Genomic DNA, 143,503 nt, shown 5'->3' with positions numbered 1-143,503 from the left:
GAGTCAAAAGGCATCACCCATGTCACTTTGCCATTTTTATCTACCTCAAAGTCCTGTGGCAACAGGGAAAACTGAACCAACACCCATTTGGTAAAAGTGGAGCAAAAAAAGAGTGAGCAGTTTGCAGAGATTTGGAGTACAGTACTATGTTTACTCATCTGTGTCAGAGCACTAGTAAACATCAAGATTGCTTTGATGAAAATGGTGAGGATATTCAGAAGCTGCTAAATGAAAATCAAGAACTCCACAGGATAATTCATCTGTCTCTAAGAAGGCACCATTTTAACTCCATCAAAAGTAAAGAGTAAGTGAAGATTAGAGAAATTCTTGACTCAGTAAAAAAGCAGATGAAATTCAGTTTTATGCTGATAGTAACAATCCAAAGGGCTTTTATGATGCCCTGAAGGGTATTTATGGGCCAAAGACCTATGGTGCATCTCAGCTACTCAGTGATGAACACTTCCATAGTGTTTTCAACAGACTTATTGGCTGCAGAGATGAGTGTTACAAAAGACACTGGGTTTGGATAAAACACAAGTTCTGTTGTCATGGAGCTGCAGAGAGAGGGTTACCTTGCAAAGATACCTCACATTCATCATTGAATATTGATCAATTAGAGGCATAAACAAAGTGCTAAAGGTAAAGGTGTTGCAGGGGCAGAATTGGGAAGACCTTGGGGAGGCGGAAAAAATAGTTAGGAACGTGGGGTTGGGGGTGTGTACAGTGGTACTCTGGACATAGGGTCTATCACAAGCAATAGCCTGAAAGTAAGAGAGAACAAACAGGTGTATTCAAGACACTAATGATCCAGTTTTGCTGGAGAAGAAAGAAGCTCTTTGGGATTAGAGAGTGAATGGAGTGGAGTGACAAATAAAACTGAAAATTCAAGGTGGGCCTCAGTTGCCTAGTAATGTAGACCTGTCTTACCCACAGTGGAACCATCCTGACTCTCTTCCCAACTCCTCTGGTGAACAGTGGTGGTGGTGGTGGTGGTGGTGGTGGTGTAGTGTGTATATGTGTGTGTCTCTGTGTGTATGTGAATATGTATATGTGAGTGTGTATATCTCTCTGTCTGCCTCTGTTTCTGTCTTTCTCTCTCTATGTAAGATGCCCAGAGATGTTATGTGAACACTGAGCTGGGCTTCCTTTACCAAACCTTTTGGACACTTTTCCACTTCCTAGGTGCCCCTGGATGCTGGTATTGTTTGTCCTCCATTCTCAAAAAGGACCATGGCATCAGGAAGATGATGCCTTGACTTGCAAGTAAATTGTATTTAAGTGAGACAGGGCAATCCAAAGTCATCAACTTCACTCTCTACTCTGGGGCCATCTGGGTTGAGTTGTCAGATATAGATGGCTCTAGCTGCCCCTGGAGAATCACATCCTTGAAGAACCCTTCAAGCCAGGGTTCCAATGTGTCTGAAGAGCTGGAGGTAAACAAGAAGAGCTTTTTCTTCTTGTTATTTTTTTGTATTTATTTAGTATGAACTCTTTCCCAATTACATGCAAAAATAATTTTAAACATTTGTCTTTAAAACTTTGAGTTCTAAATTCTCTCCCTTTCTCCCTCCCCACCCTGGAGAAAGTGAGGCTGGTGACCTTACATAGCCCTCCTTCATTCAAAACAAAGTCAAGTGCAAGTCATGTCATCATTCCTCTGATGTCATGGTCCTCTTCAAAAATGAAGGACAAACACAACAACCCTTCATGGAGAAGGCAAGCAATTCCATATAGGTTTATATATGTGGAGTCATGCAAAACATATCCATAATAGTCATGTTGTGAAAGAAAACAGAGACAAAAAAAACCTCAAGAAAAATAAGGTGAAAAAAACCCCCAGAGTTGCTTCAGTCTTTACTCAGACACCATCAGTTCTTTCTCTGGAGATAGATAGCATTTTTCATCCTAAACTCTTCAGTGTTGTCATGGATCATTTTATTGCTGAGAATACCTAAGTCATTCACAGCTGATCATCCCACAATATCGTTGTTACTTTGTACCCAGTACATTTTACTTTGCATCAACCCATGTAAGTCTTTCTAGGTCTTTCTGAAAACGTCCTGCTCATCATTTCTTATAATACATAATTTTGTTCTTATGTTCCATCACAATTACATACCACAACTTATTCAGTCATTCCCCAATTGATGTGCATCCCCTGGATTTCCAGTTCTTTACCCTCAGAAAAGAGCTGCTATAAATATTTTGCAATCTAGGTCCTTATTCTTTTTTTTAAATCTCTTTTGGGATACAGACTTAGTCGTGGTATTGCTATGTCAAAGGATATGTGTGGTTTTATAGCCAGAAGAATTTTTCTTTTGAAGAAGAGATTTTCCTATGAGGAAGAAAATATAAGCAACCAAGTGTCAATGTCTAGCATGGCCCAAGGCAGCATCTTTGAGGAGGGAAGTCTTGGCAGGTAATTTGGCTTAAGCTCTTCCAGCAAAGTGTGTGTGGGGTGGTTAGGGGGGGTGGTGAGGGGGTGGTGGTGGAGAGGTGTCCATCTAGCTACAGACTGTAACTGGAAGGAATCCCAGCTCTCATTTCTGTAACCTTTTAAAATTGTGTGACTTAATTTTTTTTTAATATGGGTACATTTTATCTTGTTCTAGACAATTTCCAACCAACAGTCAGACAGACCTCCCTTCCCTGAAAGAAAACATTTCCCCCAAACAGAATAAGCACCATCTGGCAGCATGATTTGTACAGATAGTACCTCTTCAAGGTTTACAGTGTGTTTTCCTCACACAGATGAGCAGAGTAGTTCATTAAGCTAGTTAGTTACCAAGACAGAATTGAAGCACCCAGCTCTGATGATTGCTTGCAGCCTATCCTAGGGAACAGAGCAGAGGATGCTCACCTGGTGTCCCTGGATAGATCTCAGGTCCCTTGTGAACTTGAATGGGTAAAGGATTACATTTTTATTTCAATACCCTAAATTCTCTCTATATTTAATGTATATTTTAAACAGTGTCCTGAGAAGTGAGTCTAAGGGGTTTGAAGACTTTCTTTAAACCTTTCAGGATTAGATATATGGTCTAAACTAAACTCTTAGATTTATGGTTTGTTTTTCAGGGTCCTTTTCAGTTACTACTAACATCCTATGTTCTGAGATTCCTCTGCATTCTGACAGTTTATGAACGGATGCTCCCAAAGATGGGTAGCCAGGAACATTTGGGTTCACCTTTTCCCTCGTGACACACATCTGCTGTGTGCTCAGCTCTCTTAGCACATTTCTTTTCTTTCTTAAATTTAATTTTTAATTGTTATTTTCAGTTCCAAATTCTCTGTCTCCCTCACCCATTGAGAAGGCAAGAAAAATGCTCTGAGGTAACTTTTCTAAATTTGTAAGTTGCAGAGAAGGTGATAGCTTGTATAGCTAGGGAGAGACAACTCATCTGGAGATTGCAATCCCAGGGCTATTCCCCATCCTCCAGTGACTCCCAAGGGGCTGAGCTTTCTGCTAGCTCCAATGCATGATTCCACAAATGCCTAGAGCACTAGTCTTTTTTGTCTTTGGTTTTTATTTCCAAAGAACTTGATATGAGTCTGTCTGGTGAAGCTAGTGAGGCAGCAGCATCTAGCATGTTGCTAAGGAAATTAGGCACAAAGCTAGATAGTGGAAAGAGCACAAGACTATAACAAGTTAGGAGGACTGGATTTGCTTCTCCTTTCTCTACCATTACCAGTCTGGGTGACCTTGAGCGAGTCATCCCTCAGCTTTGTTTTATCTTTCTTCTTATTCTTAGACAATTTTATCATTTGTTTTTTATCATCCATTTCAGACGCACTCTTCCCTTTAAAGAAAGAATAAAATGGTAATATGTTTTGCATGATTGAACATGAATAAGCTATATCAAATTGCTTACTGCCTCAGGGAGAGGGGAGGGGAGGGAAGGGGAAAGAAAATTTGGAACTCAAAATTAAAAAAAAAAGAATATTAAAAAATTGTCTTTACATGTAACTGGGTGAAAATAAAATATCATTTAAAAATAAAAATAAACAAAATGCCACTACTGGATCTGTATCCCAAAGACATCATAAAAGGGGGATAAAACTCACATGTGCAAAAATATTTATAGCAGCCCTGTTCATGGTGGCAAAATATTGGAAACTGAGAGGATGCCCACCAATTGTGGAATGGTTGAACAAGCTGTGGTATATGAATGCAATGGAACACTATTGTGCTATAAGAAATGATGAACAGGCAGACATCAGAAAAACCTGGAAAAAACTGATGCAGAATAAAATGAGCTGAACCAGGAAAACATTGTACACAGTATCACACATTGTGTGATGATCAACTATGAATGATTCAGCTCTTCTCAGTAACACAATGATCTGAGACAATTACAAAGGACCCATGATGGAAAATGCTTTTCACATCCAGATGTGGAGAAGACTCAGAATGCAGATTGAAGCTTGTTTTTTTCTTCATTTGCTTTATTCTTTCCCATGTTTTTTAAAATCTGTTTCTTCTTTCACAATTGACTAATAGGGAAATGTTTTTTACATAGTAGTACATATATAAACCATATCAAACTGCCTTCCACTTTCAGAAGAGGGGAGGGAGGCAGGGAGGAAAATTCAGAACTCAAAATCTTATAAAAATGAATGCTTAACTTTCTTGACATGTAACTGGGGAAAAAAATAAAATAGTAACTTTTCTTTTTCTTAAAAAGGATTAACATCTCAGCAGTGACTGGTCACTGCCAAATTGGCTCTTGAAAAAAATGTATCCACTCTACACTTTTAAGTTTTATCTCTGTTATCATTAACATTTGCCATCTTTCTTAAGTCTAAACAATAAAATAATATTAACTTAAAAATAGAAGAAAAAAGGATGAATTGGAGAAGGCACCAACTAACTCTTCAAGGAAGCCTGCCTATGGATGCAGTATTTCACACCCATTGCACACCTACCTCACAAAATAGAGAGTGGTATATTTTCTCATCAATTCTTCAGGGCCAAACTTGATCATTTGCAATGGCATTAATTCATTTTAATCTAAGACTAGGTAGACTTTAAGGTCTTTTCCAACCCTGAAATTCTATGCTATAGATGTGCAGTTTCTTGCATCCCATGTCCTCAGCTTCTTCATATACCACTATAATAATAGCTGGCAAAACCCCTGGGCTCCCGATTCCTAGCCCCAGGTTTTTCTGTTATATTCTGGTGGGCCTTGAACAGAACATAGGGCAATATAGGTAAAAGATCATATTATCAGTTCTGAATATGGGACATCAATCAGTCTGAAGCATGGCTTGAATGCCTGGGGAGAGCTAATGTGATGGGAATGGGGTGGGATGTAGGAAGAAAATCTAACAAGGGGGAGACAGAGCATTTGAACAAAGAACAGACATAAAAAGAAACATAAGCAGCTTTTAGTTATTTCTTTATTTGAGGCAAAACATCTCCTCAGTCCTAGATAAAGAGATATATTTTTCAAATAAAGTGTGTGATTTAAAGTATAAAGTAGGCTGGGTGGGAGTGGGAGTTCAAGAGTGGTTGACTTCAGCTCTCAGTGCTTTCCCTGGCTTCTTTCTCTTGTGCCTTCTCCCAATTTGGATGGCAGCAGTAGCCATGGTGTTAGGAGTTGGTTGACCCTGGTCTGAGATCCTGGAGGAAGGGGACTTTCCTGAGACTATGATGGAGCTAGAGTGCTGAACTGTCTCCTTATGTGAGAGCAGAAAAACCTCAAGGAGCCAGCCCCAAGCACCCCTGGTGGAGAAAGAAGGGCCTCCTGGGGATGTCCTTTACCACCTCAGCCTAATGGCAGGGGTGAGTAGCTCTTCCCTAGCTGCCCATGCTCTTGCTCGCTTGGGACAGCTGCTCCCTGATCTGACTTGATTTCCCTGCCCCTACCTGCCCCAGGACTCCAGCTGGCTGTATCTCTGCCCTTTTCCTCCCTTGATACACCCATCCAACTCCCTGTTGCCCTCTGCTGTGGTGGGAGTGGGCACTTCTTGCCTTTTTGTAGTCTCCTTTCACTGTGTTACTGTTATTTTGGGTAAAAATAAAAAATTTTCTCAAACCCCCTGCTTCTATTTCATTTTATGAGGGTGGGAGGCTGAATGAGTGAGGGGAGAATGAATGAGCTCTCCAGACTAAGTTCTACTGTCTCAGATTCATTGATCCCAGATTTCCCTTCTGCCTCATAGTGAGGAGAGAGCCCTTTTCTTAAGTGATTTTTTAAAATGACACTTTGTTATCTTACTATTTATTTTTAAATCTTCTGACTTCCAAATTCTTTCCGTCTCTAGTCCCCATGGAGAAGCAACATAGTAATTATACACGTAAAATCAAGCAAATGATATTTCCATATTGACCGGCATTCCAAATAAAGCAAGAAAATCAAGTAAGTGAAAAGAATACGCTTCATTCTATACTCAGAATTTATGAATTCTGTCTCCGGAGGTGGAGAGCATTTTTCATCATGAGTCATTTGGAACTGTCTTGGATCATTGCATTGATTAGAGAAGCTAAGTCTTTCACATTTGATCATCTTTACAATATTACTGTTCCTTTTTACAGTGTTCTGGTTCTGTTGATTTTGTTTTACATCAGTTCATATAAGTCTTCACAGGTGTTTCTGAAACCACTCACCGCATCATTTCTTAGGACAATCGTATTCCATCACAATCACGGACCACAGATTGTTCAGCCATTCCCAACTGAATTTTCAATTCTTTGCCACCACAAAAAGAGTTGCTATAAATATTTTTTAGTGCAGATAAGTCCTTTTCCTTTAATCTCTTTGATACAGAGACTCAGTAGTGGTATTGCCGGGTCAAAGAATATGCACAGTTTTATAGGCCTCTGGGCATAGTTCCAAATTGTTCTCCAGTATGGTTAGACCAGTTCACAACTCCACCACATCAAGGGGAAATCCCTTGATCAACAAAGTTATTTATAGGCAATGGTTTATGAATGGCATATGTCAGTAGCCTTCTGTTACCTCCCAGAGGTTCAGCAAACTTGCCAATAGTTGGAAATCTGGCAAGTGATGAAGCCAGGTTGTGCAGAAAGCATTGCCAAGGCAAATATCACAGCTGAATACTCTGCATAGCAGCTCCACCAGCATTTCCTCTCTTGGTATAGGTCTCCTAACCAAACCTCAAAGGCCTTGCTTGATCTTGCACTTCGAAGTTGTTTCTCTGAAAACAGTTCTGCTCCCTGGAGTGTTTTGAATGCCTTTTTATGGAAGCCTCACACTCTAGGAGCTTATAGGTATAGAGGGAAACACACAACGTGGTGGAAAGCATACCATACTTGGAAACTGGAACACATTAGTGTGCTGCTCTGCTCCTGGCTCCCAGCTCCCTGAAGCCACTGCTTTCCTAGTTAGTCTAGCTACATGGCGCAGTGGACAGAGTATTGGACCTGAAGTTAGGAAGATCTGAATTCAAATCCAGCCTCACACACATCCTTGCTGTGTCACCTTAGACAGGTCACTTAATTGCCACCTGCCTCAGTTTCCTCAACTGTATAGGTTGTTGCAAGGATCAAAGGGGATAATCATGATAAAGAGCTTAGAATAGTGATGGCCAAAAAAATATTAGTTGCCATTATTATCATTGTTGTTGGTGGCAGTGATCATCTTTCATTTTTGAAGAGGATCAGTGTCGTCATGGGGTGATGTCTTGACTCTATAGTGAGTTGGATTTAAGGGATTCAAAGTTGCACAAAGTTGTCAGTTTTACTCTTTTTTCCAGAGTCATCAAAGTCCAGTGGCAAGAAAAAAGTCAAATCACCAGGCAATGGCTCGGGATGCAGTAGATGACCTTGGCGTCTTTGATGTCTGACCAAGCTCTAAGTGCTCCACAGAGCCTGCTTCAGCCACCTTTGTTGGAAGAAATTGTTCTTTTGGCCCATCCGCCAAGGTTTTGCTGGGGTGTGGCCACTGCACATGCTACAGCTACTTGCAGCCACAGGTAAGACTTAGGAGAAGGTGGATGAATAGCCACCAGAAGTACTAGTCCTTCCTGGACATCCACACATCCCACCCATACACAGAAAGGCTGGAAGAGTACACCTGCCTACTATATAACACCAACAATCTGTATTTTCACCTGTGGGTATACCATCTCTAGAAAAGCTGAGGCCAGCCCAGTGTTGTAGTGGTATACTGGAAAGAATCCTTTCGGCAAGATTTAATGAATAGTTATTGCCTGGGCTGCACTGGGTTGGGCAGGTGGTTTCTCTGCCTTCCCTGGGACTTCAATTCTCCAGGCCTTCCCTCTCTACTCTTTGTTTCCCATCTCACAATAATCTGATTATCTTCTTTCTGCCTTCCTGGTTCAAGTAATGGGAACCCATAAAGGAGACTGGGAGAGGTCCTCAACACTCAGCCCACATAACTTCCCTTGTGTTCTGAGAGATCAGGATAAGGTCCACCAAAATAGGGACCAGGGAAAAGTTTTTGGGTGCTTTCTTTAGCCTCCTAAATAATAATAGCTAGCATTTACATGGATTGTGAGATTTGCAAAGCTAGCTCATTTACCAGCTAGCTCATCTGATCCTTGCAACCATCCTATGAAGGAGATGGTATTCCCATTTTACAGATGAGGCTTAGAGAGATTAGGTACCTTGCCCAGTACCACATAGCACATAAGTAAATGATTAAGGCAGGATTCAAACATGGTTTGTATCTGAAGGGAAAGGTCGAAAGAGGGAAATGCTTTACTCAAAGAATTGATGGAGGAATTTCAGGTACTTTGGCTCCTGGGTGATAAAAAAGAAAAAAGGAGAGGAAGGGCTCACTGTCTCCTTCAAGTCACACTGGGAGGCTAAAATTTGCTCTCTCTGCTCATAAGGGTAGCCTTGGTCAAAGGAGCCCCTAGAGTTATTGTGGTTTAGTATAATAGCTTAAACCCCAGGTTTGGGGAATATTTATATGAACTAAAGCAAAGGGAAGTCAGTAGAACCAGGAAAACACAGTAACCACAATATTATAATGATACTCAATGGTGACAACTACTTTGACTGAAACAACGATCCAATATTATTCCAAACGACCCATAGCAAAAAAGTCCTGTCTACCTCCAGAGAGAGAACTGAAGAATTCTGAGTGTAGATTGAAGCATTTGTCACTTTCTTTATTTCTCTTGGTTTTTTTTTAATGTGTATTTTGCTGTTCAGTCATTTCAGTCACATTTAACTTTTCATGACCTCATTTGGGGGTTTTCTTGGCCTTTGCCAAAAAAAAAAAAACCAACAACTGGAGTTGTTTGCCATTGCCTTTTGTAGCTCATTTTTCAGATGAGGAAAATAAGGCAAACAGGGTGAAGTGACTTGCTCAGGGTCACATAGCTAGTAAGTGTCTGTCTGATTTGAGCTCAGGTGTTCCTGACTGCAGGCCTAGCACTCTACCCACTGTACCACCTAGCTGCCCAATGTTTCCTTTTGCAACATGACTGATATGGAAATGTTTTGTATTACTTTCATGTATAATTGATATCATGTTGTTTGCTTTACAAAGGGTGAGGGATGGGAAGGAGGAAGAAAGAAAATTTGGAATTCAAAATTTAAAAAAAATGTTAAAATATTTTAAAAATGTAATTGGGAATTTTTTTTTTAGCAAAATAAATAAAATACATTTAAAATTTTAAAAAAATCCAGGCTTATAATCAGAAGTCCTGGATTTGAATCCTGAATTTATCAATTAGTAGCTATTTGACCTTGGGCAGGTTTCTTCTCTCAGTCCTTCTGGTGCCCATCTGTCAAATGTTCTAGCACCAGGGGTAGGGAACCTGCAATCTTGAGGCCACATGGGGCCCTCTAGGTCCTTGGTGAGGCCTTTTGACTGAGTCCAAATTTTACACAACAAATCCTTTTATTAAGGGGATTTGTTCTGTGAAGTTTGGATTCAGTCAAAGGGCTGCACTTGAGGACCTAGAGGGCACATATGGCCACCGCTGTGTAGCCCCTCCCAGGACTGTTATGAGGATCAAGACTCCAAAAGATACAGTCACTGCCCTCTAAGAACTTACATTCTCTACTGGGATGAAATAATGGATGGAAAAGGGCTCAGCTGGCAGTAAAGGGCTGCACACATACAATGTGGTCCTGTGACAAGATGAAAAAAGGAGAGGGAAGCGAGAAGACCCGGATCGGGGGTAGGGAGGACCTAGGTTCTACCTGGGGCTGCCCCTTCGTCACAGCAAGAACATCCAACACATTCTTCCTTTAATTGGAAGCTTAGTTTCATTACCTACAAAATGAGTGGCTTGGACTGGTCAGTGACGATGGGCCCTTCCAACTCTGATCTTATGTCCTAACATTCGTTCCAGTTCTGACACTGGTGCAGCACTGCCACCTGCTGGTCACACCCTCTAAAGGCATCTCCCAACACTTGTGCCAGCTTTCCCATTGGCCACTTAAGAGGGATTCGTTCAGGAGGCAAATATAGATTTAAAATTTTAAATCTTAGAGATCATCCAGCCCAGTCTCCTTACTTTAAATCCCAGTGGTCACAGAGCTAGCAAAGCCAGTCAGCATCAGGGGATGGCCTTGAACTCAGATCTTCCTCAGTCCAAGACCAGCTTTTTATCCACTCTGCCACCTCATGCTTAAAATGCTACACTGTAAGATTTCCAAAGTACTTCAATCATACCACTCTTTTTAGGTAAGTAGTGCAAGTATTTTACAGACAAGGAAACTGAGGCTCAGAAATCAGCAGTCATTTTCTCAAAGTCACACAGCTAGTTGGTATGAAACACTCTTTTACTGATCTCAAGGTCAGGGCTTTTTCCACAACATGCTTAGTTCCTGCTTCCTCTACTCCACCTTTCATAAAGAGTTCCTTGATCCATTATAAGTTATGGAAGCAAACACATGCTTCTCCAGCTGGAAATTCGCTGTCATTTGTCTTCCTTGGGGTCTGAGCACAAAAGACCTGGGATCATTGCCCTCCTTTTTTTGGGACTGAGACTGTCTCCCCAGTTCAAGTTCTTAGATGGATCTGGCACAGACCTAGCATTTGTTTGAAGAAGCAGCATGGAAAGGGCTTTCTACTTTAGAGGGAAGACCTTTAGTCAAGGCATTTCACTATGTGTGACATTGTATAATAAATGAAGAAAAGTGTGGATGAATCCCTTACCACATGCCAAGCATTGTGCTGAGCCCTGGAGATTCTGTACAAAATGTCCCTGCTCTCAAGTTGTTCTTGTTCCCAGGCATTAGATATGAGTTCCCACAGTTATGGTTCAAAACATCACCATGCTTGCATAGCATTATATAATGATAGATAATATAAGCATCCACTGTGGCTGCACAGTAAGAGACAAGAATGAGATGATATAAATTTGTGAGACTATTTCTGGCAATATGCCTTGTTTGTTGCCCTATAAAGCAGGTAGTCACTGGTCAGTGAATGGAGAACCTCAGGGGGAAGCTTAAGGTTGAGTGCACAAGCTGGAATCCTGTGTGTATTTGCCTCAACTGGCCCCCATTGAGGATTAAGGCTTGAGGGGATTTAGGGGATGCACAAGTTGTGCCTGTCTCCATTGGCCCCATCAAGATGTAGGGGTACTTGCCCCTCCTTCTCGTCGGTCCCTGTGAGAAGGATGATTAGGGAATGCTATAGGAATTATGCTTTCATTATCAGCAATCCTCTTGTAAGAAGACTAGAATAAAGTAAGATTATTAACCCCTTCTTAGTATCTTTCCTGTCTGATCAGATCAAGAGTGAACCTCTACTAGCAGCAATCCCATGTGTTGTTTTCATTCTTATAAATGGAAAAGTAATACCTTTCGATGATAGAATCCCAAAAAGATTTCAGTAGACTAGGATACTATGTTTCATTTAGTATATGAAATTTAATAGGGATAAAGGAAAAGTTTTACACTTGATTTTCAAAAGTCAGTCTAACAAAATACAAGATGGGGGAGGGGTGCTTAGATTTGTTTGAAAAGGATCTGTGGATTCAGAGTACTTCAAGCTTAGTATGAGTTAACCATGGTATAGAGTAGCAAAAAGCCTATTGTCATTTGGTCTGCATTAACAGAGGTCCTGCTTCTGGGAATAAGGCTGGGCTTGTTGTATACTTCCCAGGAGCTGGCTGCCACAGTTAAAGGAAAGCAGGGATAGTGTCCAAAGGAGGGCAGCCAGGACGGTGCAGGGCCAATATGACATGGATATTGGTTGAGGGAACTGGGAATGTTTTCTTTGGGGGAAGAAAAAACTCAGGAAGGATAGAGAGCTCTTGGGCATTTGAAGGGCTCTCACATGGAAAAGGGACTAGATTTGTTCTGTTTGCCCACAGAGGGCAGAACTAGAAGCAACTGGTAAGAACGACAAAGAGGCCCACTTAGAACTGAGGTCAGGAATAACCTTCTGGAAATTAGAGTCATTTATAAGTGGAAGAGGCTACCTTGACTCTTCTTGGAGAGCTTCCAGAAAGGGCTGGAAGACCTCTCGTCAGGTATGCTGTAGTGGGGAATCTTCGGGGTCTGAGTTGGATCAGATCGACTTTGAGGTACCTTCTCCCCTGAAATCTCATAAGTCTGCTTTCTTATCTGTAAAATGGAAATGCCTGCATTATCTTCTATCACTGCCTGCCTGTGAGGTACATGCTTCAAGTCTTGCTAGCCTTATTTTACAGGAAGATGGAGTTTTAAAAAAGGATGTGACTTGCCCCAAATCACTCTAGTGGGGACTTGATCACACATCTTCTAGTTCCAAGCCCAGAACGCCTTCTTCTACCCCATCTTATCCTGGTGATGAGAGGATTTAGATCTAGAAGGACCCTTAAGGGCTAGCTAGTCTCCCTTTGACAAATGAGGAAACTGAGGCCCAGAAGGGGGAAGCAGCAGCCCCAGGTTGCAAGGTTATTTAGAAATAAAGCTAGGATTTGAACTCAGGCCTCCTGGCTCCAGACATTGCTCTGCTCCCTGCACCAGATTATAGCGGAGTGTGTGTGTGCTGCAGACAGCGAGCGGGTGTTTGAAGGGTTGCGTGCCTGCAACATTTCCATCTTTAATTGGAGCTTCTGTATGAGGACTGGAGGGCCTATGTAGGTTTTCAGCAGACCAGTCACATGATCACACAGTAGGTGGTTCATAAATGCTTATGGACTGATTGATTGAGAATTAATAGAGGGTACAATAGCTGTGCCCAGACACACCTGAATGTCCTTCCAAAATGATTGGTATCATTGTGTCTTATTTTAAAGTTTTTTAAACTGTTCAAGTGAAGTTTGTTATTTAAAAAATTAGCTTAGTTAAGTTTTGATGAACTAAAATAATGTCCTTCATCACTACATATTCAATTAATATTCATCTTTTAAAAATGTTGCCTGTAGGCACACCCTAATGAAAGATGCTGCACACTCCTATGGCATAACACTAAGTGACAGTGTGAAAAGAGCACTGAATAGGGGAGTCAGAAGACCTGGCTTTGCTACTGTTACCGCTATGTCCTTGGGCAAGCTTTGGTACCAGTGAGCCTGGTTCTTTCTCTGGTTTTCAATTCTCTCCTATGTCAAATGAGGAGGTTGGATTAAGAAGACCTGTAAAATCTTTTCTCACTCTAAATCTGATAATCCATAGGAAGCCCTAGACACCATTGGAGCCTGGAGAATGGGCCAGTTCTTGGGATGGGGTTTATGGGTTAAAGAAGGTCACCCCATGACCAACAGTAACATTCCCTTACTGTAGCCCATCTCCTTCCTGCCCCCACCCCTCCCCTAGCTCTGAATGAAGAGGTGGAAATTGGTTCGAGTAAACTCATGGTGGATGCTTTCCAAGAGGGCATCTGCATCAGGGGGTGGTTCAGGGGCTCCTGAGGGGGCTGGCCGTCCACTCTGCTCTGGGGTATAGGTGAAGGAGAAGTTGCTGGAATACAACAGCCCATCAGCACGGACCAGGCTCACTGGTACTGTAATGGGGGTGCGCAGCCACCTCCAGGCACTACCAAAAGCTGCCACATCAGGTACCACACACACCAGGGACCGGGGACTCCTGGAGGCACAAGTCAGAACACAAAATGTCAGAGCTACAAGGAACCCTAGGACATGAAATAGATGAGATCACAAAGACTAAAATGTGACCCCTTCGTGTTACAATTGGAGAAACTGAGATCCACAGAGGCAGACTCAAACTCCCAGAATCTTCCCAGCCACCATTTGTACCTGTACATGGTCTCAGCTTCCACATCACCAAACCACACCTTGAGTCCTGCATGGAAATTCTCGCCCAGCAGCTCCAAGGTTGCCACATCACCCCCACCACTAAGCTGTGGGGCAAGGGGTTTTGAGTCAGGCTGGTATCAAGGACAAGGGACCATAACCCTCTCTCCTGGGAACTGTCATGGCCAGATTGTCCCCCTAGACTAGGAGGTGGGAGCAAGTTCCTAGGGTTGTGTCCAGGTGAATACCTCTAAGGTACTGATGAGAGGCACTGGGGTGACAGGCTCCTGGGGACAGGCAAGGCTGGTGCTGAAGGAGAACTCCACTGACTCAGTACCAATGATGGTCCAACATGAGCTGTCATTCAGCAATGCCCTATTTGCTTCCTTGGGACAAGGTGAAGCCTAGAAGAAAGTACTGGAAGATGAGTGATGAGGCAAGAAGGGGTAGGGGCCATCAGTGAGTCACCAGGGGAGATAGGAGGTGGATCCCCCATCTTTCTACTCCCCAGTACCTCATCTGCAGTCCAGGGGTTGATTTTAACCCTACCAAATTACTGTGTGACCAGGGGCAACTCACTTTCCTTCTCTAGGCCACATTTCTCTCTCCTGCAGAATGAGGGAATTGGAGGACATCTTTTCTCTATAATATCTCCCATGGAGATCTCTCTCAGTCCCATGGCTTCAGTTATCCATCCATGCAGACCTTTCTCCAGGCCTCATGGATCTTCCAAGCTTCACCACAACATTGTCAAGTTCTTTCAGAAGATCTCTATCAATATGTCCTAGCAGCAAATCACACCCCAAACCTCCAAAGCAAGGTTTTCCATTAAAACTATTCCTCTTTCTGAATCCACTATTTCTGTCTACACTGCCAGCACCAGTCTCATCACTTGTGTTTTAATACTTGCAGTTATCTTTAACTCTTCCTCTTCCCTCATCCCTCACAACTTTTCAGTTATCAGTCTCTTCCAAATCTACTTAAAAAACGTTGCTTGTATTTATTCTTTCCTCTCTAGTCTAATGGCCACAATCTTCATCTATGCCCTTACAACCACCTGTGAGACTATTCCAATAGCTTCCTAACAGGTTTTCCCATTACCAATTTCTCCCATCTGTCATCCACCCATTGCAGCTGACAAAATAATTCTTCTGCTCTGCTCTACTTTCTGCCCACCCCACCCCTACCCACTGAACAACAACAAATATGCCAGGTCTTGGGCTTAGTACTGAAGATCTAAAGATAAAAAAGGGCACAGGCCCTGCCTTAAAGGAGCTTACACTCTACTGGAGGATATTACAGGTAACCAAATAAGAGTGAGACAAAGAAGGATATTTTAAAGGTAAGGAAGAGACTGGGATAAAGTTTCTAGGAACATTTAATGGGAGAAAGATTCATTTCAGCTATGAGACAGTGAGGTGGGGGTGGGGAGAGAATGTGATATAACATGGAGAAGATGTGGAATCTGAAGGAAAAGAAGGATATCTAGAGATGGAGATGGGGAGAGAATGGACGATGATCTGTGTAAATCCAGAAGTGGAAGAAAGCTACATGAGTTCAAGTAACAACCAATAATCCCTTGGCTTGGCTGAAATCTAGAGTACATTAAGGAGAGGAAAAGGAATGAAACCAGGAAAGGGAGATTGTGGCCAGACGGTGGAGGGGAGTGAATGCCAAGCTTTGTATTTTACCAGATGGCAATAGAGAGTCACTGAATATTTCTGAGCAAGAATATAATGAAATTTGAAAAGACTACTGCATTCAGAGAATTGTTTTGAAAACCCTGATATTCATTCTGGTGGGGAAAGAAAAGAATGTTTGGAGGCAAAGGACCTGGGTTCAAATCCCAGATCTCTTCCATTTTGACCTTGGATATTATTTAACCTCCCTGGGTCTCAGTTTCCTCATCTGTAAAATGAAGATGGTGGTCTAGATGACCTCAAAGGCTTCTTCAGTTCTAAATCTATGATTCTCTGTCCTGTATTTTAGGGCTGTCCATGATCTGCTAATCTCCCAATCTCACCTGGAATTGCACAATCTTTTCCATGGCAAGGCACAAGTAGGTACCACCCCCTGGTCCTCCACCTGGAAACTGGAAAGCACATTTGTGCAACTGGGAGATTGGTTCATCCACATCCAGGAGTGCACACTGTTTGGCCACTTTGCGGATGATCTATGGGAGAAGGAGAAAAGAAAGTCTCAAGATACCCAGAGTAGACTTAACCAATTCACTTCAGAGCCAAACCTGCCATTGAGACACCAATCTCCCCCCAATCTCCCAAGCCCCTGTAATGGCTGCCCCCTTCTGCCCCTGTACCCTGTGGTCACAGTCACCCTCTATGTGGACCAGAGAGAATCTACCCAGTTCTAGTCTGGTCAATTAGGTTCATACCATGGGGGGCAGTGTGATGCCTGTGACTGTGCAGACCAGCTGTACTAGAGAGCCATAGCGGACGTAGCCTTCTTGGAGAGGAAATTCTCCTCGGGGACGATGATTATCAGCTAAGAGAAAAGGAAGATGGTGAGTGCAGAGACATCAGGCCTCCCCCACCCTGCCCCCAGCACCACATGTAGACTTTTGGACTTCCTAGTAAGGTCAGTTAGGTCTGATGTTAGGTTACAATAATAATCAACACTGATGTTTCTGTGGTGGTTTATGGTTTACAAAGGGATTTGCAGATGTTATCTCATTTTAGTCTCATGAAATGATAGTTGCTATAAGAGTAATCCCCATTTTACATAGGAAAAGACTGAGGTTCAGAGAGAGGAAAAGACTTCCCTAAGGTCAAATAGGTATTAAGAGACAACATGGTACAGTAGAAGGCCCACTGGTTTTGAAATCCTATGGCCATGATTGACATTTCGGTTCTGCTACTTAGTATCTGTAGGATCTTGGATGAGTCATTTGAAAATAATTACTTCAATGTCTATAGTACTTTTTTCACAACAAACCTTTGGTGTGGCATAGTGGAAAGGGCAATGAGTTTGGAGTCAAGGAATCTGGGTTTGAATTTCAGTTCTGTCATTAACATAGTGTGTGACCTTGTTCAAGTCATTTTCTCACCTGTAAAATAAGGTGATCTGTAAAAGGAACTAGAAGATATCTAAAGTCCTTTCCACTCTTAATTCATTATCCTATATCTACAACTATATATGTATGTGTGTATATGTACATATGTGTATACATATGTACATATACATACACACATATACACACACCTCTATTTATCTATGGAAGGTAGGTGGCACAGTGGATTGAGTATCTGATTAAAGTCAAGAAGACTCAACTTCCTGAGTTCAAATCTGGGCTCAGACACTTTCTAGCTGTGTGACCTTAGACAAGTCATTTAACCTTATCTGCCTCAGTTTCCTCATCTACAATGAAATGGAGAAGGAAATGGCAAACTACTCCAGTATCATTGTGTGTGTGTGTGTGTGTGTGTGTGTGTGTGTGTGTGTGTGTGTGCGTGCGTGTGTATAATCAGGGGTGGGGAACCTGAGGCCTTGAGTTCCCCACCTCTGATACATATGTATACATATATATACATTTATATGTGTGTGTGTAATTATAACTACGTATTATGTAATTATAACTCACAGTAATATGGGGCTTTAAGATGTGCAAAACCCTACATTGTTGTCCTATGAGACAAGCATTCTTGTCTCTATTTTCAGATGAGGCCATTTCTCCTGAGTCCCAGCTTTCTTCATCAGTAAGATGAGGCTATTCATATTTATCCTAACAGCCCCATAAGAGCTGATGGGAAGATCTAAAGAGATTTAGTAAAGGTCATGTTGTTATATAGGGTGTCTCAAAAGTCTTAGTGTGGTTTTTAGCTCTTAAAACAAATTGTACTAAGAATTTTGGGATATCCTGTATAAATGTAATCTAATCTAAGTACATTTGCAAGTATTTGGACTTGAGAGTCAAACCCAATTCTACTGACCCTCTAACATTGTAGGCTGCCTGGGATTTCGGCCCTCTTGGGAGACTTTGGTTTGAGTAGGGTTGTAAGGAGGAGGGCAGGTGGGGGGGGTGGGGTTGAGGAATCTCCTTGGGCAGAAATTGGTGACTAAGTATGCTGACTACAGGAATTGAGGTATGATGGTAATATGTGTGAGCTTAGAGCATGAAGAAGAGCAAAATCGTCCAATTTTTCTCCCCAGCTTGATTCATGTAAACAAGACCACAAAGCTTCTCAGATTAGGACAAGAGATGACTGGAGATGAAGCCCCAGAGGGCAAGAACTGTTGTCTACTAAGACAAAGTTCTGCAGGATAGAGTATAGAGTGTATTGGAAAGATTTTTGGAAGAAATCAGAAGTCAGGAGAACTGGGTTCAAATTCTGGCTCCAAAACTTAGCTCAGTGGCCATATGTAAATCACCCAATCTCTCTGAGTCTGCCCTGTAAAAAGAGGCAGATTTTTTTTCTCATTCCTTAGATCACAAAGTTGTGAGCAAAATGCTTTGTAAAAGTAAAATTACTATGGAAACATTAGCTAATATGATTACAAGTGTCTGCATCTTCCCTTTCCCAAGGAACAGTGAATTAGAAGGCCTCATTCTCCTTTAAATTTCCCCTTTCCAATTAAGGATGGCTTGAGAGAAGCCCTAGCTCTGCCCCTACTGAGATATGCTACCCTAGGGTAACTCACTTCTCTGAGTCTCCTGTGTAAAATGAGCTAACCTCTGGGATCCCTCCTGGCTCTGCTTTTCTGATTGATTCAGTGATTCAGCAAGAGGATGGGTTGTGACTTCAGCTTGGGGTTGGAATATAGGGCCAGGAACCTTGGTTCAGAGGAAAACTTAAGTCTGTTGTCTATGGATGATAAGACTACAGATAACCTCTTTGCTACCAGGGGGAGAAGGTAGCAGTACAGATGGCTTAACTTGGTCTCATCTCTAAGACCTTGGAAGGTGCTCAGTATCATAATTGATGACCCACAAAGCAAACACAGGAGACCTGATGGTGGGGGAAAATGTTCCTCTCCTGGGGGGTATTTGAACATGGATAGTAGAGAGAGGTGTGTGTAGAGTTGAACCCAGGTATAGTACCCAGATGCAGGGTGAAGGCTGCCCATTGTCGGGCACTGGCGATGAATGCACCACCCTCCACGGATAGGTACCGAGTGGAGACAGTCTGTGATCGAAGACGGTTGAAGAGGGACACCTTGGATCCAGAGGAGATGCATACTGTGAGGGAAGGGGCTGATCAGGCTTGGCTCCTGTCCCTTTCCATTACCCATCATTGTGGGAATGGAAATTTACAAGATCCCTCATTATCTCCTGACCCCTTCTTTGCCAACATCCCCTTAGTACTCAGGTGAGAGGAGTAGGGCCTGAAACTGTGATTTCATTGGCTCAGGGAACTACTAGGTGAGTAAGCCCCCTCTTCTAAGGTAGATCAGGACCTTCACTGAAACTGAATAGTTTTACATAGTTTCCTAGAGCCCTGAGGGGGTGAGTGACTTGCCCAGAACCATGCAGTCAATATGTATCTATCAGGGAGAGGATTTCAACAGCTCTCTATAAATTGCACTTTGCTGCCTTTCTTTAGGTCTCAGGTGAATATGATCCAGCCCAGAGATAATGTGGGAAACTCCTAAGATTTAGTCAGATAGCCCTAGGTTCAAATCTTGACTCTGCTGCTCACTACTTGGATGACTTTCAGCAAAACTCTTAGTCTCTCGCTGGATTTTATCTCATAATCTTTTCTTAGCTCTGAATCTTATAGTTTTACTTCTTACTTCTGGAAAGCCTTCTACTTTCCAGCCCTCATTTTTATTTCTGCTTTTATTGACTAATTGTGAGTCTTGTCTCTGCAGCCTGGGAATCAATCAGTCACTTGAGCCCTGGTACAGGGCTGGATTCAGTGGGCTCTTCCCACTCTGACTTTCTAACTTTGAGGGTTCCTTCCAGTTTTCAATGACTCCATGATTCCTTAGGTCCCACCCCTTCATTTTAGACCACACCCTTTCCTTTACCCCCAACTCTGGTTTATTTCTCCCCTTTCCTAATCCGCAGCCCCACTCCTCAGGTCCAGGCTTATCCCTTAGCTCACGGTCTGTGTTCTTCAGGGACTGCTTCTTCTGAGATGGCTTGGAGATGACCTTGATGAGGCGACTGTGGAAGGTACCTAGCTCTTGGCCTCCTTGCAACACCAGCCTTAACACCAGCCGGAAGTGCTTTCTCTTGTCCGAGTCCGAGATATATAGAGCTTTGGCGCAGGCGAATTCCTAGCCAGCCGACGAAGTGGGCAGCTTTGCCTTCGTCCTGAGGCCAGCGGGCTCAGTGAAACCTTTGCTACCCAGTTGAGTATGGCTTGAAGGGCACCCAACCCAAGTCCTCCCAGTCACTCTGGCCCCCTTGGATCGCCCAGGTAGGTCCCCTTCCTCCCTAAGTCTCCATCAGTTCCTCCCACATACTTCGGACTCTCCCTGCCCAAGGTCATTGTCTGGGGGAGGAGGAAATACAGCACCCCGCTCCCCCAACAGTGGACAGATGGGGATCTGTCTGCTCGACTTTCCCCTCCTCACTCTAGAGTCCGGCTGCTCCTCAAAGCTCAGCTTTTGCGCCTCCGCGGAACCGCTGTCTAACCCCATGTAACCGCAGACCGTGCATCCAGCCTCCCCAGTCTCTTTCACTAGAATATACCGTAGGGGACGGATGAGATGGAATGCACCATACAGTATACGCCTGTACAGTGGGCTCCAGGGGGAGCTATGGGGCTGCGCCCTCACCCTCTTGTTCCTGCTGACTCCCAACCCCATGGATCAGGGAAAAGCTGTGGAGTCGGGTCCTGCTTCCCCCACTTACCTTGCCCCTGTTCAGGCTTCAGCCTCCAGCCTGGGCCTGTGAGATAAACGCAGGGTGGTGGACAAAAGAACCTACAAGGAGAGGCTGTGATCATTTCTGAGCCAAGGCAAAGACAGGCTGATAGGCGTGGAGAAGTGCTTAGCTATGTCACAAACCGTCCCAAGCCCTTGGGAGGAATCTTAGAAATAATTTAGCCAGCGAGAAAGTGGAAAGAGCCTAGGACTTGGGAATCAAAAGAAATGGGTTTAGATCCTAACTCTGTGCCCTTATCAAGTCACCTCTTTGAACCTCAATTTCCTCATCAGAAAAATCCAGAGTAGATTTCCAATACCTACCTCAGACAGATTTGTAAATAGTTGGCTATGTAAATGGGAGGGTTCTGTCTATCTTTATTTTTTGCTGCTACCCAATAAAGTTCATATTACCCATGACGACTTGGCTGTAAGAAATGGAAGAAAAAATGTTTGATCAGAAAAGGAGGTGGGGCCACCATGTTTAGGAAAGGAAGAATAAGCCATTCACACCTGGATCCCTGCCTGAGTACTCCTGAAACATTTGAATGACCCAGAGGGAAACCTCAAAGGTAGATCCCTCTATGGATGATTTATGGAAGAACAGGGACAAGAGAAGTGGCAGAGAGGTTGCCACTTGTATGTATCAATTGAAGTATCAAGGGATACAAATTTAAACCCTTTTACCTGACATTAAAGGCTCTCCACAATCTGAAAACTCTCCAGCATGTTCTCTTCTTTCTATTCTCCATGCATTGTGGATTCTAACCAAAATGGAAGACTTTGTTTCCCTAGGATATCCCATCTTCTCTCCCTTCCATGCCTTTGGTCACTCACTACCCCATGCCTGCAATGGCTCCTTCCCCCACTTTATTTGTTATTTTTGTGAATAATGTATCCTTTAAAGGCCGACCCAACTATCAGCTCCTCCTGTAACTACTTTGAGGTACTTGCTTCATTTTGTGCAGCTATTGGTATTTCCAACATTGAGAGCAGGACCTGGCATAGGGCATAATCTTAAGAAACATTCGTGAAATTGTGTAGAATCACAGCCTTCCTTGATTCCAAAGGTAATAAATATCTCCCCACTCAGTCCTTGCATGACTTTTTATTTTGTTCCTCTTTGTTGTACTCATGCAACTGTGAATTATTTTTATGTGTTTACCTTATTCCCTCTAATAGCAGGAGGAGAGGAAAGTGCTCTTTCATTGAAACTGGGCATCTGCTCTGGGGCCTGTGCTCTGTACAAGAAGAGGTGCTTAATACAAGTTTCTTGAATGAATTAACTCCCTTAGCTGACAGTTAAGGAATTTGAGAAATTCCTTGCTCCAGTCACAGCCAGTTGGTAGATGGGCTAGGTACAGCCTGGGGGTGCTGCAGAGTACAGTTAGGATAGGAGAGGGAAAGAGCAACCATTGTGGTTCCCCGGCTTTATGACTACCTTGTCTTACCTCTTCTCGCTCCCGTAGGACTTCTGGGCCACTTTGGCATGTAGGATCCTGACCGTCTGTTCCGAATTCATCTGTAGACATCTTCTTACCTGGTCTCGAAGGAGGGCTGATGGCTCTGAGGGTGACCTAGGATGAGAAAGAGAAGGGGAAGAAGGGAAAGAAAAAGTAGAAACTTGGACTTGAAATTTCAGGAAAGTCTGGGTAACCAGAGGTGGACAGGAAGAGGGAACTGGGGCATCACCACAGGCTGTGGTCTAAATATTTGAGTTGCCCAGTGTTGAATGGGACCTTCACAGAGCCTCAGCACTGGTCGATTCACAGTACGACCACCCAAGCTCCCCCCTCTCCCACAGCTAGTGTGGCTCAGTGCCAGGCCAGGCCAGCGCAGAGGAAGCATAGCCTGCACAATAGCTGCTCTTGTGCTCAAATGTCAGTTGCCCTCCACCCCAGCCCTACCCACTGCTATTCTTGAGGGCAGAGACAGAGGATCCAGGAGAGAAAGAGGCAAGCAAGGGTGTTGGGTGGTCAGTAAATGACTATGAAAAGTGCTAAATCGGCCTTGACCATACTTCTCTCCCTGTCCTCCCCTGCTCCTGCCCTTAGGTGTTGTCCCCTAGCACAGAGTCCAGACATCCAGTGGAGAATCCATCCCACAGCATGAAGTCCAGAATTTTGAGGATGGGAGTTTGAACTTCTCCCTTATTAGACTGGTGGAACCAACAGCCTGATGCTCCTACCTCCTGTAGTGAGGGCCTGGAAACTTCAAGCCCATCCCTCCCAATACATTTCCCTCCCTGGTCCTAGGGAGGCCAAAGGACTGTGGCTTAGTGGGCACAGGGGTAGATTCCTGCTGGATTCCAGGGACCTAACTGGAAGGGTCCCCCCCCAAAAAGAAAGGAAAGAATAGCCCACCTATACCAGACCAGACCATACCATTCCAGGACAGAAAAGAATGCGGTACATATTTCACATTTGTCCCACTTTGGCCTAGATTTTTTTTTTTTTGTGAAGAGGTTCAGGGAGCACTCCTGCAACCATTCTGCTAGAACTAGTGTAATTTCTATGATGAAGTGGGGCTGGGGGGAGGAGGACAGAGAGAAATAGGACCGTTTTTCAGATTCAGCCCAGATGACTCAGCTGCATCAGGTCTTGGAGATGGTGAACCGGCTCATCCTGTCTCCTCTGGACACCCAGATATGGGAGCTTGGGGGTCTCCAGGGCATCCCGTAGGGGCAGGAGTAGGAGGCGTTCATCCGAGGTTTCGAAGGTCAGGGGAGGTTTGGTTAGACAGACGCGAACTGTCACTCTTCTCCCCGGGCCTACGGCTCTCCCACATCTCACAGCGCTTAGCTCAATGCCTGGCATGCAGTAGGTGCTCAATAAATGATTTTTTGACTGACTGGCGCCTGGGATCATCATTCCAGGTCTCCCGGTCAGGATCGCCCTCCGAAATATTATGCTCCCACTCCCTGTCCAGTTCTCCTCAGGAGCAGTCCAGAGGAGGAATGTGTTGCTGGAATTCTCTTGCATTCCAGCAGAAACCAGCTGTCCTCCCCTCCCTCCTGTGCAGAGTTGGACTGTGTGTCCAGCGGACCGAGTTTCAGTGCGTCTCGGTTTCTCTACGTGGAGAGCATAGAGAGGTCCCCCACTCCCGCCACACACACACACACACACACACACACACACACACACACACACACACACACACACCCCATACGCACACACATCACCGGCCCCGCCCCTTAGCTGGGCCTGTGAAGTCCCCCCTCCCCCGCCCCTCTGAGGCGGGGGGCTCTCTCGCGTTTCAGTAGGAGGGGTCGACTGCTCCCCTAGCCCCCGAGTTAAATGCGACCGTCACTGCTATTCCCTTCAACTTCGAGCCGGGGCAAGTAGCCCGCTTGCTTCCCTACCTGTTCCAGCAGGACAAGGGGCTCGGGAAGCCTGTTTCCTCCTGCTTCTGATCCTCGGAGCTCTCTAGCCTGCCCAGGTGAGTGAGGGGCCCCGGGGGCAGCGGAGGGTCTGCACAGAAATTGCAAGTCTTTTAATTTAGAGAAATACTCCACGGAGACACCCTTGGACTTTGATATACGGACTTTCTTGTTCCCCAAGAAAACCCTCCAGCTTTCATGCTTTCTTTATACGATAAAGGGGATAACTTCTTTATCTTGGGGAGAGATTCTTCCTTGACCTTTTCCCATAACCCTGGGGACATAGCCTAATGGTATTCATTCCAGATCTTACCGTTACTGGGGCACTCTCACAGATATGAGCACCTTATCTTAAGGTCCCACAGTCAGTGAACTCGACCCTATAAATCTCCAAAGTTCGAGGAACCAATCAGATCTCCCCCCTTATCCGATGGACAATGTGACCCACACAGTCCACCCTTCTAAAGAGAATCCCTAAATCTTCCCTGAACTTATAGAATTCTTTCAATCAGTCATTAGTGAGAGGGAACCCCAGTTTTTTTCCTAAACTCAGAGATCTCTCATACATGTTAGCCCTATCAGTTTCAATTATCCTTGATACCCACCCTCCACAATCAGGTACCTCTTCTGAATAATTGTAGGGCAAAGAGAACTGGACTGGGCAAAGCAGTTTTAGATCTAGGTTCTAGTTCAGTCTCTGCCCTCAAATGTGATGTGGCCCAGTCTCTTTTCATCTTTGAATCTCAGTTTCCTTTTCTATAAAATAAAAAGATTGGACTAGACAGTCTCCAAGGTCCCTCCCAGTTCTGATGGTTAGATGGCAGGCAAAGTATCATAGTTCCATGTTAGTCAGGAATTATTAGCTTGTGGAGAGATCATGGGGACCTTGGGATGACCCATTGGATCAAAGTGGTTCCCATGTGGCTCTTAAGTCTTGGTTGGTGGAACGAGGAAAGGGTGAGAGGGACTGAATCATAGACCCTTAGAATGTTAGTGCTAGAAGGGATCATAGAACATAGATGGAAGAGATCTTAGAACATGGAATTCTGGAGCTGTGTGACACCTTCAAAGCTCAACCCTTTAATTTCAAAGAAGGGGAGAGAGAGACTCAGAGAAGGGAAGGGACTTTTCCAAGGTCACACACTGAAGTAGATCTCCTGACTTCCAGTTCAACAGGTCCTTCCACTGGACTAAATTTATTCTCAAAGAAAACAGTCAAGAGACTTGAGAAGGCAGGAGGAAAGGATGACTGCCCTTGAAGCTCCAGCCCAGCACCCCCTGGGATGCTGTTGCCTTTTCCTGGCCAGCAGGAGGAACTCGATTCTCCTGGCACTCCTCCTTCTCCTGCAACTCAAACATCTGGATTCAATAAGATTGCATGTGACTGCCCTCAACCTGACCATAAGGGCCCCATTGAGGACAGGTCGGCCAGCCACTGTTTGGGGGCTTTTCTTCCCTCTTAAATCCTAGATGTACAAAGAGTCTAGCACCCTTAATAGGCTGAACTGGAAGCCTGGCTAAAAATAGCTCCATTCACCAAGCCACATGCTGGGGGGAGGCGGGGGAACCAGGCTCAGTTGTGAGAGGGGTAGGGCCTGAGCCAGTTAGAGAGAGAGAGAGAGACAGACAGACAGATAGACAGAGACAGAGACAGAAAGAAACAGAGAGAAAGAGAGACAGAGACAGAGGAAGGAAGAAAGGAAGGAAGGCAAGAAGGCAGGAAGGAAGGAAAAAAGGAAGGAAGGAAGGAAGGAAGACTGAAAGTCTTCCATTGAGAGTACACTCTGGCTGGCCTGGAACCTTCACCTCAACTCCAAATGGGGGCTGCTTAGCCGGGCAACAGTTTCCCATAGACATAGGTTGAACAAAGCCTCCCACTTCCAAACTGAGTAGATTCAAGTGCAGAAAAGCTTGAAGTCTGGGAACTTAGATTCTAGTCCTGGAGCTTACAGTAATTGGTTTTATGATATTGAGCCAGTAACTTTTCTTCTCTGGGCCTCAGTTCCCTCTCCGTAAAAGGAGCTATTTGTTTCTAGCACTGACATTTTAGGTTTAAAGGTGAAGACTCCAAGTCAGGCCCGAGCAATGTCTCTGAGGGACTGGGAGCTTTCAGTTGCGTGTGTGGGGGGACAGGTTCTCTCACCCGTTCCTCCCGAGGGATCCATGGTCGCACTCCTGGAGTCCGAGACCTACGAACCTCGGTTACTCGCAATTCTGAGCTCTCACAAGCCCTCACTCTCTACCCTCTGTCCCCACAGCACTTCGCTGCATCCCCACCCCCTCCTGTCTTGCTATATCTGTTCTGGGGGCCTTATCTCCAAGGCCTCGGGACTGCTCCCCGCCCAGGCCCAACTCCCCACCTCCTCCCCCTATGTTTGCTCTAGGCTCTGGCACCTGCTCCGCAGCTGCTGGCTTCCCATGCTGGCTGCTAGGAGCTGGTTGGGGCCGCCGTTGTTTGACCCAAGTGGAGTCCCTTGGACATCGATGGAGGCTGGGTTGTTAGGCGGTGCTAATAGTCTGCGAAGAAGCGGGGCAGGCCGCCTGCAATTGGCTTCTGCATGGGGTTTCCCCAGCTCTCTAGGAGCGAGACATCTAGCGACAGTGCTTAGGCCGAACTTTGTCTTGGCTGCCCCATACCCCTAGGCCCCTTCCTGCTGAGGGCGGTTCCATTTCTTGGGGCCTGAGGTTCTCGAACCGGGGTTTGGGGAGGGGGAACTGGCAGTAGGCGGGAGGCCGCGCAAAGAGGTGCCTTGTCAGCCTCATACCTAATGGGGCGGGGGCTGGGGGTGGGGGGGAGAGAGAAAGGGGAGGAGACTCGAGCAGTGACAGGTAAGGGAGGGGAAAGAAGGGGAAGTGCCCGGCTGTTTCAGGCTCTTGGAATGACTACTTACTTCCTGACCTTTCTTTCCTAGGTTACATCTCAGCTCCTTTCTGGAACACCCTTTGCAAGCACCATGAGGCTACCTACTTATGCCCCGTTGCTTATCCTTTTTCTGGTTTCTGTGAATGCTGAAACGCAAGCTGCTCCAGGTTAGTTGAGGATGATGCTCTACCACGGTCAGCAGGACTGGGGCGGGAGGGGGCGGGGCACAATCAAGGAGCCAAATGGAAAGCCAATGGTTCGTTCATTCATTCAATTAGTTATTAAGATCCTACTGTGTGCAGAGCCCTGGGCTAGACGTTAGGAATCTACAGTTAGGATAAGTCTCAGAATTTCTCCTTTCTATCAGGTTGGGCCATTTGCTGGCGTACCGTGTTCCCCACCCCAGGAGAGGATGGAGCTCACAGATAGATCCCAGGAGTCATCTTCTCTGGGAAAGCCACCAATCACCTACCCTTCTTCCCTTCTCTTCAGCAGGCTCGAAGTGCAGGACAGGACCCCTCGACTTGATATTCCTGATCGACAGTTCGCGTAGTGTGCGCCCTTTTGAATTTGAGACAATGCGTCGTTTCTTGGTGAACATTATTCGGGGTCTAGACATTGGTCCCAATGCCACCCGCGTTGGCGTGATCCAGTACTCAAGCCAGGTGCAGCGTGTCTTTCCGCTGGGAGCTTTCTTCCGAAGAGAGGAAATGGAACGTGCCATCCATGCCATAGTCCCTTTGGCACAGGGCACCATGACCGGCTTGGCCATCCAGTATGCCATGAACGTAGCCTTCAGTGTCGCTGAGGGTGCTCGCCCTTCACAGGCCCAGGTGCCTCGTGTTGCTGTTATAGTGACTGATGGACGGCCGCAGGACCGGGTGGCCGAAGTGGCTGCCCAGGCAAGGAATCGGGGTATCAAGATCTACGCAGTGGGAGTACAGCGAGCTGACGTGGGCTCCCTGCGTGCTATGGCATCACCTCCCCTGGATGAGCATGTTTTCCTCGTCGAGTCCTTCGACCTTATACAACAGTTTGGCTTCCATTTTCAAGGCCGATTGTGTGGTGAGCAAGGACTAGGCCTGGAGAGGGTGACCTCTCTCTTGAGAACCCAGCCCCGATCTAGCCATATCCAATCTCCCAAGGTCCAGCCCACACTTTCCTGTGCTTTAAGCCACACTTGTCACTACTCTGAGTCTTCACATGAGTTCAGCCTTTCTTTACCCTATCCATTTTCTGGCCCTGCCCGGGACCTGCGCCTTTAGGTTAACTGGTTTCCTCCCTCTTTAGCTTAAGTCCTTCCTGCCATGATACCAGAAAGTGCATGCTGACTCTCACACAGATCTCATTTGGATCTGCTGGCGTTTCTCACTTTAGCCCTGACTATGCATACACGCCTCACTCATACAGTTCAGATACAGGGCACCGCCCCCTTCCAGTTCTGAGGCTTTCTGCCTGTGTCATTCTGTCTCTTAACTCTGCCTCATCTTACCCAACTTTCTCTCCTCACCCAGTGTGAGAGTGGGGTGGGCTGGGAGAACTCAAAAAGCAGCGAGGAATCACAACTGACACTTTCGTCCCCCACCCCACAGGCGAGGACCTATGCACAGATGCAACTCATGGCTGCCAGCACCTGTGTGTCAGTACACCGGGCTCCTTCCACTGTGTCTGCAATCCCGGGTACCGTCTGGCCCCGAATAACAAGAGCTGCTCTGGTGAGACTGCAAGTTCCTTTGTGACCTGATCACTTCCATTTAATCCCATTTTTATTAAGATCCTCCTATGTGCTGGTGATATGAAGATGAAAAACACCAATTACTGCCCTTTAGGAGTTTGCTACTTAGTAGGTACTTGTGACAGGAACATAAATATACTTGAAACCAGGGAGAAAGATTAAATTTACTTAAACACCATCAGAAGCAGCTAGGTAGGGCAATGTATAGAAAGCTGGGCTTGGTGTCAGGAAGACCGAAGTTCAAATCTAGCCTCAGTTACTCACTAGCTGTGTGACCCTGGGCAAGTAACCAAGCTTGCCTCAGTTTCCTAATCTGCAAAATGAACTGGAGAAGGAAATGGCAAACAACTCCAGCATCTTTGCCAAGAAAACCCTGAAAGGCATCAGGAAGAGTCTGATAAGAATGAACAACAACAAATAGCACCATCCTCAGGAACCCCAGGGACCTAGAAACAGCACTAAGCTCTAGGAGTCAGGAGAGCAGTGTTTGATTCCTGAATCAGTTGCTTCCCATCTTTGATTTGTTTTTGTACTTCCTCTGTAAAATTAAAGGATGGACAAATCATTATCTCACCCTCTAAGGTCCTTTCCAGCTGTAGCATTCTATGATTTTGCTACTTTGCCCTGCTCAGAAAACCTGAAATGCCCCTGGCTGACTTTCCTCATTGGGTTTCATTTTATTTTTCCTATCTTTTAATGACATATGGTTAACAAAGGCACTTTCCTCACAACTATCCCATGAGGAGGTTATTAACTTTATTTAACAGGTGAGAAAATTGAAGTTCAAAGTAGGGAAGTGTTTCAACTTGTTCTGGCAGTATATGCATCACTCTGCCAGTGACTCCTTAGAGTCTTTATAGCTTTATTTTACTTTAATTTCAATGTGGAAATTCCCTCCATGAATTCACCTTTGTGATTCAATCACAACATGTGGTTTTAGAGAGTTGCCTGAGGCATTGAGAGGTTGAATGAATTGCCAGTAATCTGGCAGCTCGTGTGTTTGCTATATGTTAAAGGCACAACTCAACGCAGGTTTAATGACTTCATTCATAACCATTAGGTTAGATGTTCAGTGCCCATACCCTACAATTATATATGTATGCATGTATGTATGTTGTCATTCACTGTTTTTAGGCAATGAGCTCTGAGTAGACAGGATCTGTGTCTTAAACTACTCAGTGCCCCCTCTAGGATCCTCTGAGCATAGAGCTTCTTGACAGACCTAGTGGGAAGTGTTTGAGAGAGGGCTTACCCACAATTCAGTTCAACACACATTAAGCCCCACTTTGTGGAAGGTCCCACTAGGTTTAAACCTGGGGATATGGACTGAAACCCTAGGCCCAAATAAAAAGGACATATGGGACTATCTGCTTATTAGTGGAGATCAATGCCCTGCAAAAAATGAGGAAGGTCTTCAAGTCTTATAGGAGGTATGAGATGTGAACAACTAAGTGTCCCATGAGGAAATATTAACTCAAGGTCCCGCATCACAGGGTTTTCGTGGCAAGACTGAGAGGTACCGCAACTATGACTGGCATTTTATAGATGAAGAAACTACACAGTTAAGTGAGAAAGTGTCAGGGTTAGGTTTCTGAACTCTCAGTCTAGCACTCTTCAGCTCACGATTGAATAGAGATCCCATGTGCTCTTGGGGGGAGTTTCGAGAGAGGGATCAGGAAAAAATATGGATTTTCTTAGATCTCTTTTCTCTAATAGTCATTGATCACTGTGGTGAAGGGACCCACGGTTGTGAGCAGCTCTGTATCACATCCAACGGCTCCTACACCTGCGGCTGCCGAAAGGGCTATACCCTCCATAAGGATAAGAGGCACTGCACCGGTGAGTAAGAAGCGAGGCGCCAGTGGCCGCAGCAGCCCCTACGCTGTCTCGTGTCCCTGTGCTGAATGGCCTTCCTTGTCTCCCCTCTTGCCAGTGATTGATCACTGCAGCTTCGGGAATCACAGCTGCCAGCACGAGTGTGTCAGCTTCCCGGAGGGAGCTCGCTGCCGTTGCCGTCAGGGCTTTGACCTGCAGCCAGATGGCAGGCGCTGTCAGGGTAAGGAGGGCGACCTTGGGGTGAGTGCCTGCGTGCCTCTGAGAATGTGGGACTAGCTGGGAGAAAGGTGGACGGGAGGAGGGAAGAGAAGAAGATGTCAGAGGAGAGGAGAGAAGAAAGGAGTGGGGATGAAGATGAAGAAAGAGCTTGCTTGGAGATAAAGGGGAGACCTCCTATGCACCAACGAAAGGGGGGAAACCCTTGGAGTCCAGGCACGAGGGCAGGAGTAGGGTTCGCTCCACTCTGATGGAGGCGGGTATCTATTTCAGCCCGAGACTATTGCAATGGCGTGGACCACGGCTGTGAGTTTCAATGCGTGAGTTCGGGCAGCTCTTACCGCTGCATTTGCCCCGAGGGTCGACAGCTCCAGGCTGATGGGAAGAGCTGTGACAGTAAGTTAATAGGGGGAAGGGGGCGCGCAAGAGAACCTCTCTACAAGGCTCCCCGTGGCACCCTCCAGACCTGTCCCGCGACTGGCTTCTTCTCCCGCAGGGTGCCGGGCGGGGCACGTCGATCTGGTTCTGGTAATTGACGGCTCCAAGAGCGTCCGACCCCAGAACTTCGAGCTGGTGAAGCGTTTCGTGAACCAGATCGTGGACTTTCTGGACGTGTCGCCCGAGGGGACGCGCGTGGGGTTGGTGCAATACTCAAGCCGCGTGCGCACCGAGTTTCCTCTGGGCCGCTACGGAACCGCCGACGAGGTGAAGCAGGCTGTGCTGGCCGTGGAATATATGGAGAAAGGCACCATGACCGGGCTGGCCCTGCGCCACCTGGTGGAACACAGTTTCTCCGAGGCACAGGGAGCTCGACCCCGAGACCAGAACGTGCCACGCGTCGGCCTCGTCTTTACCGATGGCCGCTCCCAGGATGACATCTCAGCGTGGGCCGCCCGGGCCAAGAAGGAGGGTAGGACCCAACAGGAGGTCAGAACCCAGGAGGAGGGCCGGGGAGATCCGGGGCTCCACGGAAAGTTTCCCCTGAAAAAGAAGGAATCAATTCGTAGAGCCCTGAGGTCCAAGGATATAGGCTGTGATCCCAGTTTTGACCATTACTACCCGTTTGACCTTTGACACGTCACGTTCCCTCTCCAGGCCCCCGTTTAGTCCTGCGTTAAAATGAGGGAGTTGGGCTAGAAAACTTTTCAGCTCTAAATTCCATGATCTGGACACCATCCTCAGGGAAGGGGTGCAGACATACAGGGAATGGCCCCTGTTCCTTCTTTGAGGTCCTGAATTCGAAGGTTCCTTCTGGTTCTGACCCCGAGTGTCCCCGGTCCTCAGGCATCATCATGTTCGCGGTGGGCGTAGGCAAGGCGGTGGAGGAGGAGCTGAGGGAGATCGCGTCGGCCCCCCCAGAGCAACACGTGTCTTATTCGCCTGACTTCAGCACTATGACGCACATGCTGGAGAGCCTGAAAGTCAACATTTGTCCAGGTGAGAACAGCCTCCCGAACAAAGAAGGGCAGCCAGTGTCAGCCCCACTTAGCGATGACTGACTCCTTTTCTTCCATCTGGTGCAGTTGCAAAGACGTTAGACCATGGGTCTAGGCCCAGGGGGAACCTGTGGCCTCGAGGCCACGGGTGACCCTCTAGGTCCTCCGAATTCAGTCAAAGGGCTGCACCTGAGGACCTAGAGGGTCACTTGGAGCCTCGAGGTCGCAGATTCCCCACCCTGGCTCTAGCCCAATCCCTGCCTCTAACTCGTGGCAGTCACTTCCCCTCTCTGAGCCTCAATTTTTGTGCAAAAAAAAAAAACGAAGGCAGGTGGTGTTTGGAGTCAAAAAATCTGAGTGAGAATCCCTACTCCCCTACTTGCTATCTCTGTGAGCCTGGTTAAGTCACTTCAGTCAATCAATCGACTAGCATTTAGTAAACTACTGCTATGTGGCAGAGCTCCACCTTCACCGACTTCACTTTTCCCCTCTGTAAAGTGAAGGAGTTGGATTTAGACGAATTTCAAGGTCCTTTGTGTTTTTCCAAACTCCCCAGTCCTGGGCTAGATGGAGTAGGATTTGGGGAGGGGAGTTTTGGGGAGTTACTCATCTTTGCGTGGCCCAGGGTCTGCTGTTCTTTCTGCGGCTCCACACACAGGAAGTACCACTAATTTGGCTTCCCTATGCCTTGGTTGCAGAGGAGGGGAAAGGGGTCACTGAGGTGCGCAGCCCGTGCGACTGCGAGAGCCTCGTGGAGTTTCAAGGCAGTGCTCTGACGGCGCTGGGGAGTTTGGAGCAGAAACATATCCTCTAGAGTTCTGGGTAGAGACGGGGGCGAGCTCTGAAGTGGCAGACAGCCCTAAGACAGTGAAGCGCCAGAGGAATTCGAGAATCCAGTGGAAGGGTCTAGCCAAGGGTAGGGGGTCTGAGGCTGGGAAGGGGAATAAGGGCTAGAGAATTTCCTTAACAACACCACTGACCCAGCTGACCGCTCGACTGGAGGACCTGGAGAATCAGTTGGCTAACCAAAAGTGAGGGTCGGCAGCCGCTCAGACCCAGGCCGGCTTATAGCCTCTCTTATGTCCCTTCCCGCCCATCCTGGGGACTGGGCCCATCAGTTGTGCAGGAAGCCTCCACAAATGGGCGATCGTGCTAGAAAAGCACCGGAGGCCTGTGTCGTTCTCGCAAACTGCAGTGGGACTAAAGCTCGAAGAAAGCTGCGCAGGTTCCACCTGCAAAAAGTTTGGGTTCGCCGCACTTTCAGCGTCGAAATTCCAATGACATTGCCCCCTGACCAGAGCCCGGGCCCTTCCATTCACTGTGTATTTATGTTACTGTGTTTTTTTTTTTCTTTTTTCTTTTTTTTTTTAAAAAAAAAATAAAAACCTGATCTCTCTTCCAGTTGCTATCCTAAGTGTGTCGATCTAGTGTCTAGCCTGCTGTTCTACCTCTAGAAGGCCAGTGGGCCAGGCACCACTCCCCACACCGCAAGGGTCACCCAGCACCTCACAGATAGTGGAGAAAGGAGTCCAGTTCCCGCCTCCAGCTATACAGAGCTGCTCGGCGCCGGGGCGTCTCCCGGAGAGAAAGGCGCTTTGTGTGGGGGGCAGGCTGGAGGGGCCCGGTTTTCCAGCGTTTTGTTTATTCAATGAAGAACAGATGACTCCTTATGAGTTGGACTGGGGGGAGAGAACAGTTGCAGGAGAGAGGCAAACGGGAAAGGAAAATTTCCCTCTCAGCGACCCCAGAGAGAGCCTGTAGCTCTGGCCAAGCTGTTAAGACACCCGACTGAAACCCATTAAGTTTTCTCCACTTCAGGTTACCATTCGGAAAGAACTGAGGTTTGATTGTATGAAAGGCTACTGAGTCACAAAGAAAGAACACTGGGTCTGGAATCTAGATTCGAATTTAGGGTGCGCCACTTGCTAACTGTAGGACGTTAGGCAATCCATTTTCCTCTCTTGGTCTCGGTTTCGCCGTTTGCAAAACGAGAGTCGGTGGATTAGATAAACTTTAAGGAGTTTTCTGGTTCTAGATGTTATGCTCTCTCTCCTGTGAGCAGGTCTATCTGCCTCAGCCACAATTTACCCCTGCTCTGAGCATCTTAATTGCGCTAGGGTCTGTCTGGTCCTCAACGTCCTCCAAACTACCCCGGAGATTAGTCTAAGACCAGGTGAAAGCAGGTGAATTGTGCAGCCTTTGGTCTAAGGACCTTTAGCAAACATGGTTTCCCAAGCCATTTCTCTTTCCGTCCGAGGAGGACTGAAATTCACTCACTTTTTCTCTTCCCTGGGCTCAGTGTAGACACGAGTCAAATGTAGCAGAAGGTGTAAGTTTTAGGGCTGGATTATAGCTGTCTCATTCCCAGACCCCAAAGGCTATGAGGTGACTCGTGCTCAAGGTCGGAAATAGTTTGGGATCTCCAGCGCAACACACCTTCATTCATGATCAACAGCCCATTAGGACTGATGCAGAATAATTTTTTTTGCCTCTACCTAGAGTTTCAGGCTTCTTTCATGGCCACTAGGTGGCGCGATGAACTCCTGTTTGGTCCAGCATAGGCCAGGCCACCAACACCAGCACCGCCCTGCTCAGGAAAAGGGATGCTGAATATCTTGCCAAAGGGAAAGGGAGAACAAGATTTCTCTGGGTTCTGAGACCTGCAGTCCAGTATCCTTCCCCCATTTTCCCACAGTCAGTTGCCAAATCGTGAGGCTTCAGCCTTCTGTTCTCTTTGAGCAAGACTGTGATTTCTTTGGTGTAGCAAACACTCAGTGAGACAAATTCCATCTACTAATATAGTTTGATACCTGGGTTCTTGAGAAGTTGTCCAAGGGTCATCCAGCCAGAATGGGCTGCTCTTGAGCCCAGGGCTCCCTGACTCCACCCACCATGCTGCCTTGTCCTTGCTGTCTCCTGAAAAGAAGTTGGTGGTGTTCCTCTTCCTTCCTGGAAGTGGAGTAATGACATCAGGAGGAGGATGTCTTGACTTGCAAGTGAATTGACTTGGAGTGAAGCAGGGCAAAGTCATCAGCCTCACTCCTCCAAAGGCATCAGAGTCCAACGGCAAGACCTAGATCAGGATGACTGGAGATGGTTCCAGATGCAGTGGGAGACCTTGGCCCTTGTCCCCCCGCCACAGAAACCTTTTATTTTATTTTTCCTCAAATTAATTAATTTTTAGTTTTCAACGTTTACTTCCATCAATTTTAAATTTTCTTCCCCTCCCTTCCCAGGACAACATGCAATCTGATATGGACTCTACATATAATTCCTATTAAAAACATTTTCATATAAGTCATATTGTATAGAAGAATTATAATGAATGGGAGAAACCATGAGACAGAAAAACAAAACAAAAAGAAAATAGTCTGCTTCGCTCTACGTTCTGACTCCATAGTTCTTTCTCTGGATGTGGATGGAGAGCTTGACTTTGTTAAGGTAAGGTCTTTCCCGGCTCCTGGAAGGAAAGTAAACAGGCCAAAGAAAAGTGGGTTTGGAGTCAGAAACCTGAGTTGGATGGACAGGTGTGCCACTGGCTTTAGGAAAGCCCTAAGGCAAGAGAATTTCTTTCTGGGTCTCTCTTTCCACCTCTGTAACTGAGGGAGTTGGACTAGTTTCCTTCCAGCTCCTTTACTTTGTGTATTAAAGTCGCTTCCATCTCTGGTACTCTACAGTCTATATTCCAAGGGTCTTTCTAAGTCTGATGCCATTAGAATAGGTCAGTCTTTGAGCATCCCTCAAATATGACTAGCAGTTTTATGTCCCATTGGCTATTGCCAAGCCAGGCTTGAGTGCCAGAGGGAACTGTACAGAAGGAGCCAGGCTTTAGTTTATCTGCCTGCAGTTTTCTCTCAACCCTTTCCCCAACTTACTTCTGGTTAGACTCTGCTTTGGGCCTGGCTAAAGTAGAGCTGAGGTAGTAGGGCAGAGGCAGATCCATAAGGCACCTGGCCTGCGAGTTTTGAACTAAGGATGGGTAGCTAGGTTCATGCCATAAGAGGAGGAGCCCTAGTGATCATCTCTACACATTTGTGGGGAAATAGTATAGCTCTGATTCCATGCAGAGGTTTTTATATCTGTCAGATAGCTACTATTAAGGGAGGCAGTGTCTTCATGAGGGGAAGGAGGGGAATGGGCTCAGCATTATGGGCCAGATGATCTGCAAAGATCTTTTCTTACTAAGATTTTAAGAATTTATGGATTTCGGCTTCTGAGTTCACAGTTGTCAATGCCTCGATACCAGACACCATTCAGGGACTGTTAGTCTAAAATTCTGTGAGTCTAATTCTGATTCTAAGATCACATGAGTCCAAGTTTACCTGATCCAAAGATTCTTTTTTTCCAGTTTCATCAGGCTATGGTAGGACCAGGGATGCTCTCAGGGAGCAGGGAAAAGAAACTCCGCCCCCCTCAGTCTGCTCTTCTCCCTTTCTCTCCCTACAAGCAGTTGGTCCTCTCCAATGGTCAGGAACAGGATTGAGGCTGTCACTGTGCCCTGCTTTGGCACTGGCTCCCCCACTCACCCTGCACTCCATGGCCAGAGTTGGACACCTCCTAAAGGTCAGGGAAACAACAAACACAATGGCTATCAGTGAAACTGTCAAAGGATTGTTAAGTTAGCAAAGGAGAGGAGAAGGAAGAAGAAATAGGAGATTGGAACCCATGGCAAACATAGATTAGATGAAAGCACTAGGGATATTTTGTTTAGAGGGTACTTGGAGGTGGAGAGTGGGACAGACATGGCAGCTTTCTTCAAGGACTTGAAGAGCTGTCTTGGGGAAGAGGGAATTGACCTGTTCTGTTTGGTGCCAGAGGGGAGAACTAAAAGCACTGGTGACAGAAAGGCAGATCTTAGCTCAGCGAAAGACAGAATTTCTGAGCAATTGGAGTTATGTGAAAATGGAGGCATTACGCAGAGACTGGATGACTGGTTACTTATCAGGAATCTTCTCAAAGGGTTTCCTGCAAAAGACTGGGGTGGGGGGATGGTTTAGGTTCCCTCAGAGGTTCTATGATCCAGAGATCCTCATCTCTAACATCTTATATTTCTAATGGTCAACCATCTTAGCATTTGATGATTCCTTGGGCTGCTACCTTCTTGATTACACAGACAAGATAACAAGGGTCCCTTGGCCCCCAGGCAGCCGAACTATCAAACTGAGCACAAATGCAAGCCCACAGAGTAAGTCTTCCTGCCCCAAAGGCCATCCCCTCATCTTGGCCAGGCCCCTTCTGCAAGTGGGATAACTTTTGATAGCCACATCCCTCTCAGGTGGGGGTTCTTTTTTTAAAAAACATTTAAAATATATTTATTTTTAGTTTACAATATTCAGTTCCACAAGCTTTTATTTTAAAATTTCTCCCCCTCCCCAAAAGGGAGTACAATCTGATATAGGCTCTACATACTACATATATTACTACATACTACTACATATTAATCATATTTTCCCATTAGTCATGTTGTAAAGAAACCAATGGAATGAACCACAAGAAAGAAGAAACAAAACAAAAGAGAGAGAGCAAATACTCTGCTTCAATCTGCATTCAGATTCCATAATTCTTTCTCTGGATGTGGATAGCATTTTCCATCATGAGTGAAGCAAAGACTCTTGACTTGGCTTTGTGGTGTTGGTTTCTTTTTAAATTTGGGTTTAAACTTAATAACTAGATTTCAATTTTTATTTATTCTATTGATATGTTACTTATTAATATATTTATTATACTATTATATAATTATAACATATTTATTTAATTTTGATTTACAATTTCAATATAATTGGTTTCCTTTTTATCCTTTTTATTTTATTCTACACATTTAAAAATATTATTCTGAGCAGGGTTACCTAGACCTCACCAAAAAAAAAAGTTCAGAACCCCTGCTCAGAGGAAAAATGATGTGCTCCTTGAGTGGTTTGTATTTTAACATAATAGTCTTACTGGATTTGTAGGCAAGGTAGTTGACCAATAGGGAGGTACTTGGAGGAGGGCCATCATAGGAGTGCCTAGTCCATACATGCTTTATAAAAGTTCCACTCCTCCTGAATCTAAGGACCATTACATACCCTTCTATAGCTAATATGTTACATGTAGCATGAGGTAATCTGAGAGCTGCTGAAGGGTCATCATTAATGCACTGAGCAGAGTGGAATGAAGTTAACAAAAGAAAACTCCTTGGCAGAAGTAAGTTTTTAGTAGAAGCTTCAAGAAGGGATGATGAAGTAGGGGGAGGGTGTCATTTGACTAACTAGGCTAAAGCAGAGTGTATGAGGAGGAAAGTCATCAGAAGTGGGGTTGAAAACCTGGGACTGTGAAAGCCTGAGGAATATCCCAGTTTCAGGGTGATCCAAATTCTCACCTATCGTCATCTTGGCCTATACTAGCACTTCAAACACATCCCCTTTCCTGAACTACAGTTTTGTCTTCCTTCCTCTCCAGGGTATATTTTAGTAGGACATATTGGACTGACTTACGGGTGCATAGAGTTCCTAATAAGGGAAGCAATATTGGTTGGAATATTGGGGGTTAAAGTTGTCCCTCTCTTCTCTCTCAGATCCTCCATTCACATTTCAGGTGTCCATAAGCGTTTCCTAGGCTTTTCTCTACTGCACTGATCTCTTTCTTTAGCTTTTCCCAAGAATTCTTGTTGGGCTTATTGTATGCAGTATGCTTTTTTCCTTTGAAGGTTTGCTTGTAGATGTTTCCATGTTATTGTTTTCTTCTGAGTTTGTGTCTGGATATTTCCTACCACCAGAGTAGCTGTCCTGTGGACAGGTTCTTTGGCTTTATTTGTGTGCTCATTTTCCAGCCTATTTTCTTGACTTCTAATTTTATGTTAGTTGAACTCTGTCCAGAGGTAGGGGTCAGGGTGAGGTGCCGTACCAAGCTTCAGGATTTTACTCACTGATGTTTCACAGCTAGTTTGGGAAGACTGTAAGCTCTTGGTGCTTTTAATGTGATGTGATTAGTGGAGGGGGGTAGTCACTGTTCTCCTGGTCTGTGCTCCGATCTTTACCCAGGAAGGGTCTCTGCTCCCCTACAGCCACAAATGTTACCAATCCTCTTGGTCCTGGAACTGAGACAACCTCAAGGACTAGTGGTCCTCTCTGTCTTGGCAATAAGACCTGAAATTGTATGGGCAGTAAAACAGGGTCCTGCACCCAGTGACAGTTCAGGGTCCCCTCTGATCTCTTTCTGAGCAGTTGGCTGAGAGCTTCAAAGCTAACGTTGATGCTATTGCAGTTGCCCCCAAAGCCCACCACTGCTGTTGTCGCCACCTGTGCTCTGGGGCATCCTTCAATGTCCCAGACCTTTTCTGGTGACCTCCAACAATGTCATAAGCTAAAAAAGTCTGACTCCTACCTTTTATTGACTCTACCACTGCAGAATTACATTTGACACATAAATTATAAAGTTATTTGGAGGGCAATGTTGGAAGAGCATAACTGGGTCGCTATTTCTATTCTGACATCTTGGCTCTGCCAGTGAGTGTTTGTAGTCCACAGTGTGACTTTTCCTAGGCAGCTTTAAAAGATAACTTAGGGTTAGTTAAGAAATAAGTTCTAAGTCAAAGGAATGAAGATCTAAGGGTGGAATTTCCTCCAGCCAGAGTAGGAAGGATTTTAGGGGAGAACACTGGGACTTTCCTTGGCCTGAAATCTCACCATGTAGACAGTTCCAGGTCATATTTAGAACGGTGGATTAAAATCAGGAATTCCAATTCTGCCTCAGACACTTACTTGCTGGACGAAACACTTAATCTCTCTTATCCTCTATTTTTTCATCTATAAAACAAGGGTATTAATAGTGCCTACCTTAGAGAGTTATAGTGAGACTCAAATTGAATATCATGTGTAAAATGCTTTGGGAATTTTAAGGAGTTATAGAAATGTTAGCTGTTGTTATTCTGCCAGTGGAAAATGCTCTCCTTGACCTTGTGGCCAGAGATAGGGGTTAGTAGGGGTTTGTTGGCAAAAGTTTAATAACTAATTTTTTTTAAAAAAGTATCCATGTCACACTTCTCAATGTAATCTGCATGTTAATCTACATATTCTCTGTTATTCTCTTAACAATAAAACAATAAATCAAACTCTGATTTGTTAATTTTGTTGATTTCTAAGGTATAATTTTTCACATTGAAAATTTAGAAATTGACTCCAGAGCTGGTTCCAGCTAGTTCTAACACCCTCTGAGTTGTGGTAATAATAACCACATTTCTATAGAAGTGTGAGGATTACAAAGCATTTCTCTCACAAGACTGAGGCAGCTGATGTAAGTACCACTACTCTCACCTTATAGATTCAGAAACTGAAGCTCAGAGAGGTTGTAATTTGCCCAAGACCCCACAACAGAGTGTGAGAGTGAAGGTCTCCTGACTCCAAGTCAAGAACTCTTTCCAGTGCAGGAGCGGGGAATTTTGCCCACCCTTTTGTCCCTCCCCTGGGAGTGTCAGAGTCTTCCCAGAGACTTCCTCTTTATTCTCTCCTTACCTACTGTAGGCAAGTGTTGTGGGCTACAGGGCCTCCCTCATGGAGTTATGCAACCCTTGTTGTCCCAGGCAGGAGGTGAGTGGGTCCCGCCCCGAGACCGTCCCACACACAGACCCAGGGTAATTTCAGGCATGCTGCCCCTGGCCCTCACAGGCTTCTCTCTCCAGCAATCACCATGTACCTCAGTGGTCTACTCTCCATCATTTTGCTCCTCTTTGTGCCTCAGACTGGGGCATATAAGCCTGTTCTGGAACAAGGAGAGTACCCCAATAATGTCCTTCTTTTAGAGTGGTCAGGGTTGCCCATGGCAGCAGGGAGGGAAGGAGCTGTCCCCAGTGACCTGACAAGCCAGGGATGTTCCCAGGGAAAGGATGAATGGGAGGATGAGTCTGACCTCAAACTAACCAGAGGTTATTAGAAGTGGAGGGTGGGATTCATGTTCCCCCTGCCTCAGATAATTTCCCCCAATCCTAAACAAAACCTCCTTCCCCTTCTCAAGCCCCACACTCTGAGATCCTTCATTTTCATGATATAGTGAGAGAGAAGGAGTGGACCAGGGGTCAGAGATCTCAGCTCTAGTCTCTGTTCATCCATCACCACGTAAGTGTGTGAGCTTTGACAAGCCACCCCCACTCAGCTTCCTTATCTGTAAAATGGGGGCATTGGATTAGTGAAATGGTTTCTAAGATCCTTTTCATTCCCAACTTTCAAAGTTCTAATCATTTTACCTTCCTAAGCCTTGGTTTCTTTAACTCTAGAATGGGTACAATACTTCTTTATGGGCTTGCTGGGAGGACCAAGTGAGATGGCAGGCATAAAGTGCTTTATTACTGCAAGGTACTATCTAAATGTAAATTGTGCCTACACTGGGAATGAGAGTGCCTGAGCCTCCTTGGTGAAGGAAGCTATATTCTTAGCCTCATCTCTCTGGGTGGGAAACAAGGCACAGACTCCCAGGGCATTCAAACAAAATATTAGCATGTGGAATGTCCAAGCTAAAAGGGAGTTTAGAATCATGTAGTCTTACCTCCTGCTTTTACAGATGGGGAAACTGAGAACCAAAGAGAAGGGAATTCCTGGTATCAGCCAACAAGTGGAGGAGGGCTTGGGGGTGAAGACCATTTTCCATTCTTCTAAGATGTTAAGGTTTGCAAAACACTTTTCTTGTAGGTGCCTTGTAGAGGTTGTGCAAGTATGACCCCTATGTAACAGCAGGAATCTGAACCAGGCCCATAGGGAGAGATCATGTGATGGCTGATGTCTGTGCTCTTTTAGTCCCTTAGGCTGGTCACTGGGTCAGGAGAGAAGCCTTCAGGGGTCCCATTCTCCCCCTCTTAGGGTCCACAAAACCAGGGACCTGTCCAGAAGATAATGCCCTCTGCAGAAGGCATTATGGGGCTAAGTGCCAGAAGGATGAAGAGTGCAGAGACAAATAGAAATTCTGTTTCTATTACTGTCTCTTCACTTGTAAGCACACCACAGAAGACAAGTTGTCAGGTAAGTGTAGACCACTAACAGCCCCAACTGGTCCTTATCCTTCATATCTTAGCCCTGTTTGCAAGTGACCCCTACCAGGCAGTGCTCCCAGGGTAAGTGGAGGCAGGACTCCTTTGGAAAGAGTTGAGTTGAATGGTATCGATTCTGTTCAGTTTGGTGGGAAGAATGGGATGGGTTCCCGTGCTAGGCAAGTTTCTTTGCCTTTCCCCATCTGAAAATGAGGACTCACTCGAGTTGAGTCCTTATCTCTGTGCCTCAGTTTTTTCATCTTTTGTATAGAGAGACCTTGTCACACTCTTAGAAGTTTTCTGAAAATCAAATGTGAAAGGTGATTGAACTTAATTACTAGAGAGTGGATCCTGCCAGTGAGGGAGGGAAAACAGGGGGAAGTTCTTGCTCTGACCTCAAGTTATTCTCATCCCTCCTATGTAGAAATGAAGGAGGGGTTCTGCCCAGACATTCAAGGCCAGTGTGAGAAGAAGACTCCCTCAGACACATGTACCTGTGATGGTGATTGTTGAGGGTTATACAAGTGCTGTCCAGGAGCCTGTGGAAAGCAGCCTCAGACCTCACTCAGGTAAAGAGCTCAGTTCAATCTGACCCTGTGCCAACTGGGGAGAGGGGAGAGGCACATAAAGGAAAGAGAAGGAGGATCAAACTCTACTTGGCCCCAGAGGGAGAACTAGGATCACTTAGGGGAGGAAGGGAGGAGTTACAGGAAAGTAAATTTATGAAGGAAAGGAAAGAAAATCCCTCACAATTGTAGCAGCCTTGAGAGGTAGTGAGATCTCTGTCAGTAGGGGTACTTAAAGAAGAGATTGGATGACCATGTAGGAAATTTACGGTCAAAGGTTGGACCAGACTAGCCTTTAAGAGCGTTTCCAGCTCTGACATCCTTCAATTCTCTGACTCTGACTCTCTGAATCCCTGTGGTACAGTGGAAAGAGTTGTGACTGTGGGCTCAGAGGACCTGCCTCTCAAACCCCTTTCTGCTACTTATTACTTGTGTGACCTTAGGCAAGTCACTGAAGCTTGACAGATCTCACATTCGTTATCTGTAAAGTAAGGCTTTGACTAGAAGATTAAAGTGTCTGAGGATCCCTCTGGCTTTAAAATCTATCATCCTATATCAGTGTCCTGTGTATGTGTGCGTTGGAGAATCAGAATTGTAGATTTAGATCTACAAGGAATCTCCGCTGGCCATCAATCCAAACCCCTCATTTCATAGATGAGGGAACTGAGACTGAGAGGGGTTAAGTGACTTCCCCAGAATCACCAATCTAGTAAGTGTCTGAGACAGATTTTGAACTCAGGTTCGTTGGGGGTAGGAGGGTTGTTGGTAGTGATTATAAGCTTATTACATGTAAAGGAGCAGAGGTGCAATGAGGACTCCTTTTGCCTGAAGACAAAATCTTTGGAGGCAGAGGAAGAAGAGGGTTCTAGGTTAATGTAGTCACAGAGGACAGCCATGTATGGAGTCAGCCTGGAACGAGGAAGGGTCTGGGTCCCTGGTCTCAGGGCTATCCAGAAAGAACCAGATCCCAACCCATATTGGTACTTGTGGCAAAGTCCTGGACACCTGCACTTAGTTGCTCCTCTAGAGAGGTATAGCATATATATATATATAGCATAATCTGACTAGGGAGACCATGCCAGTGAAAGCCTCAGAGAGTGTCTGGGCTGAGTGGGTGGGTGGGCAGACTGTGGTAGACATGGCCTAGACATGGAGGGATTTGAGTTCTGGTCACAGATCTTCTATTAACATGTTTGGACAAAATGCTTCTGTGGGGTTCCATTATCTCCCCTATAAAATGAACAGATGATTGTCTCTTTCCCCAGCTCTAAAATTACATATTTCTATGACAACGAAAGAAGGTTCCCCCAAAAGATGAGCTGGAAACCAGGTTTTGGAAAAAGGGAAGCATATGAGTTCACTAAACGTACGGGGTGAGGAGGGTGGCAAAAATTTGGAGGTTGAATTTTTCTAAAGGGGTTGTGGAGTGTAAGGTGTTCAGCTGGGATAAATCACAGTTCCCTCTCTCAGAACCCTCTAGAAAACATACACAAAGCCCCATTATTGCCTAGGCCAAATGAGGTGAAAGTTAACGTTTGAAGGGTGATGTGGAAGAAGATAGGGAAAAGGACAAGCCATCTCTGGCTGGTCCTGGTGATGGCTGGGGCCTTATACCCTGTGCAGGCAATAGTACCTGAGGAGGGAGGTCTTCACTCTCACCAGAATTATTATCAGCACACCTCACATTTCTGTAACAATTTTAAGAACTTATAAAGCACATTCCTCACAGTGATCCTGTAAGGTAAGTAGTACAAAGAATATTAGAGTCATTTTGCAGATGTAGAATTGAGGTTCCCAAAGAGATGATTTTGCCTAAGGTCACATGACCCATAAAGCTTGGAGCTGGGACCAGAACCCAGGTTTGAAGACTCTAAGGTCAAACACTTCCCATGCAGCTGAGGCCCTAAACCCGAAGGGGGCGATATACTCCCATGCAAGGGAAGGGTTGGCACAATGCCCAGTAAGGACAGAACTGCCACAGTCACTCCGCACTCAGGCCAGGGAAGAAGCCAGGCAGAGTCACCAACCTTGGATGGTTTTTGGTGCCAGTTCCATGCATATCAGACTTACTCCATCAAGACAATGTGAGTTTTCTACAGCTCTCAGAGATGCAGAAGACTTTTAAGTGTGGAGTCCATGTTCTAAGTTCCCTTCTAGCACACCTCCAAATCCTATGAAGCCAGAACCTTGTCTCTCACCTGGGCCATCCTGAACCTGTGTTGTGTATAGCGAAGGTTTCCAGAGATAATATATCAATGCTCCACTCAAAATTCCCCCAATGAGTGTGAGAGGCGCAGAGACTGCCCTGGGACTCTCAAGTGTTGCTGAGACATTTGTGGTAAGAAGCACTTGGACACTGAACCCTGACTTACCAAAGCTGTGCAAAGAAAGAGGTACCAGAGTTGAATTGTTTTGGTGCCAAATCTTTCTTCTTTGAGATTTAATTAACCCCTTAGGTCACCTCAGGAATCAGTTCCAATCCCATTGGCTTTTGACATTCCAGAAACTTTTCTTAACCCTTATCTCATAGCGAAGTAATCACAGGAGATGCTATTACTAGAAACCAAAGCAGTTCTTTGTTATGCTCAGTGTCACACAGTAAATGAGCAACAGAGACGAGATTAGATCGCAGTAGAGGTGTGCTCATACAAAAGTAGAGGGAGTGTTGTGAAATCAGACATGAGTGTGTTGATTCATTTTCAAAAAATATTCTGAACCTAAACACAAAAAAGAGTATTTCCATATCTATAGAAGAATGGAAAGGAATTTTTAATGAAATTATGAATAGACATTACAAATGACTTGATTTTTAAAAAATTTTTTTAAAATAAATTCTGCATGTGGCTACAAGTTGTCCTGCTTCTCTGTCTTTCCTTCTAAGCCTTTCTGTTCTCTTCTGTGCATCTTGTAATTCCAATGGCCATATTTCTTAGGCATCACTATTTGTAATTTTCCATCCCTGACACCTCTACCCAAATGAAAATGGAGCAAAAGAGAAGAAAAAAATCTGTGAAACAAATAAACTTAGTAAAGAAAAGTGAATTCACACAATAACCATGTCCAGATATACCTATAACAACACCCACATCTATGTTTTTCTTTCTGTGGTGTCCCTCACCTCTCTGGCAGGAGGTAGGTAACACTCTTCATCATAGATCCCTTGGTCACATGGACGTTGGGATGTTGAAACACTAGAAAGGACAGGAAGACTCATGCTGTAGAGGCTCTAGCATCAAGGCTACGTCATAACCCTTTCTGCAATGGGGGTGGGGGGCTTGACTCAGTCCTGTGACTGGTTAGTCTTGGTTCCATGTTAAGGTGAAATGAGATGCTCAAAGGTTATTCAATTGTTAAAAGGAGATTTAACTAGCCGTAGCACAGAAAGGATTATCACCACAGAAAATAAACATTTCCCTTGTATACATTGAAGGATAGGATTTAGAGTTAGAAGGTACCTTAGTGAAAAAAGGATCATAGCTCTAGTGCTGGAAAGGACCTTCACAGATGAGGAAACTGAGTCCCAGAAGAGGGAAATGACTTGATTATGGTCACTCATTTCTAACCCAGGTGTGTTGAATTCAAACCCAGTAAAAGTGATTTGTACATAAAATGAACTAGAAATCCTAAGGATTGTCTGACTTGGCCTATGCGTCTCTTCTCTCTCTCTCACTCTCCCTGTCTTTCTCTTTCTCTCTCTCTCTCTCTCTCTCTCTCTCTCTCTCTCTCTCTCTCTCTCTCTCTCTCTCTCTCTCTCTCTCTCTCCTCTCTCCTTCTCTCTCACCTAGCAGTACTAACCCTATCCTTTCCTTTCCTCAGGGGCTTAGGTGAAAGGACTGTCAACATTTCAGGCATCTGGGATTGTTCAATTCAGGGTCAAAGCTTCCTGCTTGTGAAGCCTCCTCCAGAGAGTAAAGATAATTCCTAGTGCAATTCCCTGGTGATAGCATCTGATGAGGTGGACATAAATGCCAGGTCCATGAACCAGTTGCCCAGTGGCTCCTGTCCTCACCATGAAACCCACCAGCCTTTTTTTCCTCATGGCACTCCTCACCCTTATGTCCCTGATTTCATCTGGGAAACCAAATAAAAGAACAAGTGAAGTCAGGGCCCAGGTTAGTCTGCAGGACAGAGGATTGGGGAAGTCCATCTGTGCCATCAAGGCTGAGCTTTCTAGGGTAGGAATTTTGAGCTCTTTGGACAAACAAGAAAACTTACAGATCCCCCAAGACTCGCAGAGGCCCCTTCCCATGGCCCACCCCAGCTGGTGCTGCTGTTTGAGAAATGCATAAGGTTTTAGCCTTCCCAGCCTCATTCCCATGGTCTGTGAGTCTCAGGCTCTTCCTCTGTCTCACCCTTTGGCTTTTTCTTCCTCTCAGTCACTCCTTCTTATCTCTCGCTTCTTTCTCTGGCTCCTAGCCTAGCCTCTTTCTCCATCACTCTATCTCTCTGTCTCCATCTCCTTCTCTCCCTGCTTCTCTTTCCCCCTCTCTATTGCCATTATCGTTCTGTCATTGCCTAGTACTCTGGGAGGCGGCATGTTCTAGAGGAGTTTACTGTTCTTGGAGTCAGAACACCAGGACTGAAGGCCTGTCTCCACCACCTACTTCAGTAAATCACCAGAACTTGTTCACCTCTTGAGTCTTCGCTTGCTCTTCCATAAAATGTGATCACAATGCTTTCACTGCCCATCCCTGAGCAGGAGAGCTGTGGTCCCAGAGGCTGCTGGGGGCAGAAGGGGATGAGGAGATTTCCAAGCAGGAATACAATATGGGCTGCACATATGGATAGTTTTCAAGCTCCAGATATTAGCTCTGTCAGGATTCCTGGGACTAGAGAGAGATGTCATAAGGTCAGCCATCCCAGAAGTGAAGGAGCTGAGTGCCTCAAGTGACGTCTGAATTGGGGGGAATTGTTCTAGAAATCAAACCCTCTGACTCTCAATGGCCCTGGCCTTTTCAGGTCATTAGCTATGAACTGGGCTTTGAGGTCTCCCCACTCACTTGTTCAGTCTTTGCCCTTACTGGTTACAACAAAGAGAGAGTTAGTTTTCCCCTGTGTTTCTCTACAGAGAATGTGTGTGCCTCCTACTTTCTGTCTCTGTATCATTTTCTAGCGATATCTCATTTCTTTGTCTCTGTCTCATACTCTCTCAGTGTGTTAATATCTTATTATCACCCTAGTCAATGTTCCTGGCTGGGAGGTGAGGTATGATTCAACCCTTGAGGAGTGACTCCTCCCTGTGCAGCGTCTGGTTGGTCTGTTCCTCTTCCCCCAGGGCCTCTCTCCTCCTTGACCAACCAGACACTGAGAGTCATAGTGTTTGGATCTAGGCAGGATCTTAGGGATCATGATTTAATCCATCCTGTCATGTTACAGGAGAAGGAAAAGAAACTACAGCAGAGAAGAAACTGGCCAGAAGTCACAGTGTTACACTACAGCATTAGAGATGTGCCTGCATCCTTGGGCACAACCCACAGTCTGAGGGGCCCCTCTCCTGTTTTAGGTGTCCAGCCTCCCTGTTCCCAAGAACTCAGGCCTCTGTACCCTCACCCCTTTGGCTTCCTTCCCCAGGAACCAGAAAAGAGCCTCCTTTCTGTCGTCTTCATGCTGAAACCCAACAGTACCATCCACAGTGCTGGGTAGTGCCCACAGAGGAAGAAATGCTACTATTGCTGTGGCTCCGGGTATGTGAGCCCTGAGGAGATTAAAGACTGAAACGAGAGCCTGGACAAGACAGAGATGGGTGGGAATGGGGAAAGAACAGAGATTACAGAGGGTGAGGCTGGAGGGACAAGAAGAGGGAAAGACAGACAAGCCCCACAGTGGGGGAGAATAGAGAAGGGGCTGCAGAGAGGGGGAGAAGAGAGGCTAGAAGTACTGGAGGGTGAGGCTAGAGAGGCAGCTGGGAGTGGGAAGACCAAGTAGGAGAAGACAGGCCCAAACTCAAGGTAATAAATATCAGTTCCAAACATGTCTGGTTTTGGTTCTGGTCTGCCTACAGCAAAGAGGGAGGGAGGTGTGGAAAGTCCCCTGGGCCACAGAGGGATGGCCTGAGGAAAGCCTCCTCTACCTTGTTCAGCTCCCCCTCTGATATTTCCCCAAAACCAGAGAAATGCCCAGAATGCAGAACCTTGGTAAGAAGGTCTACCCTAAAAGGCATCGTATGGATAATGGACAATGTCCAGGCCCCTTGAAATCATATTTAGGAATTTGTAGCAATGGGATCTTATCTGATTTCATACTCCTCCCTCCCCAAACTCCCAGTATTCAGCTACATTCCCTGTCCAATATCTTTCCTTGACTCCTAGAGTAGGCTTCTGTCCTGGCCTCCTGTCCATTATCGTTCAGGCAAGGAAGCACTGCAGTTCCCTCTTTAGGGGTGACCTTTTGCCAGCTTGTCCCAAGCAAAGACAGAATCACCTCCTTCTTCTAGGTGATTTTAAAGTGTTGAGAGAGCCATTGTGTTGTAGTGGAAAGGACAGTGAGTTTGGAGTCAGAGGACTAGGATCTGATACTGTAGCTAACTTATCCATGTACATTGTTTGAGAGATAGTGTTGATATCCTCCCCATGAATTCTGTAGGCTCTGTGACTATTCCAAAACCTCATTAGTCCAAATTTGCTACTATAAATAACACTCTATTCAGGCCTAGGTATAATTTGATTCCTTTCCCCTTGATTCTTTATCTGTTGGGATTCTTAATGTTATGATACTTTGTCCCTTCACATACCCATTTTATTTATTTATTTATTTATTTTTTATTATTATTAAATTTATTTATTTAACTTTTAACATTCATTTTCACAAAATTTTGGGTTACAAATTTTCTCCCCTTTTATCCCCTCCCCCCCAAACACCAAGCATTCTAATTGCCCCTATGACCAATCTGCTCTCTCTTCTATCATCCCTCTCTGCCCTTGTCTCCATCTTCTCTTTTGTCCTGTAGGGGCAGATAGCTTTCTATACCCCTTTACCTGTTTTTCTTATTTCCTAGTGGCAAGAACATTACTCGACAGTTGATCCTAACACTTTGAGTTCCACCTTCTTTACCTCCCTCCCTCTCCACCCCTTCCCTTTGGAAGGCAAGCAATTCAATATAGGCCAAATCTGTGTAGTTTTGCAAATGACTTCCATAATAGTTGTGCTGTATAGGACTAACTATATTTCCCTCCAACCTATCCTGTCCCCCATTACTTCTATTCTCTTTTGATCCTATCCCTCCCCATGAGTGTCGACCTCGAATTGCACTCTCCTCTTCATGCCCTCCCTTCTATCATCCCCCCCACCCTGCTTGTCCCCTTATCCCCCACTTTCCTGTATTGTGAGATAGGTTTTCCTACCAAAATGAGTGTGCACTTTATTCTTTTCTTTAGTGGAATGTGATGAGAGTAGACTTCATGTTTTTCTCTCACCTCCCCTCTTTATCCCTCCACTAATGAGTCTTTTGATTGCCTCTTTTATGAGAGATAATTTGCCCCATTCAATTTCTCCCTTTCTCTTCCCAATATATTTCTCTCTCACTGCTTGATTTCATTTAGTTTTAAAGATATGATCCCATCCTATTCAATTCACTCTGTGTACTCTGTCTCTGTGTATGTGAGCGTGTGTGCATGTGTAATCCCACCCAGTACCCAGATACTGAAATGTTTCAAGAGTTACAAATATTGTCTTTCCATGTAGGAATGTAAACAGTTCAGCTTTAGTAAGTCCCTTATGACTTCACTTTGCTGTTCACCTTTTCATGGTTCTCTTCATTCTTGTGTTTGAAAGTCAAATTTTCTTTTCAGCTCTGGTCTTTTCATCAAGAATACTTGAAAATCCTCTATTTCATTGAAAGACCATTTTTTCCCCTGAAGTATTATAGTCAGTTTTGCTGGGTAGGTGATTCTTGGTTTTAGTCCTAGTTCCTTTGACTTCTGGAATATACTGTTCCATGCCCTTCGATCCCTTAATGTAGAGGCTGCTAGATCTTGTGTTATCCTGATTGTATTTCCACAATACTTGAATTGTTTCTTTCTAGCTGCCTGCAGTATTTTCTCCTTGACCTGGGAACTCTGGAATTTGGCCACAATGTTCCTAGGAGTTTCTCTTTTTGGATCTCTTTCAGGCGGTGTTCTGTGGATTCCTTGAATATTTATTTTGCCCTCTGGTTCTAGAATCTCAGGGCAGTTTTCCTTGATAATTTCATGAAAGATGATGTCTAGGCTCTTCTTTTGATCATGGCTTTCAGGTAGTCCCATAATTTTTAAATTGTCTCTCCTGGATCTATTTTCCAGGTCTGTTGTTTTTCCAATGAGATATTTCACATTATCTTCCATTTTTCCATTCTTCTCTCTTTGTTCTGTGATTTCTTGGTTTTGCATAAAGTCATTAGCCTCCATCTGTGCCATTCTAATTTTGAAAGAACTATTTTCTTCAGTGAGCTTTTGAATCTCCTTTTCCATTTGGCTAATTCTGCTTTTGAAAGCATTCTTCTCCTCATTGGCTTTTTGAACCTCTTTTGCCAATTGAGTTAGGCTAGTTTTCAAGGTGTTAATTTCTTCAACATTTTTTTGGGTCTCCCTTAGCAGGGAGCTGATCTGCTGTTCATGCTTTGACTTCATGTCTCTCATTTCTCTTCCCAGCTTTTCCTCCACCTCTCTAACTTGATTTTCAAAATTCTTTTTGAGCTCTTCCATGGCCTGAGCCCATTGGGTGGGCTGGGACACAGAAGCCTTGATTTCTGTGTCTTTGCCTGATGGTAAGCATTGTTCTTCCTCATCAGAAAGGAAGGGAGGAAATGCCTGTTCGCCAAGAAAGTAACCTTCTATAGTCTTATTTCTTTTCCCTTTTCTGGGCATTTTCCCAGCCAGTGACTTGACCTCTGAATATTTTCCTCACACCCACCTCACCTCCTGATCCTCCCAGCCCGTGTTTGTGGTCTGAGATTCAAATGCTGCTTCCAGCCTCAGGGCTTTTGGCGGGGGCAGGGCTGCTATTCAGTATGAGATTATGATCTGGTGCTGAGATCGGGGCAGGGCCACCTCTCAGGCTCAGTTCCCTCAGGGGGTTTATGCGCAGACCTTCTGCAATGGATTCAAGCTCCCGTCCGCCTGGGGAGCCCCTGTCTGCAGCCGCCTCTCAGCTTCTACCTCCCGGGGGGGGGCCTGAATTATGGGGGCACCCCACTCCCCTCTCGACCCGCCAAAGAGACTCTCTCACCCACCCCTGTCACCTGTGGGTGGAGGGACTTGTGCGGCCGCTGGAGATCCCGACCCTGAAGCCTGCTCAGATCTCTTTCTCTCGGTGCCGCAGCCGTGGCCGCAGCAGGTCTGGGCTGGGCTTTGTGTCTGCAGCGCGACGGACCTTTTGCGAGAGGTTTGCAGATCCCTCTGTGGGTGGAGGGACCCGCGTGGCCGCTGGAGATCCTGTCTGTGAAGCCTGCTCGGATCTTTTCCTCTCGGTGCCGCGGCCGCGGCAGGGCTGCACTCAGCTCCCAGTCCCGGCGCCCAGTCCGCGGCGCGAAGGACCCCCCGCGAGAGGTTTGCAGGTCTCTCTGGGACAGAAATCTCCCTCGCTCCTATGTTCCGTGGCCTCTGGGTGCGGAATTCGCCGTGAGTTACTTCCCTGTAGCCATTCTATGGGTTGTGGGTTCAGAACTATGTGTATGTGCGTCTTTCTACTCCGCCATCTTGGCTCCGCCCCCCACATACCCATTTTAAAACAGAAATTAGAACTGGGACAGCAAGAACTGGGTTTTGGGTGAGAAGGTCTAGTTTATAAGTTGTGTGTCTTATCTGGCTTCCTTTCCTTAGAGTGATTACTGTTACTGAGCTGTAGCTGTTGAACTTGTATATATGAATTTTAGGACATGAACTACCACCAAGTTTATGTCTGAGAAGCCAAGATATCTGTGCTAGAGAACGTCCCATAAACCAGATCTATCACCAATAATTCCTGTAGTTTTGGTTGGTCCTGTCTCCTTCTCCTCTAAGTAGCTTATCCTACAGAAGAATGTATTTTTGTTCATGTAACTCATGAAATCCTTACAGAAACATGAAACACTGGACCTGTTGTGGGAGCAACTTGTGCACATTGTACTGTCTATATGAATAAATGAAGCTCTCCTTGGCACCTCTGAAGTCTTGGGTCCTGGAAGCTTCTCTGAAGGAGGTGGGGATGTGGGTGTTCAATAAAGAGTTACTGAATGAATGAAGGGATGAATGAGTGAATGAAGAGATGAATACATGCTTTGGGTGGTGCAGATAAGGCTCTGCCCTGGTACTCTACTCAGAGTGTGTATGACTATGGGTTGACCCTCACCTGACCCCTGCCCAGTTCTCTCATGTCATTGAACAAGGAGAAAATCATAGGATTTAAATTTAGGGTTTTATTTTTCCCCAATTGCCTATAAAGACCATTTTCAATATTTGTTTTTAAAAAGGAGTTCCAAATCCTCTCCTTCCCTTCCCAACCACTTCATAGAAAAGGTAAACAATTTGATATAGGTTAGACCTGCGTAATAGTGCAAAACTTATTTCTTTGTTAGTCATGCTATAAACCAACCAAATAAAATAGACCAAACAAAAACCAAGAAAAATAAAGAAAGTCAAAAATGTGTGCTTTGACCCATGTTCTGACTCTGCCAGTTCTTTCTTTGTGCTTTGATAACATTTTAAAAAAATATTTTTTATTTCAAACCTAAATATTAAAATACACAGTAAGGAAAGAAAAGGAGAAATATTATAAACTCAAAAACAAAAGAAAAAAAGAAAAAAACATTGTCATGTGAACAGCAGAGCATATGAGGATTCAGACCATCAAACGATAAATTTCCCTTTCAAGAAATCCCTTGCAATAAATAGTGCACATTGTGCTTAGAGTGGTCCATTTGTTGTTTGCTCTCTTGTACATTTTCTTTTTTTCTTGGCTGTGCATTTTTTACTTTATTTTCCCCCCTTCCTCTCCCCTCCCTCAAGAAGTCTATTATTTAAAGTGTGGAAATACACACACATACTTCTATATACATACTCACGTACATGTACAAACATATATATACATACACATAGATATATATGTATACATACATACATATAAACATATATACACTTCAATACATATAAATATACTTGAATATCTATAGCCATACTCATATATCTGACTATATCTCAATACTTGAGATCTTATGTGTTTGTTATTTTCTAATTTGCAGATTGGGGTCATCATTCTGGCTAGAGGGGTAATTCCTTCTAATGGTCTGTTATTCAAATTACACAAAGCAGTGAACAAATTATTGTTCATATGTTGATAAGAATTATTAGAACTTAATTTCCTTAACTGTCATTTCAATAATTCATTCATTCTTTTAATTAACCCAAATGCTTGTGGATAATATGGAATATGACATATCCATTCTATGTGTTTTAATACATAATATCTCTTTTCATTACCTTTGAAATGAGATCCATTGTCATTTTAGATCTGCATTGGAGTTCCATAATATAGACTTATGATATCTAGAGTTTTACAGGTGTTTTTCTGGGTCACATTATTATAGGGACAAGCCATTAGTATACCTGAATAGGTGTCAATACAACTACATATAAATTTAAATCCTTTATCTTGGGGTAGGGGTTCAATATAATATATTGGCTAAATTTGGGCTGGTACTTTCTCCATTGCTATCTCTCCAGTTAGTACCCGAGGAGCAGTTCATCCCTTTTCCAACTGGCATATATAACATTCCTCTGCTACTTGTTGAACAGGGGATGAGAGATACTAATACCTAAGTCTTGTGTCCACTGGTGTGTGGCCCGGACCTCTAAATGGATGGCCATTTGATGGACCCATTTTGCTAGTACCAGATCATCAGTTATTGTCAGTGTAGGGACAATATGATGAGTGTCAATGTTTGCTAGTGGATCAGGGTATGCAATGCACTCACGTTCTGGTGTAGTGAGGGCCACATGAGCATTTACATGAAAAACTGACAAATTAGTAACCAAAGACATGTCCTATATATCTTCCCATAATTCTTTGCCCCAGACTTGTTTGCTATGGATTTCCCAATTTTGATTTTTCCACATGTGCATCCATATAGCTATCCCATTAGCTACCGCCCATGAACCAGTGAATATATGACACTGTCCTACTTGTTCTGTTTTGGTAGCTTGATGTGCTGCCATAAGTTCAGCATATTGACTACTTCCACCTATCCCAGTACTTTCCAAAGTCCACCAAGTATATTTGTTATAGGCTACTGCTTTCCAATGTCTTTTGTGGATCAAATATTTTTCTGTCCCATCAGTAAACCATACATGTCTCTTTTGTTCTTCAATTAATCCATTATATCCCTCATTCCATTTGACCAAGGACTGTACCAACTGTTGCTTTGGTTCAGGGGGTGTATCATTTCCCTCAGTATGTATGTTTGCCATAGATTCATGTAAAAGCAGAAACTCCACTTTTGCCTACTTTAGATCTATTCTGAAAATACCATTTCCATTTAATTATGTTAGCCTCTTGAGCATGTCCAATTCTGTGAGCAGCTGTGGCACTCATTACTCAGGCCATAATTGGGATTCCAGGCCTTAATGTTACCTCATGATGCAAAGTCAGTGGTTCAGTCTCTACCAAAGTTCAATATGCAGCTAACAACTGCTTTTCAAAAAGGGTATATTGAGTTCCAGATGAAGGGAGTTTCCTAGACCAAAATCTGAAGGGTACATTTCAGCTTTGTTATTTTTGCCATAAACTCCAGTTTGCATATTCATCCTGTACAGTCACTTGTAATTTCACAAAGCCACTTTGCATAGGCAATCAAGGGTCAATTGTATAGCAGCCTTTGCTTCTTCAAAAGCTTTACTCTGCTCAAGCCCCCAATCAAATTCATATTTTTTCCTAGTCATCTTATATAAGGATTACAAAATTTGTCCTAGATGCGGTATGTGATGTTGCCAGTATTCAAATAAACCTATAAATTTTCGGACCTCTTTCTTATTGGTGGGAATAGGAAAGTCCTGAATCTTTTGTTGGGCTTGAGGGAGAATTGCTCACAGATTCTTATTCTAGAACCAGAGGGTAAAATAGAAATGGAAAGAATTCACCAATTACCTCCTGAAAGAGAGCCCAAAAGGAAAACTCCTAGGAATATTGTTGCCAAATTCCAGAGTTCACAGGTCAAGGACAAAATATTACAAGGAGCCAGAAATAAAAAATTCAAGTACTGTGGAAATACAATCAGGATAACACAGGATTTAGCAGCTTCTACTCTAAGGGACCAAAGGGCTTGGAATATGATATTCCAGAGGTCAAAGGAGATAAGATTAAAACCAAGAATCACCTACCCAACAAAACTGAGTGTAATACTTCAGGCAAAAAAGTGGAATTTCCATGAAATAGAGGACTTCCAAATATTCTTGTTGAAAAGGCCAGAGCTGAGTAGAAAATTTGACTTTCAAATACAAGAATCAAGAGAAACATGAAAAAGTAAATAGGAAAGAGAAGCCTTAAGGAACTCATTAAAATTGAATTGTTTACATTCCTGCATGGAAAGATATTATTTGTAGCTCATGAGACCTTTTTAAGTATTAAGGTAGTTAGAGGGAATATATATATGTAGGTGTGTATGGGTATATATTATATATGTGTGGGTATGTATATGTACATGTGTGTATGTGTGTATATATATGTATGTGTATATATATGTATATATACATATATATATACATACATATACACACACAGATAGAGGGCACAGGGTGACCTGAATATGAAGGAAGAATACCTAAAAAATAAAATTTCATGATGAATGGAATGTACTAGGAGGAAGAGAAAGGGAGAGGTAGAATATAGTAAATCATCTCACATACAAGAGGGAAGAAAGAGCTTTTACAGTGGAGGGGAAGAGGGGAGAGATGAAAGGAAATAATTGAGTATTACTCTCATGGGATTTGGTTTAAGGAGGGAATAACACACGCTCAATTGGATATGGAAATCTATTTTACTCTTCAGAAAGGCAAGGGGGAAGGGAATAGTTGAAGGAAGGTAATAGAAGGGACAGAAAGTTAGGGAAAGAGATAATCAGAAGCAAGCACTATTGTGAGAAACAGATCAAGGGAGAGAGGGAATAAATGAAGGGCAAGATTGGACAGAAGGAAATGTTAGTTCTTTACAACATAAATATTATGCGAGTGTTTGCATTGTTACACATGTGTGACCTATATCAAATTGCTTATTTTCTCAATGACAGTGGGTGGGGAGGGAAGGAGACAATATGGAACTCAAAACTTTAAGAATGAATGCTAAAAATTTAGCATGCAACAGGAAATTAAGCTATACAGGCAATGGAGTATAGAAATCTATTTTGCCCTACAGGAAAATAGAGGGGAAGGGGGATGGAAGAAGGGTGGGTAATAGAAGGGAGGACAAACTGGAGGAAGGAGTGGATGGGTTGCATGCTGTCCTGGGGTGGGAGGTGGGGAGAGATGGGAAGAAAATTTTGAATTCAAATTCTTGTGGAAGTGAATGTTAAGAACTGAAAAATAAATAGATTATATATAATATATTATAACATAATATATTATATATAATATATAATATTATATATTATAATTATATATTATATATTTAAAAAAAAGAAACGCATGGACACTTTGAACCCTGACTTATCAAAGCTGGACAAGGAAAGAGGTACCAGACCCCTCTTACTCTCACCCACTTTGGGAGGGAGCCCATTTCTTTCTGTGCTCTTTACAGATTAAAGGGTACTTAGAGCAGTAAGGTCATCCAAGATAACACCATCATTTATGGAGTAGGAGACTGAAGCTCAGAGACAATGGAATTCTCCTGAAGTTACACAGCTAAGGAGGGGCAGAATTGGGAATTGAAGCCAGGCCTCTTGACTCCTAGTGCAAAGCTCCTTCCTTTTGACTATGGTGCCTTCATGGCCCTGGCTCTTTTCCTCCTGCTCCTTTCTGACTTAGTTGCAAAATGAGTCATCTCTCTTTTTCTCCCTTTAGCAGAGAAAATTATTGAATTGTTGGAATTGTATCTGCAAAACTCACCAAATCACAGGAGGAGACAGGGGAAGTTTTCTGGGGTGGTCCCTTCTTTGTGACATTTTTTCACTTGACTTGGGAGCAAGAAAGAGTTGAATTTCCTGAAAATTGTCAAGGCTTGCCTGCTTGGTGACCCATGAGGTAGGAATTGTCATGAATTCATTTGCAGCCAGAGCAGGGCCAGGTCCCCAGTATAAGGAAAACTGCTTGAACAGATAAAATTGAATTGGTGAAACTAGTTCATATAGCCATTAACTGGCTCTAGGATCTTAGGCAAAGACCTATCTCTCTATGGGCATCATTTTCCTGATCTATAAAATAAGGGAGCTAGGTTAGAAGTTCTCTGAAGTTCAATCCAGCTCTAAGAAGCATGAAATACCTCCATCTCTGGAGAAGCTCCTGTGGGAAGGTCAATCCATATTTTTTCTGGGAAGAGAAGATGGAAATAAATCATGGGAAGAGGTTAATCTACCCAGGAAAGGGATCCTTTTCCCTAACAGGGGGCTGTGGAATTAACGTTCTCCACTTGTATTTTCCCAGGGCAGGAAAAGAAAAGACCTTATATTTGCCAGAAAATTAGAATGGATCTGGTTTGAAGAGCCACCACATTGACGAGCCCCGCTCTATCCAACAAAGAATCAATTTCCTGTTAATATCTTCCTGGGTCAGATTAGTTGGGAACCACCAAGATTTGTGCATATCAGATATCTTTTTTCTGATTGGATTATGGATTGGATACCTGTGTCTGACTGTTTGAAGTCACCAGACACCTCTGTCTGATTAGCTGTGGTTCTCAGGGGGTTTTGGCTGAACGACTGAGGTCCCAGGGAGCCAGAGACCATGACTTGAGGAAGTGTAAGTTCTAATGAAATGGAGGTGATGGCTGGAGTCACTCTCTCAGGATGTTCCCTCCTTTCTGCACTTGAGACAGGTTGGAGTCAGGAGGTGATCCTTCTCTTGGCCATTTTTGGAAGGGAGCAGAACTCCCTATGGGACAAAATCTTTTGATATCATTTACCCAGCCCCCACCATAGAACTTAGAATCATAGCCTGCCCGCCGCGAGGAGCCTTACCTAGAAAAAGCATTCAGGAGAATCTCTGATCAGTTTTTCTTAGGTTTTCAATTCACTTGATGAGATTATAGGGTATAGACTTTGATAGGATGGGGACATATCCCATGAAATTGATATAGTCCCTAAGCTCTTTCTAGGAGGACACAGTGACATCCTCTGATTGACCTATAGTTACTGAGCTGTACCAGGATGATGAGTTACCTGGGGCTCAGGAGAATAGCCTCTTATTGGAGGGGCTGCTGCCCCCTGTGGTCTCTTGGATAGAGGAGAAATGACCCACACCCTGGGGGAGGGGATCATTTTTCCTCTCACTTTCTCTCTCTTGAATTTCTAGACTACAGTGCAGTTAGAGGACACTGGAGAATTCATCATTCCTCCCTGATGTGACTTAGGGCAGAAGCACAGGGCCAGGAGAGATGGGGGCTTTCCTTGAGTAGCGTGAGATAAGTGTCCTAGAAGGTTCAGTTCTTGGTGGACTTGTTGTCCCTGCCTGTTTCCTCTTCTGAGCACAGGCCAGTGATGAGCAACACTGATAAGTGGATGTTTTAGCCTCCAGCGTTATACTCATTGGCGATCTTGAGAAGGAGAATTTCTGAGTTTAAGAACCAGGCACAAGGAAAGAGAAATAATCTTGACTAGCACCCATTTCTGAAGAAGACAAGTGCACCATCAGAAGACTTGTAGAACTGATGGACTAAGGCCATGCCATGGAAGGGCAGGATGTCTGGACCTTGCCAGTACCCCAGGATATTTCTCCAAGTTGCTTGGACAATGGCACTGTGAGGTGAATGGCTGGCACTTGGTCACTATTGAGTGACCTTACTTTTTGTGAAATCTAATAAAGGTTATGACCTAGTAGAATGTTTTATGTTTCTTATGTTTTTTTATGAGTGTCTAGGTCCTATGTTTATTATTCAGGTTTTATGGTAGAGAAATAACAATCTGTTCCATATCTGGTATCCAAACTGTCTCTCAAAGACTTTTGTCTGAGGGCATAGTGACACCACCATATAAGAAAATGGAAAATATGTAAATTTTATTTTCAGGAATTGTCCTGAAATTGTATGCCCAGATGCAGGCATTAAGGATCAAGAGAGAAAGAACTTTATCTCTTTATGATCAGGATTCTCAGAATGAGCCCAGTTATGTTTTCTAGTGGCCCAGGACCATGGGTAATATTTGGATCCTAAATCATAGATTGCAAGAGCTGACTTTCTAAGAGACCCCAGGGCTTCTTGGGTTCAATTTCCCATTATTCAGATGAGGAACCTAAGGCCCAGGGAGGGAAAGAATTTGCCAAAGGACAAAGTTCTCCTGGGGAGTGGTAGAATCTCCATTGTACCCAGAACCTGCAGAATATCCAGGTCAAGCTGTTCCTCTTGGGCTCTCTTTCCTTAGGGTAATAATAACACCTACCATTTCTACAGAGCTTTAAGCTTTGCAAGGTGCTTTATATATGTTATCTAATTTGATCTTCCCAATAACCCTGGGAGGTAAGTGCTCATCATTACTCCCATTTTACAGGTGGAGAAGTGGAGGCTAAAGATAGAAGGTGAGAGGCACATTGCTGACAGGTATCTAAGGCAGACTTTGAATTCAGTTCTTTTTTTTAAAATTTTTTTTGTTTTAAATTATTTTATTTGCTTTCAGTTTTCTACAATCACTTCCATATATCTTAGATTTTTCTCCCTCTTTGAGGCATCATTCAATCTTATATAGGTTCTACACATACATTCCTATTAAATATATTTTCACCTTAGTCATGTTGCATAGAAGAATTAAAATAAATGGGAGAAATCATAAAAACAAACAAAACAAAACATAGCACAAGAGAAAATGGTCTTCTTCTATCTGTGATCTAGTTCCATAGTTCTTTCTCTGGATGTGGAAGGTGTTTTGCCGCAAAAGTCCTTTGGGAATTTTTTAGGTCCTTGATTGCTCTGAAGGACTAAGTCTACCAGAAAAATTCCTCTCACACTGTGGTTGTTGCTGTGTACAAAGTTCTCCTGGTTCTGCTCCTTTCGCTCAGCATCAGTTTATATAAGTCTTTCTAGGCCTCTCTGAAGTCTTTCTGTTCATCATTTCTTACAGTACCATAGTATTCCACTGTATTCATATACCAAAACTTGTTCAGCCATTCTCCAATTGATGGGCATCCCCTTGATTTCCAGAGTGCTGCTATAAAATTTTTTGTACATATGGGACTCTTTCCCATTTTTACAATCTCTTTGGGATACAGTCCTAGAAGCAATATTGCTGGGTCAAAGGGTATGTACATTTTTGTAGCCCTTTGGGCAGAGTTTCAAATTGCTCTCCAGAATGGTTGGATCAGCTCACACAGCTCCACCAACAATGAATTAGTGTTCCAACTCTCCCACATCTTCTCCAACATTTATAATTTTCCTGTTCTGTCATGTTAGCCAGTCTAATAGGTGTGATGTGGTACCTCAGAGTTGTTTTGATTTGCATCTCTCTAATCAATAGTGATTTAGAGCATTTTTTCATATGGCTATAGATAGCTTTAATTTCTACCTCTGAAAACTGCCTGTTCATATCCTTTGACCACTTATCAACAGGGGAATGACTTGTATTCTTGTAAATTTGACTCAGTTCTCTATATATTTTAGAAATGAAGCTTTTGTCACAGACACTAGTTACAAAAATTGTTTTCCAGTTATGTGTTTCCCTCCTAATCTTGGTTACATTGGATTTGTTTTTGAAAAAATTTTCAATTTAATGTAATCAAAATTATCCATTTGCACTTCATGATATTCTCAATCTCTTATTCAGTCAAAAATTTCTCCATACTCCATAAATCTGACAAATACACTATTTCTTGGTCCCCTAATTTGTTTACAGTATCAATCTTTATACCTAGATCATGTATCCATTTTGACTTTATGCTTGTGTATGGTGTCAGGCATTCAACCACACTGTTATCCAGTTTTCCCAGCAATTTTTGTCAAGCAGTGAGTTCTTATCCCAGAAGCTGGGGTCCTTGGGTTTATCAAACAGTAGATTGCTATATTCGTTGACTACTGTGTCTTGAGTACCTAGCATATTCCACTGATCTACCCCTCTATTTCTTAGCCAGTACCAAGTGATTCTGATAATTGCTGCTTTAAAATACAATTTGAGATCTGGTAGGGCTAGGCTGCCTTTCTTAACATTTCTTTTCATTAGTTCCCTTGATATTCTGGACCTTCTGTTCTTCCAGATGAATTTTGATATTATTTTTTCTAGCTTGAGAAAATAATTATCTGGTAGTTTGATTGATATGGCACTGAATAAGTAAATTAATTTAGGTAGAATTGTCATTTTTATTACACTGGTTGGGCCTACCCATGAGCAATTGATGTTTTCCCACTCACTTAGGTCTGACTTTATTTGTGTGAAAAATATTTTGTAATTGTGTTCATACAGTCCCTGGGTGTGTTTTAGCAGTTAGACTCCCTGATATTTTATTATGTTTACAGTAGCTTTAAATGGGATTCCTCTTTCTATCTCTTGTTGGACTTTGTTAGAGATATATAAAAATGCAGATGATTCATGTGGATTTATTTTGTAATCTGCAACTTTGCCAAACTTGTTTATTATTTCAAGTAGTTTTTTTACTTGATTTTCTGGGACTCTCTAAGTATATCATCATATCATCTGCAAAGAGTGAGGACTTTGCCTATTCCCTTCAATTTCTTTTCATTCTTTTATTGCTATAGCTAACATTTCTAGTACCATATTGAATAACCGTGGTGATAATGGACATCCTTGTTTTACCTGTGATCTTATTGGAAATGCATCTAGCTTATCTCTATTGCATATAATGCTTGCTGATGGTTTTAGGTAGATACTGCTTATTATTTGTGGAAAGTTCCATTTATTTGTATGCTCTCCAGTATTTTCAATAGGAATGTGTTGTATCTTGTCAAAAGCTTTTTCTGCATCTATTGAGATGATTATGTGGTTTCTGTTAGTTTTGTTGTCAATTTGATCAATAATGTTAATAGTTTTCCTAATATTGAGCCAGCCCTGAATTCCTGCTATAAATCTTACCTGATCATAATGTATTATCCTTGTGATAATTTGCTGTATTCTTTTTGCTAATATCTTATTTAAAATTTTGCATCTGTATTCATTAGAGAAATTAGTATATAATTTTCTTTCTCTGTTTTGGCTCTTCCTGGTTTAGGTATCAGAACTATATTTGTATCATAAAAAGAATTTGGTAGGACTCCTTCTTCCCCAATTTTCCCAAATAGTCTATATAGTATTGGAATTAACTATTTTTTAAATGTTTGATAGAATTCACTTGTAAATCTATCTGGCCCTGGAGATTTTTTCCAAGGGAGTTCATTGATGGCTTGTTGAATTTTTTTTTTTCCTGAGATGGGGCTAAGTATTCAACTTCCTCTTCTGTCAATCTGGGCAATATATATTTTTTAAAATGATCATCCATCTCATTTAGATTGTTGAAATTATGGGCACATAATGATTTCTAATTATTGTTTTAATTGCCTCCTAATTAGAGGTGAGTTTACTCTTTCCATTTTTGATATTAGTAATTTGGTTTTCTTCTTTCCTTTTTTTGTTGTTCCCTCCTTGAACCAAATCAGATGAGCGTAAATCTCAAACAATGATCATCTCCCTCCCCTCTTTCCCTCTACTGTAATATATTTTTGTGCTGTTTCCTGTGATGTAATTTACATTTTTCTGCCTCCTCCTCTTCACATCTCCTGTTACAATCCCTTTGCACCCTTAAATCACATTTTTATCATCACATCATTTACTTATACTCCCTCCCTCTATCTATGTATATCCCTTTTATATATCATAATAAATATACAGTTCTCAAGATTAACAAGTATCATCTTCACTTATAGGGATGTAAACAGTTTCCCTATACTGAATAAAAAGTTGTTTCCTCTGTTTACCTTTTTGCACCTCTCTTGAGATTTGTGTTTAAGATCGAATTTTCTATTAAGCTCTGGCCTTTTCATCAGGAAGGTCTGGAAATCCCTTATTTCATTGAATGTCCATCTCCTTGCCTGAAATATTATGCTCAGTTTTGCTGGGTCCTTTATGCTTGGTTGTAGTCCTAGCTCCTTTGCCTTATGAAATATCATATTCCGATCCCTTTGATCTTTTAATGTAGAAGCTGCAAGGTCCTGTGTGGTCCTGACTGTATGTAGTTCCTTGATATTTGAATCGCTTCATTCTGGCTTGATAGTTCTGGAATTTGGTAACAATATTCCTTGGTGTTTTTAGTTTGGGATTCCTTTCAGGAGGTGAACGGTGGATTCTTTCGATGACTATTTTGCCTTCTGGATCTAGGTCTTCTGAGGCTTATGATTTCCTCCTGGTTTGCTGACCTGGGGCTTTCTGAGACAACTGAGGTCCTGCACTGGTCCCCTTCAGCCACAGTAAGAGGGACCCCCCCTTGCAATTTTCCTAGCCTCACTGGCTAAGAGACTATTTACCCCTTTAGCTGACCCCACTGTTCCAGGATTCTTCCTGGGGAAATATAAAATATTTTATGAGTTTTTCAAGGTCAACAAGGGGAGGGGTAGAGCATTCACCCATCACTCTGCCATCTTGGCTCCCAGAAATTCAATTAAGTGACTTATAGACATTTAATCTGCAGGCTGATAGTTTCAGTAGCAGTTGTTGCAGTTACCTGGGGCTCTGCAGCTCTCTCTCACTCGGTTCCACTGGACTCCCATCCTGGGCTGGTGTGCCTGAGATTCTGCAGTGCAGTGCTGCCTCAGACTGCTGTTCAACCCTGCCACAGTGGGAAAAGTGCTGGTACAGCCTGTGCGCTGTGTGCTCCTCCAGTGCTGTGCAACAGATGCTTCTTATCAACCTTCCAGTCAGTCCTGGTCTGGAAATCTGGCACAATCTATATCCTATTGGATTCTGCCCCTCCAAAATCCATTCAGATTCTCTTTTAAGAGGTATCTGAAGGCGTTTGTCTTAGAGCTTAGGTGAGTAGTTGCTCTCACTCTGTCATCTTGATTCCATCCCCCCTTGAATTCATTTCTTCCTGATTCTGTCCCATACTCTATCCACTTTGCCACTCAGCTATCCCCCTCCCTTGAGCACAAGGCATTAGTTGCCTTTCCCTAAAGGCCAAGTTAAACAATTACTTTAAAAAATTTCTTCTTGACAGGATCTGTGATGTGATCTGCTGTTTCAGAGTGAAAGAATGGTAAATTCCCCTTTGATGGAGGATTATTTACATGGTTATTCCTCTGTAGTTTTCAGTCTGGGATAGAAGCTGGCACTCAGAGTGCTCTGTTCCTGGGGGTGTGAATCATACCACTGCTGCTGTTTCTGAACTTACTCTTTCCTCAGTACACCACCATAGGACTCCCTGCTTGGGAACACCACCCCCAGGCACTGGTCCCCTTATCTGTCTGGTCTTGTTTGACATCTGAGTCTTGGGGACCCAGAACTGGGTAGTGGGGGCCAAACATTTCATTTAACCCTTGATCCCATGCTCTTCATGAAGTGCTCTTGGTTGGGTCTAGGACTTCCTCTTGCCTTGGTGCATAGTCTCTCCCTGGGCACTGGATTATTCAGTCTACAATATGTTCCTGGCTAGAACACATACCTATTCTCTATAGACTTCTCCATCTGTCTTCCTACACCAACCTGAGCTGAACTGGGGTTTTTTTCTGGCTTTCAACATCAACATTCAGTCTGTTATATTTTCCAGATCAATTTGGAGATAGGATTTTTTTGGGTGGGGTAGGTGGTTCACTGAGGTTTCATGAGCATTATTTCATAATGAAGCAGTTAGAGAAGATGCTCCTACTCAAAAAGCAGAGTTGTTCATTGATATGTTCAGTGTCACACAGTAAATGAGTGATAGAGACTGGATTAGAACTCATGACTGGGCTCCTAGTAGAAGTGTGCTCATCCAAAAGTATAGGGACTGTTGTGAAATCAGACATTAGTGCTTTGATTTATTTTTTTAAAAATCTATTCTGAACTGAACACACAAAAAAGGAGTATTTCCATATCCATAGAAGAATATAAAATGAATTCTACATAAAATTACGTATTTGCATTACAAACCACTGGATTTTTTAAAAAGCATTTAATAAATTCTCCATGTAACTGCAAGTTGTCTACTTGTTTATCTTTCCTTCTAGACATCATTCTCTTCTCTTCTGTGCATCTAGTAAACTGTTCCCATGGCTATCTTTGGCATTACTATTTCCTTGCTCTGTCCCTGACACCTCTCCCCAAACAAAATTGGAGTAAATGAGAAAAAAAACGTGTAACATATAAACATAGTTAAGAAAAATAGATTCACACAATGACCATGTCTAGACCTATTTCTGTTTTCATCTCTATCTCCATCTTTCTTTTCCTGGTGTCTCTCACCTCTCTGGCAGGCAGTGGGTAACATAGTTCATCATAGATCCCCTGGAAACATGGACATTGGGGTGTCATAACACCAGAAAGGACAGGAAGACTCGTGCTGTAGAGGCTCTAGCATCAAGGCTAGGTCCTAGCCCCTTCTGCAATGTGGTTGGAGGGCTTGACTCAGTCCTGTGATTGGTTAGTTTTGGTTCCATGTTAAGATGAAATGAGATACTCAAAGGTTATTCAATTGTTAACAAAAGGAGGTTTAACCAGCCATAGAACAAAAAGGATAATCACCACAGAAACTAAAACACTTCAGTTGGGTAGATTGTTGACCATTGAAGGATGCACATGGAACCTTCACAAAAATTGACCATGTATTAGGGCATAAAAAGTCAGAAAAGAAGAACTATTATATACTGCTTTTACTGAATGTAATAGAAGAAAACTCATATTCAGTTAAAGGCTTTTGAAACAAAGATTAAAAGTGGAAGTTAAATAGCTTAATCCTAATGAATGAGTGGGTCAAAAAATTATAAAAACAATCAATAATTTCTTTAAAGACAATGGCAACAGTGAGACGACATACCAAAATCTGTGGGATGCAGAATAATAGTTAGCGGAAAATGTAAGTCTCTAAACTTTTTCATCAATACAAGAAAGAGGAGATCAATAAATCATAACTAAAAAAAAAACCCTAGAAAACCAAGATATTAGAAACCCACAATTAAACACTAAAATAGAAATTCTGAAAATTGAAGCAGAGATTAACAAAACTGAAAGAAAACTCAATGAATAAAGAAGAGCTTTTAAAAATAGGTAAACAATGAACAATTTGATTAAGAAAAAGAAAGAAAATGAAATTATTGGGATAAAAAATGACTGAGGTTGAAGAGGGTGTGGAAAAACAGGCACACTAATACACAACTGATGGACCTATGAACTGGTCCAACTGTGTATTGATGTACTGATGGACTCTGTAAAGGAATTTGGAACTATACCCAAAAAGCTATTAAAATGTACATACCCTTCAACCAAGCAATACTGATAGTAGGGTCTATCTATACCCCCAAAGAAATCAAAGAAAAAAGTAAAAATATGCATATGTACAAAATATTTACAACAGGTCTTTTTTTCTGGTGGCAAAGAATCAGAAATAGAAGGAATACCCATTAATTGGGGAATGGCTAAATAAGTTATAATACATGAATGCAATGGAATACTATTGTGCTATAAAAATAATGACAGGAATGAGTTCAGAAAAAACCTTAGAACACTTACATGAACTGATGCAAAATAAAGTGAGCAGAAGCAAAAACAATTAATACATTAACAGCAATATTCTAAAGTTAATCAAATTTGAAAGACTTAACTCTGATCAAAATGACCAACCATTACTCTTCCACTTCCAGAAAGAGCTAATGAACCCAAGAGCATATTTTTTCCTCATTTTTTTTGGACATGACTAAAGCAGGAATCTGTTTTGCCTAACTACGCATATTTGTGGTGGGTTTTATTTTTCTTGTTTTCTCAATGGACAGAGGAAGAGGAAGAGAGAGAGAATTTGGAACTGAAAATAAATTTTTTAAAAAAGAACCTCTTCTCTTCTTGATTGCCATTACATTGCCCCACACTTCAGTAACTAAGATATTAAGAGTCCAAATGTGGTGGTTCCATTTATAGAAGCATCTATTAGATGCTGATAAGATCCCTCAGTGAGAAAATAGAAAAAGAAAAGAATTACCTTGGGAGGAATGCAAGGAGTTTGTGGGTATAGACAGATGATGGAGTCAGACAGGGGAACTAGAATACAGCAGTTACAAAAGAATCAATACAAAGGTGAAGGTGGCCTTTGAAGTTACTAGGTCCAATCACTTTATTTTATGAGGCCCACGGTAAATGACTTACCCAAACTCACAAAGGTATTAAATCACAAAGCCAGGATTTGGAACCAAATCCAACACTCTTTCCATCATACCATGCTTGTTCAAAATATTTTATAAATGAATTTGTACTCTAAACTGGTATTATTTCTGTCTGCTATTACCCTTTGGAAAGGAAATGAAACATGTGATAGATAAGGTGGTTTCTGGGCTCTTTAGCCCTGTGGTAACTCTAGGACAGGACAGGATAGAACAGTGGTTTTGCTCTTGTCCATTTCCCATTTTTCAGACTGAAATGATTTTCACAAGGAATTAAAAGAACAAGTGCAATATTCCAGATAAAGAAAAAAAAGAAAAACTTAAAATCAATGCAATCATAAAAATCCCATTGAAGGATAGAATTTAGAGTTAGAAGGGGTCTAAGTGAAAAAAGGATCATAGCTCTAGTGCTGGAAGGGACCTTGACAAATGAGGAAACTGAGTCCCAGAAGAGGAAAATGATTTGATGAAGGTCACTGGTTTCTAACCCAGGTGCTTTGAATTCAAGCCAAGTCTAATTGTTTTACATGTAAAATGAACTACAAATCCTAAGGATTGTCTGACTTGGCCTACGCCACCTCCGCCCCCCTTCTCTCTGTGTGTGTGTGTGTGTGTGTGTGTGTGTGTGTGTGTGTGTAATCCCACCAACTACCCAGATACTGAAAAAAGTTTCAAGAGTTACAAATATTGTCTTTCCATGTAGGAATATGAACAGTTCAACTTTAGTAAGTCGCTTATGATTTCTCTTTGCTGTTCAGCTCTGGTCTTATCATCAAGAATGCTTGAAAGTTCTCTATTTCATTGAAAGACCATTTTTTCCTCTGAAGTATTATACTCATTATATTTTGCTGGGTAGGTGATTCTTGGTTTTAATCCTAGTTCCTTTGACTTCTAGAATATCATATTCCATGCCCTTTGATCCCTTAATGTAGAAGCTGCTGGATCTGGTGCTATCCTGATTGTATTTCCACAATACTTGAATTGTTTCTTTCTAGATGCTTGCAATATTTTCTCCTTGACCAGGGAACTCTGGAATTTGGCCACAGTGTTCCTAGGAGTTTCTTTTTTAGGATCTCTTTCAGGAGGTGATCAGTGGATTCTTTCAATATTTATTTTGCCCCCTGGTTCTAGAATATCAGGGCAGTTTTCCTTGATAACTTCATGAAAGATGATGTCTAGGCTCTTTTTTTGATCATGGCTTTCAGGTAGTCCCATAATTTTTAAATTGTCTCTCCTGGATCTATTCTCCAGGTCGGTTGTTTTTCCAATGAGATATTTCACATTATCTTCCATTTTTTCATTCTTTTGGTTTTGTTTTGTGATTTCTTGGTTTCTCATAAAGTCATTAGCCTCCATCTGTTCCATTCTAATTCTGAAAAAACTGTTTTCTTCAGTGAGCTTTTGAACCTCCTTTTTCATTTGGCTAATTCTGCTTTTGAAAGCATTCTTCTCCTCATTGGCTTTTTGACCCTCTTTTGCCAATTGAGTTAGCCTATTTTTCAAGGTGTTATTTTCTTCAGCATTTTTTTGGCTCTCCTTTAGCAAGGTGTTGATCTGCTTTTCATGCTTTTCTTGCATCTCTTTCATTTCTCTTCCCAATTTTTCCTCCACCTCTCTAACTTGATTTTCAAAATCCTTTTTGAGCTCTTCCATGGCCTGAGACCATCGAATATTTATTTTGGATGTTTGGGATACAGAAGCCTTGACTTCTTTGTCTTTGTCTGATGGTAAGCATTGTTCTTCCTCATCTGAAAGGATGGGAGAAGATATCTGTTCACCAAGAAAGTAAGCTTCTATAGTCTTATTTTTTCCCCTTTTGGGGGCATTTTCCCAACCAGTTACTTGACTTTTGGATCCTTTGTCAAGAGTAGGGTATACTCTGGGAATCTGTAAGATCTCAGTTCCTCCAAGGTGGCACAGTCAAGCGTGTACACTGGTCTGGCAGCAGAGAGAGATTTTTGTGCCCAGAATCTTAACAGTTTCCTCTCCACAGCCACCTGGCCTCCATTTCAGCCAAGCCAGCACTGGGGACTGAGATTCAAATGAGCTTTATGGGCAGGGTCACCATTCAGTGTGAGATAAAGATCAGTTGCCACAGGGCCTCTACATAGAGCTGAGGTAAGAATGGGCTGCTCAGTGCACCCAGGGGTTTTACGATCCAACAATGGATGCAGGCTGCTATAGGGGCTGCTGTGGGAACTGCTGCTGCCTGCCTGATGTGGCCTCTCTGGCCACTGCCTAAGGTCGGAGCTATGGTAAGGCCCTTCTCCCTTCTCGGCCAGCTGAAAAAACCCTGTCACTGACCTTTGGCACCTATGGATTGAGGGATCTGCGAACTGCTGCTACTGTGACTGGACATTCTGCCCCTGAGGGCTGTTCACAAGCTGCGCACTATGTGGCTAAGGCTAGTCTGGGCTCCGCTCCGTGTCCAGTGCAACAAACGTTTCCCGCTGGCCTTTCAGGTGACACTGGGCTGGAAATCTCCTCCACTCTGTTGTTCACTTCTGATGCTCCAGAATTTGTTGAGAGTCCCTCTTTACAGGTATTTTATGGGCTGTATGGGGAGAGCCAGCGTATGTGTGTCTTTCTACTCCACCACCTTGGCTCCACCCCCCCCACTCCTATTTCTTTACTCTCTCGTTTCATTTGATTATTTAATCTTTTCCAAGACCTCAGAACAGGACTGGGCTTCAGGGAATTTTCTTCTTTTTCTTCTTTTTTTCTTGTCTATTCCTCTTCCTGTCTCTATCTTTCTCCCTTCCACTTTCAACAATCAAACTGCCTGTGGTGGAGAGCTGAGTCTGTCCATTTGAAATTTTTTTTACTCTGGGGGTCCTAGCCATTGCATTCCTTCCAGCTTCTCTGATTCAGATGCCTTGACTTAAGCATGGGATAGGGCAGCGGAGTGGGATCAATTGGCTGAGATTTGAGATAGGGTTCCTGAGGTTGCCCCATCTACTTGTCCAGTCTTTACCCTTACTGGCTACAGCAAAGAGAGAGTGAGTTTTTCTGTGTCTCTCTGTATGTGTGTGCCTCTGATTTTCTGTCTCTGTCTCATTTTCTATCTCTCATTTCTTTGTCTCTGTCTCACATTCTCTCACTGTGTTAATATCTTATTGTCGCCCATCTATATCTCTCCTAGCCAATGTTTCTGGCTGGGAGGTGTGGTGTGGCTCATCCCTTGAGGAGTGACTCCTCCCTGTGCAGTGTCTGATTTCACTCATTCCATCTTCTCCCAGGGCCTCTCCCCTCCTTTTCCAACCAGACACTGAGGGTCATAGTATTTGGATCTGGGAGGGATCTTAGGGATCACGATTTAATCCATCCTGGTCATGTTACAGGAGAGGAAAAAGAAACTACAGCAGAGAAGCAACTGGCCAGAAGTCACAGTGTTACACTACAGCACAGAGATGTACTTGCGCCCGTGGGGACAACCCACAGTCTGAGGGTCCCCTCTCCTGTCCTAGGTGTCCAGCCTCCCTCTCCCCAGGAGCTCAGTTCTCTGTGCCCTCACTGCTTTGGCCTCCTTCCCCAGAGCCAGAAAAGGAGCCAGAAAAGAGCCTCCTTTCTGTTGTCTACCACAGTGCTGGATAGTGCCCACAGAAGAAGAAATGTTACTATTGCTGTGGCTCCAGGTGTGTGAGCCATGAGGAGACTAAAGGTTGAAATGAGAACCTGGACAAGGCAAGGATGGGTAGAGAGGAAGAAAGGCCAGAGATTCCAAAGGGTGAGGCTGGAGGGATAAGAAGAAGGAAAGACAGACAAGCTCCACAGTGGGGGAGAAGAGAGAGGAGGAGAAGAGAGGAGGAGAAGAGAGGCTAGAAGTACTGGAGGGTGAGGCTGGAGAGGCAGCTGGGAGTGCAAAAATAGGAGAAGACAGATCCAAACTCAAGGTGACAAATGTCAGTTCCAAACATGTTTAGTCTTGGTTCCTGCCTGCAGCAAAGAGAGAGGGAGTTGTGGCAAGTCCCCTTGGCCTGGAGAGGGATGCCCTGAGGAAAACCTTCTCTAATTGTTCCCCTCTCTTTCCTATATTTCCCCAAAGGAGAAATACCCAGAACACAGGGCCTTGGTAACAAGGTCAACTCTAAAAAGCATTGTAAGGATAATCACAATATCTGAGCCCCTTGAAATCATATTGAGGAATTTGTAGTAAGGTCTACTAGTCACCAGGAGGTATGGAATCTTCCCAACTTCATGCTCCCCTTCTCCAAACTCCCAGCATTCAACTGCTTTCCCTGTCCAATGTCCTTCTTTGACCCCTAGAAGAGGTTTTTGTCCTTGTCTCCCTGTTCATTATCCTTTAGGCAAGGAAGCACCATGGCTCCCTGTCTAGGAGTGACCTTTTGCCAGCACCCTGGTCCCAAGCAAAGACAGGATCACTTTGATTTCAAAGTGTTGAGAAAGCTGATGTGTTGTAGTGGAAAGGTTTGGAGTCAGAAGACTAGGGTCTGATACTATAGCTAACCCATCCATTTACATTGTTTGAGAGATAGAGTGTTGATGTCTTCTCCATGATTTTTGCAGGCTCTGTGACTACTCCAAAAACTCATTAGTCCAAAGTTGCTACTATAAATAACACTCTTTTTATCACCACATAATCCCTATTCAGGCCAAGATACAATTTGATTCCTTTTCCCCTTCATCTGTTGGGATTCCTAATGTCATGACTCCTTGTCCCTTCATCCAACCTTTTTAAAATAGAAATTAGAATTGGAGCAGGGAGAGCTGGGTTTGGGGAATTTTATAACTTGAATCACTTATCTGACTTTCTTTCCTTAGAGTGATTATTGCTTCTGAGCTGACGCTATTGGACTCATCTATCTGAAATCTCAGTTGGCAGCGTTCTTTCCCTGTAGTACTACCAGGCCTTTGTCTGAGAAGCCAACATAATTGTGCTAGAGAACTTCCCATAGACTAGACCTATCACCAATAATTCCTGTAGGTTTGGAGGGTTCTGTCTCCTCCTCCTCTAAGTACCTTCCCCTGCAGAATTTGTTCAATGTATTTTTGCTTATGTAACTCATATCAGAATCCTTTCAGAAACATGAAACATTGGATCTGTTGTGGGAACAACTTCTGCACATTGTACTGTCTATATGAATAAATGAAGCTCTCCTTGACACCTCTGCAGTCTTGGGTCCTGGAGTCTTCTCTGAAGGTGGTAGGGATGGAGGTGTTCAGTAAAGAGTTATTGAATGAATGAAGGAATGAATGAGTGAATGATGATATGAATATATGCTTTGGGTGGGGCAGATCAGGCTCGTCTCTGGTTCTCCACTCAGAGTGTCTATGACTATGACTCGACCCCCACCCAACCTCTACCCACTTCTGTCATTTCATTGAGCAATGAGGATATCACAGGATTTAAATTTAGGATTTTATTTTCCCCCAATTGCATGTAAAGACCATTTTCAATATTCATTTTTTAAAAGGAGTTCCAAATCCTCTCTCTCTCTTCCCACCCCATTCATGCAAAAGGCAAACAATTTGATATAGGTTAGACCTGTGTAGTTGTGCAAAACCTATTTCCATATTAGTCATGTTGTAAACCAGCCAAATAAAATAGACCAAGGAAAGTCCAAGAGAAATAAACAATGTAAAAAATGTATGCTTCAATCTATATTCAGACTCCTTCAGTTCTTTCTTAGGGCTTTGATAGCATGCTTTTAAAAAACATTTTTTCATTTCCAACCTAAATACTAAAACTTAAATACACGAAAAGGAAAGAGAGAAATATTATAAACTTAAATACAAAATGAGAAAAGAAAAGTAAACATTGTCATGTACGCATTTCAAGAAATCGTATGTAATAAATAGTGCACATTGTGTTCAGAGCTGTCCATCTGTTCTTTGCTTCCTTGTACATTTTCTTTTGTTCTCCGCTGTGCACTGCTTTCTTTATTATTTTCCCCTCTTTCTCCCTGATCTCCCAAGAAGGATACATTTAAGTGAGGAAATACGCAGACACCTGCACATTTATCTATATACATACTCATGTACATGTGCAAACACACATATATACATACACACAAAGATATATATATATATACATACACATACACATATACTTTCATACACATACATATACTTAAATATCTATAATCATACTCATATGAATGCATACACTCATATGCATCTATGTAAGACCCAGCTGTACTTATTTATGGCTAGTATTTTTCATCATAAGTCCTTCAGAGTTTCTTGGATCATTATATGCCTGAGAACAGCTATATTATTCACACTAGACCATCATACAATATTGTTGTTACTGTTTTAAAATGTTCACTTGGTTCTAACTCATTTCACTTTGCATCAGTTCATGTAAATCTTTCCTGGTTTTTCTGAGAGCATCTATCTTGTCATTTCTTAGAGCACAGTATTATCCTATCATAATCCTATACAATGACTAGTTCAGCCATTCCCCAATTATTTGGCATCCCCTCTGTTTTCAATTATTTGCCACCAGAAAAGAACTACTTTAAACATATCTGATCATATAGGTCCTTTTTTTTTGCTTTTTATTTTATCTCTTTGGGGATTCAGACCTAATAGTGGTATTGCTCAGTCACAAGGTATGCATAGCTTTGTAGGTCTTTGGGCATAGTTCCATATTACTCTACACAATGACCAAATCCGTTCACAAGTCCACTAACACTGCATCAGTGTCTCAGTTTTGATGTCCACTCCAACATCTGTCATTTTCCCTTTCTATCCTATTAACCAGTCTAATAGGTGTGAGGTAGTACCTCCAAACTACTTTAACCTGCATCTCTCCAATCAATAGTGACTTAGAGTATTTCCCCATAGAACTATAGATAACTTTGATTATTTCATCTGAAAATTGACTATTCACAATATTTGATCATTTATCAATTAGGGAATGGCTCTTATTTTTATAAATTTAACTTATTTCTCTATATATTTGAGAGGTGAGGCCTTTATCAGATAAACTTGTTTCAAATTTTTTTCACAGTTATGATTATTGAATGGATTTTCCTCCATCCTGTTTTTGCCTGTTTATTCTGTTCTCTTTCTCCTTCCACTCTGTCTCTCCTCAAAATTGTTTTGCTTTTAAATATTGCCTCCCCCAATCTGCCCTCTGTCCCGTGAGCAGCTCCCACTTTCTTATTCCCTTCCTCTCCTACTTTCCTGTAGGGTAAGATAAATTTCTATATCCAATTGAATGTGTGTATTATTCCCTCTTTGAGCCAATTCAGGATATCATAGGATTTATGTCTGGAAAGGACTTGAGACTGAGTAGTCTGGCCTTCACATTTTAAAGATGAGGAAAAGGAGAAGCAATTATCCCAAGTCACTTGAGTACCAAGTAAACTGAGCAGATTCTAGCCAAGTTTCTCTTACCTCAGATCCTATACTTTTCCTGTGATTCCATGATGCCTCTGAGAAGAAAGGCCTCCTGATGAGTTGATCTTAAAGTGCTCCTGTGTTCTTTGTATCATTAGTCCCACTATCCTGTACCTGTCATGTCCCTTGAACCCTCAGGGAAGAACCTTGGGAGTTGGGGTTTTTCAGGTTGGGTGTTTCCTAGGTACTTTCATCACTATGCAAGCTACTGCAAGGTATATATAAAATATGTGAAATTCCTCCCAAAGGAAAGGGAGAATAATTCCTTTTCACATCAAGAACTTCCCAGTTTTGTCACTAATTGTCCATGTGTAGCCTTGGGTAAATCATTTCCTTTCTTTGAGCCTCAGTTTCTCTTCCATCAGATGATGTTAATGATACCATCTGTTGTGATGTCATTCTCCCAGGGCTAAGGTTAGGATGGAATGAGAAAATGAAGGGGAAATCTCTGAGAGAAGCTCAAAACTGGATAAAAGGGTAAAGGACTATGATCAATATATTCAAGGCCTAGAGGATCCCACCATCCAGGTATCTGTCAGGACCCTAACTGTTACCACTCAGCCATCCTTCTCAGTTCCCTTGGACCTTCTACAAAAAGATTCTAGTTGCTCATAGTCACAGTCACAGGTAAAGAATGTCAGAGCTGAAACAAATCTTAACTATGATGTAGTCCCACAGTGTCCTTTGACATAGGAGGAAACTGAAGGTTGAGGAAGAGATGAGGCTTCTCCAACAGCACACAGTCAGTGATAGGACAATTCAGGCAGTCATGACACAGAAGGTAGTCTCTGATCCCTTTCCCTCAGACCAGATTGCCTCTCCCCAGGCTGAGTGCCTGGCCATCATCACTCTCAGTCATATCCTCAGTATGACTCTGATGAGGCCTTAGGGCCCACTTTTCCTGCATTCCTTCTCTAGCTGAAGCTGGTGGAGCCTGTTATGATGCCATTAAGAATAGTTCCTTTCCATCATTTCTGAGGTCTTCCATTACAGATAGAGGAGCTTTTCATGGCTATTCTAGGAAGGCTCTAGACCCTGTGAACAAATGAATTTTTGACTTGTTCTTTGGGCACATACCATGTTTCATTATTTTATTAAAGGACACTTCCCCCTCCCCTCCTACTGAGTTGTTCTCTAAACCTGAACTTCACCTGTTTAGGTCCCAGAGAATCAGGAAATTCATATAGTCTGAGATCTAGCTCTGATCTGGAGATATTACTATCTGAACGGTGTTCTTTTTCTCCTACTTAATATGTCTAGAACCCCCCCAAATTTTTGATGTGTCAGCCTTAATTGGAACCAATTCCAGTTTATTTTAAATAGATTGCTGGTTCAAGAATCTGAAGACCTGAATTAGCTATTATTAAAGTTAGTATCTACCTCTTTATTAACACCAATGATTTTTTTAGTAAATTTGTTTCACTTGAGTACAGACTAAATAGGGATTATCTTTATCTATTGATCCATTTAGTCCTAATTTTTCATAGGTTAGAATGGAAATATCTCTTTGGTTACTCATAAAAAGCCAAAACATAACTGCTACTTGGGACCCTCTCACTAAGATAGTGGTATATTTTATCTCTCCAGTGATCACTGTTACTCTAATACAAAGCCCCATGTGTCCAGGTGGAATGAAGTCACACTCCACAAGTACTGATATTAAACTGATTATGTTCATAGCCTGAGACAAACTTTTTTCTTGTTCCTGTTTACATTTGCTGAAACCAGTATTTTAATTTATCTTATGTTATTTCGGCATTCCTCTTTCCATTGTATATATTACCCTTATACCCATCTAAGCCACAAGTGTACCAAAAGATGACACTCATCCTTGTGTTTTGAGTTGCTATTAATGTGCCACCAGATGGTCTGATTTTCTATTCTTCTGTCTCTCTTTTATATGTTGATAAGTTGTTTCTCTACTCTGAACAATCAGGAGTTTCCTGCTAGGAGTCACACGTACATTGAAGCTTTAAAGTTAAATTGATTTGAATTTCATAAGTTAATTCCATTTTTGTAATTTGGAAAAAACATTCCAAATAGTCTGAGATTTTAACAGGTCATCAAAATGTGTCACATTTTGTTCATAATCCCAAACAACTAGATATCCCTGCAGTTCAAAACACTTGTTCCAGTCTAATGACATCTATTTTTTCAAGTTTTCGTGTTCTTCTCAATCAATCTTTAGTGTTGACTAGCAAGCCAAGTTATAAATTCAAAAGGCACTTTTTTTTGTGGGATAAGATATTACATGAAGTTAGCATATGCTTGTTGAGGTGTTATACCAACACTAAATTGCCTTACTAATCACTGTAAAAATTCTTGCCATGTTATTTCAGGGACTGATATTTTTATACTTTGTATGACTTTGTTCATTGATCTTTTAAGACTTTCTAACAGTCTATTTCTTTTCTCTTATTTCAAAACTACCATTGTTGGAGAGTTTGTGATATATCTTTAAAAAAAAAATTAATAGTATTTTATTTTTTTCTAATCACATGTAAAGACAATTTTCAACTTCCATTTTTTGAAGGATTTTGAATTCCAAAGTTTTCTCCCTCCTTCTTTCTCCTCACCCTCTTCCGCAGGATGGCAAGTAATTTCATATAAGTTATATGTGTGTAACCATGTAAAACCTATTTCCACACTAGTGGTGGTGAAAGAAGAAATAGAACGAAAGGAGAAAAACATAAAAAAAGAAAATGGTATGCTTTGATCTGCATTCAGACTGAGTGTGTTATATTTCTAACCAAAGTGTAATATATTTCTGCTCTAGAGGATCTTTCCCTGAAAAAAAAACTTAACTTAGGTCTGTGAATTTGATGTTACATTATACTCTATGGTGTAGGGAAGTTTATTCACATCTATAGCTGTTTCTAGCATTTCAAATTTTTTTAAATTTCAAGTTAATTCTTATAACTTGTCTCTAGAGACTCTGTTAATACAATATGAAATCACTTTACATCTCTTCTCTTCTCTGAGTGAATTTATAATTAGAAACCAATCATTTCCTAGAATCTCTAATGGTTTGTGTACATCTACAGGTAATCACAGAAACCATACAAGATTTTTTTTCCCTCTTTATGCTTCTTAGATAATATTTCATGTATCCTTCTATTTTTACTAGCCGTCTTTTAGCTGATGAGGTTTGAATCCAATATATTTTACTTGCAAATTCCCCCACTTACTAAGTCAATAAGTATTCATTGCTAAGTACTCCATGTCTGGCACTGTACTAAGTACTGTGGTTCCCAAGAAAGGTTAAAATGACCCTGCCCTCAGGAAGCTCACATTTTAAGGGAAAAGATAGTATTCTAAGAATTATATAACTAAAAGGTAGGTATGGGGTAAAGACACCAACTTTGAAGGAGAGTGTAAAAGGATTTTTGGAGAAGATAGCATTTTATCTGAGACTTGACAGAAGCCTGGGGAGCCAGCAGGTGGAGATGATGTGGGGGAGGGGAGAATGAGCATTCTAGGCATGGGGCATGGGGCGTGGTCAGCGAAATATAGTCAGGACATGAGAGTATCATGTGCAAAGAACAGCGAGGAGGTTAGTGTCACTGGACCTTAGATCTCATGAAGGAGAGTGACGTACAAGACTGGAAAGCTGGAAGGGACTGAATTATGAGGGGCTTTAAACTCCAAACATAGGTGTTTATATTTGATTCAATGGGTAATAGGGAGTCACTGGAATTTATTGAGTGAGGGGGAGGGAAAGTGACATGGTGGATATTGCATTTTAGGAAGATCAATTTAACTCTTTAGCTGAGTGGGGAATTGACAGGACACTTGTGGCAGGGAAACCCACCAGCAGATTATTGCTGAGATGTAAGGATTAACTTTCTTCTCCAAGAAATCCAGCTGCTTGTTCTAGAAATTTGAACAAGATTTAGACATTTGTCTCCAAGTTACAAGAGCTAGGTGAGGGTCTTTGAAATGACATTCTGTATCTTATTCTGTAGCTTTTGGGAGGGTCCTTGAGATGATGTTATAGCTTGCCTTATATGTGTCTACAGAATCCTAAGGATAACTTGCTTTCTTTTGGTTTATAACATTGGGGTAGGGGGTGGGGCTCAGTAGAGGGAAGGGAATAAGCATTTATAGAGCACCTACTATGCGCCAGGCTCTGTAGAGACTAAGCACTTTACAAATATCTCATTTGATCTTTCATTCCCACTCTCACTAATCTTCAGTATCTCCCTCTCTCCTGGCTGTTTCTCTGCTGTCTACGTCAGGCTTATGTTTTCCCTGTCCTTAAAAAACCCTCACTTGGTCCATCCAGCTCCTTTAGCAATCATCCTAATTCTCCACTCCCTTACAAGGCTAAACCATCTATAATCAGTATTTCTACTTTCCTCTCAGGGCAGCTAGGGAGCACAGTGGAGAGAACACTGTGCTTGGAGTCAGGAAGACCTGAGTTCAAATTTGACCTCAGACCCTTATTAACTGTGTGACCCTGGGCAAGTCACTTAACCTTGTCTGCCTCAGTTTCCTCACCTGTAAAATGAGCTGGAGGAGGAAATGGCAAACCACTCCAGGATCTTTGCCAAGAAAACCAAATGGGGTCATGAAAAGTCAGACACAACAGAAATAATGAAACAACAGCGACAACCACTGGAATATTCCTTTATGATTATGGGTAACTAGGGAATAAACCAAAACTTGGAAATATTTCTTCTTTTGGCATACTGACGTTATTGTTGGAGAAAGGTATTTTAAGAATTATTCTGATGATTTGGTGATTGCCTAGCCTGGAGTGGTGAGACACTATCACTCTAATGCTTCTGTTTGGTCTATGATTTAAGTGACTATAGAAGAATGACCCAAATTAGTCCATACGGTCTAGCTATCAGAGATCCTATCATCTCCATATCAAGAACTAGGAATGAAACAAAGACCTTGTCCCTTTATGGAAGGGCACGGCAGAGCTGTGAGTCATCATCTTCATTCTAGTATGACAAATCCTTTTTACTCCAGAGAGAGAAATCGTCTACGCCAGTTGTCCTTAGGGTCACTGCTGAAGGTAAACTTCCTTCTTATCTATTAGCTTAACACTGAAATTAAACTTCCTTGTTGACCTACTGCTTCAGCTCTGAAATTAAACTTTTCCTGTTAGTCTATTGGCTCACCACTAGAGTTCTTGTTGGTCGGCAGTCCCTTAGGCAATCAATCAATCAATCAATCAATTTTTATTAAGTGCCTAATCTTTGCCAGGCACTGGGCTCAGTGCTGAAGATACAAAGCACAAAAAACTGAACAATCTCCACTCAAAAGGAGCTTACGTTCTAGGATTTTTCCTGGTGAGGGGAGTGATGGGATCCAATGGAGATGATGTCTTCTTGCAATGTGAAGTCAGAAATACAAGTTGGGAGGGCCTTGGGACTTTATTATGGTGTTAGTGTGGGTCCTTTCCATAAGGTTCCAATGAGGTTTTTTAATTGGTGCCTTCTCATGTGGACCCACTAAATTTCTTTTAATGCCACGTGGCCTTTGCTCTTCTTGAATTTCTCAGATAACTTTGCTCCTAGGATCAGAGATGAAACTTCAAAATTTTCAAGCAGTTTCCAATTTCTACTAAATTCCCTTTGGAAGCGTCTTTACATCTAGGCGTCTTACAGAAGTGGTAGGGTTGGGTGGTGAGCAGCTATTCACTTTCTCTTGTGTTCTCTCTTCCTTTTATTGACTCATTGTTCAGATGAGTTGTTTATCTGATATAAATATTATGTCCCTGAGAAGTTATATAATTACAGCAAGTGAATTTATCATCATCATCAATCATCATCTTCTTCTTCTTCTTCTTCTTCTTCTTCTTCTTCTTCTTCTTCTTCTCTGTCTCTCCTCTCTCTCTCTCTCTCTCTCTCTCTCTCTCTCTCTCTCTCTCTCTCTCTCTCTCTCTCTCTCCTTTTCCCCCCTCCCCCACTTCTCCTGCCCTCTACTTGCCCCAATCTAAGACAGTGCTCTGGAAAGACACTATGGTTTTGAGTCTGTTTCTCTCTCCTCTCCTGGATCGTCCCCTTTAACTGACAGTGTATAGGATGCTGGACTGGAGTCGGGAAGAATCATCTTCCTGACTTCAAATCTGTCCTAAGACTATCTGGGTGACCCTGGGCAAGTCACTTGACCTTGTGTGTCTCAGTTTCCTCATCTGTAAAATAATTTGGAAAAGGAAATGGCCAACCACTCCAGTATCTTTGCCCAGAAAACCCCAAATGGGGTCATGAAGAGTCAGACACAACTGAAATAACTGAACGATGCCACAATAATTACAATAGCATCCCCTATAAGTAAACCCAGATCAGCAAATGACTGAGGTTAACACCATTTATTTCAACTGTCTAAGACAAAGTCAATGGTTAAGGCAAAGAAAGTTGAGTGTGTGTTTAATATGATTTTCTCATGTCCAAAGGAAAAAGCTTTAGGCTTCCATGAAAGCTATCAGAGAGAGAGAGAAACAGGAAGGTTCACCTCCTTGGGGCTTGCAATGAGAGTCCAGGTGAGAGGGGGTACAGTGGGTTTCAGCAGCCCCATATCTCCACCATCACCCTTGATGCCACATCAGCCTACACATCCTTGCTCCCCCAGGATGTCTCCTCTCCACATGGCAGCTGGATCTGACCGTGATTCTGCTTTTGCATTTCCAGTTTTGTGTAGCTTCATTCTACCTCTCTTCTTCTAGGTCCATGCAGCTTCCATGTGTTTTGTCAGGAGTTGGGCTCCTATTCTCCTGAAATAGAGGAAGGAGAAGCTCTGAAGGATCATTAGGGAATGACCAGTCATCATCCAGGCAATAGTTAGCTTCCCTTTCAATTCAGTCAAAAAAACCTTCACACTTTGTTAAGGGATAACTAGGCATAGACCCATTTGTGCACTTTCTTAAAATTTACATCTCATTACCTCTGTCATCTGACCTTTATTTTCTGTGATTACATCAACTGAGCTGAGGGAAAATCAGTTGATCAGCAAGTATTCCAACTTATGCTCCTTGTTGCACTCTCCCTTCCCCAGTTAAACATTTTCTGTTCTTGGCAAATCAGCTGTGATACTTTTGACGTGTTCATGCTCTGAAATCTAGATAGCTCTCTAGTGGTTTTGGAGAAGCTCCTGCAATGCATTTTTGAGTGATTTCCTTCAGTGCCATGTGTTAAAACTCATGTGGCAGTTTTTAAACATTCTGGGAAAATAGCATTATTCCATGAGGGTACAAGCTCACTATACCTAATGGATTTGGGAAATTGCACTCATCTCCGAATGCATGGTTATGCTATTTCAACAAAACAATGTCATTTTTAGAATTCTCAAAGGTGATTACCTGTCTTAGTGCTTCCTTGGCTTGGTTTTCTCCTTGCTTCCTATAGACAAGACCCCGTCAGAATCAGGGTCCCTTCCAAGTTCATGGTCCCAGGACAACTGGGCAGCTTGCATTCAGGTAGAGTCTGAAATCTCAGAGTTGAGAGAAAGAGTTGGGAGGCCCAGCTATCTACAAATAGTCCCACCTGTCCACCTTGCTGTGGTTCTAAGATCTATTGGGGGAGGAGGGAGTCCCAAGAGCAGACTACATTACGCCGGGGGATTAAAATGCTTTTCAGTCCTGTGAAGCACCTGTTATAGTATGAGCAGTAATGCATCACAACAGCCTTAAAAGCATCACTTGAAGGTCTAAATTATATTCAGGGCATATTACATGCACCTGGCACAGCACACATGTAGATCCATAGTACACAAACATAAATACATAATGGTAAAACAAATAACACCAGCAGGCCTAAATGATAACAGAACATGGTTAAATATCAGTGTACATACAAACAAAAACTATGCATAGAAAAAAAATCCAAATGTATCTATGGTACATGCACAATTCTAACACAAGAGCAAGTAAACAAGAAAAACAAAAAAAATAGAATATATACTCAAATATTCATAATTAACAAGTACATTAATGAATACATGAGATTATATACATGGCATTTGTTACAAAGGTAAACATTAGCATTGTCTTCTGGGTACATGGATAACTGTCCATTTTCCCCTGAAAAGGGTGAAATAGGGGGTGGGAGGAAGAGAGAGAAGACAAGGGAAGAGAGAAAGGCTAAGAAGAGAGGCTGAGAAAGAAAATAGTGAATAAAAATAAGATGGAGGGAAATTCACAAATAGTAATTATAACTGTCAATGTGAATGGAATGTTTATAACAGCTCTCTTTATGGTGTCAAAGAACTGGAAATTGCAGGGATCCCCCTCAGCGAGGGAATGACTGGACAAGCAGTGTATGGTTGTGATGGAATACTATCGTGCCATAAGAAATGATTGGCTCATTGATCTTAGAAAGGCGTGAAAAGACTCGCACAAAATGATGAAGAGTGAAATGTGCAGAGCCAAGAGAGTGTTGTATGCAGCAACAGCACTATTTTCTTAAGAATGACTTTGAGTAACTAAGTCATTTTTATTATTATAAATACACAAATTAAAAATAAAATATGAAAAGAGATGCTATCTGCATCTAGAGAAAAAACTGATATATAGAAGTATGTATAGAATAATTTCCATATGTATACCTATTTGTGTCTAATGGTAGCCATCTTGAGGGGGGAGAAAAAAGGGAAAAAAAGAAATTTTCTTGATAACATAGTTGTATCTTTGGAAGCAATAGCAAGTTGTACATGGTAGATTTGCAGTTTTAGTTGCAATCATCTTTTTTATAATACTGTATTATGGAAATGCTTTTGTTCTCTGAAATGAAAATATTGACTATTGAATTGAAAATATTGAATAATTGAAAGTAATTTTTTAAAAAAAGGAATATTCTTTAAATTAGTATTGATTACTTCGAATTCTTTTTAGTTTAATTATAAAATTAACTTTCTTTCTTTAGCAAAAGCTGGTCCTTACAGCTAAGCCAAATTAACATAGATATTCTCTTAAGTCACAGATTTAGTGAACAGATAGATTGATAAGACGATCATTCAGTAGCAGATAAAGTAGAATAAGACATATATCTTTGTAGAAATAAATAATCATAGGCGTATAAGACTTTTTTAAAGGCGAAGTTCCACTTTCTGGCTGCTGGAGCATGGAGGTGGGGGGGTGGGGGAATGGGGGGGGCGGGGGGCAGTGAATGCTAGCAACTACAGCTACAAACAATTACAAATCATGTTACCTTTCCTCAATCTTTGTTCCCCTTTTCCTCAACTCCCTGAAGTAAGTTCAAACTAGAGGACTCTTGAGAGTAAAGGTTTTCATTGCAAAATGCTACAAGTGAAGGGCAGAGATTCCTAAGGCAATCTCACTTTGCCAGACAGCTTTATAGTTACAGATCCTAACGCAATAGATTGAAGAGTTGTCTCACCCTGGAACTTCTCCATTATGCCCTCAACATGCCTAGCAGCCTAACACTGAACATCCTACTTCCCTGTTCTTGTTACACTTCCCTATACCTGTAGATCTTATACTTCTTTTCTGTTATGAAAATAAGCTCCATAAATCACTCTTGTCACTCATTGCTAAGAGAATTATTGACCTGACTTAATGGTCACTTGGTTTGTTGCTATTAAATCATCATTTTCTCAGTAGCTTTGTACCTCACAGTGTTTTCTTTTTCAGATAATTAATTTTTAACAACCCTGAAATGTCAATTGGTTAAAAGTTAGTTTGTTCAGAGGTTAAATAGGTTTCTTTCATAATCTGTTGGACTGTCTCCCTCTGAACCTGAGCTGTTTTATTCTTGGCCTCTGTCTTGCAGACCCAGACTCGAACTTATAGAGGGCCTAAGTTGACTAGCAGGGTTATGCTCTTTAGCATGTCTCTTACCCTGGTTATCTTACATGGGATTCCCAGGGCTGAAGTTCTAGGCAGGAAAGGCTTCAGGCCTCTCTTCCTTTCTGGATTGGTTGTTAGGTTACCGTACATTTGTTTCTGATGCACTGCCTGGTTTCTGAGGTACTGCACTTTCCACATCACCTGCCATTCAAACTAATATGCAAATGATATTGGACTCTGGAAAGGTTGCTGATGACATGACATGCCTGCATAAGAAAGACTGACAGGTGCAGGTGGCACGAAAGTTTGGGGGAAGAGAAACCTCTTTGTTTCTTGCTTTGAGAAAGGACACATGGGAGTTCAAGAAGACCCTCTCAGGAAGAAACTCAGAGAGAAAGAGAACAAGCCTTCAGACATCAGGGACATGGATAGTGAAGAGAGCAGCTTTCTTTTACATATCTGCCTTCCATAGTTTTATTCTCTTTTTGCTTTGGGTTTCTCCCCTAAAAGGGCCTGAAATTATGAGTGCCCTCTGTTGAAGCAAGAGAGTATAATGCCTGTCTCCACACTCTTGGCAGAGTTGTATTTATTGCTAGGAATGCCACATACTAACCTTCACCACTCTTGTTCTTCATCTCAGTGTCCCTAACATACTCAGTAGCATGGAGCCAGAACATTTAAGTATGCTCCTGGATTCCTCAATGCCAGCTAAAGCTAACATCTCCTTGAGCAATCCCTGCCTTGACAGATCTCTGAACCTGGTAGGAAATACTTTTCCCATAATATTTTAGCAACTGTGAAAATTTTCCTGGCTTATGATTTTGTTACCTTATTGTTTTCATTTCCTGGTTGATGATTTTATTGACTTACTTCTTGGCTTGGATCACTTCTCATCAGCTGTGTACTTTTGCTTCTAGTCATCTACAAATAGCTGAGGCAGAAAAATTTGGTTCAATGAAACAACTTCACATATGCTGTGGGCATAGTGTCTGGTGGGAAGTCCCTGTTCTTCACTATACAGCCATTTGCTTGTAAGTAACCTAGTTCCCTGGCCTTCACAAATACACCCTCCACTTAGGTATCCTCCCCCACCTTGTTTGGAACTGAATTTGGGTTATATTATGATATTATGTCACCTATATACTTGACAGAGGCTCTGAAAAGCTGAGACTAGTCAACTTGAAGCTTCAAAATATTTTCCTCTTGATGACCTAACACCTTCATTGAGCTTCTCATGTTCTTCTGGGGTCTTCCCAAAGATTATGAGGTCATCCAGTTAATTTATGTTTCTAACTAATTTTTCCATCAGTCATTGGAAAAGGGCAAGTACTTCCCAGATGCCTTGTGGAATATACCACAAACTGGTAAAATCCAGTCAGGCAAATGGAAGCTGCTTACTCCTTATCTGTCACAGGAATCTAGTATTGGTCACGTCATAAGTGTTTTGGTTGCCTAACTGATAGTCAAGGATGTCTTGAACCGTTGGCATGGGCTACCGGTTCACTTTGATGCTTTGTTCCAAGTCTTGTAGCCTACACATACTGATGTTTTTCCATTCTATTTCTGTGCCACTATAATATTGCTGATGCATATGGGCTGCTGGACTCTGGTGATGCTGTTGACTAGTTTGTCTTTAAAACGGTTTCTCAGGTCATCCAATACAGATAAAGAAATCTTTCTAGATCATTACTGGAATGGTTAGTGGTCAATGAGGAGGATCTTGTAGGTTTTTCCTTGAATGTATAACATACATTCTCATACTCATGCACTGAGAACACGTCTGTCCTCTTGCTGGGTTTTTGTATCAACCAATCCTTCTATTCTGTTACTGGACAATCACCAAAGTCTGAAGAGCCAGAATTCTTGGGGTGTTCACTACCATATCTTACTTCTATTCTTCTATAGGCCTCTATGTAGGCTGTATGGATGGTCAAACTGTGCAATGCTGGGCCTGACTTGTATTTAGTATCTTGTTAATATCTTTAACAGACTGGAATTGGTTCTAATCAGTACTGACATGTCAAAGATAATAATCTCCGTGGCTGGACATGTATGAGCCAAGGTATCTGCTTTTGTTGACACCAACGAGCTCCATAGTGAATTCCAGGCTCATTCTGATATAACACAGCCGTGGCTAGCTTTTATCACTCATTTCTCTAAATCCAAATCCTTCTAAAGGCTATTGTGGTATTTTTTCATCAAATATCTCCTACAAAATAATTAGAATACAATGGCGCTTTCTGCTCTACATTCTAAGACAGTACATTTCACATTCTCAGTCTTTGCCTTCTTTTGTGGGTCCTATGAGTCCAAGTGGAATTAAGTCATAAGGGTCATGCTTCGTGTTTTCTAGGATGAAGGTGGTCTCCTTCCCTGGCCCCCTCTCCTTTTCCCAAAGCTGCCTCTGGACATATCAGCTTCTGTAACACTAAAGCTGCATTCTCCTCACTAGTGCGTCTGACCTACAAATATGGCCATCTTCTTCACAGTTGTGACAGAAGGCGGTCCTGCCTCTCTGTCTCCTGGTGGTGTGGCTGCATGTCTAACCTTCTTGGTCTGACTTCCTTTGTGCTATTACCTTTAGCACGATTTTGTCTGTCTCTCACCAAATTGTCTGTGGTCTTCAGACCTCTCATCTGCATCTTTAGTTAGTCAACAAACATTTATTAAGCACTTACAATGGGTTAAATTAAGAGTCTTATGTAGAGGGCCTATCCTCAGCTTCTCAGGCAGAGAACTGAGCCTGAGGAAACAGGGCTAAATGTCAAGGGTCAGGAATCTCTCACTCCGTCTTTGAATTTCTAGAACCAGTTAGTCAACAAACATTTATTAAGTTCCTACTATGTGCCAGGCATTGTGATAAGTACCAGGGATACAAAGAAGGTCAAAAGACAATCTCTGCCCCCAAAGAGCTCACAAACTAATGGGATAGACAACATTCAAACAGCTATGTGCAAACAAGGTAAGGTCAGTATAAACAACAGAGAGAAGGCACTCACTTTTCAGGGGATTGGATCAGGCTTCTTGCAGAAGGTGATATTTACTTAGGACTCAAAGGAAGTTAGGGAAGCCAAGAGGCAGGCAAGAGAGAGAATTCCAGGCATGGGGGACAAGCCTAAGAAATGACATGGAATCAGGAGATTCTTGTTTTGCTTCTATGGTCCATCTAGAGCAAGGTGAGGCTGAGTTTTGCCAGGGCAAAAACCTCAGACAGCTCTGCACTTTAAATCTATGGCTATGTATCATGTCCATTGTTTTTTCTAATTTGGGGTGAGGTAGGTGCAGATGAATATCAAGTAGATACCATTTTATCTCTGAGCCTTTGTGTATCCAACAGTGCTGTGCTCATCGTAGGCTTAACTCGTGTACTTTCTCAGATTTTACAGCTCCCCTTTGTGGTGAATCTCACTAATTGAGCCTTTGTACAAACCACCAAGTCAGAGGACTCTTCCCTCTTTGTACAGAGTGATAAAATGAACAAAGGAATCCTGGTGTCCTGCTAACACCACAATATCCCACTAGTTTTTGCTACATGAGTTCAGGCAGAGAATCCTTTGGGTCTGGTGTAATTCCCAATAAGGCGATCTACTCATGTTTCCTAGTTCAGACACCTGCTCGTTCCACAATGATTCTGCCCCCTTGTTGGCCCAAACCTCCCGTGTCCGCAGAGGAGTTTTACAAAGTACAGTTATCCCTTCCTCATTGCAGAGGTTCGGAGTTCAGCACCCCTGAGATTTGGGTTGGAAACATTTTTTGGCCTTCCCTTTGCAATGTAAACAACATGATATGAGAAACTCGAAATTCAAAGATCAGTACAAGATCACTATGAGATGTAACATGAGAGATGGCTCAGTATCTCCAAACCAGTTCATAGAACTGCAGTTCTTATACTACAAATTTAATTTTAAGAAAAAAATTATGTAGTTCATTTATGTTATGAAACAGTAAGATACGTACTATAAGGTAATATTAAACATTATAGTACATACATTTTATGCATTTCAGAGTTCCTAAACTTTTCTGTGTCATCCGCTGGCCTTCAACGTGTTGCCTGTGGCAAACTCCCCCAAAATTCCCTTTTAATTTCTTATGCCAACCCACAATGTACTGAAACCGCAATGCGGAAAACCACAATGTAGAAGGGATAACTGTGTGTTATTTATCTAATCTATGTTATCACCAAGCCTAACACATGGGTCTTTCCCAGAGAATCTTATTTCTGGCTTAAGATATTCTTTTGCAGTGATATAGCTAATTTCAGTCTTGTCTTTGTTCAGTTCAGGAGTTTTCACCCTTCCCTCACCCACAGAGGAGCTATCTCTTTCTCCCATGGGTAACTATGGGACATAGCAAATAGAGTGCTGAGCATGGAGCCAGGATGACCTGAGTTCATATCTGGCCTCAGACACTTATTAGCTGTGCGACCCTGGGGAAGTCACTTAAGCTTTGCCTCAGTTTTCTTATCTGCAAAATGGGGATGATAATAGTATCAACTTTGAAGGGCTGTCGTGAGGATCATATGACGCAAATAATTTAAAAACACTTAGACGGGGCCTGGCCCGCAAGCACCATATAAACGTCAGTGTTATTGCCCTAGCTGACCTAGCTGTAAGCCTTCTCCCACGTGAGTTATCTCCTTCTGGCTTGACAACCCTCCTCAATCTCCTTGCTGTCAGGCCTCCTTTGCTGATGAAGGCCCCTCTATTTTTCAGACCAACTCTTCCTCCTCAGAAGAAGCTCAGTTCCCAGGAGTTTGTCTTCTACTGTAAATGTATTTGGCATTTTCAGATGATGCAGGGTCATTGAGAGAGTTGTAATGAGATGGTCTCCCCCGTTATGACCTTACCACGATTTACCTGGCAGTTTTCCATTTTTAAAAAAACTTTCTTCACAATATGTTTATAATATCCTGATTTTTATTCTCTAGATGCAGTCCTAACATCAGGAAATCCTATGAGATTACAGTTTAAAATTATCATAATTCTTTTCAAGAAAATTATAGCCTCTCTCCAATAAATTGATTCATGATGTCACCATTCAAGAAACCCTAGTAATGAGGTCACCCAGACATGCAACATTATGTATTAGTGATACGATAAAGTTCTATGCAGGGAAGGGACAGATAGATAAATAGATAGAGGGAGATACACACATGTGTATATGTATTCTATCCATATATGTGTGTTATATGTATGTATGCATGTATAATATATGTGTATATATCTACAAATTATATGTGTATATGTATTGCAAAGAATAGGAAAGTGAAGATGCAAATTAGTAGTGATATGACAATACATTTTCACAGTAACCTTTGGATCTGAGCTGTAACTAGGGCCCATCTAGGCGACTTTCTGCTCTCCTGCCTCCAATTCTACCAAGTACTCAATGGGTCACCTTTTTCTTCAAGGACTTCCAGACCGGTGGCATTGACACCATTGTCTCCAAGACCATAGTATCCTCACTGAGAGAGTTACAGCACAGCTGGCAAGTAAACAAATTGCTTCTCACAAACTGTACCAAAACAGAACGGATAAGATCTTCCAAATTTCAAAGGAAAAAAGGATACTTTCCTCCTGATTGAGTAATTTAAAATAATAATAAGCCAACTTAAAAATTTAAAATAAAGTGTCATCAGATATACGTAGCTGTAGCATGAGAAGGACATTCGGGAAGGATACAGGACACCTTCCCTATCTCTGTATGGTCTCACGGCATGCGGCAATCAGAAGCCTGAGGGAAGAGATCCTGGTTCCACATTGGCTAGCTTTTGTACTGGGGTGATCAGAAAGCTACATGAATGAATTTTAAATTCAGCCCCCTTGACCAATTAAGTCTTATGGATAGTTACAATACCACTACCACCACCACCACCACCCCACCCCACCCCACCTTTGAGGAGATAAATAGGGTTAAATGACTTGTCCGGGAATACACAGCAAGTGTCTGAGGTCAGATCTGAATTCAGAGCCTCCCGACTCCAGAGCCAGTGCTCTATGCACTGCACCCCCAGCTGCCCCTACAAAACCTTTTAAGGAAAACCTAACCCAGCCTGAATGAGATCGATGTTGCTCCTGTAACAGTTGGCATTCACGTTGTGATTGAAAATTTGCAAAGCACTTTATGGATTCCCAACGACCAGGGGCCATGGGTAGCACTGTTATTATTATCCCCGTTTCACAGGATACAAAACTCAGTGTGGTTAAATGACTTACTTGCTCATGATCACACAGCCAGTGACCCTGGCAATGGGTCAGCACTCTATGCACTAAACTCCTCATATTGAGCTGAGATCTAACTAGGTTTGCCTTCTGGGTCAAACCGAACATCTCTGAACCCTCTTCACACCACTGGGCTTGAAGACAGTGTTCACAACCTCGATCCTCCCCATATCTTCTCTTTTCAAAGCTGAACATCCCCATGTGCCTTCAATTAACCTTTACATGACATGATTTCTAGTTCCCCTCATCAACTTGGTTACCCATCTGTTTTCTATAGCATCAATTCCAAATGTGTCTGTCTATATATTTGTTTTTGTTTGTTTGTTTTTTTGCAGGGCAATTGGGATTAAGTGACTCACCCAAGGTCACACAGCTAATAAGTGTTAAGTGTCAGAGGCCAAATTTAAGCTCAGGTCCTCCTGACTCCAAAGACTGGTGCTCCATCCACTGCACCACCCAACTGTCCCCATCTAGATTTTTATAAAACAGACTTTGCTTTTGTTTTTATATAATTTCTCTTCCTTCATCCCTCCTGGAGATCTGTTCCTTATAATAAATAAAAAAGAGAAGAAGAAAACCATTTCAGCAAAACTACCCAATGTATAGAAGGAGTCTGACACCACATGTAGTGTTTCACATTCAGGATTCCCCGTCTAAGCAAAGAAGTGGGCAGAAGCTATTTTCTTGTATATCTTCTTTGGGGCCAGGCTTGGTTATTATAATTTCTCTGTTTTACTTTTAAGGACCCACCTCTGTCTGGTTATTTCTACCTCTTCAGTCAGATCTTCTGGTTGGTTAGTTGGTTGTCCTTCATTCTCAAAGAGGACCAAAATGACATCGCTACATCAGGGTCAAGTTACAGTGTGTCCAATTGTGGTGGATCAGACCAGTACAAGCTCAGAAGGCTCTGTCAGCGTTGTTATGAGGATCAAATGAGATAATATTTGTAAAGGAGTTTATGAACCTTAAAATGCTCTTACATAAAGCCTGGCTATGATGTTGATGCTGGTGCTGGACTTTCTCCCTTATACTGAGAGTGTCTTTTTTGATCTGTTGAATTCCCAGGACTAATGAATTCTATTTGGATGACTGCCAGAGCTGAAAATGCCCTCAATCTGCCATGGGGCACTTAGGTAACCAAGTAAGCAGGAGGGGAACAAGGGAGAAGCAGGTAAACAGAGCACTGGAAGGAAGCTCTGATCAGAGATGGGATGATCTTATTCATGGGGAAGAGCACAAGCCTTCCTGAGGAAGGATAAGCCTATCCAGGGTAAACTTACTGGAAAAAACATGGTCCTGGCATCAAGGAAATTTAGTTCTACCTCTTCCACTACCTTCCTACATGACTTTGGATCAGATGATCATATATTTAGAGCTGCAATGGATGTTAAATGTCATTTGGCTTCACCCCTTCATTTTATATATATGAACCAAGACTCATTCAGGTTTTTACTTGACCTGGGCTACATAGTTAATAGTGTCTGAAAGAGCATTTGAAGTTGGATCTCTCTGACTCCATGGCCAGCTATCAACTGTACCATGCTGCTTCTTGGGTTAGGAACTGTCTCAGTTTCCTCCTCTGTCCACTAAGGAGGTTAGAATAGGTGCTTTCTAAAGTCCCTTCTAACTAGGATACTGTATGACCATGACTCTGGCTCTGACTCTGCTTTTGGTCAAAGGTAAAAGTAGGAGAAATGTCAGACAGCCAGGTGGTGCAGTGGATAGAGCTCTAGGACTGGACAAGGGAAGACCTGCATTCAAGTCCAGCCTCAGGCACTTGCAAACTGAGAATGTGCAGGACTTGCTGCTGCTGAATGTCACTCCTCTTTCCCTTGCAATTGAAACTGCTGATGGAGTTATAACTGTTTTCATCAAACGTAACGCCACCATTCCCACCAAGCAGACACAGACTTTTACCACCTATTCGGACAAGCAACCTGGTATGCTTGTGCAGTTTTATGAAGGTGAGGGAGCAGTGACAAAGGATAACAACCTGTTGGGCAAATGTGAGCTCACCAAAATCCCCCCAGCATCCAGGGGTGTTACTCAGATCGAAATAAAATTTGACGTTGATGCAAATGGCATCCTCAATGTTTCTGTTATAGATAAGAGCACAGGAAAGAAGAACAAGATCACCATCACCAATGATGAAGGAAGTCTGAGAAAAGGAGACATTGAGTGTGTGGTCCAGGAGGCTGAGATTCATATACAAGGCTGGAGGTGAGAAGCAGAGAGACAAGGTGTTTTCCAAGAACTCTCTTGAATCTCCTGCTTTCAACATGAAGGTTATCGTAGAGGATGAAAGGCATCCCAGATTTATCTCCAGACAAAATGACAGCCTGGACAGCTGCAGGCTTGATACTCTTGTTGAGCTCCTTGTCATTGAAGAAGTCTTTCAGAAGCTTCTGGATTTGGGGGATTCTAGTGGAACCACCCACCAGAATGATGTCATGAATCTATGATTTATCTAGCTTGGCATTTAAAGCCTTTTCCACAGGGTCTAGTGTGCCACAGAAGAGATCAGTATTTAGTTCTTTGAAATGGGCTTGGGTGATTAATGTATGGAAGTGGATACCTTCATAGAGGGAGTCAATCTCAATACTTGCCTAGGTAACAGAAGAGAGGGTACTCTTTGCACATTCGCAAGCAGTGCAAAGATGCCGAACAGCCCTCTTGTTCTCACTTACGTCCTTCCTGTGCTTTCACTTTAACTCTGCAATGAAATGGTTGGCCATTCAGGTGTCGAAGTCCTCCCCATCTAAGTGGGGGTCCCCAGCTGTGGGCTTGACCTCAAAGATGCCATCTTCAGTGGTACGAATGGAGACATCAAAGGTACCACCTCCAAGGTCAAAGATCAACACATTTCTCTAGGCACCAACCTTTTCCTCCGAGCTATAAGCAATAGGAGCAGCAGTTGGCTCGTTGATGATTTGGAGCACATTGAGACCAATGATGGTTCCAGCATCTTTGGTGACCTGACATTGGGAATCATTGAAATAGACTGGTGCTATGACCACAGCATTTGTGACAGTCTTCCCAAAGAAAGCTTCAGCAATTTCTTTCATCTTGGTCAAGACCATAGAAGATACTTCTGGATAGAAACTTTTGGTCTCCTTGTACTCCACTTGCACTTTAGGCCTCCCTGCATCATTCACCACCATAAAAAGGCAATGCTTCATGTCTGACTGGACAACTTCATCAACAAATCTGAGACCAGTCAGACATTTGGCATAAAAAAACTGTTTTGGTGGAGTTCATTGTAACTTGATTCTTTGCAACATTAGCATTTAAACATTCTGTGTCTGTGAAGATGAAGTAGCTTGGGGTGGTCCTGTTTCCTTGGTCATTAGCAATGATCTCCACTTTTCCATGTTGGAAGACTTCCACACAGGAATAAGTGGTGCCAAGAACAATGCCATCTGTTGGTCGCTTTGACATGGTTGCTGGGGAGTCAGGGGTCATAACTAACCTTTGTGGAGGAAGAAGGACTGCTGCCGTGATGAGTAGACCTATCTTCTCTTCTGAAAAAAGAACACAACTCAAACCTTCATTAGGTTTCACCATCCCCCCAAGCTATCACCATTATCTCTCCTTCCTTTTCAGCCAAACTCCTGGAAATAAATGTCTGCACTCACTGCTTCCATTTTGTCTCCTCTCACTTCTCAGTCCTTTGCAATCTGATTTCTGATCTCATTACTCAACTAAAAGTGCTCTCTCCAAAGTTAACAATGATCTTTTTAAAAAATATTTTTTATTAATAGCTTTTTTAAAAACATCCTATAAATTTGCCCCTGTATTTCTCCCCCTTTTTCTTTCGGAGAGGTGAGGGTGGCATTCCTTATAGCCAAGAAATACCAGTGATCTCTTAATTGCCAAATTTAATGGACTTTTCTCAGTCCTGCTTCTTAAACCATCTGCTGCTTTTGATACCATTGACCACCCTCTTTTCCTAGACAGTTTTTCCTCTTTATGTCGGTTTTCTCCCTACCTGCCTGACTGCTCCTTTGCTATCTCATCATCGCATCACTTCATCTAACTGTGGGAGCTCCCCAAAGTTCTGTCCTCTTCCCTTCTCACTCTCTATACACTCTCTTCTGGTAACTCCATCAGTTTTCATGAGTTTAACTATCAATTCTACTCAGATGACTAACATATATATGTATATATATATATGTATATGTATCCCTATACTCATACAATGTATGTTTATACATGAGTGTGTGTATCTCCAGCCCTAATTTCTACCTCAGCCTTCAGCCAGCCCTGCAACACCAGTTGTCCACCAGATGTTTCAGATTGGACATCTCTGAGACCATCTCCAACTCAGCATGTCCATGAACTCATTGTCTTTTCACCTAAACTCTCCTTCCTCCCAGACTTCCCAATTTCTGTGGAAGGCACTCTCATTTTTCCGGTTTCCTACATGTGTAACTTTGGTATTATCCTCAATTCTGCAGACTCCCTCACCCCACACATTCAATCAGTTGACAAATCTATCTTTGAAACATTTTTTTCTTCACCCATACCCTTCTTTCCACACACTGTCACAGTCTAAGTTCTGATCTTCATAATCTTTTGCCGATGACAGTTTCCTAATTGGTCTCTCTTCCTCAAGTCCATCCCTCCCACTCCAGTCCCTTCTACATACTGTTTCCTAAGGAATTTTTCTTACGTGTATATGTGACCATGTGACATTCCCTGCTCCTCCCCCCACCAGACAAGTAGGCTTCCTAGTTGTCTCTGGGATGAAATAGAAATGTTTCTGTTTAGCTTTTAAAACCCTACACAACCTGGTCCTGATCTATCTTTTATGCCTCATTGTAAATTAATCTCCCTTCTCCAACAATTCAATCCTGACACACTGGCCTTTTCTCTGTTCTTCATGATATTCCTTCTTCCATTTTCATGCCTTTCCACTGTCTGTCCCACATGCCTAGAATAGAGTCATCTCATTTCTTTTTAAGACACTGCTTAGACAAAGAATTAGAAATCAAGGCGATGCCCATCAGTTGAGGAATGGCTGAACAAGTTTTGGTATATGATTGTGATGGAATACTGTTGTGCTACAAGAAAAGACAAGCAGAATGATTTCAGAAAAACCTGTAAAGGCTTACATGAACCAATGCAAAGTGAAGTGAGCAGAACCAGGAGAATGTTGTACACAGTAACAGCAATATTGTTTGATGAAGAACTGTGAATGACTTGACTATTCTTGCTAATACAATGCTCCAAGACAATCCCAAAGGACTCATGATGAAGCATGTTATCCACCTCCAGAGAAAGAACTGATATTGTCTGAATACAGATCAAAGCAAGCTATTTTTCACTTTCTTTATTTTTTTTCTTTCTTTCTTTCTCATTTTCTTGTACAAAATGACTAATTTGGAAATGTTTTACATGATTGCACATATATAACCTATATCAGATTGCTTAACATCTCAGGAAGGGAAGAAGGGATGGAAGGATAGAATTTGGAACTCAAAAAAATTTTTTAAAATGCTAAAATTGTTTTAACATGTGACTGGGGAAAATAAATATGTTATATTTTAAAAATGTAATTGGGCAAAAGTAAAATATTATTTTTTAAAAAGATATTGCTTAGACACCATCTTCTTTATGTAGCATTTCTTTGTCTTCCCATCTGCCATCTCTCCCAAGCTACCTTGTATTTAATTCATATATATGTATGCATATATATTATTTTGTATTTGATGTTATATATGTACACATATTTATATAAGTGCTTGTCTCTTTCATTAGAGTGTAAATTCTTTGAAGACAGCAATTATTTCTCTGTTGGTACTTGTACCCCCAGTGCCCAGCATAATGCTTAGCACAGAACAGGCACTTAACACTTGTTGAATGATCAATTCATAGTTTGCTATAACACTAAATTTATATATTAATTTTGGCAGTATTGTCATGATTTTATTATATTTGATTAATATAATGATATATTATTATGGCACAGTCATGAGCACTGAATATCCTGAATAGTATTCAAGTTGTTCTTTGCTTCTTTGAAGAGGGAGTATGGTGTAATGTATGGAGAGCTGACCTGGGAACCAGGAAGACCTGCACAATTTCTGCCTCTGACACTCACTCTCTGTATAATCCCTGGTAAGTCACTTGACTTCTCCTTGTTCTCAGCAGCTTTCTAAGACTATAATTTGCAGAGATGATGCTGCCATTTTTGGAGGGAGTTTCCTAATCTGGGATTTTCCTGTATTAGTAAAATCATGGGACTACTCCCTAACTTTCCTTTATTTCTTTAAAGAGCATTTTGTAATTACATCTCAATATGTACTCATTGCGTTTTGGTAAATTTAACTCCCAGGTATTTATTTTAGGTATTTTATAGTCATTTTGGATAAGACTTGCCTTTTTATTACTGTCTCTGGATGTTGTTACTGATATAAAGAAGTATTGTTGATTTTGTGACTTTATTTTGTAGCCTGCAACTTTCCTGAACACATTTTGTCAATACGTTGTTTTTGTTTTTATTTTGCTTTGTGTTTTGCCTTTTCCCCAGAATTTTCAAAGTGTGTTATCATGTCATGAAACTTCTAAGTTTTCTCCAATTGCATATGATGCAGTTTGATTTTCAGTAGATGATTTTTATCATATTTTAAAAATCCCCTTATACTGATACTTTGGAGGGTTTTTTAGCACAAATGAGTGTTGGACTTTGCTGAAGGCTTTTTTTTTGCATTTATTGGGACTATCATGTGGATTTATACATTTTGTTTTTAATATGAGTATGTTAATTGTTTTTCCCAATTTTTCATTTCTGGTATAAATCCAACTTCATAGTGATTTTTTGTTAATTGTTGTAGTTTTCTGTAAATTGCTAAAGATTTTTTGATAAATTTTAATTTAAATTTTGGAATGGATATTCATTAATGATATTGATCTGTATTTTGCTCTCTTTTGTTTATCCTTCCCTGGTTTAGCTATCAAGATCATATTTGTCTCATAAAACACGTTTGATAGAGTATTTTCTTTCTCAATTTTTGAGAATAATTTGTGTTTTCAAAAGAAGAATGGCAAAAATTAACAGTCATAAAAAAGTGTTCCAAATTACTAAGAAATGCAAATCAAAACAGCAATAAGAACTCATCTCACAACCAGCAGATTGACATAGATGAATGGTTAGTGTTAAAAAGACTTTGGCAAGACAGACAAGTAATAAACTTCTGGACCAGCTGAGAACTGGAACAACCAAGGTGATTTGGAGTCATGCTAAAATAATTTTTAAAATGCTAATGCCCTTTCAGTGAGAGATTTTATGGTGAGGCATATACTCCAAGGAAGTCAAAGACAAGAAGAAGGGAAGATTAGGTTAATTTCGCTTGGTATTTAAAGGCAGAATGAGGATCAATGGAGGCAAATTTCAAGAAAAACTTGTAGCTATAAATAGGAAGTTCCTTACAATCACAGTTGTCCAACAAGGAATAGACTGCTTTGAATACCACCATCAATGGAGGTGTTCAAGTAGAAGTTAGATGACCACAGATCAGATGCTGTAGAGGACAGAAATGCTTCAGGTAGTGGTTGGACTAGACTGACCTTTGAAATCCTTTCCAGTACTGAAATTGTGCAATTCTGAATCTAAGAAACTTTGAGGTCATGTTGTAGAATGGAAAGAACACTGACTTTGCATCAGAAGTCCTGGTTCTGAAGCCCAATTCTGCTACTTATTGCCTTTGTAACCCTGGGCAAGTTACTTATATTTTCTGGGTCTCAGCTTGCTCATCTCTAAAATGAGGTTGTTTGACCAAAAGGTAGACAAGCTCTAAGAACTCACCTGCCTCTAAATCCTATAATCCTAGCTCACAATCAGGTGGAGAGAAGAACTCCCCTATAAATACATGAAATAAGCCTGGATAAGCTTTAGAAAAAGTTTAGGGGGATTGGCAAGGGGGTGGATCTTGATGGTGATTATGAACAAATAACATATAAAGGAGCAGAAATATAACCAAGACTCCTTTCAGTTGGGGCCAGAACAGCTATGGTGTGGAGAGGTAGGGTGGAGGCAAGAACACAGTCCTAGATCAGAGCAGCCACAAGGAGAGGGCAGCCCTATGTAGAGTCAATCTGGGATGGGGAAGAATCTAAATCACTCATTTTCAGACTCCCCAGTAGGAACCAGGTCCCAACCCATGCTAGTGCTTGTGATAAAGTCCCATTCACTCAACCTAGGTGTTACTCTATAAAGAAATTTCAGGTGTTTGCTTGATGCTAGCTGAGTCAGAGCTGCCCCCCTGTTTCATGGGGGACACGGTTTGCTAACCAAGGAAACTCCAAGTGGGTGGGGAAGAATTGGATTAAGGACAATATGCCAATGGAAGGGTCAGAAGGTGATCCAAAGTGGAAAGGTAAATGAATGAGTTGTCAAACAGTAGGAAAAGGAGCTCCAGCCCCAGTTCTAGTTCCAGAATTCCTGTTAACCTGTTTTTATCCCATGATTATTTCCTTTCTCATAACTGACCCACTGTTGGCAAAGAATTGGAAACTGAGGGGATGCCCATCAATTGAGGAATAGCTGAACAAGTTGTGGTATATGAAGGTAATGGAATACTATTGTTCTAAAAGAAATGATGAGCTGGCAGATTTCAGAAAAATCTGGAAAAGCTTATATGAACTGATGCTGAGTGAAGTGAGAAGAACCAGGAGAACATCGTGTACAATAATAGCAACATTGTATGATGACCAACTTTGATGGATTTAGTTCTTCTCAGCAATACAATGATCTGAGACAATTCCAAATGACTCATGATGGAAAATGCTGTCCACATCCAGAAAAAGAACTATGGAGTCTGAGTGCAGATTGAAGCCTACTGTATTCCTCTTTTTGTTCATTTGTTTTTTCTCTTGAGGTTTTTCTCTTTGGTTCTAATTTTTCTTTCACAACATGACTAATGAGGAAATAGGTTTAATATGATGTACAAGTATAGCCTATAGGTAAGGGCAGGGAGGGAGGAAAATTTGGAACTCAAAATTTTATAAAAAGTGAATGATGAAAACTAAAAATAAATTTTAAAAAATTGCCCCTCTGTGCTTCAAGGGGATGTTATAAATGCAAAGTTCTCTTGCTTCTGAATCATGCATTGAGTGAAAGAGAGAATGCATGGGGGAAGGGAGCATCTATTAAGCACTTTTTGGGGGTGGAGAAAATGCCTATTTTTAAAAATTAATTTATTTATTTTTAATTTTCAATATTCACTTCCATAAGTCTTAAATTTTCTCCCCCCTCTTACAATCTGATATAGGCTCTTACACATACATTCGTATTATACACATTTTCACATTAGTCATGTTTTACATAGAAGAAATATAACAAATGGGAGAAACCACGAGAAACAAATCAAAGCAAAACAAAAAAGAAAATAGTCTGGTTCACTCTATTGAGCATTTTCTATAAGCGCTTGGGACACATAGACAAGAAAACCAGGTTTTGCCTTTGAAGATCTTGCCTAATGGGGGAGGACAACACACACCTAAAGGAGAGGACAACACACACCTAACTGGTGAGCAATGGTTAGCAAGCAAGGGCATTATTTGGAAATAGGTGGGAAATGATATGGAGGCCAGGTTTTGAAATGATACAGTGAAGCTCACCTATTAGAGCTCAGGGTCCCAGGGCAGAGGCCAGTTCCAATAGAAAGGGCATAAAGAAGATGGCAAAAAGGCAGATGGCATTCAGTTATATGCTTTGCTAAAGTTGTGTGCATGTCTGTGTGGTGCTAATTTGGTGGACATTACTTGTTCATATGTTAATTGTTGGTATATGTCTATAGTTATGGTATTTGCTTTTACATAATGCTGCAAATATGATCTTATGATATTTTTGCATTTGAATTTACATTCTTATCTTCCTGTTTATTACATTTTTTTGTGTTATCACTGTATGACGCTATACATCTAATGCTAAGTCTAGAAGGCCTGATTTGCTGAATAGAAATATTATTTTATAAATACCTAAAGAAATGGAGACTAGAATGCATGATGTGTATGGTTGTAGAGACATGCATAGATAATGCGTGACACTGAGAAAAATAAGGAGATTATAGAATCACTGAAAAGAGCTGTGAAGGATTTGAAGAAAAGTAAAGATTCCAGTTAGATCCTAATGAGTACAGCACTGATTCCCATGAAGTGATGGCATTATTTGAATTTTCTTTGAATATTTCCACTGGGTTGGAACCAATGACCATATTACATATATATGTGTATATATATATATACACATATATATGTATATATATATGTATATAATAACTTTGGATAGCGTAAATCCAAACAATGCCATCACTTCATGGAATTTATTATTCACACTAATCAGGACTTAGCTGCAGTCCATGTTAGGGTTGGATGAGGTAAAACCACCCTGGCAGTGTTTTGGCAATTGCCAAGGTCTATTCTGATCCAAGATAGAAATTTTGAGAACAAAACGCTCAAGAAAACATTAGCTTTGGCACACATCAAGAAGACTGTGCCATCCCCAAGGAGACACACAGCCTGAACATTCCAATTGCACATTGCTGAAACATGTGATGAAGACTGAAACTTACACAAAAACTTCAGTGGAATTGCACTATGGTAGTTCTAGCATACATGAATTAACACACCACTGATGCCAGAGGCTTTATACCACTCTTGCTGATGGAGCTAGGAGCCACACTCCTCTACTTTTGATTTTGTTCTTATTCTTTTTCCTCATTTGAAAAATTGAAAACAATGATCATAAAAAATTCCACAAACATTTCAAGATAAAAATCAAATGACAGTAACCCCTTCTGGGTCCCAGCGGCTGGAGTACCCTATTATTTCCCTCTCCATGAGGGAACCCTCTGCTCTGGACCCATGCATGCAGCATTCAGGTTCAGTCTTAGAGATGCCTGAGCTCCCATGAGAATTGTGAGGAGCCTCTTTTTCTCACAGATAGTGGCTCTTTACAACCTAATCTTGGATCCCCAGGGAAAATGACTCAAAGCTTAGGTTTGATTCATGTCTAGGGTGTCTCCAATGTAAGAGAGTGGAAAGGTATTCTATCTGGAATATGAATCAGGCATAGGTCAGTTCTTTATTTCCTCAACCCAAAACACACAAGAGCCACAAGCACACATTGACAAAAAAGTTTAAGTGAAGAGCAGTAACTTATAAGAGCTATCATAGTCTCCTGGGAGGTTGATACTTAAGTCATCACGATAGGATGTAGTTTGGTTGGTTGGTGATTGTTGTCCTTCGCTCTCAGAGGACCAAAATGATATCACCATGATGAAGTGAAGTTTCAGTGTGTCCAACTGTGGCTCATCAGACCAATATGAGCCCAGAATGCTCTACCACAGATTGGACACAAATAGTCCATGTAGGATATTCATTTGAGGTGGTTACTCCAAATTTGCGCATCCTAAGTTTCCTTTGTGCTGTCTCAATTCTGTTTTGCTCATACAGCACAGCACCTTTTCTGATGTGGGCATGCCATGCTGAGTGGTCCTGTGCCAGTGTCTCCCATGTCCCACAATCAAATCCAAAATTCTTGAGAGAGACCTTGAGAGTGTCCTTATACTGTTTCTTCTGACCACCATGTGATCACCCGCCCCATGTGAGTTCTCCACAAAATAGTCTTTTTGGCAAGTATACATTTTGCATTCTAACAACATGGCTAGCCTATCAGAATTGTGCTCTCTAAAGCATAGTTTGAATGCTTGGCAGTTCAGTTTGAGCAAAGTCTTCAGTGTCTGATACCTTATCCTGCCAGGTGATCCTCAGAATCTTTCTAAGACAGTTTCATGATGGCATGTTTACCCAGGTTCTGGATAGTTTATAGGGCTGTTAAAGAAACATTTAACATTTTATTTCAGCTCTGCACTATCCAAATAATTCCTTTCATGTCTATGTCTTCTGACAAACCTGGCTAAGGGTTGAGCACCTCCCTTTGTTGGTGGTCCTTTGCTCTGACCCAGAAACTTCCCCTATCCATCAGTACTCATCAAGGGATAAAGGATCTCTGGACCTCTTGACCCCACAAGGTTGTCTCCAAGGCTGAACATGTTCATCTCAGGATCACTCTTTGGTCACCTATGCTCAGAAAAAAATAATTAAAACACAAGTAGCATTCAGGGTCCCAAGGCCAAGTGTCAAACTCTCCCAAACCCACATATGCACCTTAGCGTCCACATTTTAAAAGCTGACTATTGCTGTGGGTGCATTGGGGTTGTGTGGTCAAGGTTGGGTAGGGGGATGGAGAGAGAGAATTATTTGCCTCATCCAGAGAGTGAATCAGTCAATAAACATTGATTAAGCGTCTATTGTGCACCAATAGATGTGCTGAGAGCTGGGGATACAAAGAAAGGCAAAAGACAGTCCCTGCCCTCAAGGAGCTCATCATCTAATGGAGGAGACAGCATGCAAACAACTACATACAAACAAGCTATGTATAGGATTAACTGGAAATAATTAGTTGAGGGAAGGCAGTAGTGTTAAGGGAGAATCAGGAAAGGCTTCCTCTAGAAGATGAACTTTTACCTGGGTCTTAAAGGAAGTCAGAAAAGCCAGAAGGCAAATATGAGGAGAAAGAACATTCCAAGCATGGGGGCAGCCTGGGAAAATGCCCAGTTAGGAAATGGAGTGAATGTCTTAGGAAGAAGAGACAAAGGGCTGAGTTACTCTTGTTTCAATGTCCAGAAGTGGGCCATTCTTACTGCCTTAGTAAGACAGAGTTGCACATAGTCGTCAGCCTCACTGTTTCTTCCACAGTCACCAAAGTCCAGGGGCAAGATAAAAGTCAGGTCAACTAGCGATGGACCAGGATGGAGTGGAAGACCTTGGTGTCTTCAATGTCTGACCAAGTTTTAAGCATTCCACAGAGCCTGCTTTAGCTACTTTCACGGCTGTTGGAGCAAATTGTTTTCATCTGTCAGTTCCATCTGTCGTCCTATGCTTGGGGTACATTCCCCTAACTCACTGACATGTTTGAGACCTGCTGGTTCCTCTCAACCTGGTTCAGCCTGTCTGCTGAGATTTTTTTACTGGGGTGTGACCGCTCTGCACGCTATAGCTTCTTGGAGTCACAAGTGAAGCTGGGAGGGTTGGAAGAGAATGTCTATACATAGATCTCAAGTTTCTGGCAACATATGACTTTTTGGAACATCCTTCTGGGGAAAAATCATGCAACTCAGATGGTGAGGACAAAGTGGGACTGCCCCAAAGCTTCCCTGCTCTTCCTGGTGAGCTCGCTGAGAAAGAGGATGGCACAGGACACCTTTGTTATAGAAAGGAAGGAACACCTCAGGCAACAGGGCAGAGAGCAGAAGACAAATGATGACTAGGATGAGGGAAGATGTGACCACGTGGGTCAGCAAGAGTGGATGAGAGGGGAGAGCAGATCAAGCTGAACCAGCAGACTGAAGCTGGTGAGACACTGGGATCCAGTCCAGACATGGCATCTTTCTTTCCCCTAAAATTTCCCCTAGAGTACTGCCTAACAAAGCAATTCTGTCTGACCTCTCTCTTCCCATATTCTTCCTGAAGAAGGAAGAAGGGAAAGCATTTCACATCCCTTTCCCTTGATGTTATTTGCATGTTTTATCTTCATGTCTATCTGCACATTGAAAGTGATATTAAGGTGCCACAGCCTTTGAAAATGATCTTTGTCTGAGCTTATAGATGTGATTGGGATAGGGGAATCCAAGGGCAGCTAGGTGAAGCAGTGGATAGTGTGCCAGACCTGAAGTTAAAAAGCCTTACCTTTCTGACCTGAGTTCAAATCTGTCCTCAGACACTTACTAGCTATATGACACTGGGCAAGTCACTTAACCCTGTTTGCCTCCATTTTCTCATCTGTAAAATGAGCTGGAGAAGGAAATGGCAAACCACTCCAGTATCTTTGTCAAGAAAACCCCAAATGGGGTCACAAAGAGTTAGATAGGACCTAACAACAACTCAAATCTAACCCCAAAAAGGGAAGATTCTCCCTAGTGTGTTCGGTAGTTATAAGTGAACCAAGTGGAGATTTTCTAAAATTTTAGTAAACTTTGAGATCTTGATGCCCGTTAGACTTTGTGGACCTGTAGAAACACTTGATAAAGAAATGAGCAAGTAGCAAGCGGAAGTGGTGTTTGGTGTGTTTGTTCAGGCAAGCATACAAGACCAACATTCTTATCTGGCTGATGAAGTATGGCTCCTGTCTCTCTTTTTATTGAGTTTTTAAAATTTTTAATTTACAGAATAAAACGAGCATTTCCATAACCTAGTACAATAAAATTGTATTTTCATGTGTAACTGCACATGAAACTGCAAATCTACTATGCACATATTGCTATTCCTTTCAAACATACAACACAATTATCATGTAAATGTCTCTTTTTCCCCTTTTTCTTCCTCCCCCACCCCCACCCTCGAGATGGCTACCATTAGACATGAATAAATATATGTGCAAAGTTATTGTATGCATCATTCTACTTATGAGTTCTTTCTCTGGATGTAGATAGTATCTTTTTTCATGTCCTTTGTAGTTAATTTGGGTATTTATAATAGTCAAAATAACTTACTTGCTAAAAGTCGTTCTTAAAACACTGTTGCTGTTACTGTATACAGTGTTCTCTTGATTCTGCTTATTTCACTCTTCATTATTTCATGCAAGTCTTTCTATGCTTTTCTAAAATCATTGAGCTCATCATTTTATAGCACAATAGTATTCCATCACAATCCTATACCACAGCTTGTTCAGCCATTCCCCAGCTGATGGGCATCCCTCTAATAGATGTTTCTTAGGGGTAAGGCAGGCCCTCTCCTTCCCTCACAAGACATCAGTTGTAATCTTCCAGGCTAAGCATTAACTTTAATAAGCCACTCTACTACAGGCAAAAGAAATAGGCATGCAGTCAACTCTATGTAGCTCAGTTATTACTAATACCTAGTACAAGTACACAGTTCAGTTTATTCTAGCTTGGGTCAGCCTTGCTTTGAAATCCTTCAGTGCCTCCATGCAGTCCCACAAGTTTGATTTCCTCTTGTGCTATGTCTTCCTTTCTCTGAACTTTTCTTGATCACTATGGACATTTTAAGAAGCAGGTCAATCTCACGGGCAGTATTAAAAAAGCTTTCATAGCCATCCTTCACACTCACAGCCCTATGAAGTAGGCAGGGGAGGTATTAGTATTCCAATTTGCAAATAATTGAGGACCAAAATAATTAATTGATGTGGCCAGTGTCACACAGTAAGTTAATGACAGAGACAAGATTAGACCCCAAGTCTGGGCCTCCAGAGGAAGAGTGTTTGTTCCACTATTTGACCCATTTAGGTGTGGGAAAGGGAGTTGAAAAACCCAACAGCAAGGTATCACAACACCAGCAAGGTCAGGAATAATTGTGCCAGAGAAGTACGATGTATATGCCTAATCAATCTCCAAGCACGTATGAAGAATCGTGACTTCTGGCTCAGTTTTAAATAGCTCCTTTGCCAAGTTCTATGACCCTTAACTCCTAATCTGCAACCCTCACTCCATGCATAAGACTTAGAACAAGGCCTCTTCTAGTTTACCATAGAACACAGAATTCAGTGTTGGGAGGAATCAGACATCATAGGCTCATGGATGGAGAACTGGAAGGAATTTTAAAAATCATAGAATCATTATTTTAGAGCTCAAAGTGACTTCTATAGGCTAGGAAACTGAGGCCCAGAGAGGGGAAGTTTAATCAAGGACACACAGTTCAAAACAAGACTCCCTGACTTCAGACTCTAGAAATAGCAATTTTTTGCATTCACATTATTGGGTTTGATGGATAAACTAGCTCCTTGTTCCTCCCTCTTCTTCTATACATCCCTTCCCCATTAGGCTCATCCCTTGTCTTTGGGACCCCAAGGTCACCCCCAGGGAAAGTGAGAATGGATATCAGCATTTTTGGAAGTCAGCAAAATTTAATTCAAGTCAAAGCTTTTTGTTTGTGCAACCCCACCCCAAAAGAACCAGTATAGCTACTGAGTCAATTCTTCTGGGACTGCACCCATTGGTTTGGCTATAAATGCCAGGTTCTCCCATCAGTTACCTCAATGACCCCAGCTGTCATCATGAAGTCTGGGAGCCTCTTCTTCTTCATGGCATTCCTTGCACTTATGTTCCTGACATCTTCTGGGATCCCGAATGCTGCCAAAATAGGTGAGATCAGGGCCAGGGCTAGTCTGTAGGATGAAAGATTAGGGGACTCCTTCTGCCTCACTAAGACTGACTAGGAAACTTTGACCCTCTGGATACTGGGGACAAAGATAGACAATTCCAACATTTTTCCCCTCTCCCCATCACAGACTTCTTGGCCATATCCCTCAACTCCGTAAGCAGGTATGCTATTTGAAAAGCTTCTAAGGATCCAGGAGTCAAAAGCTTTATTGCCATATTCTGAGGGTCTGAGTTTCACTCTGACACTGTCTCTTCCTCCCGCTTTGTCTCAATCATATTCTTTCAATTTCTCCCTCCATCTCTTTCTGTTTCTTTCTGTTTTCTTATTCCCTAGCTCATTCTCTCCTTCCATCCTTCTCTCTGTGTCATCCTCTTATTTCATCCTTTGTCAATGACTCTTTCTCTATCCCTGAGATATTTTTGCCATTGTTGTTCTGGTTCGGCCTCTTTCTGGGAGAATGGAGAATTTATTTTTCTTTGAATTAAGAGACCTGAGTTCAAGTCCCTGTTCGTATACTTATTTAGATAAGTTACCTAACCTCTCTGAATCTCAGTTTCCTCATCAACAAAATGGGATAATAATAGTTTTAGCAACTACCTAAAGGGGTAGTTGTGGGAAAAGCCCTTTATAAATTTTATAGTTCCATAGGCTTGGGAGCTACCACATCACTGCTTTCTCTCTCTCTTCTGTAATGCCTCTTTGTATCTGTCCCTTTTTCTGCTCTTTGGAAATCCTGACTTTCCTTCCTGTGCTATTAAAATAGTGACTCCTCCATGCTCAGGGTTACATGAGCTGTCTCTTGCTCACAGAGCCTCCCCTGCCAGCTCCCATCCACACTGCCTCCCTGATTTATGTACCAGAGCCTTCTTTCAGATCAAAAGATCATAAAATTTAGAGATGAGAGGAATCTTAGAAAGTATTTATTTCTCATTTTATAGAAAAAGAGGAGATCAGAGCGGGCAAGTTACTGATCATAGTCACAGAAGTAGTAAGTAGATGAGTCTGGATTCTAGGAGAACTTCCATCTATGGAAATGTCCTCTCTCCCCTCCTAAGAGCCTGACCTCTCTGTCCCTGAACACAGATGAGAACTCAGATCTAGGCCCCATGCTCCAACCTCTGGCTTCCTTCTCCAGGTAAAGTGAAAGCAGGGAGATGCCCCATAGACAACGTTCGCTGTTTCAGGGAAGATCCTCCACAGTGCAACAGAGATCAGCAGTGCCTCAAAGAACAGAAATGCTGCTATTATCGGTGTGGCTTCAAGTGCGTGAAGCCCATTGGGACCAAGGACCCAGGTGAGGAGGCTCTGCTGCGGGGGCGGGGAGGGAAGGGATGCTACAAGTACTTGGGGGCTGAGGAGGCCTCCCAGGCACAGATGGCTATAGTCAGGGGCTTCTCATGGAGCCTTCATCAAAACAGTATACAAGGAGTGAACAGACAGTCCTGTGAGTACCGACTGAAAAACAGGGCCAGCCCCTAAGCAGAAGAGATTCAGTTGCAGTGGCTACCACGGTCAGAAGCAGGATATACGATTTCCACCCAGGAAGGGGGTGGGGATTGTGATGCACCCTAGAGTGTGTTGGGCTCCCAACGTTAGCTGTATCAGGTCACCTGAGACCAGAGAGAATTGCTGCTGCATCTGAAGTGGTGGGATCTCTGGGGGTTAATTCTCAGGACCCAGAACGGATATCGGGTCAGCCCACCAAGCAGGATGGGAGTTTGGCACCTCGGGTGGAGCCTGGATTTGGAAGGAAATTCCCTGCAGATTGCTCAAGGTTACCAAACTATGGCCTAGGCTGTTAGGGAGGAGCCCTGCCATCATCCTGATACTTTGTCTATGTCCTGCCCTTACTGATTGCAGCAAAGACAGAGCTAATTTCTGTCTCCCTCCCTCCTCCCCATCCCTAAGGCTGGTCTGTCCTTCTCCCCCTTTCATCTCCTCAGTCCCAGAGACCTTCTTTGCCTTGTCCTCTCTTCTCCCCCTCTCTGGGGCTAGTCAGGGCCTCTTCATTTCAGTCCTTATTCTCTTCAGGCTCACAGATCTGAATATATAATAATATATAGAGCCTATCTAAAAAGGATGTGAGGTAGTTTGGGGAGAGGTACACTAGCAGCAGAGGTGATCACAGAAGGCTTCATATAGAAGGTACCACTTGAGCTGAGACTTACTGGAAACCAGTGATTCCAAAAGGTGAGGAGGGAGAGGAGAAGGTGCAAAAGTTTGGAGATGGGAGATGTGTGTTGTGTGCTGTGTAGTGTTATGTGCATGGACCAAGGAGTAGGCCCACTTGTCTGGACCCAAAAACAGAAGGAGAAGAGTAAAGAATGAGACTGAAAATGTAGGAAAGGGCCAGGTTGCGGAAAGCATTTGCATGTTCAAGCAGAGGTGCTTATATATGATCTTAGGGACAATTGGGAACCTTTGGGCTTTACTGAGCGGGAGGAGGGGTGACATGATCAGACCTTGTACCTTTAGGAAAGGGGCACTCTGGTACTCAAGTCTGTTTGAGATAAGGAGGGAGGGAGGCCAGGGATTCTGTCTCAACAGGCTGGGAACTGGGGCAAGTCCCCTGGATCCAGAAAGGAGCAGTGCTAGAATTGGCTTGAGAGATTGGATTGTTAAATTTTCATTATGAGCAACATGGTTGTTGTTCAGTCGTTTTCAGTCACGTCCAAGTCTTTGTCACCTAATTTTGAATTTTCTTGGCAAAGACACTGGAGTGGTTTGTCATTCCCTTCTCCAGCTCACTTTACCAATGAAGAAACTGAGGTAAACAGGGTTAAATGACTTAGTCGGTCATACTGCTAGTGTCTGAGGTCAGATTTGAACTCAGGAACTTCTATGCTCTATCCACTGAGCCTCAGAAATAAGCAATGCTATAAACTAGGGCTTGAATTATAGTTATGTTGATTATCCAAACTTAAAGAAAGTGATGGAGAAAATTAATAATGCAGATTATACTTTAAAAAGTGTCTAGCATACCCCCACCCAAGCCTGTTGTGAAACTTTTAGCATCATGCCCCTGCCTCTGGGGAAGCCTCCTTTTAACTTGTCCAGTTTTCTCTCTCCAGCTTCTTCAAAACCAGGCAAGTGTCCAAATGGCCGATGCCACATGAAGGGCCCCCAAGCACCTGTAAGAAAGATTGGCAGTGCGCAGGCCCCCTGAAGTGCTGTAAGGAGATGTGTGGGAGTCTGCAAGGTCCTGGAAGGTACAGCATCTATGGGACCTCAACACTCCCTCCAAACTCCCAATCTTTGGCTGCTCTGTGTCCCATATCCATCATCCTGCTATCCCCTTCCCCCCCAGCAGGGGTCTCTCATTCTGATAGCTAGGAGCTCTTCATTATCTATTTATATATCATTATTTATTAGCTCTTTATTTAACAACATAGTGTAGTGGAAAGAGCATTTAACTTGGAGAAGAAACCCAGAAGAGCTGGGTTTGCATTCCAAGCTAAATCATCCACCAGTAAGGTTACCTTTAATAATCAGCCAGTAGATCCAATATGGGCAGATAGGTGATGCAGGAGATAGAGTATAGGCCCTGAAGTTAGGAAGACTCATCTTTCCGAGTTCAAATCTTACTAGATGTATGAGCCTGGGCAAGTTGGTTAGCTGGTTAGGAAGCTGTTTGTTTCCTCATCTGGAAAATGAGTTTGAGAAGGAATGGCAAACCACTCTAGTATCTTTGCCAAGAAAAACCCAAATAGAGTTATAAAGAGTTGGATACAACTTGGAAATGAGTGAACAGGAAGACCCAAGTAGTTCAAAACAAAGACACATACAAAAATGACATCGAATAGTAGCTATAAAACATCTCCCCATCGACACACCTAGGGCACACTCCCCATCCCCACCCTTTGTCCTGGAAAATGTACACAGCATCCATGAGAAAAGGAGGCACACACTTAGACAGTGAGGCATGCACCTGAGAAACACATATAGACAAGGCAATCCGTGCCTCTAGTGCTGTAGGATTTGATGTCCTTCATCTTCGCATGTTGCAACGCTGCTCCTCATTGGGCACAAAGTCTCTTCTGGATTGGTCTTTCAGATGAATTTTTCAGAACTGCTTCTCTATGAAGGTAATCTGCCGGTTGCCAGGTTTAATTCTCCCTTGAGTCCATGCTTGGCTCTCTTCTCTGTAGCCAGGGATCATGCTCTTTGAAGCTGCTTTCTCTCTAGCATGCTTCTTCTCTTGTCTGTCTGCTCCCTGCTGCCTGCAGTATCTCCTACTGGGCAAGCAGCTCCAAAAAAATATTGTGGCTTTTGGAATGGGGAATAGAGAAAATCTGTTACACCCATGGATCCCATCTGCTAAAGATTCTGGAGTCTTCTAAGGCCATTCCAGACAGATGCACCATGCCTCAAACTGCTCAGCGATCTGCAAAGGACTTCAGGGCATGGTAGATTTTCCCTCCACGTTACTCACATTGTGAAAGAAGATTCAGACCAAAAAGAGGAAAACCATGAGAAAGAAAAAACAAAGACAAAACACAACTGAAAAAAGAGCAAATAATCTGCTTCAATCTGCATTCAAACTCCATAGCTCTTTCTCTCCATGTGGACAGTATTTTTCTTCATGAGTCTTTTGGAATCATTGCATTGCTTAGATCATTGTATTGCTGAGAAGAGCAAAGTCTAACAAAGCTGATCATCACACAGTGTTACTGCTACTGTGCACAGTGTTCTGCTTTGGCTCACTTCCCTCAGCATCAGTTCATGTAAGTCTTTCCAGGTTTTTCTGAAGTCTGCTTGCTCACCATTTCTTATGGAATAATAGTATTCCATTACATTCATATACTACAACTTGTTCAGTCATTCTCCCCAATTGATGGACATTCCCTCAATTTCCAATTCTTTGCCACTACAAAAAAAAGATGCTATAAATATTTTTGTACATGTGGGTCCTTTTCCCTTTTTTATGATCTCTTTGGGATACAGACCTAGTAGTGGTAGAGTTGGATCAAAGGGTATGCACAGTTTGGTTGCCCTCTGGGCACAGTTCCAAAATGTCTCCAGAATGGTTGGATCAGTTCACAACCCCACCAACAATGCATTAGTGTTCCAATTTTCCCATATCTCCAACATTTCTCATTTTCCTGTTTTGTCATGTTAACCAAGCAGCTTTTGTTTTGTTGTTGTTGTTGTTAAAAACTGCCAGGGACTTGGCCAGTCTTCAGTTGACTAATGCCAAGTTCTCTTCCTAATTCAATCAGATCACTTAATCATACTTTGTAAAAGAATAACAAGGTATAGATGCACCTTTGCATTTCCTTTACATATTAACTCCTTGCTATCCTTGTTGTCTGCCACTTACTTTCTGCGAGTATATCAAATAAGTTGAGGGGCAGAGGGTGGGAACTGTTTCATAGATAGAGCTGGAGCATTCTAAACCAACACTCTCATTATATAGAGGAGATAGATGCTCAAAGAAAGAGTGCGATTTACCTCCCTCATTTTCAAAGAGGACCAAAATGACCATTTTCAGAGGACCAAAATTCACCACGATAAAGTGAAGTTTGAGTGTGTCCAACTGTGGCTGATCAGACCAATATGAGCTCAGAATGCTCTACCACAGGTTGGGCACAGATAGTCCGTGTAGTATGTTCATTTGGGGTGGTTACTCCAAATTTGCACATCCTAAGTTTCCTTTGTGCTATCTCAATTCTGCTTTGCTCATAGAGCACAGAATGCTTTTTGATGTGGGCATGCCATGCTGAGCAGTCCGGTGCTAGTGTCTCCCATGTTGCACAGTTAAATTTAAAGTTCTTGAGAGTGTCCTTGAATCGTTTCTTCTGACCACCAAGTGATCACCTGCCCCATGTGAGTTCTCCATAAAAGTCTTTTTGGCAAGCTAACATTTTGTATTCAAACAACGTGGCCAGCCCATCAGAGTTGCGCTCTCTGAAGCACAGTTTGAATGCTTGTCAGTTCAATTCGAGCAAGGACTTCAGTGTCTGGTTCCTTATCCTGCCAGGTGATAATGAGGGAGAGAGAAACTTGAATCCAGGGCTCTTGACTCTTGGTTTAGAGTTCCTTCTACTATACTATTGTGTTTTCATAATCCTGCCTCTTTCTTCTCTGCTCCTCCCTCAACCCCAGGACTGTCTTGGGGCGTGAACCCTTTCTTTGCTTCATCTTTTTATAAAGCTCCCTCTCAAAATCAAAGTCTCCAGGGTTCAAGGGCCTCAAAATGAAGAGGCAATGCTGAGCTGGCACTCAGTCCCAATGACGCAAGACAGTGTGCTTATTGGTGGCCTGTGCCCAGTAAATTTTTTTCCTTGCATTGGGAACAACAGGTACCTAACCCCCTAGGAAATTCTCCTGGCTGGGCCTTTTGGGTGACCTAGAAAGAATAGAGATGCTGGTGGCCTCAGTTCCTTCGGGATGCTGCAAGGGAATCACTCCTCTGAGACACAAGATTCAAGTGGAGTACTAGGGCTAGCTCTGACATTTCCTGGCCAGGTGACCTTGGGAAAATCATAGGGTTTCTTTGGGCCTCAATTTCCTCACCTGTGACAGGTAGGGAGCTGTAAGGTTTCAGGGGCTCCCTCTTCCTGAGAGAGGATGGGGAAGGAGACAACCTTTTCAGGTGACTGGTATTTTCCCCAGGATGCTGTAGAATTATCCCCACCATTCACACTTTCCCAGTGGAGGAAAAGCGTGATAAATGAAAACTCTATCATGGTCTGGTGACTTCAGAGGGACCTTGTTTGAGAAAGCTTCTGCCTTGATGACCCTCTCTTTGTATCATGGAAATGACTTCTAATTACAATTCATGTTCTGTTTATGTCTCATCAGTTGAAGCACAAGGCACCTTTGGTTGATATATCAGCTGCCTGTGTTTAGAAGGTTGATAAATTAAATGCCTGTATCTGATAGGTTGGAGTCCTTAGGTATCTTTTTATATGTTGGTTAGGTTACAAAGTGTAGCAGGGTATATGAATGAATTAGGATAGGTTTCCTTCTTGGCAGGAAAAAAGTTCTGAAACCCTAACTGGGAATGTTGGGAGTTATAGCACAGAAGTTTTGTTCTTTGCCTCGGAGATTTTGTCATCAGAGGCAGGCGCTTTTGTACTAATATATGAGGAGAGAGTAGAAATCAGATGGTGGCAGGAAGGAAGGAAGAATGGATGGTAATAGCCAAAGCAGCAAGTATGATGGCTCCTCACACAGAGAAAAAAGCCCCATAAATCTTTGCAATGAAGATTTCAAGGCTAGAAATTAATGTCTCTCTGTGTGTGATCTTTAGAGAGACTACAAAAGGTCAACTTTTCCCCAGCCCTGCCCCGCCTCTATCTTCATCTGCAAATGGTGGGCATTTTATTCTTCAACATATTTGGTTTTTTAAGTCTGTTTATAATTTTTGATTGAATTTGTGTCCCAAGCCATTTTCCCTTGACCTAAAAAACTATGATCTCCCCTAAATTCTATGTGATGAGATATAATTCTATGAGAATTCTTTATCTAGAATTCTATGAGATCTAAATCTCTCTGTAAAACTAGTTGGAGGTTCCACAAGCTACAAGTGTGAAATGGTGATGACTCTACTATTAATGTAGTGGCCCTCAGATGAGCTCCTAACGTACCAGAGATGGCCCATGTGGGAAAAATTCCCCCAGGGCTAAAGCTGAGAGTTCCATTGTAGTAACTAGAGCTGCTGCGTGTCTTAGACCTTAGGCATCTCTGTCAAATCTCTTATTGTGAACAAGGGGCAGGGTTAAAATGAAGGCCACATCATGGGAAGGAGAAAGGCATGGTCTAGAAGTCTCTTCCAAAGAGCACATTCAATGACTCTGAGAATCAATTCCTCCCCTTTTCTTTTGGGAGGAGTGAGTTTAAAATTTAAAAAAAAGTGTTCAGATAAACTTTGCCTTACAGCTACACCTGCTGGTGTGAAGTGGGTTATTGGCTGCATTATTCTGGACACAGGGAGTCTGGGACATGCCTTTGCATGAATGGAAGTTCTAGCAAGATCTGGGGATGATGGATCCATGGGCTCACTCTTTTGGGGTTTTTTCTTCTTCCAAAAGGGTTAAGGAGCTGGTGTTTTCCCTGTGGGCTGTGGGATATGTGTGGGAGTAGCCTGGTAAGAACAGATGTGACAAAGCCCAAAAAAGCTCCCAGTCTTTTTCTTCATCACCACAGAATTCTGAATCAGTGTCAAGGGACATTCGAACCTAGATTGTAAGAGGTGGGGTCATAAAGGACCTTAGAGACCCTTTTGTCCAATTCCTTCACTTTACAGAGGTAGAAAATAAGAACCAGAGAGGGAAAATGACATCTCCATTGTCCCCAAAGCCAGTAAGGGGTAGAATCCAAGTCAAGCCCAGAATTTCTGGAAAGTTAAGTAAACGTTCTATTTCAACACACTACTCCTCTTGAAGGCTCTCCCTTTGAGGTCTGGCTTTCCTTCTCTTCTTTAGTTGCCAGTCATTTGTTGCAATAACCTCCCAGGCCAAATTTTTAGCTCAATGGCAATAAAATTCAATCAAATACAAGCTAGAGGATTAATCAAGCCACACTCTAAATATAGATGTGCTATTACAGATTTCCAGAGCAAGTATAAAATGCAGCTCCCTTGAACTTAAATTGGTCTTATCTAAAAGTCCACCCAATCAGAAAAAAATAGAATATCACATATTATTTGAAATATGCAAGAATACATAGGAGCTGTATCCCAAAGAGATCATAAAAATGGGAAAGGATCCCACATGTACAAAAATATTTATAGCAACTCTCTTTGTGGTGGCCAAGAACTGGAAATCAAGGGAATGCTCATCAATTGGGGAATGGCTGAACAAGTTGTGGTATATGAATGTAAAGGAATACTATTGTGCTATAAGAAATAATGAACAGGAAGACTTCAGAGAGGACTGGAAGGACTTATGTGAACTGGTGTGTGTGTTCGTCCTTCATTGCTGAAGAAGACCATGCCATCAGAGAAATAATGGCATGACTTGCACTTAACTTTGTTTTTTTGTTTTTATTTTTTATTTATTTATTTATTTATTTATTTATTTATTTATTTATTTATTTTTATATTTTTTTTATTTTTTTTTTTTATTTAGCTTTTAACATTCATTTTCACAAAATTTTGGGTTACAAATTTTCTCCCCTTTTCTCCCCTCCCCCCCCAAATGCCAAGCATTCTAATTGCCCCTATGACCAATCTGCTCTCTCTTCTATCATCCCTCTCTGCCCTTGTCTCTGTCTTCTCTTTTGTCCTGTAGGGCCAGATAGCTTTCTATACCCCTTTACCTGTATTTCTTATTTCCTAGTGGTAAGAACATTACAGTTGATCCTAACACTTTGAGTTCCAACTTCTTTAGCTCCCTCCCTCTCCACCCCTTCCCTTTGGAAGGCAAGCAATTCAATATAGGCCAAATCTGTGTAGTTTTGCAAATGACTTCCATAATAGTTGTGTTGTATAGGACTAACTATATTTCCCTCCATCCTATCCTGTCCCCCATTACTTCTATTCTCTTTTGATCCTATCCCTCCCCATGAGTGTTGACCTCAAATTGCACTCTCCTCCCCATGCCCTCCCTTCTATCATCCCCCCCCACTCTGCTTATCCCCTTATCCTCCACTTTCCTGTATTGTAAGATAGGTTTTCATACCAAAATGAGTAGGCATTTTATTCTTTCTTTAGTGGAATGTGATGAGAGTAGACTTCATGTTTTTCTCTCACCTCCCCTCTTTATCCCTCCACTAATGAGTCTTTTGCTTGCCTCTTTTATGAGAGATAATTTGCCCCATTCAATTCTCCCTTTCTCCTCCCAATATCTTTCTCTCTCACTGCTTGATTTCATTTTTTTTTTTTTAAGATATGATCCCATCCTCTTCAATTCACTCTGTGCACTCTGTCTCTATGTGTGTGTGCGTGTGTGCATGTGTGTGTGTGTACTCCCACCCAGTACCCAGATACTGAAATGTTTCAAGAGTTACAAATATTGTCTTTCCATGTAGGAATGTAAACAGTTCAACTTTAGTAAGTCCCTTATGACTTCTCTTTGCTGTTCACCTTTTCATGGTTCTCTTCATTCTTGTGTTTGGAAGTCGAATTTTCTTTTCAGCTCTGGTCTTTTCATCAAGAATGCTTGAAAATCCTCTATTTCATTGAAAGACCAATTTTTCCCCTGAAGTATTATACTCAGTTTTGCTGGGTAGGTGATTCTTGGTTTTAGTCCTAGTTCCTTTGACTTCTGGAATATCCTATTCCATGCCCTTCGATCCCTTAATGTAGAAGCTGCTAGATCTTGTGTTATCCTGATTGTATTTCCACAATACTTGAATTGTTTCTTTCTAGCTGCTTGCAATATTTTCTCTTTCACCTGGGAGTTCTGGAATTTGGCCACAATGTTCCTAGGAGTTTCTCTTTTTGGATCTCTTTCATGTGGTGTTCTGTGGATTCCTTGAATATTTATTTTGCCCTCTGGTTCTAGAATCTCAGGGCAGTTTTCATTGATAATTTCATGAAAGATGATGTCTAGGCTCTTCTTTTGATCATGGCTTTCAGGTAGTCCCATAATTTTTAAATTGTCTCTCCTGGATCTATTTTCAAGGTCAGTTGTTTTTCCAATGAGATATTTCACATTATCTTCCATTTTTCCATTCCTCTGGCTTTGTTCTGTGATTTCTTGCTTTCTCATAGAGTCCTTAGCCTCCATCTGTGCCATTCTAATTTTGAAAGAACTATTTTCTTCAGTGAGCTTTTGAATCTCCTTTTCCATTTGGCTAATTCTGCTTTTGAAAGCATTCTTCTCCTCATTGGCTTTTTGAACCTCTTTTGCCAATTGAGTTAGGCTAGTTTTCAAGGTGTTATTTTCTTCAACATTTTTTTGGGTCTCCTTTAGCAGGGAGCTGATTTGCTGTTCATGCTTTGACTTCATGTCTCTCATTTCTCTTCCCAGCTTTTCCTCCACCTCTCTAACTTGATTTTCAAAATTCTTTTTGAGCTCTTCCATGGCCTGAGCCCATTGAGTGGGCTGGGACACAGAAGCCTTGATTTCTGTGTCTTTGCCTGATGGTAAGCATTGTTCTTCCTCATCAGAAAGGAAGGGAGGAAATGCCTGTTCCCCAAGAAAGTAACCTTCTATAGTCTTATTTCTTTTCCCTTTTCTGGGCATTTTCCCAGCCAGTGACTTGACCTCTGAATATTTTCCTCACACCCACCTCACCTCCTGATCCTCCCAGCCAGTGTTTGGGGTCTGAGATTCAAATGCTGCTTCCAGCCTCAGGGCTTTGGGCGGGGGCAGGGCTGCTATTCAGTGTGAGATTAAATTCAGATGCTCAGGTGAGGGCAGGGCTGCCTCTCAGGCTCAGTTCCCTCAGGGAGTTTATGCACAGACCTTCAACAATGGATCCAGGCTCCTGCCTGCTTGGAGAGCCCTGGTCTGCCGCTGCCCCTCAGCTTCTGTCTCCCGAGGGGGCCCGAGCCATGGGGGCACCCCACTCCCCGCTCGACCCGCCAAAGGGACTCTCTCACCGACACCTGTCACCTGTGGGTGGAGGTACTTGTGCGGCCGCTGGAGATCCCGTCCCTGAAGCCCGCTCGGATCTGTTCCTCTCGGTGCCGCGGCCACGGCAGGGCTGTACTCAGCTCCCAGTCCCGGCGCCCAGTCCGCAGCACGAAGGACCTTTTACGAGAGGTTTGCAGGTCTCTCCGGAACAGAAATCTCCCTCGCTCCAATGTTCTGTGGCCTCTGGGTGCAGAATTCGCCGTGAGTTACTTCTTTGTAGTTGTTCTATGGGTTGTGGGTTCGGAGCTATGTGTATGTGCGTCTTTCTACTACGCCATCTTGGCTCCACCCCCTCGAGAAAACCAACTTTGTTTTTTTTTGAATGAGGGAGGGCTGTGCAGGTCACCAGCCTCACTTCTCCTCCAGAGCCATCTGAATCCAGTGACCAGATATTCATCAGGATGACTGGAGATGACCCAGGATGAGGCAATTGGGGTTAAGTGACTTGTCCAAGGTCACACAGCTAGTAAGTGTCAAGTCTCTGAGGTGAGATATGAACTCAGGTCCTCCTGACTCCTACACTGGTGCTCTATCCACTGCACCACCTAGCTGCCCCAGCTTATATGAACCGATGCTGAGTGAAAGGAGCAGAACCAGGAGAACTTTGTACACAGCAACAACCACAGGGTGCGAGGAATTTTTCTGGTGGACTTAGCTCTTCACAGCAATGCAAGGACCTAAAAAATTCCCAATGGACTGTTGAGGCAAAATGCCTTCCACGTGGAGAGAAAGAACTATGGAATTGGATCACAGGATGAAGCAGACTATTTTCTCTTGTGTTATGTTTTGTTTTGTTTTCACGGTTTCTCCCATTCATTTTAATTCTTCTACGCAACATGACTAAGGTGAAAATGTATTTAATAGGAATGTTATGTGTAGAACCCATATAAGACTGCATGCTGTCTAGAGAAGGGAGTGAGGGGAGGGAGGAGAAAATCTAAGATTTATGGAAGTGATTGTAGAAAACTGAAAACAAATAAATTAATTTTAAAAAAAGAATTCACAGGAATAAATGAACCATTATATAATGGTAAGCAGTGTCTGTTGACCACCAAGAATTAGCATTACCTATAATGGAGAAACTCTGGAGGTATTTCCAATAAGAATAGGAGGAAAGCAAGGCTGTTCATTGTCAGCTTTATAATTTAATATAGATCTAGAACCAGGATTTGTAGCAATAAGACAAGAAAAAAATTGAAGTAATGAGAAACAAAATTGTTGTCACTTATATATGATCTGATTGTTTACTTAGACAATCCTAGATATAAAATTTGAAAATATTGAAACAATTGCTTCAATAAAGAAGTTTGACGTTAAAAAAAGTCCACCCATTCTTAGAGTCTTATTTTACAGTTTACCACATGGGAATGTCCAGACTCATATTCAGTCTATTTTGAAGCCCAAACCTCTCTTCCCTTCCCTTCATTTACCCTTTTCTCAGGAAGTACCAGAAACATAGCCCTGGGAATTGACCCAGGCATCAATTCAGGCATAGTACTGGGCATCACTTTGGCATCACCCAGGGTGCACCAGCTCCAACACCCCCCCCCACTCCACTGCCATTCAGGGACCCTTGCTCTTCTGCCCTCTACAGAGAGGCAGAAACCACACACCTAGGCTTGTTTCAACGACAGTTCCCAAGAGGTAGGAGAGTATACAGGGGTTTACCCTCCCCAAAAGGATTTCCCTCTACTGCCATTGAGTCCAATCAATAACCTAAGAAGAAAAATTCTCTGCTGTAGTCCCAACAAGTGGTCATCCAGCTAGCAGCCCACTGGTGAGCTCTCACTTTGGAAGAGTTCTCACATTTAACATGGAGGGGCTCTTGGAAGTTATTTAGGTCACTGTCTCCTCCTCCCCTCCTCCAACCCCACACACACTCTCACTTATTTTTATAGGCAAGAAAACTCTGGGGAGGCCTAGGGAGAGGATGTCACCTGCCCAAGGTTTCACAATTTGTCCCCTGGGCTATTTTCTCAAATCTAGTAAAAACTTTTATAACAGCAAAGCAAGTTAGGCATATGAGTCAGTGTTGGGATTATTGTGATGAACAGACAATGTACCATCTTGTTTCTCCCTTTCCCTCTCATCCTTCAAAACATGAGGCCTGATGCCTGGGGCCTCAGAGACAGGGAAATGATTCTCGGAACTTTGGTAATCTGAGATTGTTCAACTGAAATTCAAACTTCCTGCTTGTGCAACTCCACTAGAAAAACTCTTTACTGGGACTTTACCTGTTTGGAAAGATATAAATGCCAGCTCTCTGCCCCATCTGGCCCAGTGTTCTCTGCCTGAGCTCACCATGAAGTCCAGTAACCTCTTACTCCTTGTGGTGTCCCTTGCCTTTGTGTCTCTGGCATCGTCTGGGACCCTTAAGCCTGATGGAAATGGTGAGATCAGGGGAAATCATCAAGATGGAGAACAGATCAGGAGAATCCATTCAAACCGTTTGATAAGCCTTTTATTGTGCAGGGTTTAAGGGTCATGCTCATGCTTTTGTCTATCTCTGTCTCTCAACCTTTTTCTCAGTCTTACTTTCAGCCTTCATTTGTCTCATCCTTTCTCTTCTATCCTTTCTTCCTTCCTTTCTTCTTTCCTCCTTCCCTCCCTCCTTCCTTCTTTCTTTCCTTCCTCCTTTTCTTCCTTCTTTCTCTCCTTTCTTCTTTCCTTCCTTCCTCTCTCTCTATTTCTTTCTCTTGCTCTTCCTCTCCTGTGCATTCTCTTCATCATTCTATACTCGTCACCATCACTGTCTATTATTCTCATTCTCTGACACTTTCTCTGTCCCTGGCTCTTTTGTCATTGTGTCTTTCTGTCTTGTTTCTCTGGGAGGCAGCATAACACAATGCAAGGTTATTTGTTCTTTGAGTCAGGAAGCCTGGATCGATTCCATACTTCAGTAAGGCTCTTGTCGTTCCTGAGTCTTGGTTTCCTCTTCTATAAAATGGGATGATGTGCTTTCACTCTGCATCTCACAGTATTAGTGTGGGCAAAGCTATTTATTAAGTTGAAAGTGACTGCCTTTGTCTTTCCCTCTGACTGCCAAGCCCTGAAGGGCTTACGTTTCCCCTCCTGTGCTATTAAAGAGAGGGCTGGCTTTGGAGTCAGAGGATCCGAGTGCAAATCCCAACTCTGACACTAGTGATTTGAGTAATCTAGCTTATCATCTTTGGGCCTCAGGATCTTCATGTGGAAAATTATCTCTGAGGTTTTTTGAAGCTCTAAAAGTTTGATTTTGTGATCTTTTCTCCTTAGAGTTAATTATCAAGGTTTCCTTTATTCCCCAACCTCACACCTCACTTCCAAGACCTTTCTTTCCACCCTTAGAATTATGGAATTTGGAAATGGGAGAGATTGCAGAGATGCTCTAGTCCAGCCCCATCATGTCATGGAAGAGGAAACAAATCCAGAGCTGGGAAATGACTTGTCCATCGTTAATGAATAGAGTTAATAAATAGATAAGTCTGGATTTCTGGAAACAAGCCCAAGGGTGAAAGTTCAGGATCCCTGGCCACAAGCATGAGGGGGGAGCTCAGGCCTCCTCCCTGTCCTTACATCTTTGCTCTTCTCCAGGAACCGAGAAAGCAGGGAGCTGCCCCTATGATCCCTACCGTTGCTTTCGGGAAGACCCCAGACAGTGCCTGTCAGATCAAGACTGCCTCAACGAGAAGAAATGTTGTTTTTATTTCTGTGGCTTCAAGTGTGTGCAACCCCAGCAGACTGACGACACGGGTAAGGAAGTCCAGGGACTGGGGGAGGGGACTAGAAGCACCTCAGGTTGTGGAGGCCTCTCCCAGGAAGGGGTGGCTGCAGCTAGGGCTTCTCTGGAGTCCCACCAGTCACAGTAGTGTCCAAGGAGGAAATGGACAGCCTTGTGGGGTGGAGGCCATAGTGAAGACAGATCAGCCCCCAAGGCAATGAGCCACGGTCCTAGAAGCTTCTAGGTCTGAGACTGCTGGGAACAGGAGGCAGGAGTGGAAAGGGAGACATCTCCCCAGGAAGGCAGGAACTGAAGGGCTTAAGATGTGAATTGTGATGAGATTCCAAATGTTAGCTCCTACCTCCTAGTGCTGGAGAAAGATGCTGCTGGGTCAGCCTGCCCAGCAGGGCAGGAGGTGGGAGCTCCAAATCTGGATTGTGTCAGATTACTCTGGGAACAGATAGGGATGCCCTATGATTGGCCCACCTAGTAGAAAGTGAGCTGGGTACCTCAGGTGGCACCTGGACTGAAAGAGATATGTCCTAGAGACTCACTTGTCCTGGTCTTACCTTTGTTTGCTCCAGCAAAAGCAGAGCAGTGTCCATCTAAGGTGGACTTATGTCTGACCCCAAATCAGTGTGAAAAAGATGGGAACTGTCCAAGCCCCATGAAGTGCTGTGAAGGCATGTGTGGGAAGGTCTGTACAGCTGCAGTGATAGATATGGAGGCTGCCCAAGATCAGCCCCCTTCTTTCCTCTTCTTCCTTTATCCTAACCCCAGAGCTGGAATCCCAAATCACTCAGCCAGGGCCTAGACTTCTAGGTAGGTGCCCTGGCCATGGGCATGGATGCAAGTACAAGGCTAGTTCCCATCGTCACATTTTCTCCAGGATCCAAGAAAGCTGGGAGTTGCCTACCTTGCCCTAGATTCCTTCTGCTCTCTTCACGCTGAAACCAGTGAGTGCCACAGGGCTGAGCAGTGTTCAGAAATATTGTGATTTTATCACTGCAGCTTTTAATGTGTGAGCCCTGAGGGAATCAAAGCCTGAAATGAGGAAACTTGGGCAAGGAGGAAAAGGGAACAGAGGGAGACCATGGGAGAGGACAGAGCAGCCTCAAAGAGGGAAAGAAGAGAGGCCAGAGGTATTAGAAATGAGATTGGGGAGGTCAAGGAGGGAAGGAGATGAGTCACAGTTCTAGAGGCCTTTGGGCCTAGGCCTAAGCCTGTTTAGAGTAGAAAGAGGGAACAGGGATTCCAATGGGGATTGGGAGCTGAGGCAGGATTCCTGGCCCCAGGCAGAAATGCCCTCTGGGGAAGTTTCCTCCCTCTCCATTTTAATCAAAACCAGGGAAATATCCCAAACTCCAGGGCCAGAGTAACAGTCATTATAAGGGGTGGAGGAAATGGCAGGCCTCCTTGAGGTGGGGATGCAGGAGGATATCTACATGTCCTCAGAAGATATGGAATCTCTGTGAGATCAGCCTCCCCCACCCCCAAACTAACAGTATCCAGTCATTCCCATTGTCCACTCCCCTTGGCCTTCACACCTATGCAGGAACCTTGACCCAGATCTCCTTCCCCCTCATTCTCTGACCAAGGAGCTTTCTCTCTGCATCCTACATGAGTAGGTGGATGCCTCGGTCCTCATCCCAAGCAAAGCCACGATCCCTGAGCCACTGTTGGACCAGTGCTCCATTTAGGGACATCCTTCCCACAGTTCATTTCAAGGTGCTAAATGGAAGTGATGTTAGCTCGTGAATTTAGCATGGGATCTGCAGCCAGAAGATCTGGGTTCAAATTCTAGTTCTGGCACTTGCTACCTGAATGACCTTACTACTGGCCTCATTTTCCCCCCTTAAAAAGGAGGGGGTTGGACTAGATTGTTTTGAAAATTCCTTCTAGTGCTAAATCCTTTGAAACTCATGACAAACTAAGTAGCCTTCTGAGAATTCCCCAGTGCCCAGTGTTTCCTGAGCACTGGTTTATCTTCCCAGTACTTGGACCTTCCTCCTCTGATCTAGGAAGGAAAGAAATAAGCATTTCAGCATTCATTAAATACCCACTATATGCCAGGTACTATGCTAAGTGCTGATGCACAAATATCATTTTGTCTGATCCTCACAACAACTCTGTGAGATGGATACCACAATTATCCCCATTTTACAGTTGAGGAAAGTGAGGCTAAGTGACTTGCTCAGGGTCACACAGTCAGCAAGTGTCAGAGGCTGGATTTGAACTCAGATCTTTCTGATTCCAAGCCTAGCCCTCTATCCACTGCACCACCTGGCTGCCTATTGACATTTAGCCAGTCAACATAGGATGAAGCTATGTTGACTGGCTAAACTGTGAAGTGGGAAGTTAGGTAGCACAGTGGATAGAGTGCCAGGCCTGGAGTCAGGAAGACTCATCTTCCTGAGTTCAAATCTGACCTCAGACACTTAGTAGCTGTATGACTCTGGGCAAATCACTTAACCAAGTCTGCCTCAGTTTCCTCCTCTGTAAAATGAGCTGGAGAAGGAAATGGCAAACCACTCCAGTACCTCTGCCAAGAAAACCCCAAAGGGGTCACAACTGAAGTGAACAAACAACAGTCAGTCAGCCACTATTCTGATCAATTAAATGGTCACCACTGATTGACAATTAAGTGTGCAGCAGCATTGGTTGAAAGAAGGAAAGGAGTGGTGTATTCAGTTTTGCATACTCTAAAGCTATTTGCAGGATCTGCTGGTCCTAGGTCCCTGTAAAAAAAACCTCACTTCTTCTATAACTAATTTCTCTTTACCCAGGACTAGATGTAGTTTGATACCTCTTTCTTGTACATTTAAGGTGGATTTCATGATCTCAGGATGTCCTGTCCCTCCATTTTCTTTATTCCTGGATAGACAGACTAGAGTCAGCCAGGATTGGACTGGGGGTGGGAGAGAGGAGGAATAGCTTAGAACTTCAAAGCCTTCCTCTGGTTTTCTCTCCTTAGACTGATTTCTGCCCTTGAGCTGATGTTGTTGGACCCTGTAGACCTGGATTACATGAAGACCACATTCTTTGCCTTTAGGACTCTCTCCAGGAAGTGAGGGAGCTTCTCTCATATCCAGGGCCTGTCATCAATAACTTCTGGAGATTGAAAGTTCCTCTGTTCTTCTTTCTATTCCTTTCAGCCTGAGTACAGAGCTTAGCATATAGTATGTATTCAGTAAATCGATGCTAGGATAACCCTCACCCCAAGTTTTAGTGAAAGATGAAACACTGGCCCTATGGGGTAGGGGTGGGGGTGAGCCACTGCTATCAATTGGACTGGTGTTATCTGGGTCACTCAGCTGGGACCACTAAGATTCATTTCATGGTGCTTGGTTTGTGGTTTCTATACTTTGGCTTATGACAGGCATGAAAATATATTTGCTTACTAGGATTTTCTACCTGTGACTGTCATCCTTCCTCTGGTGAATATGAATGAATATTGCCTGCTAGAGGAGACATGCATGCACCCCCACATTCATGCATATATATGATAGCAAATAATTAATATTCATAATGGAGGCCTTTTTCTCCGTGTTAGGACCTTGGTATCTTGAGAGTTTAATGCCCCATCTCTCATAGAATCTGAGTTAGCATCCACATGTGTAATTCTCAGGGGAAAGCTAGAAGTACCTCCAAACCAGGGCCTTCACTCCTCATTGGAGAAACAACCCAAGACCAGGGTTAGGCAATTTAGAGGCAGAATTCTCTGAAAAGACTCATACCCATATTAATTGGTTAATATAATGCACATGTAAAATACATACCCATATACATATACCCATACATGCACACATATGTATTATGTATATAGATACATGGATATATATTCATATATAATGTATATATATTCATAGATACATATGCATATATGTGCAGTTTTCATTTCTTCTTGCTTTCTTTTGCTTTAACCCCTAACACTAGCCAAGGAAATCTCCTCAGTTATAACTTCATGGATGAGGGTCCACCTGGGGTCATAGCCAAGATCTTCTGTATCCCCTTTTTTACTTTACCTTAAGTAAATGGGAGAATCTTCCTATCCTATGACTGGCATGCCCTTTAACCAATTTGAGTTAAATTGTCCCACATCTTAGTTCTGGAAGCAACTGTAATGGGAACACAAATCTTGATCCAGGAGCCTTGGTCCCCACCAAATGCCATCACAGAACCACTGAAAGTGAAGAACACTCCAACACTCATCAGATGGGGGAGTTCTCTTGTACAGCAAGAGAAAGCTGGGAAGTTGTCATAGGGCCTATTATTCTACCACCTCACTCTCCTATCTCTGAAACATATCCTTGAATAAATCTCATTTGGAAACAGTAGTCTCATGGATGGACTTTCTCTTTCTCCCTCCCCTAATGCAGATCCCGAAATGAGGGTAATGATGACAGCTAGAATTTATATATTGCTCGAAGGTTTTAAAAGTGCTATAATAATAATGACTAACATTTATATAGCACTTACTATGTGCCAGGCACTCTGCTAAGTAAGTGCTTTACAATTACAGTTATCCCTTCCATATCGAGGGGGTTAGGGGAACAGTGCCCCCTTGATCAGGAAAATCCACATGAAATTTTTTGGCCCTCCCTTTGTACTGGAGGAGACATCTGCATTTTTTCTTTTTCTTTTAAGGGGTGTTTACAGTACTTTATTTTAAAATTGGGGTTAAATAGGCTTAATACGTTAAATAAGGGTCATGGGCTCTGTGTCATCTTTCATTTTCACAAAACTCCCCCAAAATTCCCACTTAATTTCTTGTGCTGACCTAAGATATATGGAAACTGTGATAAGAAAGTTGTGATGTGGAAGAGGTAACTGTATTATCTCATTTGATTTTCACAACAACCCTGGGAAGTAAGTGTTCTTGTTATGCTTATTTTAGAGATGAGGAAAGTGAAGCAGACGGAGGTTAAGTTATTTGCCCAGAATCATATAACTAATAAGTATTTTAGGTCTTTGAAACCAAATGTAGGAACTGACAGAGATAGGATCCATAGTTCTAGAACTCACAGAGAAATCCTTCATTTGAATTACTGTCATGAGTGGTCCTACTGTAACCAGATATAGGAATGAACCCCTGGTTTCTGACGTTCACACATTCTACTCTCAAGTGGGTGGGAAGGAAGTGCTCCACCATGAATGGCAGCAGCCCCATTCCTGGGAAGCTGGGTTGGAGCAGAGTGTTCAGGGGCTCAGCCCTCAGCAGCATCTTTAGTCCCCTCCCAGACATCTTTCACTTATTTCATATCATCCTTCAGGCTTCCACAGAGTAGGTATTTAAGAAGGAGTTACTGAACACATGAATAAGTGATTGAATAAGTAAGTGAGTGAATGAATTAAGTCAAAATAATCTGTTATGTTCCAGTCACTGTGCTAGGTGCTGGGGACGTAGATATGAAAAGAAAGCTCTTAGCCTATAGGGAAATAAAACCCTTAAGGATGAGTGCTTGCCTGGGAGGGGTGTTTTAGATTGGAAAGTCACTGGAACGATGATTGCAGATTTATGACAATTGATTGCCATGTCTTTGCCAGAAATGGGGTGTGTTGATCTGATGATTTTTCAAGCAGAGATGGGGGAAAGGGGGATAGTATGGATGTGGAACGTTGAGGACACTTTTTTTGTTTAGTAGAAATAACTATTACTATTAATTTTACAGAATTGTCTGACTGTGTTACAAGAGACCTTTCAGAAAGTGGCAGTGACTTACAAATGTTTGTAATCTAAAAACAAGACACATCAATACAACCCTAGTAAAAAACAAAAAAGGAAAGAAGGGAGAAGGAAGAGTCATGGCATCTTCAGGGTTGGTTGGGGCTAGAAATCTCACCCTTAAAGATCCCAGGTTCCCAGGGCAGGAACTAGAGAGCCTAGTAGGAAACAAGGAGGAATGGCAAATGAGGACCAGCCTAAGCTCCCCCTGGTCACAAAGTTCTGAATGCCCCGCTCCCATTTACCTCACAACTGCCAGCACCCCAGGGCTGAGACTGACTCACTAACACTTAAGTAAGCATTCAGTTTCTCCTTCCCAGACACCGCCATTTCATTGTGGTTGCTGCTGTTGCAGTTTCTGTTGTTGCGGGTCCTTCATTCTTGAAGAGTACTGATGACATCATTCATGTGACGTTTTAACTTGCAAGTGAATTGGGTTTAACTGAGGCAGAGCTGCACCAGGATGATAGTGAGGTCACAGATTACCGACACATCTAGAAAGAACTCCACAGATCATCTAGCTTCAGCCCTCTCATTTTAAAGATGATGAAAACCAAAGGCTAGAAAAGGAAACTAATTCCCCCCAGTCAAGACTAGGTTATCTAACTTCAGATCTGACACTTTCCCACTGAATTACGTTACATCAAAAGAAAAAAAGAAAAGATAAGAAAAGAAAAGAAAAGTAACACCTGAGTGAGTCAGGAGTTAATCAAGAAATGCTGTGATCCGTAGACAGAGGCATTGTCCATTGTATCTCTGGCCCTAGCTCTTTGTTCTGGTTATGCTCTTCTGGGCTGACCCTGGAGCCTGGAGAACAGGAGTTAGCTGGGCGTGCTCCCCATTGCACAAAGCACAGAAGTGGGGGAGGGGGAAGTTCTTCACAAAGGAAGGGTAGAACCTTCCTTCTGATATCAAGAACTTTCCAGGGCTTGGTGGTCTGGGGTGAATCTCTTCCATTCTCTCAACCTCATTTGTCTCCTCTCTCCAAAGGTATTAATAAGGGGGCAGTTAAGTGGTTTTGTGTATAGGGTATTGGCCCTAGAGTCAGGAGAACCTGAGTTCAAATTCTGCCTTAGACACTTAATAGTTGTATGATCTGAAGTTAATTGCCTTAAAAAGAAGGTAATGATACCCTCCCTTGTCCTCCCCTCACAGTGTTGTGGGTAGCATAGAGTGAAATAATGAATGGGGATGCTCTAGGAGAAGACGAAAACTGAAACTGAATGTGAGGAAGAAATATGGCCAAAGGTTCTGAAGCCCTTTGTACTTCTGTCAGCCCTGACATTCTATGTTCTAAAGTCCTTTCTATTTGAATGTCCAGGATTCCTTCACTAGACTGTGAATTCCTCAGGGCCAGGCTTTTCACCTTTTTTTGTATCTCTAGCACTTATCACAATGCCTGGCACTTAGTAGGTACTTAAGAAATACTAGCTGACTCCTTGACTCCAGGAATTTGGAGGTAGGATGAGATTTCTGACCCTTGACACTTAGCCCTGTTTCTTCATGCTTAGCTCTCTGTCCTGAGGGTCTGAGGATAGGCCCTCTACATAAGGCTCTTATTTGAACACAGTCATGGTCATGAAATGTCAAGGCAGAAGGGGACCTTAGAATCCTATAGAGGAGGACACTGAAGTTCAGAGAGGGGACATGACTTGATTGAGGTCACATAGAAAGTCAGTGACAGAATCAGGACAAGAACACAAGCAGTGGAAGGCTCTGAAGGAAATCTCCTGGCCCCTTTTACACAGGACTGCCCCTCTCTGCACTTAGTGCCTGACCATTACCATGCTGGCCATGTTGATGAGGCCATATTAGGCAACAAGTCTGGGGCTCTCCACCTAGTTCAGATAAGTCAAAGCCAAGGAGGGGAAAGTGCTGTTTCAGGTACTATGGGCCACACTAGAGGCAAGATGAGAAGCCGGATGATCAGGAGCTTAGCAGGAGGGAGGTGGGGAATGTTTGAACTAAGGTCAGGTTAGTGCTAGGATGACAGATTCTTGGTGACCTCCCACTTCACTGAATACTGGATATGGTCTCAGTTAAGTCAAGCTTCTGGCTTCCAGTGGTGGGAGGAAAAGGACACTAGGGGACTCTTGTCACTTCTCTACTAAAGAACCTATGTATGGGATTTGGATTTGGGGTCAGGACCAAGTTTCAAAGCTTACCTCTGTGCTTATGGCCTGTAATAACCTTGGACATGTCACTGGGCCTTGGTTTCTTCAACTATAAATGGTCATACTCAGTGACCTGAGTTGGACAGGATATGTTGTGGCCAAATTGCCCAAGTTTACATCTGGACTCTCTCCTTCTTCTGCTTATTACTCTGATTATCAATATTATAATGGTATAGTAAAACAAAGAAAGGGAATACGGCACACATATATGTAGTGCATAGAGACAAGACTTATATATAATGACTCCTTAGCCCCTGATCTAAAAGAAACCCCAGGGATCACTAATTCAACTTTCCCCTCTGCATCACCCCTGATAGGCAGCTTCCATTTGAATACTTTTAGTGATGGGGAACTAATTTTTTTCCAAGATAGGTCCACTCTATTTTTGGATAGTTCTAATAGTAAGAAATAACAAAAATGATAATAGATGATGTTTATATAATGCCTTAAAGTTTGTAGATCACTTGACTTACCCTACCTTATTTGAGTCTCACCACCCTAGGAGGTGGATATTATAGATGTTATTATCCCCATTTGATAGGTCAGAAAACTGAGGCTCAGAGAGTTTAGGTGGTTTGCCTGTGGTCACAGAGCAAATTAATGTCAGATGTAGGATATGAACCTGATTCATCTTTGTATGGTGACAACATACAATCCAGAATGCCTTTTTATATTGAGTTGAAATCTGCCCCCTGTTAACCTATCTCCCCACTTTGGCCCTTATTTTTGCCCTTTGGGATTAAGCAAAATAATAGCATCTTTCATCTAACAGAGTTTTATATATTTAAAACACTCAAATCTTCTCCTCTCTAGGCTAAACATTCCCAGGACCTTCAATTAATCCTTGTATAACATGGTTTCCAGTTCTCTTCTCTAACCTGATGGTCCACCTCTTTTCCATAGAGCCAAATTCAAATTTCTCTCTGGCCATAAAAAACCTGCTTCAATCTGACTCTTTTTGTCTCTTCACTCTGACCTTTAACAGTCCCCCAACACACACCAGCCTGGTCTCCTCACTGTCCCTGTTGGGACTTTCATCTTGCCTTTATTCACACTGCTCCCACACATTGAATGTCCTCCCCAGTCTTCTCTGACTCCTCATCTTTCAAGTCCTAGCTCCCTGGGTCTTAGTTTTCACCTTCGTAAAATAACAGGACTGAATTTTATAATTCCTAAGTTCTTTCAAGCTCTGACACTCTATGTTCTAAGACTTCTTCTAGCCTTAACAATTTATGATCTCCTTATTTCCCAGCATTAGAGTGGAGAGAAGGTGACAGATGTGAGAGATGAGGAGGTCTGGCAAGACTGGCAACATATTAGATGTGTGAGATGGACAGAGAGGAATTAAAGATGTCACCAAAGTGATGAACAACTGGATGCTTGCAAGGATAGTATGCCCTCTACAAGGATAGGGAAGTTTGGAAGATGGGTGGATTTCAGAGGACCAATAATGTAATGATGTCTGCCATGCAGAGGACAGTCCATCCAAGCTCTCTCATCTTGTGTGATTCCCTCTGTATCCCTCAAAATAAAAGAAAGGTGAGAGAGACAGGGCTCTTACTCACTAGTCACTGCCCCAGCTCACAGAGCCTCCCCTCTCAGGAGTACCTGCTGTAGCCACGAGATGGCCTTCGGGGCATGCGATGGGGTGGAATGCTCCCATTGAAGGGTGTACAGCTGCTATGAGTAGGAGCCATTTTAGTTGATAACTACCTGAGGGGCCAGTGACAGGATCAGAAGGGGGGAGAAGCGGAGCTTGAACAGCAGGGGGAGGGGAAAGAGTATTGGGGGATAAGGATAGATGGGATTGTGTTGGCAACAAGTGCTGTAATTAGTTTTTGGTTGGCTAATGTAGGTACTCTTGGATTTGACCTTTCTACCCTCCAAGGTCAGCTAGGTGGCTCAATAGATAGAGTGCAAGGCTTGAAGTCAAAAAGCTTTATCTTTCTGGGTTCAAATTTGGCCTCAGACACTTACAAGCTATATGACACTGGGCAAGTCACTTAGCCTTGTTTGCCTCAGTTTCTGTGAAATGAGCTGGAAAAGGAAATAGCAAACTACTCCAGTATCTTTGTCAAGAAAATCCCAAATGGGATCATGAGGAGTCTGACTCGACTGAACAAAATCTACCCTCCAAATGGCCAATCACATACCTCTAGGGGGAAGTCCAGGCCTCCTTCAATGGAATACCACAGCCCAGCAAGGGATGAGTCTCTGCTTTGGAGATCATTAGTCTTGGGAACCAGAAGATTTGGGTTCCAGTCTCAGCTCTTCTACCAATCTCCTCTTCCCACTCAATAAACTCTAATGGCTCCCTATTTATGTTCAAATAGTATTTCATCTTTAGTTCACTCTTCTTAAATTTCTATTTTTTGGTTTTATAATGTAGATAATTATTAGAAGAGTAGTATATGTATTATCTTAGATATACATACACTGAATCTTTCATAATTTCCTCTGGGCCTCCCTTTCCTTCTCTTCTCAGTGAGGAGGGAATTTCTCCGGTGCCTTCCATCTCTGATACTATACTGCTATAAATCTGCCCCTGCCTCTGCCTTGGACTGGGCCTTAGCATGAGTTTGAAGTAGGAGAAAATAATCTCCAGCTCCCTCCTTCAAAGCCCTGCACTTCCAATCTTTTCCTGCCAGAATCTGGCAAAAAATGATCCAGGGGAGTGTTCCCACTTCTTTGGTGCTGTATGCTCTAACACACATGCTTTTATTTCCCAACCCAAGCTGTGGAGGCCTCTCTGGCACAAATGTCTTCATCATTGACTCCCTCGGTGACAAACTGATGTACCTAAAATGCCCTTAGCTCTCCTGGCCTAGGCAAAGGATGAAACCCTTCTCTTAAAGTAAACCCACTGAGACACAGGATAATGATAATGCTGATGGAGATAGCATTAAAAACAAGAATGAGAAAACAGGTCCCATCAGCTCAAGTGATGAAAACTTACTCATCATAATAGAGGAAGGAAACAGGTAGATGCTCTTAAATCACGTAATAAATAGGTTAAAAATCCACAAAGATACTTCTGAAGCAAACGGCATAACACAAAGAAAAAGTTGACAATATCTATATACCACTGAATATTTGGAATGTTACCAATATTGGTTTACCTCTGAAAAGAGCCTATGAAATGGCTAACCTGCAAGAATGGAAAGAAAAGCCCTTGATAAATGATACTGACAAAGAACCAACCACTAATATGTCAACAAAGAGTGATTGAGCAAATGACTGATGTATGTGGATTATTTTTACAAAAACGGAGGGGTTCATGGTAGCAATAAAAGACTAGGTCATTATAAATAGAAATCACAACTAGGTCATCCCCCACACCCCCACATTCAATCTGTTTCCAAGGCCTGTTGATTTTATTTTTGTAACATCTCTTGTATACGTGTCCTCTCTTTTTCATACTGCCATCACTGATGCAGGCCCTCACCATCTCATGCCCAGGCTGTGGCAGTAACCTGATGGTGGGGCTGTCTGCCTCAAGTCTCTTTCCACTTCAGCCCACCCTCCACTCAGCTGTCAATGTGATCTCCCCCATTCAGCAAACTGCACTGGCTTCCTATCACCTCCAGGATCAAAAATGAAATCTTCTGTTTGGTATTCAAAACCCTTCATAACCTGCTCTCTCCTCTTTCCAGTCTTCCAGACTTCTTATACCTTCTACCCTCTTCCCCTCCCTCATCTCTTCTAGTCCTCATCCTGGTCATGTACCCTCCAAATGGGCTAATCACACATTCTTATGGGTCAGTCCAGTTCTCCCTCAGTGAAATGCCATAGGCCCCTCACCAAGGCCTGTACTTTGGAGATCACTGGCCTTGGGAAACAGGAGAACTGGGTTCTAGTTCCAACTTTCCCACCAATCTCTTCCCCCTACTCAGTAAACTCTAATGTCTCCCAGAAAGAACACTGACTTAGAAATCAGAAAAACTGGGTTCTGGTCTTAGTTTTACTACTACCATACAATCGTGTGACCTTGGGCAATTACTTTTCAGAAGTCTGTGAAGGGGTGTGTCAAACCTAACCAAGATACAGTATTCAGTCTGAAGTACCTATGAATACAGAGCCCTGACTCAGACTAGGGTTCCATAGTGGAAAAAAAAGGATTTGATTCATTACTTTAAAATGTGAAAAATCTAATTTCCCCTCTCTCCTACCTTCCTCTCCCCACCCCACCCCCCAAAAGAAAAACAAACCCCTTGTAACAAATATGCATAGTCAGACAGAACAAATTCCCACTTTAGCCATGTCCAAAGATTCATGTCTCGTTTTGCCTCTTAAGCTCATTACCTACCAGGAGACAATTGGTCGTTGTGACGATCAGAGTTCTCAAATCTTTAAAAATTGTTAAATTTTATTATGTTATTGTAATTGTCTAAGTTGTTCTCCTGGTGCTTCTCCCTTCTCTTCTCATTAGTTCATATAATCTTCCCAGGTTTCTCAGAAGCTGTCCCTTTTGCCATTTCTAGCGACACAGAAATAATCCATTAGGTTCATATGCTACAATTTACTTATTCATGGTCATGTCTTTAATTTCTAGGCCTTGCCTCTGCAAAAAGGGCTACTATATATATTTTTCTATCAACGAGTCCCTTCCCTATTACTTTTACTCCTTTCTGGTATACGGGCGTATTAGTGGGTGTCACTAGGCCAAAAGTTATTCACAGTTTAGTAACTTTCTGGGCATAGTTCCCTCTTGTTTTCCAGAATGACTGGACTAATTCACAACTCCACAGCAGTGCATTAATATTTTCCCACAACCTCTCCAACACTTGTCATTTTCCATTTTGTTCAACTTTGCCAACTGATGAGAGTAGAATAGAATCTCAAAGTGGTTTTAATTTAAATTTCTCTAATTACTAGGGAGTTACAAGATTGTTTCATATGGTTGTTGATAGCTTAGGTTTTTTCTCTAAAAACTCCCTGTCCATGTCTTTTGGCTATTTACAAATTAGAAAATGACTCATTGATTGAGCTCCATTCTTTACGTATATTAGAAATGAGACCCTTATCAGAGAAACTTGATATAAGGTGTGGTTTTTGGTGTTTTTAATTGTTGTGAATCTGTGCATGCATGTGTGCATGTATGCATGTGTGCATTTACTGGTTAACTGTTTCCTTTCTGATTTTAGGCCAACTGGTTTCATTTATGTGAAAACTTTTAAAATCTGTGTAATTAAAATTGCTCATTTTATCTTCTGTGATCCTTTCTATGCCCTGTTTGGTAATGAATAGTACTCTTATCCATAGAGCTCAGAGGTAATTTACCCCTTGGTCCTCTAATTAGGTTAGGATATGAACTTTTATATTAAGTCATGTAGGATTAAATTCATTCTACTTGATCCTTGAAGGCAGAATTAGGAACAATGGGGGTAAGTTGTAGGTATAAAGAGGAAATCCCTCATAGTTATAGCTATTGAGAGGTAGCAAATTCTCTAACACTAGAGAGAAAAAAATGGAAAACAGAGAGGAGGGAATCTTGTATGATAAGGGGTAAAGATGGCAAGGGAACAGGAGTGGGAGGGTCCAAGTGTAGAGATAGCAAAGGTTCAGCAACCAGAGGCCTACAACCCCAAAGTAGTAGGTGAAGCCAAGTTCATGGTAGAGCTGGAAATCAGAAGCATCATGTGAAGATGTCTGGGGAAGAGGAGCATGAGGGTCTGGGTTAGGCTAGAAACAGTGAAGGATGCTTAACCAGAAGACTGGATCCCTAGGGCTGTAGGTAAAGTACTGAGTAGAAGGTGGAGTCTGGAGCATATGCCCAAGGTCAGATATTAAATTAGTAAATGAGTTTATAAATAAATACCAAAAATTAATACATACTATAAATAAACTAAAACCAGAGGCAAGATTATAATCCAGGTGTTACCTTCCAGTATAGGAGTGTTCACGTGATCATCTGACTCAATTTTAGGGAGTACTGTGAAATAAGATATCAGAACTCCACAAAACCAGAGAGGTCAGGAATAATCATGCTAAGAGGCCATATGGTCAGATCTATGGTCTTCAGTCACATAACAAATAGGTTAAAAATTCACAGAGATACTTCTGAAGCAAATGGTAATACACAAAGAAAAAGCTGACAATAGCTATACACCACTGGATATTTGGAAGGTCACCAATATTGGTTTACATCTGAATGAAGTCTATTAAATGACTGACATACAAGAAGGGAAGGTATATGAGGCAATGTCCCAAAGCCTTCTGGGTCTGAGCCTGCTGGGGCCAGAAGGGGAAAGGGAAATGTCCGTCTAGGAAGACAGGAGCTGAGCTTGCTGTGGGGAGAGGCAGGTGTAGTTTGGAACTTTGAGGTTCTGATCTGATTCTCTCTTTAGACTGATTCCTGCCCCAGTGCTGCAGATTTGGACTCACATCCCTGGATTCCAAGAGAACAACGTACTTTCTCTCTGAGACTAGCAATCATGTCTGGGAGTATCTTTGGGAGCACCTTCCATATGTCAGATTTATCCTCAACACTAACTTCTGGATGGTGAATGGTTCTGTCTTCTTCTCTAAAACCCTTGTGGTCCAGCTGAGTACAAGGTTTGACAGGTAGTTAAGTGAGCGTTCAGTGAATCCCTTCCTACAGCTCCTAGTGCAACACAGAATACAGGATATATGGATGAACAAAGGTCTCATCAGCACGTCATGGATTTGGGTCTGAAGAAGGTGGGAAGGGAGTGTTCATTCAGAGACTGGCCTATTCTAGGAAGCAGGAGCTTCCTGCTAATGCTCCTTTAGCTCCCTGAGGGTCCCCAGGGAGGGCCAATGGGGGACAGAGAAAGGGGGGTACTTCTCCCCAGCATCCTTCACTTCTTTAATCTCATCTTTCAAGGTCTCACACACAATAGATGTTTAATAAATATTCATGTAATGAATGAACAAGTGACTGAATAGATGATTAATGGAATGGGGGACCAGGCAAAGTTTTCCCTGGCTTCTGACCTTTGACTGCCTTCTGCCAAGCCTGAGGCTCTCTCACTATCATTCTCATCATCCACCTAGCTCTCCCATTTCACAGAATGATGGATGGGATCCTAAAATTTAGAACTAGAGAGGACATTAGAGATCATCCGATCTGACCATGTTACACTCCCATCCCCACCCCATAACCTTCAGTGGCTCCCTATTGTCTCCAGGATCGAATACAAAATCCTCTGTTTAGTGTTCAAAGTCCTTCATAACCTAGCCTCCTTCTACCTTTCCAGTCTTCTCACATCTTACTTTCTGCCATATAACCTCCCATCCAGTGACACTGACCTCAATGAACATGCTGTTCCTTGAAAAAGACTCTCCATCACCCCAGCTTCTGGGATAAGAACTCACTGTTCAACAAAAATTGCTGGAAAAACTGGAGAACAGTGTGGAGGAAACTAGGCATAGACCCATGCCTGACACTGTACACAAGAATAAAGTCCGTATGGGTACATGATTTAGGTATAAGGATTGATACCATGAACAAACGGGAGGAGCAAGGAATAGTGTATTTATCAGATTTATGGAGAAGGAAAGAATTTTTTACTAAAGAAGAGATAGAAAGCATTATGAAATGCAAGATGGATAATTTTGATTACATTAAACTGAAAAGCTTTTGCACAACCAAACCCAATGTAACCAAAATCCAGAGAGATGTAGTAAATTGGGAAAGAATTTTTACAGTTAAGCTTGGGGATAAAGGCCTCATTTCTATAATATATAGAGAACAGAGTCAAATGTATAACTATACAAGTCATTCCCCAATTGATAAATGGTCACAGGATATGAACAGGCAATTTTCAGAGGAAGAAATTAAAGATATCTATAATCATATGAATAAATGCTCTAAATCACTATTGATTAGAGAGGTGCAAATCAAAACAACTCTGAGGTACCACATCACACCCATCAGATTGGCTAACATGACAGAACAGGAAGATGATAAATGTTGGAGAGGATGGGGGAGAGTTGGAACACTAAGTCATTGCTGGTGGAGCTGCGAGCTCATCCAGCCATTCTGGAGAGCAATTTGGAACTATGCCCAAAGTGCTACAAAAATGTGCATACCCTTTGACCCAGCAATATCGCTACTAGGGCTGTATCCCTAAGAAATCACAAAAATGGGAAAGGGTCCCACATGTACAAAAATATTTATAGCAACACTCTATGTAGTTGCCAAAAACTGAAAGTCAAGGGGATGCCCATCAATTGGGGAATGGCTGAATGAATTATGGTATATGAATGTAAAGGAGTGCTATTGCGCCATAAGAAATGATGATCAAGAAGACTTCAAGGAGGCCTGGAAGGACTTATATGATCTGATGCTGAGTGAAAGGAGCAGAACCAGGAGAACTTTGTGCACAGCAACGACCACAGTGTGCGAAAGTTTTTTCTGGTAGACTTGGAACTTTGTAATAATGCAAGTACTTAAAAAAAAAAAACCCAATGGTTTTCTAAGGCAAAATGCCTTCCACACTCAGAGAAAAAACTATGGAATTCATTTGCAGAATGTAGCAGATCATGTTTGTATGTGTGTGTGTTTGTGTGTGTGTGTGTATTATGTTTTGATTTGTTATATGATTTCTTCCATTTATGTTAGTTCGTCTACATAGCATGACTATAGTGAAAACAAATTCAATAGGAAAGTATATGTAGAACCTATACAGAATTGTATGCCATCTTGGGGAGGGAGGAGGGCAGTGGGGGGTAGGCGTGGGGGGGTTAAAATCTTAATTTTATGGTAGTGATTGTAGAACATTAAAAAAAAATTAAATTAAATTAAAAAAAAAGACTCTCCATCTCCTCACTCTGGGTATTTTTATTGGCTGTTCCCTATGTCTGGAACACTCTCCCTTCTCATCTCCATCTTCTTGCTTTCTCATCCTTCTTTAAGTCCCAACTAAATTCTCATTTTCTACAAGAAGCCTTTCCTCCTGTCTTTTAATTCTATTACTTTCCTTCTGTTAATTATATCCTATTTACCCCATGGGCAGCTAGGAGGTGCTGAGGATAGATTGTCAGACCTAGAGTCAGGAAGATTCATTTCCCAGAGTTCAAATCCAGCCTCAGACACTTGATCCTGAGCGAGTCACTTCACCCAGTTTGCCTCCGTTTCCTTATCTGTAAAAAGAGCCGGAGATGAAAATGGCAAACCACTTCAGCATCTCTGCCAAGAAAAGTCCAAATGGGGACATGAGAAACTGGATGCAACTGAAACATCTGAACGGCATTTATCCTGTACATAGCTTGCTTATGCATACTTATTTGCTTGTTTCGCATTAGCTTGCAAGCTCCTGAAAAGCAGAGACTGTCTTTTGCTTCTTGTTGTACCCTCAGTCATTAACACTGTATCTGACATGTAGTAACCGGCTCTTAATAAACTTTATTGATATCTAGTCCAAGCCCCTCCATTTTAAAAATGATGAAACAAGCCCAGGGAGAGGAAATAATCTGCCTGAAGTCACACAAGTCTTAAGTAGAAAAGTCAGAGTTAAACTTAGGATCTCTGACTCCAGCTCCATTTTATGTTCCATTATGGCACAGTGCCTCTCAAATGAAGCAGGGGAAAAAAGGCCCTTCCCTGGAGCCAGCCTGGAGTCAGTCTCAGACTTGTGCTGTGATCCATGGAGATCACATACCCTGTCTCCCTGTACCTGTCACCCACAGTGGCTCTTCTTCAATGGATCCTGGCATTCTCAGAATGGGTATTTCCCAGACCTTCTCCTACAGCTTATGGGAATCTTCACAATGGGAGAGGTTAGAATACTTCCCTCTGCTGTAAGGATCTGCCATCAGGATCTGCCCAGTTTTGTTACTTATTGGCTTTGGGATTTTGAATAAGTCATTTCTCCTTCTCTTGGGAAAGAATGAGGCAGCTAAGTGGATAGAGTACTAGGGCTTGGAGTTAGGAAGACATGAATTCAAATCCAGCCTCAGACACTTACTAGCTGTGTGACTAACTTAAGTAGGTTACTTAACTTCTAATTTAACTTTCCTCATCTTTAAAATGGGGTAATAATAGCACTTACTTCCCAGGATTGTTGTAAGGATCAAATGTTTTTAAAGCTCTTAGAGCCAAGCACATACGTTCTATATAAGAGCTGGCTACCATTATTATTATTTCTGTTAGATAAGAAATGAGAAAGCTGTGTGAATAGTTAAAAACTGGATGTGAATGTAAGGGAGGATTATGATCCCTATCACTATGGACTAGAATGATCCCAAATCTAGCACTTTGCTTGGGAATTCAGTGGAAGGGCCAGTGCCATAACACTTAGTTCTCATTCTTCTTATCTTGCTCCCTGTCCTAAGCAGCTGAGTCCTCTGCAAAAGCTTCCCAGGTGAACAAAGTCATGGTCAGAATTCAGAGGGACCTTTGAGATCACTGAGTCCCGTTCTTCATTTCACAGAAGAGGAAACTAAAATGTGGCCAGTCCAATGATGTCACCAAGATTAAATTCAATCAGTCAAGAAGGATTTATGAAGCACCAGAGGGGAAAGGTTATCCAGTAGGAGAAGCTGAGGCTGAGGTTGATATCATTTCCAAGTTAGGACTTGAGGCAAGATTCAAACTGAGGTTTTCCTGACTCCAAACCCAATGCTCTATCAACAGTACCACCTACCTACCTGCCTAGCTCTCTGGGCTTTATTTTCCTCTTCTGTAAAAGGAAAGGGTTCACTAGGTGACCCCTCAGTCCTATCTAGCTCCAACATTCTAGGTTCTAAGTCTTCTTCAAGTGTTTTTTAAGTAAAAAAAAAAATCAAACTATTCATTTTTCCATCAAACCACTAAGAAAATATGACATATACTTGAAACACTAAATAGGAAGGCTATGTTAATTGTATTCAGTAAGCTCAAAGTTTTAACCAACAGTGATAACTGGATAATTGGTGTTAGCTGCCTCCTGTACTCTAGGGTAGAAAAAAGCTGCACCTTGCAACCTGCTTAGAAGTTTAAATTGTTTTCCTACCCTTTCCTGTGCTAAGAGGGTCTTCTCAACAAATTGTTTCTGTTGAAGAGGGTAAATGAGCAGGGCCAGGTGAGGTATCACATCTTTTCTGCTTTGGGGAAAACTAACTTTTCCCCAAACCATTCCATTAAGCAAGAGACTTAAGATTGTTCTGCAAGCAAACAGAGGCTTTCTTTGGCCTTAACTCAAAACCATCTCATGTTAGTCTTGAAAAACACTACCTCGGGGTGGAAAGAAAACTCAGAAGTCAAGTCACTGTCTGGGAAAATGCCCAGAAAAGGGAAAAAAAATAAGACTACAGAAGGTTACTTTCTTGGTGAACAGATAATTCCTCCCTTCCTTTCTGATGAGGAAAAACAATGCTTACCATCAGGGAAAGACACAGAAGTCAAGGCTTCTGTATCCCACACATCCAAAATAAATATACCATGGGCTCAGGCCATGGAAGAGCTCAAAAAGGATTTTGAAAATCAAGTAAGAGAGGTGGAGGAAAAACTGGGAAGAGAAATGAGAGAGATGAAAGAAAAGCATGAAAAGCAGGTCAACACCTTGCTAAAGGAGACCCAAAAAAATGCTGAAGAAAATAACACCTTGAAAAATAGGCTAACTCAATTGGCAAAAGAGGTTCAAAATGCCAATGAGGAGAAGAATGCTTTAAAAAGCAGAATTAACCAAATGGAAAAGGAGGTCCAAAAGCTCACTGAAGAAAATAGTTCTTTCAAAATTAGAATGGAACAGATGGAGGCTAATGACTTTATGAGAAACCAGGAAATCACAAAACAAAATCAAAAGAATGAAGAAATGGAAGATAATGTGAAATCTCTCATTGGAAAAACAACTGACCTGGAAAATAGATCCAGGAGAGACAATTTAAAAATTATGGGACTACCTGAAAGCCTTGATCAAAAAAAGAGCCTAGACATCATCTTTCATGAAATTATCAAGGAAAACTGCCCTGAGATTCTAGAACCAGAGGGCAAAGTAAGTATTCAAGGAATCCACCGATCACTGCCTGAAAGAGAACCAAAAAGAGAAACTCCTAGGAACATTGTGGCCAAATTCCAGAGTTCCCAGGTCAAGGAGAAAATATTGCAAGCAGCTAGAAAGAAACAATTCAAGTACTGTGGAAATACAATCAGGATAACCCAAGACATAGCAGCTTCTACATTAAGGGATTAAAGGGTGTGGAATATGATATTCCAGAAGTCAAAGGAACTAGGACTAAAACCAAGAATCACCTACCCAGAAAAACTGAGTATAATACTTCAGGGGAAAAAAATGGTCTTTCAATGAAGTTGGGGACTTTCAAGCATTCTTGATGAAAAGACCAGAGCTGAAAAGAAAATTTGACTTTCAAACACAAGAATGAAGAGAAGCATGAAAAGGTGAACAGCAAAGAGAAGTCATAAGGGACTTACTAAAGCTGAACTGTTTACATTCCTACATGGAAAGAAAATATTTGTAACTTTTGAAACTTTTCAGTATCTGGGTAGTGGGTGGGATTAC

The 143,503-nt window shown here is 42.5% G+C and overlaps 4 protein-coding genes across 13 annotated transcripts; 3 read left to right on the top strand and 1 right to left on the bottom strand.

Moving 5' to 3' along the window:
- Positions 1-12,427: 12,427 nt before the first annotated feature.
- On the bottom strand, positions 12,428-26,567 carry RBPJL (recombination signal binding protein for immunoglobulin kappa J region like). The gene is made up of 12 exons (XM_072633714.1): positions 26,481-26,567; positions 24,320-24,428; positions 22,410-22,535; positions 20,948-21,018; positions 20,668-20,774; positions 20,193-20,367; positions 19,187-19,324; positions 16,523-16,632; positions 16,154-16,303; positions 14,379-14,534; positions 14,134-14,237; positions 12,428-13,963 (listed from the first exon to the last, which is right to left on the bottom strand). Exons 1-12 carry the CDS (start codon positions 26,500-26,502, stop codon positions 13,690-13,692), a joined length of 1,542 nt encoding a protein of 513 aa, XP_072489815.1. The 5' UTR covers positions 26,503-26,567; the 3' UTR covers positions 12,428-13,689.
- MATN4 (matrilin 4) lies at positions 20,362-33,824 on the top strand. 8 transcript variants are annotated; one of them, XM_072633709.1, is made up of 12 exons: positions 20,362-20,510; positions 24,332-24,396; positions 27,250-27,367; positions 27,693-28,265; positions 28,793-28,915; positions 30,652-30,774; positions 30,869-30,991; positions 31,261-31,383; positions 31,484-31,897; positions 32,272-32,424; positions 33,122-33,226; positions 33,400-33,824. In XM_072633709.1, the coding sequence occupies exons 3-12, from the start codon at positions 27,292-27,294 to the stop codon at positions 33,456-33,458; spliced, it is 1,872 nt and encodes a 623-aa protein (XP_072489810.1). In that variant the 5' UTR covers positions 20,362-20,510; positions 24,332-24,396; positions 27,250-27,291; the 3' UTR covers positions 33,459-33,824. The 8 variants fall into 8 exon arrangements, 7 of the variants coding, with proteins under 7 accessions (XP_072489810.1, XP_072489813.1, XP_072489808.1 ...); XR_011972384.1 differs by lacking the exon at positions 20,362-20,510 and having other exon boundaries at positions 24,308-24,396; positions 31,484-31,914; XM_072633712.1 differs by lacking the exon at positions 20,362-20,510 and having other exon boundaries at positions 24,308-24,396; positions 27,696-28,265.
- Positions 33,825-70,541: 36,717 nt separating this feature from the next.
- On the top strand, positions 70,542-112,472 carry LOC140520063 (WAP four-disulfide core domain protein 12-like). 2 transcript variants are annotated; one of them, XM_072633706.1, is made up of 5 exons: positions 70,568-70,639; positions 86,427-86,540; positions 97,757-97,850; positions 109,048-109,206; positions 110,984-112,472. In XM_072633706.1, exons 3-5 carry the CDS (start codon positions 97,772-97,774, stop codon positions 111,076-111,078), a joined length of 333 nt encoding a protein of 110 aa, XP_072489807.1. In that variant the 5' UTR covers positions 70,568-70,639; positions 86,427-86,540; positions 97,757-97,771; the 3' UTR covers positions 111,079-112,472. The 2 variants fall into 2 exon arrangements, with proteins under 2 accessions (XP_072489806.1, XP_072489807.1); XM_072633705.1 differs by lacking the exon at positions 86,427-86,540 and having other exon boundaries at positions 70,542-70,639.
- Positions 112,473-121,679: 9,207 nt separating this feature from the next.
- LOC140520062 (WAP four-disulfide core domain protein 12-like) lies at positions 121,680-137,936 on the top strand. 2 transcript variants are annotated; one of them, XM_072633704.1, is made up of 3 exons: positions 121,680-121,830; positions 123,014-123,172; positions 137,387-137,936. In XM_072633704.1, the coding sequence occupies exons 1-3, from the start codon at positions 121,743-121,745 to the stop codon at positions 137,389-137,391; spliced, it is 252 nt and encodes an 83-aa protein (XP_072489805.1). In that variant the 5' UTR covers positions 121,680-121,742; the 3' UTR covers positions 137,392-137,936. The 2 variants fall into 2 exon arrangements, with proteins under 2 accessions (XP_072489805.1, XP_072489804.1); XM_072633703.1 differs by lacking the exon at positions 137,387-137,936 and adding an exon at positions 126,115-127,477.
- Positions 137,937-143,503: the final 5,567 nt, after the last annotated feature.

Source organism: Notamacropus eugenii, chromosome 1 (genome assembly GCF_028372415.1).
Source record: "Notamacropus eugenii isolate mMacEug1 chromosome 1, mMacEug1.pri_v2, whole genome shotgun sequence".
Taxonomy (NCBI): domain Eukaryota; kingdom Metazoa; phylum Chordata; class Mammalia; order Diprotodontia; family Macropodidae; genus Notamacropus; species Notamacropus eugenii.
Note: the sequence above shows the minus strand (reverse complement) of the source record. Positions and strands in the feature narration are given on the sequence as shown.

Coding starts and splice junctions, on each gene's coding strand:
- RBPJL (XM_072633714.1), bottom strand. CDS start 26,502: ATGGATCCCTCGGGAGGAACGG. Junction 22,536..24,319: donor CCCTTGTCCTGCTGGAACAG/GTAGGGAAGCAA, acceptor TTCTCATCCTAG/GTCACCCTCAGAGCCATCAG. Junction 21,019..22,409: donor TCCTACGGGAGCGAGAAGAG/GTAAGACAAGGT, acceptor CTCTCCTTGTAG/GTTCTTTTGTCCACCACCCT.
- MATN4 (XM_072633709.1), top strand. CDS start 27,292: ATGAGGCTACCTACTTATGCCCCGTTGCTTATCCTTTTTCTGGTTTCT. Junction 28,916..30,651: donor GAATAACAAGAGCTGCTCTG/GTGAGACTGCAA, acceptor TTTCTCTAATAG/TCATTGATCACTGTGGTGAA. Junction 31,384..31,483: donor TGATGGGAAGAGCTGTGACA/GTAAGTTAATAG, acceptor CTTCTCCCGCAG/GGTGCCGGGCGGGGCACGTC.
- LOC140520063 (XM_072633705.1), top strand. CDS start 70,553: ATGCAGGCTGCTATAGGGGCTGCTGTGGGAACTGCTGCTGCCTGCCTG. Junction 70,640..97,756: donor TGCCTAAGGTCGGAGCTATG/GTAAGGCCCTTC, acceptor GCTTCTTTGAAG/AGGGAGTATGGTGTAATGTA. Junction 109,207..110,983: donor CATTGGGACCAAGGACCCAG/GTGAGGAGGCTC, acceptor TTCTCTCTCCAG/CTTCTTCAAAACCAGGCAAG.
- LOC140520062 (XM_072633704.1), top strand. CDS start 121,743: ATGAAGTCCAGTAACCTCTTACTCCTTGTGGTGTCCCTTGCCTTTGTG. Junction 121,831..123,013: donor CCTTAAGCCTGATGGAAATG/GTGAGATCAGGG, acceptor GCTCTTCTCCAG/GAACCGAGAAAGCAGGGAGC.